The sequence below is a fragment of the Patiria miniata genome, unplaced genomic scaffold (assembly GCF_015706575.1).
Source record: "Patiria miniata isolate m_02_andy unplaced genomic scaffold, ASM1570657v1 HiC_scaffold_5, whole genome shotgun sequence".
NCBI classification, from domain to species: Eukaryota; Metazoa; Echinodermata; class Asteroidea; order Valvatida; family Asterinidae; genus Patiria; species Patiria miniata.
The window spans coordinates 5,448,089-5,592,267 of record NW_024037072.1 but is presented as its reverse complement, the minus strand read 5'-3'; the positions used below and the strand labels follow the sequence as shown (position 1 = coordinate 5,592,267).

At 38.9% G+C, this 144,179-nt stretch overlaps 3 protein-coding genes and 1 long non-coding RNA gene across 13 annotated transcripts in view; all 4 read right to left on the bottom strand.

Annotated features, from left to right (window-relative positions):
* Positions 1-14,836, bottom strand: part of LOC119740754 (GA-binding protein subunit beta-1-like) — a 15,287-nt gene extending 451 nt beyond the window's left edge. Inside the window, exons 1-7 of one of the 2 annotated variants that reach the window (XM_038216160.1) lie at positions 14,628-14,836; positions 7,233-7,365; positions 4,150-4,347; positions 3,164-3,262; positions 2,586-2,660; positions 1,797-1,956; positions 290-382 (exon numbers count right to left, since the gene is read on the bottom strand). In XM_038216160.1, the coding sequence (XP_038072088.1) occupies positions 290-382; positions 1,797-1,956; positions 2,586-2,660; positions 3,164-3,262; positions 4,150-4,347; positions 7,233-7,343 (736 nt within the window). In that variant the 5' untranslated portion in view covers positions 7,344-7,365; positions 14,628-14,836. Of the gene's footprint in view, positions 1-289; positions 383-1,796; positions 1,957-2,585; positions 2,661-3,163; positions 3,263-4,149; positions 4,348-7,232; positions 7,366-14,121; positions 14,143-14,627 lie in introns of those variants that run through there. The other variant, XM_038216161.1, reaches the window with a different exon arrangement.
* Positions 14,837-23,631: 8,795 nt separating this feature from the next.
* Positions 23,632-89,967, bottom strand: LOC119740719 (CUGBP Elav-like family member 3). Of its 6 annotated transcripts, none has more exons than XM_038216103.1 (13): positions 89,511-89,965; positions 89,172-89,254; positions 72,774-72,822; positions 70,905-71,033; positions 69,796-69,875; positions 65,235-65,402; positions 63,323-63,500; positions 62,495-62,650; positions 52,817-52,897; positions 49,477-49,638; positions 44,801-44,980; positions 41,489-41,645; positions 23,632-28,410 (listed from the first exon to the last, which is right to left on the bottom strand). In XM_038216103.1, exons 1-12 carry the CDS (start codon positions 89,917-89,919, stop codon positions 41,518-41,520), a joined length of 1,803 nt encoding a protein of 600 aa, XP_038072031.1. In that variant the 5' UTR covers positions 89,920-89,965; the 3' UTR covers positions 23,632-28,410; positions 41,489-41,517. The 6 variants fall into 6 exon arrangements, with proteins under 6 accessions (XP_038072031.1, XP_038072034.1, XP_038072033.1 ...); XM_038216106.1 differs by having other exon boundaries at positions 49,519-49,638; XM_038216105.1 differs by having other exon boundaries at positions 63,323-63,488.
* Positions 52,898-53,584, bottom strand: LOC119740720. The gene is made up of 2 exons (XR_005272696.1): positions 53,233-53,584; positions 52,898-53,071 (listed from the first exon to the last, which is right to left on the bottom strand). It is a non-coding gene; the product is annotated as an uncharacterized LOC119740720 (long non-coding RNA).
* Positions 89,968-92,293: 2,326 nt separating the features above from the next.
* Positions 92,294-133,357, bottom strand: LOC119740717 (ubiquitin carboxyl-terminal hydrolase 8-like). 4 transcript variants are annotated; one of them, XM_038216099.1, is made up of 19 exons: positions 133,227-133,357; positions 130,799-130,988; positions 127,030-127,174; positions 125,598-125,683; positions 121,761-121,909; positions 120,187-120,346; positions 118,143-118,305; positions 116,801-116,948; positions 115,748-116,514; positions 114,652-115,294; positions 114,019-114,208; positions 112,267-112,360; positions 111,796-111,926; positions 110,082-110,298; positions 109,421-109,657; positions 108,782-108,924; positions 103,650-103,810; positions 100,493-100,581; positions 92,294-96,556 (listed from the first exon to the last, which is right to left on the bottom strand). In XM_038216099.1, the coding sequence occupies exons 2-19, from the start codon at positions 130,897-130,899 to the stop codon at positions 96,503-96,505; spliced, it is 3,678 nt and encodes a 1,225-aa protein (XP_038072027.1). In that variant the 5' UTR covers positions 130,900-130,988; positions 133,227-133,357; the 3' UTR covers positions 92,294-96,502. The 4 variants fall into 4 exon arrangements, with proteins under 4 accessions (XP_038072027.1, XP_038072028.1, XP_038072029.1 ...); XM_038216100.1 differs by having other exon boundaries at positions 133,242-133,357; XM_038216101.1 differs by lacking the exon at positions 133,227-133,357 and adding an exon at positions 131,982-132,134.
* Positions 133,358-144,179: the final 10,822 nt, after the last annotated feature.

Here is a 144,179-nt window from a genome sequence, read left to right as displayed (position 1 = left end):
ATTTCAAACTGGTTTGTAACCTCCACAATATCTACTGACTGGCGCTTTCCAGTTTCCGTCCTATATGTTGCCAGCTAGGCTACCATTTTGCTAATGTCTGACAATTAACTTTTGTGGTTTACATGACTGTTTTGCATGCCATGTAGCAGTCAAAAACATTTCTTGTTGCCCTATAATTTTTGTCAAAAGGTTTTGGGGATTTTTGCATCAAATAAAGGAACTGGACTTGCCTATTACACATCTGTATGCATTTGATAGGACATTCAGCTTTAATGATTGCAATAATTACATGGTTTGTTGAGGGGTGAAGAGGCCTCCGCTAAAGCTGCTAATGTTGCTAGCACTGATGTAGAACTTGCTGTTGTGGGTACTTTAGTGACCACTGTGTAATGAGAAAAAGAAATAAAAATACAACATCATCTACTGAACCAAACAAACGATCATCATGGGAGATGATTTGACAGGGTTAAAATTAGACTTCCTCAAAGAAATTGGACATACATGTATGTACTTCTTACTCAACATTTGCCTCTAGGATGTATATGATGTACTTACTTAAATTAACTTCATTTCCAATTCCAAACAACAAAACAGAGAGTATGGATAACATTATACATATTGCAGTGGGAAAGAAAAAATAATTAGAAAGGCAATAAAGTTTGGAAATGGAGGGGGTCCATAAGAAGCACAGCTTGTCAAGTATGGGCCTAGGTGGAGTATGATTGTAGATTGTACATGTTGTGGTGTGATCAAACCTCACTGTGTAAATGTCATGTTTTATTTCTCAATAAAAAAGAAACAAACGTTTTTCAACGTTTCATTAAAACATGTATTTTTATCCTCTTTTCACCCATTTTTGAACGATTTTTATCATTCAATCTGCAATAATACATGACTCTACCGTCTACGTCGTCACTCATGTTAATGAATTAGGTACGTAAATGTTCATGATAACTTTTCATAATAAATGTACTGCTGACAATAATATAGAATCTTACAAATTTTCATTTAAAAAAAACTTGAAGCTTTAGGAAAATTGGAATACACATGTGAAGATGTTTGCAAAGCACTTCAGCCCACCACCATCTGCGTGCCTAGCATGAACATCATTTCAATGTGTTTCTAATGATACAAATAGAGTTTAACAGATCAAAAATGCTGATATCAACGGAGCTTCTGTCCGAGCACAGGGATTCTGTCTGAGTTAAAATCAAAGCAAAAACACAAACGGGAGATTTATTTTGAAGATTTTCGATATTAATCCTCAATATCAAAAATTATGATATTTTGATACGATTACAAAATTAATATCGGCAATATCGATATCAAAATAATATCAAATAATCGAGTAATAATTGAGAAATGGTTTTACATGGATTCCCAGTTCATTAAATTAGAGAAAAGCTGTGAAAAAATGGAACCATTTACACTGTGAGGTTTTAACAGTACCTCAAAAATGTTTTCCAATGTACATGTATATTTAAGGTGACTCGTGACTTGCACTCAACCTTTGTGACACGTACTCGGACTTAGACTGTACCTGTATGACTTGGTACTTGGACTCGGACATTGGGAAGGGTGACTTGAACTCGGCTTGATGTTTGGTGACTCAAATACAAGTCTACCTCAGACCGTCGCTAGTGTTTTATTTGGTTCATCAGACAAAATGAATCTAATAATATAAAATATTAATTAGCTATAAACTTCTTGATCCAAATTATTAATAAAGCATCGACTTTTAAATTGCAACAAGAATACATGTACGTATAAAACATTTGTGAGAGGTTAATTCCTACCTTTGCAATTAGCCTTAGACTTGGCCTTTGCTGCTGCCGTGACAAAGTTCTGCAGTGCAGTAGATGCTGGAGTGGAACTGCTAGTAATTGATGAATCACAGTCTGCTGTTGTGATGTATACACACGGCGCTTCCTCTATAGTCACCTCACTAGTCACTCCCTGACAACACAAAAAGTTGCAGAAAACATTTCATATGACTGGACATTAGCTATTTTTTTAGTGGTAAAGGTATTACGAGTCAATTAAAAAACCTTTTATTGCACATCTAAATTCTGTTCAATAGTGACTGGGCTCTCACGTAATGAAAATAGCTGGAAAAATCAATAAAAAGTATAATACTGACAGAAAATTACTGAGGAGAGCCAGTCACCCTCCTTAAAATAAAATGATGCACCGGAGTGCAAAAACATGATAAATCTGTGGGTTTACATTCCTGCAGGGGCCCCGTACTTTAAAAATTTGACACACTCCCTGATTGATGCAGTACGGGCTGCTGGTGAAACTTTTCTTCTCAATTTTATTATTTATGTATATAACATTTAATATTTTTAAATGTTTTTCATGCTTTAATGAAGCAACTCATCATGTGCATACATTTTAGTCTGCCAAGTGTTCAACCTAAAACTCGACACAGATTTTCTTTGATGCATGACAAACAAAACCTGTACTGAGGTGTGGAACACTCTTGCATATTAACAAACACTTAAGTGTTGGTAGTGACCCTTTAACAGTGAACCCGACAGTTGTCATTTCAAACTTGGATATTCTCAATTCATGAACAATCTCACCTGAGCCAATTGTAATAAGGCGATGACCTCTTGATGATGGTGATCTGAAGCTATGTCCAATGGTGTCTTCTCAAACTAGATAATTAAATGAAAATAACTATCAAAGGTAATAAATTGCCATGCTTTTATGTAACTGTGCCTTTGCATGGTTGGTCAACTAACTGTACTGAAGAGTGACTGAAGATTTACTGTCCGTGCTCTACAACAAACTTATTATTCTTTTCTACTTACAAAGTTTGAACCTGTATCTTTTATTTTAACGAGGGGGTGGGATCTCTTCTTTCAACTGACCAATGTTAATTACATGTATTTACAGAAAAAAAATCCAAATTTTCCTGAATAATCACTCAACATTGAAAATGTAGATTCATTCCTTTGGACCTTTGACTTTTGATAGGTTGACTGCAAGGCCTCATCTACCCCTTTGAACATTCTTGGACTTCAACACACCATCTCCCTCTGGAAAACCTGGATTCACCAGTCACTGGATCGGTTAGTCATCGGTAAATTCATTTTAAGAAAAACTTTTTTCAAGCATCGAGTCAGTTGAAAACCAGCACTTTGTCAACACTACTTACCTTGTTTACAATGTCCAAACCTGCGCCATTTTCCAGTAATAATTTGATGACAGGAGCATGCAGTCGCTCAACTGCCCAGTGCAGTGGTGTCATTTTAAGCTAAATGTGAGAAGAGTTCAAAACATCACACCTGTTAAGTTCACTAAAAAAATCCATACAGAGAACTTTGCTCCATGCATATGACAAACGAAAGTTTATTATGCACACAAAACAAAAAGAACTGCAAATTTGAATGCATTGGTTTCAAGGTAAAAGTGATATCCAACCCATTACAACATAAGGTACATGTGAAGATGCATGTTCTCTCATTTGATTATGGACACCTGTAGCATGTGCCTGTTTAACACCATGGACCCTGAAACTTGTCAACTGAAAATCTCAATGTTCTCAAGAATGCTGATTTGTGACTGTTTGATGGAAGCAGCCATATCAATCATGACCATGATAATCACGGAGGGGACAATTTGAAATGGGCTTCAGATAAAGCTAAGATAGGTGAACCTACTAATAAGTGTACATGTAAGTATAAGGGTGAGGAGGGGTAATCATTCTTTGCAAATCATTCCAACAATTTCAAAATGGTGAGGAGCCGGGCCATCCAACAGGCATTGAGAATTGTGCATTTTTTTCCCACAAGATTTATAGAAAGATTGTCAACAGTTCAACAATACAAACAAACTCTTAAAAAAATACTTATGATTTCTTTATCGCTTTAATGTCTATATATTCATGTTAAAAGTTATTTTCTATATTAATTTCTATAATAAAAAGTTTTAACTTGTTTTCTAGATTTCACCTTTAACTTTTGGCATCATCACGACTTCAATTTTAGATGCAAAATTTAGTATGCTCATAGTCTTTGTCCATGCAAAGTTAGATAAGGATACGTGTCTTCTAAATGTCTACATACATTTGTAATTCTAATGGTCCGTAATTGCCGATTTGTATTAACCTGTACCTAATCTCATGAAAATGAAAACACTTACCATGTCTTTAGCATTGATATCAGCACCATGTTCAATCAGTAACTGAACAATTTCTTTATGACCTTCTTGGGAAGCCAAGTGTAGAGGTGTCCGGTCAACCTTTGTCCTGGCATCACGACTAACTCCAGCTTTAAGAAGGACTTCAGCAGTGGGTACATGACCAGCATGTGCAGCAAGGTGAAGGGGGGATGTGCCAAGCTGTAGCAAATGAAAAAAAACATAACCTTCAACAGCTCTGTGGTAACCAATGGGCAAAAAAGTCCAGACAAATGAGTTTCATATGTAGTACTACATATAAATTCTGCATTATATTCTGCTGATGGCTGATGCATTTTCAGTGAAATTAGGCAAAACACCACTCATTTGGGGAGTGTGGCCTAGTGGTTTAGGGTCTGTGACCCACAATCTGAGGTGGGATTCAATTCCAGCTGCTGGTCATATGTTGTGTCCTTGGGCAAGCCTCTTCACGTCCACTTGCCTCTCTCCACCCAGGAGTATAAACGGGTACCGGCATTAGCTGGGGAGAAACCTGCGATGGACTAGTATCCCATCCATTAGAAATATTCTCAGTCGTTTCATGCCACTGAAACCAGAGATAAATGCCGGCGTGATGGCCATATTGGCTCGTGACAGACTTAACTACTTATTACTGATAATTACCCTCGCCCTAAACGGTCTTAAACAGAGTGATAAAAACCTCCGGAGCACACATTTATTCCCTTATTTTTATTTTCTTTAAACTAAAAGTGTGATTTTGATTGCCATACTGGTGACATGGGGACCTCTTTGGTGGTTTTTAACCCGTGGTGCCACCAACAATGACCAATTTGGACCACTCTAACATTTAGGCCTATATTGAGGTTGTCAGGGATTTACCCATATTTTGGGGGTAAACATCAATATTATCCAAAGTGCCATATGGGCTCTGTGCAAAAGTACCCCGTGAATTGTTACAAATGAAGAGTTGTAGGAGACCAGTGTGAGTAACATTCCAAAAACCATCAGTGCATGATGATGCTCACGCGAAGACGACACAGGTTTGTGCACACTCACAACTTGTGTACTGTGCGCCGTATGCACATGAACCAGTGCACGCATGTGGTGTGTCCGTAAAGCTTTTGAATGTGGTAAAAATAAAGGCCATGTACCGTTTGTGCACAGAGTCCATATGAAATCTCTGACATCCATGCATGTGTAGTATGAACCAGAGGGGATAGCAGCAACAAATCTGAAAGTCATACCTTTCAGCATGAACATGCATTTAGAGAGACCCATATCTTCAGATATTGGTTACACTGATTTTGAAGCCAGACATTGAAGATTTGGGCTGAATTTACCCAATGTAGCCTTATGCAGCCCTGTATCACATTTTTATCAAGATTTGAACACACAAAATGCACTACAAATCGAAACAAATAAACCTGCTAGGGGGAAAACCGAGGGGTAAGGTCCAATCTTCAAGGGGCCATTTCTCAGAAATGGCAAGGAGCTGGGGGCTGTGGTTTGAACTTTGTTCTTTTGACTCCTAGAAGTATGACATTCTTGATTTCTAACAACATCTGAACCAACTAACGACAACCCATTGGTTGATTTGGCATTGAATGACCGCAATGAAAGTCCATGCACCTGCGACCCAAACCAAGAGAGAAATTACCAGTCACAAGAAGTCAGCAACCAAAGAACTACCGGTACATGTATCTATCAGCTCATGGAAAAGTATGTGTAGGCTGATTTTATGAAACAATTAGACCATGATAATATGCTGTGATTGGATATCAACTATCGACAATCACATTTTTCAAAGTCCTATATCTAGAGAACTACAAGTTTGATTGGGTTGAAACTTTGTATGTACATAGACAGAGATTTGTTTTTATATCCGTTCTAATTGAGATGACGGTATCATCGTGTGATTTGTTTTATTATTGGCTGGTTTCAAACAATGAGGCCTAAAAGAGAATAATGGATGCGCCATTATCAGCGACCAGGCCCCCAGCCGGTTTTAAACAAACCTGCTTAATACCGGCCAGCAATGTTTCTTTCCCACACATTTCAGTCAAAAAGTTAAAATAAGTCAAAAATTATAACTTTCGAACCTTTTTGCTCAAAAATTTTACTGCACATTATGTGAAACACCCCTCTAGCTCTGTTTGTTCCATGTGCCACTCGTGACTAGTCCTAAAAATCTCTTTATATGGAGATAAGTGCATGCACGCGTACTGTGCGATGTGGTGCTAAGAGCAGTAGTGCTGGTGTAGTGTAAATTTAGGACTAACAGATTCATTGGTAGTATTGCGCATGCTTAATTAAAGATTGTGAACATTCAACTAATAAAAGGCTAAAATGGACTAGATTTCATAGTAGTCCAAATTCATGTGACACCGGGAAAAAGTGTTTAAAACCAGTTGGTGTTTTATCAACCTTTTAAAACCACCTACATGACAGGCTCTCATCTAATAGGAATGGGTAAACTGTCTTAGGTTTGCATTTATAAGGGGATAATAGTAGGATGGCGTAGTTATAAACGTGATGCTTAAGAGCAGTGTGGGGCCTGGTTGCAGATAATGGCTCGAGCAAAAGACAAGGGGGTATCATCGGTAGCCAGGCCCCTGATTGGATTTAAGCATCACCTTTATAACTACTCCAGTACATTATTATCCCCTTTCATAAATACTTTTTTGATAAATAAAGTTGGAAAAGTTGGAACCATACCAAGTGGGAAAGTTAAACTTCCAATGATTTTGTTCTACCATTTCACTCCATGTTCAGACCATTTCTATGGTGCGTGTTGCACACTTCATGCAGTATGCATCACAACATTTTTGATGGAATCATGTCAGTGGTTCTCAAGCACTTGATTGTAGCTGGCGTATGCAGCGCAGTATGCAGGCACTCTCAGCCAGTCTTAAATTTTGCTGATCAGTATTAAATGGTAGTTTAAGACCACCCAGTTGAGAGGCTGAGAGCTCTTGACCTATAGGAATATGTAAACTGTTGCAGTATGAATTTTATGAATTGATAGTACTTGTAAAAAATGCATTTAAAAATATCTAAATGGAAAATGCAAGTTGGCAAAGACTTACCCAATCAGTTGTAAATGGTGCTCCATTGGCCATGAGAATCTTGACTTCATCTTGCAGGCCCTGCCGAGAAGCCTCTAATAACTTCTTTCCCAGATCAACAAGTGACATCATGAGTATGATTACAGGCCGGCAACTACAAATATTTCAAAACAGGATGGCTATTTAAAAAGGCAGCACATGACACTTCAATTAGTGGCTTTCACACACGTACTGGTATGTAAAAGAAAACAATCTGTTATCACTTTAAGATCTTAGTAAGGTAATGTGACACTGATTGAATACTTTTTGTTTGCTAGAGTCTTATTAGCCTTCCTCGAGTCAAGTCGAGTCATTCTGATAAGAGACTGGAGTCGAGTTGAGTCATTTGCTCGCAGTGACTCGAGTCGAGTCATTTGCCCTTAGGGACTCGAGTCGAGTCGCCAAAAATTGTGACTCGAGTCAGACTCGAGTCGAGTCATTGTCGAGTCATTACAACTCTGAATTGTAAAGCTGCTGCACTGCGTCAGATGCCCCTTTTTGTTTTTGTTTTTTATACACCAGCAAGTTAATTACACATGACAATCTTGTAACTACAACAGACACATGGTCAGTCGACTATCGGAAAAAAACTTGACTTTTGTTCAAATACATGTACTACCCCCTTTCACCAAATATAGTTTCGTTTGCAATCGATTACACATCTGTGAACAGATGCAATCCAGCTATTCTGGTTTGCTGACCTGACAATTCCCTGACATCTTAGGTTAAAATTTGCTCTGTTTCATCTGAAGTACATGTAGCTAGGGTCAGGGAACCAAACTACAAAAACACTTTTTTTGTCTTTGTTTTTTTTTCAGCATCCAAAACTTATTTGTTGCATAGAACACTGCAACGCACAAGATTGTACGAGTACCCGGACCTGCACGGCTCCTACCATTTCGCCGTGCATGACTTGGAGTACCAACGTACACTGCATGACCTCAGAAAATCAAAAGTTAAGCTCATACATTTCTTAATTTGTTAAGGTCATTTTTTCCCCTCAAATTTCTTGGCAATGCAAGATTCGACACTAGCGTGAATTTACAGAAAGCTTTGTATGCAAGTACTTATTATACTTGTGAAATGATGTGCCACATGACAATTTCTAGAGTATTTACGCGAGGATGGAGCAATGCCACGTTCACTTCATGGGGGTAGCTATTGTTAAACATGCCCAACTGTATGGTCAAACTATTGTCAGGACTAGTACCCAACTGTGGATGAGCCATACATGTAGTTGGCGCAGTGGCACAGTTGGGGTTAGCTCGTAAATTTGGGACCTAAATACTGTGTACGAGTTAGGGTGTAACCAGGATAAGGCCAAGAAAAAAACTGCTTCCAATTACATGTCATTTGAAAATAGGGTAGGGACCGGTAGGTAGGGGTTTTTTTGGGCCACTTTTTTTTGTGTATGCTTTTTTTTTTTTGGGCCACTTTTTTTGTGTACGATCATATGGAGGCATCTGCGTGCAATCAAGGGTAAAAGGTACAATTTGATGGTTTTGGGTATTTTTTTTCCTCGTTTTCCAATAAAAAAAATAGAGTACGGACTGTCACTAGTGTCAGAATACATGTAGGGTAGGTAGGGAATCCCGAAGCAGAATTTTCATTTCTTTTTTGGCCTAACATAAAAATAGGCTAGGCCAGCATTAGACCCGTGCCAAAAAAGGAGAAACTGACTGGCCCATAGAATAAATCGCTAACTTTAAGGACCCATATCTTGAGATTGAAATTGAGTTGGAAGCTGAATTTGGCTTGAGAAGCTGACAAATAACATATTTGTAACACAAGGGGATGTATAAAGGCTACAATTTGGACATATTGTGTGGATGTCCATGTAGTTTTTGGACCAACATTAGGTAGAGAGGCATACTGAGATACACATAAGCCAAAAAAAGAGTTCCATTTATGCTTCTGAGCTGAATTGGGGTCTGTCAAAATTGCCTGCACATGAACAATGTGTGTCTAACACACACATTGTCGCCCAATTTGGGGTTGTTTTTGCAGATTTGATTTTTCATGAAAATGCCAGATGCACATGAATTTTTTTATATATCTTAAAGATGCATTCTTTCCTTAAAGCCAGAGTCCATCATTTGCAGCTATCCAAAAAGTGACTAGCGTATTTATTGTTGATAAACATACTTGGTTGAAAGATACATGTAGTAAGGGGACTAAACTCCCTGTGAAATTATTCTTTCTGGCAAGCTGTCATTATGAAGAAATCAATGAAAGGCGGCCTTTCCAACGGTGCGTCTTAAGAAGCACCGTTGGAAATTTCCGTTAGTAGTTGTTTTTTTTCAATCGGCGAAGCGCGCGCAAGCGTTGGCACGATGCACACGCATGCGCGGTTGCTATAATTCGTCGGATCGGTGCGCGACATTGCGTAGCTGCAATCAGCTCAGTGAGAACGTGTCTCGGGCGCTGAATTCAGGCCCAATTCAAAACATGATTCAGCAACTTTTGATTTGAAATCGAGATCCTAGAATGTTGTTTTTCTCGAAACATACAGCTGAAGCTGAGCTGAAACTTCATCAGGTTAACTGTTCAGCACCCTTCCTTAGATTTTGAGCACTTGTGTTGCTTCAAACGAACAAAATGCACAAATTACAAATGATGGACTATAAGTTAAAAAAAAAACCTAGAAAATTATATCACCTGAGCCACAGGGGATTTCCCCCCTTGTTTTTGGCCAATTTTAAGGCGGATTTCTGGCTCGGGCCATATTGGGGGTCACCCAAATCAGGGAAGACATTTACAATTGCTCTTTCTTTCACAAAAATATCAATAATAGTAGTCAGAGATAACATTAAAATTGAAATTAAAAAAAAGTTTATGCAAAGTTCCAAGAAAAGGGGCCTTCAAAATTTGAAAAAAAATGCATGTGACGCATCATAATATTAAGGTGTGAGGCATGATGGGTATTATTTTCCTATATTTCTGCTCTACTACATGTACATTAGTTGTACCCATGTATCCAAATTCAGCTTCCAAATCAATTTCACTCTCCAGATATGGGTCTTTAAAGTCAGCGATTCATTCTATGGGCCAGTCAGTTTCCCCTTTTTTTTGGCAAAGTTCATTGAACTTTATGCTACCATAACACCTCAACAGAAATCAATTTGAAGTTTTGCTTTCGACCTCGTCTTTCGAATAGCCCTAGTCTATGGCCCGCACTGGAGTAGACTCTGCATGCAGAGTCTACTCCAGTGCAGGCCATAGACTAGGGCTATTCGAAAGACGAGGTCGAAAGCAAAACTGCAGAGTCTACTCTAGTGCGGGCCATAGACTAGGGCTATTCGAAAGACGAGGTCGAAAGCAAAACTTCAAATTGCTTTAGGCCATAGAACAATCTTTCCACCAAGTTGGAACAAAATCTGTGACATATGGTGCCATGTCCTGTTGAATTGGCATGGAATGACCCATCTGGGAAAGAATGTTGCAACCTGCAAAGTCTACGGAGAGTCAAGAATTTCCAAGCCAAGGTTGGACGACGTCTTCATTACATTACGACTGACGTCCAGGGTATTAATTCTACCACCATAGCGAAAAATATTCTTACATATTTTTACCTGAACGAGGAAGCTGAAATTTCATTTACATATTCCTTGTGTCCAGAATTGTGCATGCCCTGGGTTTAGAAAAGGCAAATATGTCCGCGGGCGACGTGTTTACCGAAAATAAACCGCAGATCCACGGTTTTGTTGAAAACATTTTTATTACGAACTCCCCACGTGAAGACTTACGCGTACACGCACGTGCCGTATGCAGCTGCGGACAGGGTGTGCATGCAAGCGCACGCGTAAGTCTTCACACGGGGAGTTTGTACTGAAAATGTTTTCAACGAAAGCGTGGATCTGCGGTTCATTTTTCAGTAAACACGTCGCCCGCGGACTTATTTGCCTTTTCTAAACCCAGCGCATGCACAATTCTGGACACAAGGAATGTGTAAACGAAATTTCAGCTTCCTCCATCAGGCAAAAATATGAAAAAAATGTGTTATAATTTTTTTCGCTATGGCAGCACACGTTCATACCCTGGACTCCGTTGCGTGTTACGCAACAGAGTCCAACCTGGGCTAGCCTATTTCCTAACATAATAATGGAAATAGTCCCAGATTCATGTCTTAATTATTTTTGCAATGACTGACCTTCATTGAGATGATATATGGAAAAAAAGGCTGCGTCCGATTGCAACATTCTTTCCTAAATGTGAAAATAAAAATTTGACAAAGTTCTACATTTTCGGATACATGTTCCAAGTGTGGCCTTTTTTTACGGAGGTAGTCCATAGTCCGAGAAACTTGGACCCAACTTATTGCCTTTTTAACATTCGGACATGGTCTGGCGATAGGCCTAGTCCGAATGTTAAAAAGGCGATAAGTTGGGTCCAAGTTACGGGGCCCGGGGCCAGTTACTCGGACCATTACCCTAGGCCACATGCATGGGTACCCCTAGCCAAGGTGGACTCCCTTTCCTCCCTACGTAACAGAGGGAGTCCAGGGTATAAAGTGCTCAAAACCGGGCGAAAAAATTTATGACCAGTATTTTCAATATTTTTACCTTGTTGGAGAAGCTAATTTTTACGTCGTAGTATTCTATGTAGTCTTATCTATTGGGCTGCTGGGTTCAGAAATTCCATATGCGATGTTCACCGACCTTAATCTGGAAAATAAACTCGAAAGCAACGTTAAACTTGAATGTGTTTGTAGACTCTTTTCATCAGTTTCTCACCGCCGAGTCTATTCTAGTCGTACATGATGTACGTCTGTGCAGCATGTAGTCTGGTTCCCTAGACCTGACAATTATTCTCGACGCTCATATCACGTCTGGTCCGGGGGCCAGACTATGCAGCATGAATATGCAGTGCGCACGCGCGGTTTTGCTTAGTAACCACCCTCATACGCACGCGCACTTACTTGAAGGCGCGGTCGCTAATCCAATGACCGAGCGTGTTTTCGCGCCAGTTACCAGAAACACGTTTCGGCTTTGGTCATTGGTTGAGCGTTTTCGTGACATCGGTTGGCTGGAGTGACGTCACGGTTCCAACCAAAACTAAACAAATGAGGGCGCTAGTGTGCGTGCGCGCTTTCGTACGCACGTACATTGTACATGACGTACGACTCTGGGAATAAACTGATGAAAAGAGACTACAAACACGCACAAGTTTAACGCTGCTTTAGAGTTTATTTTCCTGATTAATGTCGGTCAGCATCACATATGGAATTCCTGAACCCAGCGGCCCAATAGGTAAGGACACAGAGAAAATGTAGGCGTGAAATAAGCTTCTGTAACGAGGTAAAACGTAACAAAAATCTGGTCCAAATTTTGAGTGGTCTTGTGTAGAGAACTCTCACCCTGGACGTTAGTCGTAATGCAATGAAGACTTCGTCCAACCTGGGCTAGGGTACCCCTAGAACTATGGGTATTATGTTACTTGTAATATTACAAGTAACATAATACCCATAGTTCTAGGGGTAATGCTAGTCCGAGTAACTTGGACCCAACTTATCGCCTTTTTAACATTTGGACATGGTCTGGCGATAGCCGCCAGACCATGTCCGAATTTTAAAAAGGTGATAGGTCATGTAAGTTGGGTCCAACTTACTCGGCATGCTCGGACTAGGGTAGCCCAGGTTGGACGAAGTCTTCATTGCAATACGACTAACGTCCAGGGCAAGAATTCTCTACATGAAACCACCCAACATTTTTACCAGAGTTTTGTTATATTTTACCTCGTTATAGAAGCTTATTTCACGCCTACATACTCTATGTGTCCTTATCTGTTGGGCTGATGGGTTCAGGAATTCCATATGCGATGCTGACTGACGTTAATCAGGAAAATAAACTCTAAAGCAGCGTTAAACTTGTACGTGTTTGTAGTCTCTTTTCATCAGTTTATTCCCAGAGTCGTACGTCATGTACAATGTACGTGCGTACGAAAGCGCGTACGCACGCTAGCGCCCTCATTTGTTTAGTTTTGGTTGGAACCGTGACGTCACTCCAGTCAACCGATGTCGCGAAAACGCTCAACCAATGACCAAAGCCGAAACGTGTTTCTGGTAACTGGCGCGAAAACACGCTCGGTCATTGGATTAGCGACCGCGCCTTCAAGTAAGTGCGTGTGCGTATGAGTGTGGTTACTAAGCAAATCGTGCGTGCGCACTGCATATTCATGCTGCATAGTCTGGCCCCCGGACCAGACGTGATATGAGCGTCGAGAATAATTGTCCGGTCTAGGGAACCAGACTACACGCTGCACAGACGTACATCATGTACGACTAGAATAGACTCGGCGGTGAGAAACTGATGAAAAGAGTCTAAAAACACGTACAAGTTTAACGTTGCTTTCGAGTTTATTTTCCAGATTAAGGTCGGTCAGCATCGCATATGGAATTCCTGAACCCAGCGGCCCAACAGATAAGGACACATAGAATACTACGACGTAAAAATTAGCTTCTCCAACAAGGTAAAAATATTGAAATTATCGGTCAGAAATGTTTTCGTTCGGTTTTGAGCACTTTTTACCCAGGACTCCCTCCGTAACGTAGGGAGGAAAGGGAGTCCACCAGGGCTAGGACTAGGGTAATGCATAGTCCAAGTAACTTGGACCCAACTTATCGCCTTTTTTAACATTTGGACATGGTCTGGCGATAGTGGGGTCCAAGCTAATACCGCGACCTGGACAACATCATCCTGTCACTGTCCCAAAAACCAACATTTTGCAACAAAAAACATCAGATTTCACCTTCAAAACGGCTTCCAAATTACTAGATATGCCACCTGAGGTACAAGTAGACATCGATAATTAAAGGGAATATACAACATTTGCAAACATCGGAAAATAAAACTACCAAGTTTTTGCGAAATACCTTAATAGGATGTTGGTAAATGACAGTCTAAAGCATCCTGTAAAATTATGGCACCTGGTATATGGTATACTGTCATTTTCAAGAAAAGTGGTATTTTTGTATCAATTTCCAACGCTGATCGGCCGATCAGCGTTGGAAACAACTAGCTTTTTTTTCAAATACTGGCCCCAATTGACCATTGCACTTGTCTGCAATTGATTACAAACCTATGAACGGGTACGAGCCAGCTAGACTGGTTCCCTGACCTGACAATTCCCCAATGTATGTAAACTGCTCTGTTTCTTCTTATATGGAGTCAGGGAACCAGACCACAGGAAAATGATCGTTTTTCTTGGTTTTTATAGCATTTTCGAACCCAAAACCTCCAAAAAGTCAGTGTAACTATATTTGCTTTATATTTCCAACCCCCCAATTCCATCCATTTCTGAAAATTACAGCAAAAGCAAATGATGTATATTCCCTTTAAGATGCATGGGGCCGGCTAGGTAGTTCACAATGGTACTCACCCCCTATCTACTCGAAAGGTGTTGCCTCATGTCATAAATCTGTCAGTAACAATACAACTTATATATATGCATTATTACGAAAATGTTAAACTTTTCAATTTGTACGAAAAAAACCACAACAAACTGTTTCAATAGCAGCTGGCAAGCGGAAGCTTTTCTTTGTGCTTACTCCATGGAGAAATAAAACACCAAAGATATATATGGGAAGATCGGACAGTCCGATGAAAGAGTGAAACAAGAAATTGTTGATCATGGGCAAAGGCGCCCCTACGCGTTGGATAGGTAAAAAGTAAATTTTGACCCGGTCACTTTGTCAGTGTCAAAGCCACTATTTTTGGTAAATCATGCAGATATGTAGCATTTTTATTCTCTAATTAATATCACCGCTCATGTGCTTCATGGAGAAATGCCAATATGTCATAACAAAACAGATTACTGTAAATATGCTGAGCCAACTGTCTGCAAAATGCTGCATTGAGAGATCACGGGGTGGATGGTAATATTTCCTCCAATCAATCAATCTTTTCATCCAATCAATCAATCAATCAATCAAATCTTTAATTTTTCCCAACACATGTACATATAATATTACTTAACATTTGAATTATTGTGTATGGATGGATGGAGGTCTCTAAAAAGCATAAGCTTTTCGAGTGGAGACCCCACTGTAATAAAGAACAATTACACAGTTACAATTACAAGTACAACGATAGGAGTTAAAATAACAAAAACAATTGGTACAGGGCTAGTAATACGAAATAAACTAAAATTATTTGGTCATGTGTGCATGTATAATTATTTATGACTTACTGTTCAACCGGATTTATTAAAGAAGTAAACAATTGGTACAGGGCTAGTAATACGAAATAAACTAATGGTGTTCTAAAACGGACAAGCAAACGTATTGCTTCAACTTTTCAAACGTCGTACTTCAATAAACGTCGTGCTTCAACTTTTCTAGTCTTGGCCCAATGCGTCAGTGATAAAGAGTGTGTCACAGTTGATGCCAAATTCTGTCTTTTCCCCCTTATTTTCAAGTAATTCCTTTTCTTTCTTTTACTTTCCTTTCCTCAGGTAAGTATAGCTATCGGCTACGTTGATTTTTCTGGTGTTTTCACTTTCAGTGTCTGTGTATAATGGCGTACGTAAAGAACAATACCTACGTGCGCACACAACTGTCCATAGCCTGTACGCGATGTATATGAATATTTATAAGTTGATGGAATAAAGCCGTGGAAACTTTTGTTTTTTGCGTGCGTGTCTTTGTAATTATTTGTAATGTAAATAAGTGTTGTAGTCATGTGATGAAAGAGAGAGTTACCCCCGCGAAAGAAAAAAGAATGAGAGGTTGGTTCGCAATTGCGATGCACATTTGAGCAGCTTTTTCGCTGATTTGAGACCAGGATCGGTCGTGAAGGGCCAGATGTCCAAGGCACCAAGACCCTATCTGACTGTAAGTATGGTTGATTTCATTATTTTGGTGTATTTTGATTTTTATGAAAAAATTGCATTTATTTTGAAATGTATTGTCGGAAACCTGGTTTGAACAAAAGAATAGTCTGGTGACTAAGTTGATTTGTGCTTATCACGATGAGATATCCGTTTCACTAGAGATTAGAAGTGTGATTGTAATTTAATGTTTGCTCCTTAATTCTTAAAATGATAATCAGGAGAAGATGTGATTTATTCTGAGGCATTTTGTGATGCTAGATTGATTTTATGAGGATTTGCTTCACGAATGAGATCGAGAGTGATCGCTTTGATATAGCGTTTGTCTTCTTGAAAAGACATGTTTTATTTATGATAATTTGAGATAGATTGTTGCAAGTTGCATTGTGTAATATTTATTTGTAGACGGCACTTAAACCGGAGCTGATGTGAGGCCAGCGACTAGCTTATGAGACAAGACAGGTCCATAAAACCTACATAGTCGGGGTGCCGAGCGCACCACACAGACGTCCAGGCCGACTGACGAGTGACACTCATCAGCCGGGAAGTTCGCCGAACGTGGCTGGCTGAATAGCTGATGCTCATCTGGAGCAGAGATCGTCCGACCATAGTTGTGACGATCGAGATAGCTATAGATCGCCGGACTCTCGACGAAACCCAGGACAGTCTAGTGCGACAAAACCGCGGTGGGCCGATTTAGTTAGACAGTGCACATATTCCGGAATATTTTATCGTTTATTTGTATGTTTATTGTTTAATTAGTTAGTGATCTATTTACTTGAATTAAGCAAACAATAGAGTCTTAAGTTGTAAGTTTAATTTATTAATCTGAGTTTATTTGATATACGCATATATTTTGTATTTCCGTTTAATTCTTGATCATTCCTTTTTCTTGGTACTTTTCATTGATTGGTTGATTTTTTTGAACATTTAATACGTTGGACCTATCAGCTTCCAACAGAGGCCTACAAGTAAATTCTAGCTTCTTTATTTACATATTCCACAATTCACCAGGTTGACTAGATTTACTGTATATAATTGTAATTATAATTAAAGTAATTATCATTTTCTATTAATACATTTTGTACATATTTTTCTTGAAATTTAAATCATTTTTCTGATTGAATTCTTTCTGTCTTATGCAAGTTATGCAAGTGGTTTGGGTCTCCAAACGGGATTCACTTAAATTGCAACAGCTAAACGGGTGTGACAGAGCGATAGTTGCAATGTTGTGTAGCGCCTCACATAATATATTTTATTGTACTTTCTCTCACTGTTAATATATGTCTTGCTCATTTCGCAGCAATGGGGCCGTGGCCATAACAGACCGTCTGCATAAATTCGAACAAAACGGCACTAGAAGTTTCCACTTGCCCATGGGCGTCGCCGGGATGTTTTTCCAGAGGGGGCTGCAATCTACAGCATTATTTTACACCAAAGGTCTCCTCTCGCTAGTCGCTGCCATTTTGTCTCGTCTCGCGCGCGCTCGTCGCAGTTCGTGGTCCAGATCCCAATAATAATTTTGCAATATGTACAACTAATCCTAGCAGGCCCCCCTGGATCCGCCCCTTTCACTATTGCCTTTAATGAGTCCTTATAAATTATAACAGCATGTCTTTAAAAAATTTGAAGGGTGAAGGGTAATTTTTTTTTACCAAAACTTGAAAATAATCTCGAACACGCATTAAAAAAACCCACTTTTTTCTGATTTATATACATATAGGGTTTTAAGAATGACCTGATGCAAGGCATCATTTGATTTTCCAAATGAACTGAATGGACCGGTTATAAATGTATTGTTTAAAATCTTCTTCTTTAAAATGTATCAGTTATAAATGTATTGTGTGGAGAATTTACCACATCAGACTACGCCATTTCAAACACTGACTTATCAAACAGCCCAGCTACAAGCACAAGTTTCCGCCTTGTCCAGTCGATATCAGCTTCGAAGCAGCAGTCGTAGCCGCACCAGCAGTCCATATCCTCATACGGTCTGCTGGTATCATCGCAAGTTGGTGCTAATGCCCATAAGTGCACCAAAGCCTACTCCTACACTACACCTGCCTCCTCAACCTCGAGAAACGGCCAAGGTAGCAACTAGCGGCGATAAACTCTGCTGGCCCGTCCTTGTCTAGTCGCCTATTCTACGTTACGGACAGAGCAACAAAACAGCAATTTCTCATCGACACAGCAGCAGAGGTAAGCGTCATACCATGTTCCTCTCGTGAGCATGCTCATCGTCGTCCCGGTCAAGATCTTCAAGCAGCCAATTCCTCAACCACTGCTACTTACGGAGAAAGATCTTTGACTCTGGACATTGGACTCCGGCGGCCATGCCGCTGTGTTTTCATTGTTGCTGATGTCCAACATGCAAGCATAGGCGCTGATTTTCTGCCATAGCCTACTTCAATTTCCTTGTCGATCTTCGCAATCGCAGATTAATTGATGCAACAACTACCTTGAGTGTTACAGGATGTTACAGTGCAACCGACAAGTATATAATTATTTTTTGCCGATCATGTGTTTACCGCGTTCCGCTCATTATTGTTTTATTTTGTATATACCTGTGCACCCCGCCATAGGCCTAAATGAAATCGTCCGAAAGTTTTAACCAATAACGTGTCAGTCAGTCCCTCGTAGACTTTACTCAGCCACTTAGAGCTAAGGCGTTCGTGGAGTGTTAAAAAAGCCCTTCTATCTTACGCAACAGCATTTGTACAAGGCCATGGTAATTGTCAGAGAACGCCCACCCTAATTGTTGAACAAATCACGTCAGTCAATAAAGAATAGATCGTTTTGTACTTTTCGGAAACGCCGTTTAGGGCCTTTTGTGTGTGGTATGTTGGAGTTTGTTTTGTTGTGAGAGAGAGAGAGATAGAGAGAGGCAGAAGACATTTTGACTTGTTCGAGAAAAGACAGAGTTTTGGAGAGCGATCGTGTGCTTGAGAGACCGGTTGTAACTTCCCTTGCATCAGATATCTGAGAACAGCAGATCATAGCCTTTGTGGATCCGTTTGATCCATATGGGAAGAGAGACGGAAATTCAGTTCCGTATCTAGAATTTGGTAAATTCAGGCCAAAGTCCAGCCGTAAAACTGTCCCGGTCGTCTTTGACATTTCCTGGCAACAGTTCGCCTCCCCAAGAAAGCTGCACAGCAAATTACCGTAAGTAGATTAAATTTGTGATTTTCCTGCCTATTATATCTAAGTTCAAGTATGTCATGAACTGAGTTACAGCCTTAAAGATTAGTGATAAGAATTATTAAGTTCATTGTGAAATAACGATTCTGATTGAACAATTTCGAGGAGACTGGAGTTAACTATTTAGCAGTGAGAATTTTGATGATATGCAATTGTGAAAATTGAATTTGACGATATGACAAACTAGATCATAATCTATGTAGATATTTGAGAACTAGGAAGGTTTTGGATTTATATTTATGGCCTTTTTGTTGAGAGTATTCCCCTGTCGACTCTAACACCGCCTGGAGAAGGAGTCTACCACTGAGGTGCTGTAGACGGATGTAGAGTATTTACTGAGGCGTAGCTGGCCGAGTCCTGTGAGTTGTGCCCACCACGGTCTTGCGAGCCCTCACACGCCAGAACTCCAACGCTTTAAAGTTTGTAGAAACTGGTAAAAGGGAAGTGCCCGAACTATAAATAATTAAGAGAAGTCTGGTAACGGAGTTACATTTGGAAACAAATTGATAGTGTCTGTTTGACTGAACAGTGTTTTTTTTTATGATTTTGTAATTAATTGATTGAACGTACTTTTTATGATCCTTGTCATCGATTGATGTAATAATTTGGAAGTGATTTAACTGATTAATTGAACATAAGTGTTTTTATGATCTTGTCATTGATTGATTCAATAAGTTGGAAGTAATTCACCTGATCTGAAGTTGAATTGGGAATCTTCTTCCAAGATCAAGAGTGTGATTTAAATTGAAGAATTTGATTATAAGATTTTGCTGTACATAATTATAGTGCTCAGAACTTGGAGAGTTGTTAATATAATTGGAAATATTTGAAGTTTGTTCTTTCTTGTCATTTATTGTGTCTGTTGGCGTGTCCTATAGGATCCGGGGTTACCATTCCCAATTTTTAGAATTAGCCAAATTTTGGAGTGGTGACACAGGAACATCCTCGAAAACTGCTCAATCCTGTCCTCGCGACGCTAACCTCATCACAGTTCGCGGACATTCTGAAAGATTACCCCGACGTGACATCACAAGAACTTGCTATCGTGACATACCAGTGAAACACAATGTCACACATCACATCGTCACGGCAGGTCAACCTACTACCGCACGCCCACGCCGTCTTGCACCGGACCGTCTTAAAGTAGCGAGAGACGAGTTCCAACACATAATTTCTATCGGACAGTAACTGGTCATCTCCATTTCGTCATGGTCCCCAAGAAACAACCTGGCGACTGGCGACTATGTGGAGACTATCGCGGACTCAATCGCTCTACTGTGCCTGACCGATATCCTGTTCCTCGCCTCCAATATTTCGCTGCATCACTGCACGGTATGACAGTATTTTCGAAGATTAATCTTGTCCGTACTCATCATCAAATCACAATGGTAACCTGACTGAATCTCGAAAACGGCCATCACTTCACCCTTCGGACTATTTGAATTTGTCCGCATGCCATTTGGGCTACGCAACGCCGCCAAAACATTTCAGCGATTCATGGATGTAGTCACTCGTGTACTTGAGTTTTGCTACGCTTACATTGACGATCTGTTGGTCGCTAGCACATATGCCGACCAGCACGCACAACATCTCCGTCTACTGTTCGATCGTCTCAGTCAGTACGGAGTCATCATCAACCTGGCAAAATGTCGGTTTGGAGCGAACTCACTTTAGTTCCTCGGACACCTTGAACTTTCGTCCGGAAATCTTGAACTTTCCTCAGCCTACTACACTGACAAAGCTGAGAGAATTTCTTGGACTTGTTAATTTCTACCATCGCTTTATCCAACGGTGCTATTCTCACAGAACCTCCATCCTCTCACAGCTCTGCTAACTACAACACTGCATAAAATGCAGCACCAATAACATTGAATGACGCAGCTACAGCCTCATTTGAAGAGATCAAAGCTGCTCTCGCAAACGCTACCCTCCTCACATAGATGCTTCGGATGTTGCAGTAGGAGCTGTTCTTCAACAATGGGTAGATGATTCATGGCAGCCAATCTCATTCTTCTCCAAAAAGCTCCCACCAGCCGAAACGCGCTACAGCACCTTTGGGCGAGAATTCTTAGCTGTGTATCTGGCCATTCGCCTTTCCGTCACTCGCTAAAGGGCCGAGAGTTTCACGTGCTCACTGATCACAGCCACTCACAATGTCATACGTTCTGTCGGCATCAATGGACAGACATTCCCCACGTGAGATTCGCCATCTTAATTTTGTTCCACAATTCACCTGTGACATCAGAAAGGTGATGACAACCCATTACGACAGTGTGACGAACTCCAACAACTTCGCCAATCCTCATCTTCGCTGTCTTTCAAAGACGTGCCACTCCCATCATTCGACACAACCTTTACCTGCGACATGTCCACAGGTAATCCACGACCATTCGTTCCAAAGGACTTGCGACGTCAGGTATTCAACGCATTTCATTCCTTGTCACACCCTGGTATTCGTGCACTCAACGCCTCATCACAGACCGCTATGTCTGGCCAAATTATCAACTTGATGTAAGAAATTGGACAAAATCTTGCGTACCGTGTCAGCGAGCTAAAATCCATCGTTACACCGCTGCACGTCTTTCCCGGTTTTAAGGTCAAGTGCACGATTTGATCGTGTAGGCCTACACGTCTATCTTGTTGGTCCTTTGCCAACTTCCTAACTTGCATTGATGGCTTCACGCGGCCATGCAGAAGTCATCCCACTGCCTGACATCACAGCAGAAACAGTAGCCCGTGCTTTCATTACCAAATGGGTTGCTTTTGGTGTACCATCAACGATCCCAAATGATCATGGTACTCAGTTCGAATCAGCTCTTTTCGGCGCTCACCAACATGCTCGGTACCAAACAGCAGTCAAATCTGATTTCCATCACAGTGTTGCTCAACTCGTATATGGCACTATCTTTCGCTGACCAGACGAATTTTTCAACAGTTCTAGTGACATTGCTGAGTTGGAACCGACAAACTATGTTCATCGCCTGAAGCGTACCCATGCATGAACTTCAGCCACCAACACACCGCGCGTAACATAGCCTTGCTGGTCAAGGCGTTCGTCATTTTTCGTCCACGGGTATGGTTTTCGGCGGCATATCCTCGCTATGCACTGCATGTTAGTGTGTTCGTACCCCGCCCTGCAAACAGGACGCTGGGATACGCTGATGAGCTTCACAGAATCTTGTGAAGGAAGTATCCTATGACCTATGTATAAAGCATCTGGCTTTAGATAGGTTTTACAGAATTTCCTACATTATTACGGTTTTCAACGAAAAAAAAATCTCTGAACTGGAATAAAAGAGTAATGAATCAGTCTTAACGGCCGTGTCAAACCTTGCAGAGTCATGACCGTGATGACCCGCAGGGTCACAGGTCACGCAAAATCCAACCAATCAGAGCGCGAATTCATCAGATCCCAGCGTCCTGTTTTCAGGGCGGGGGGTACGAGCGGAGTTAGTGTGATCAGCGACCTCATGCGGCCACTATTATTTTATGCAAATAATTTGGATCCGATCGAACGCCTTGGTTCAATCGTCGGCGAAAGCTTATGTTTTTCTTTATTTTGCGCTAGATTTCTAGCGCACGACCTCATGTGCAAATACAGATAGGTGTAGGCGGGGCCGCATTTGGAGTGTCCAATCACACCTTAGTAAATCCCGACGTCATCAAATTATTTGCAGCTATTCGTCTCCAGTTGCGGACGTGTCAGAGAACCATATTTTTGTGTGCATTGATGGTGTGTGCAAAAATGTGAGACACACAATAAGACCAATAAGAAAACGACTTTGAAGGTCAGCTTAGGCTATTAGCATAATAACACCATCCCCAAACCTCAAATGGACGATTGAAACAAGGCGTTCGATCGGATCCAAATGACTTGCATATAGATAGTGCGCGCATGAGGTCGCTGTTCGCGCTGTATTTTGACATGCACTGCAGGATATGCCGCCGAATACCGTATACGGACGGATACGGACGAACGCCTTGACCAAGGCTACGTGCAACAACGGACAAAAACCAACTTGACGTTTAAGACGATTTACATTCATATAACCATGTTTTCGTTCGCCGAGAATCTGTGCGTAATTTCGTACGTCGAGATTATGTGCGTAAACGTTAACCCGTGCAAAGTTCTCAACCGTTCCGCTAAACGTCTTTGTCGTCGATTTGAACAATTATCGCACAGACACTATCAGCATTGACCGACTGAAAAGTGCTCCAATTTTACCCGTCTCTCTTCACCCGCTTGAATGCATATCGATTCTTCTGTTTTCGTTTTTGATTTGCTGACACCAAGCAGCGAAAACACATTGCTAGTCTTTATAATTTGAAGTATGAAAAGTGAAGGAATCATGACTGCTGTCGATGCTGTGCTGTGTGCTTTATTTCATTTTCTTAAGTCGTTACTTTTATCTTTGAACAAAGGAAAAATTCGTGATTTTTTTATGTTTACATTCAATGGTGACTTATAAAATAAAACGAATCATTCTTCATACGCACATTTGTTTACAATCTTATTTGTTCAAAGCTGACACAGCTTGTATAGATCATAAGGCGTGTCATGATAAATGCCACATGGTTATTAATTTCCACATACACCTGTTTGTTTCAACCAGTCAGCAGTTGTCATATCGAGTCACTTCCAGATGCGATATTACGGTAGAGGAAAGTATTGTCAACCATCTCAATGAAATCTGTGGATTGTTTTTTCCCTCCACCTGTCGATGGTATTCTAAACATAGTACTCAAACACTGCCAAACCCAACTCCATTATTGTGAGTATTACATTTATATATTTTTAACTGAAATAACGGTGACCGCTCGATTGACCGAAGGTTTGATAGTCCGAAGGTTCGTTCGTCCGACTTCACCGGCAGGACTTGTGGGGAAGGAGCATTGTTGTCCTTTTATCTCTTTTTCTAAATATTTCACTTGTGGGGTACCGTTCCCCACAAGTGGTCCTGGTCAGTACAGACGGACTAACGAACCTTCGGACTATCACATCAAATGCTCGGATTAACCATGGAGCTATAAAGCTCCATGGATTAACTAACCTTATTTCATTTTCGGACTGATGAACCTCCGGTTATGGGAAATGTTTGTACATGTATATAGGGACTATGGAACCTTTGGATCAATAAAGCTTCGGACTATGGAACCTTCGGACTACCAGGCGGACCCCGAAATAACACCCTTCAGACAACGGCTAATTTGATGAGAATTTACAGACTTTCACAATCCCCATATAGCCACTATTTAGTTGTCAATGTACACTTCTTGCTTTTTTTTTTTTTAATTAATCTTGTATACTTAACGATTTCTGTGTATTACATCTACTACATTACTATAAACTACATGTTTGCGAATATGACTACAGTTTGTGATTATTAAATACTTTTCTAAATATCATATGTTAACTCTTATATTATATTACTATTCTCTGCACACTGTAAGTTGGATCTGTACTTTCCATGTCTACAATGTTAAAAAAGTATAGAGTATCAAAAGCTCTTTAGCATAATACCATTAGATTGTATTTTTACAAAGGAAAAACAACTTCTTTACAAACACAATTTGGCTCCAGCTGCTCAGGAACCAGTCTCTTATTCAGTGAGTTTGTACACTAACCATTATAAACAAGTTCTCAAAATTGGATAGATTGGCCACCATTACTGCTGTCTGCTCGTGAAAACAATTATCTTTGTCCAAGGATTACGGTAGACAATTGAGGCTGCTACGAGTTTAGTTTTACACTGCTTGTGCTTATCAAAATTGGAAATCGGAATTGTTTCCTCAAAAGCCACAGTGAATGAAGAGTCTGTCACATTCAACGACAATAGATGAACAACTGAGGCATGGCCTGGATCACTGTTACTCAAATGTGCAATACATTAACCATCACAATTAATCACCATCACAACCATCACAACCACCACCACCATTAACCATTGAACACTAATGGATGACATGGGCACAAGTTAAGAAGATCACAAACTATTTTCACCATTTAAAATATCTTAGATATGGTGTACCACAACCACCACAAAGAATTTCAAAATTGGTCAACATTTAATACATATATTCCAGAATTACACGTGATGTTAAAAAATAAAGGCATATCATTATAAGTCTCTGTTATTATTTAATCCCAAAAGTTTGGTAAAAAACTTTGTATTCAAAGTGAATGAAAATGTACGATCCCAACTCACACTGTGCAGATATCAAGAAATACAAAGCTTATTAATCTTATATGCAGTTACCTGTCTACATAATAGCATAATATTTTCCATGTCCTACTTTAAATTTAATTAATTCTACTCAATATACTTTGATATAGGCCTATTACTACAGATAGTGAAAGGCAAGTACAGCCTGCTTTTAGACCAGTAAATGCTACCTACTGCCTTGGTTCATCTCTCTACTTAACCTATATTCTACAAATGAATTAAGTCGTTTTGAATCATGTATACTATTACTCAGCAATATGTACATGCAGAAAGTCTTACTTCAAATGTATTTAGACTTTTAAATTAAGTCATACTACTCTTAAATAAGCATTGATACCTACAATTCTTTCGCTGTGTTAACTCTTCATAATGATAAATATAAATGTGTTTTAAAATAAATAAGTACTACAAGTCCTCTGACCTGTTAAATACATTTTATATATTACGGTGCTCTTTACTGTGTTTTACATTTTGTGTGCAATTCATCTGAGGTACAATAATAATTCATGTTATAAACACAATCTTTGCCAACTGAAACTCATACTGTTACGTTTTATAATAAATACTTGTCAAAATTAATACAAACAAAAAACGCAAAGCAGCTTGTCTGGCAGTGAAATTGCAGGAGTTGTAATCAGCATATGAAACAGTGCCAATAGCAAACATAAAACACTGAATTAATCACGAATCCATAGGACATGCACATAAATCCATAGGACATGCACATAATTGATATACAACTATTATGAACTGATTTACTATTTTACCATTCTTCAATAAAGTAAACATTATATTCTAAACTCTGTTCATGATGTTTACCATGGTATCCAAAAACAAGTTTAATAATTAAAACAACTTTTATTCAAATGTTTTCTTAATCGACTATTTGTTTTTAAGTAGAGGTATACACAAAATGGTCAACATGTTGTGATTAAGTACTTCTTTCAAGTACAATCATTTCATATCCAAGAAAGAGCAGTATAAATAATTGAACTAATGGATAAATAAACAATACTATATAAGTGTTGTTTAGAACATAATTTTGAATTAATATTGTTATAAATAATGTTTAAGTACAAAACTTCCAAATGAAAATACTTCTAGTTTATATCACTGAGTTCTAATGTTATGAAAAAATGTTACTCTTAAAACATCCTTCTGATGTCTCTTATTCTCAGCGATGCCAACTAATACAAACAACAGTACCATTACTGGAATGCAATTGTCAATGAGGAATGAACATCTTTGGTCACAGTCCAGTAATTCATAATTGCCAATTTCCCCTGCACTCTTTCTCACTTCATCATTTAAAATGGTACATGTGACAAATACAGGATTTCGAAATGAAACAGCAAGGCATGCACTGTGTTTGGATGACTGTAGATCACTGTTTGCTACCACACATTTAAAGCTTTGTTACCCGTCCATGTCAATGTGCAATCATTCAACTTATGTGTGGTACACTTATGGTAGTTACATGGTTTTTACTATTTCAACAATTCTTTTCCTACATTTTGAAAAACCAAATATTGCACTTCAAATTATAAACATATATAAACCTGTGTTGGCTTGAGTAATGAACCCATTGCAGCACTCCCAAGCCACAACTATACACTGAATCCACACCACGAATACAAGTAAGATTTCTGAATGGATATTATTTTGAATAGATTCTGGATACTAGGGTATGAATACAAAGTCTGGAAAATTTAATTCTAAACCATATTTAACATTTCAGGCACCAACGCCTCATTACTAGTAACATTTTCCAAAGAATGACATACGTGTTAAGTGACATGTTTAAATTAAACCCACTAAGAACCACAATTGATGACAAGAAATCATTCCATCAAAACTTCACAAAGTGTGTTAACATGATATTGCACACATCACTCGTGTATCTCAAATTTGGTCTTTTTAAAATGGGCACAGAAACATGAATTTAAAAATAAATACAATTTCTCAAAAATATGTATATGCTGCCATAAATTGCACCTTTGAATTAACTGGTCTAACCAAGCCTTTTGAATTCACAGGAAACAAAGGTGAAATTCTGGACGGATGGAATAGTACAGAAAACACAGTTGTAACATTCAAATTGAATTGGATATCATCAAATTTTTCTAAATCTCAAGGAAGCAGACTATTGCTGTCGTTATGATTTAAGTTGAACAGTCAATAAATTCACACATAATATATCAAACCCGGCCACATGGGAAAAAAAGTCATGCAGAAAAGTAAAAAACAACTATCAGTTGATAGTACATAAATGGGCACTCAATACGATTACCTGACATTTAAAACTCTCTATAATTGGCTGTCCATGCAAGCCAAAAAGTCTGTTCAACTCCCAAACTTAGCTGGAAAGAAATACTTCTTGGACTGCCTACTATTGACTACATATATGTTTACTACCCTCCTTGCATGACAACCCCAGTATGTTTTGAGGCATAAAATGAAAGACCTTACAGATATTAGATGACTCTTTTTCAATCAGAATTCATACAACAATGTTGGCCAGCACTTGCGTATTTGGCGCAAATGGCAATTTTTGAAGAAATATGTGAGGACTACTTCAAATAATGAAGTTCACTATAACGACATACTTGAAGTTTTCAATAAGGTGGGAGTTGGTGAGACCATTCCTTAATGACTCATCTAATTCCTGTTTGCAATATGTGTTGAATCTATTTTCAAATAATTAAATTAAAGAGGGAAAAAAGGGGGTATAACATGTTCTGTATGTTTGCCTTGTCTCAATCTTGAATCGTTAATTGGCATGTTCAGTTACCCGTGGTTTTGCCATCACTTCAGCAGTTGTAGATTCAGTGATAAATTAGCATGTTTGGAGTTCTTTGTCATGGATGATGCTGCTGCTCTTTACAGTCCACATTCAAGCTGCAGTTTACCTACACAGACACAAAAAAAAAAAAGACTTTCAATAAGTGATCACATCACAGACATTCTATTCCACTGACATGCACAGTTCAATCAAACATAATGTAGTTGTTTTGAGTAATAGTATATTGACACCGAGGAAAGGAAACCGACTGTAGATGCGTTTCTCAATAAATTTCAGATGTCCCCTTACCAAACAATGCATGCAATCATGGACCCAATTTAGAGTTCATACAACTAAAATTGGCCTTTATGGGAGCTATCACTTCCATGTCATCTCTGTCACAGTTTTTTCTACTTCAACATGCAAATATGCATTACATAATACATAACAGTTAATAAAAACAGCCAAATATGGAATAAAAGTGCATGTGCCATCAAATGAAATCTAGCTTTTGAAGCAAATCATACCAAAGAAATGATGAAAAACATAAGAAATTTTTAATTCCATAGAACAATTGTAAATTACAGTTTTTTTGTTGTGCATATCAAAACATTTGGCACACTTACAATGTACTGTTTATTAAGCAAGTAACATGTACTTTTGATATGAGCCGCATGAATCACATGATGAATGAAAACAAAAAAATTGGCAGCCCCTCTAGCAGCAGTGATGCTATGTGAATGCTCGGTCATTTCAATATGGCCATTGAGGCCATGTCACACTGTCTGCGATCATTATGCACTCTCACTGCATCCTTGAAAAATAGCTGGGGCGCAACAACAACTACTAGATCGCCAGATGGCGCCAGTGGGTCTTAATGGTCTCTGATGAGCGCCAAAGTTTTTGAACATGCTCAAAACAATAGCAACACCTCTGCGCTCTCGCCCGGGCACCGTTATGACGCAACTCGGGCGTTGTGCGAGCGTGAATCGTGCGACATTCACGTGGCATTGACACAGCCTAGGCGCAAGGCAGTCCATGTAGTCTCCTTGAGAAAGTAACTCGACTGAGATGAACTTGTAGAATAATTTTGAAACTGGACTTTGGATTGACCGTTTTGTCGTGGTATTTATACAGTGCAAGTGACGACACGTGAGCTTATTTTGGATGGATAGAGAGCGCGGCGCGAGCTACTAGGACGTATCAACAGCGAGCAGGGCGTAGTGTGAGCGCAGTGACAGCGCAGCGGCAGCGACTAGATCGAGTAATTGGGCTTGACAGGGGCGCATAGAGAGCGAGTTCAGCACATCGTAAGTGCGGGATGAGCACAGTATGAGCATAGCTTGAGCTACTTTCTGGCCACTCGAGACAGAAAATTGTCATTTTCTTGCCTCCTCGGTGCGATTATTAAATCTATTTAATTATTTTTGGTCGCCGTAAGGTCTCCTATGAGAGCGCATATAATGTAACAGGCCCTTTAACAACAAACCCCTCTCCCACAAACACACACCCACCCCTTTTACATATTGGGTTTATGGGGTACCACTATAAGCCACCTTTACTTCCCTACTACTGTTCTCCTTTGTTTCTATTAAAATCCCTAACGCTATGGCTTTTCAGCTGTGGAGTACCATTGACCCTTTTGTTGCTCTTTGTTCTCAGTACCCTGTAAGTGCCCATATGTAGTAAGTACCATGGTCGCACACATATCTTCAGATTTTAAGCTCAAGATAATTGGCTCCCTTGACCTGTACCAAAGTGTACATTAAATGCAAATAGTTAAAAAGAGATGGCATTCAAGCCACTTTCTAAAGCAATTGAATTGAAATAATCCAAATTTGCATTAGGCCTATACATTATTATTTCATTTTTTTTTAATTAAAAGATCGTAAGGTTGGTTATTTGGCTATAGTATTTAGTTCCATTAGTCAACACTGTGTCGTTTTTTTTTGCGGTCGATCCTCTATATGTTTCATGTTCTTAACGGAACTGTTCGTTTTCAGTCGAAGAAATGATTGGCTCCTGGAATGTATTTGTTTCTATTAAACAATAGCATTTCACATTGTTTCCATTATGAATTATGAATTATGACCTAAATTGACCTCTGGATGACCTTTGACATTACATCGTCAAAACAACACATCACTGTCAGCAGCCCTAAACCTTTATTCTCAGCAACGTTAGCGAACACCCATTTTCTGTCGAAAAAAGTCAAATTCAGTGCATTTTTAAATGACCTCAAATGACCCCTACATGACCTTTGACCTCCAATTTCTGTAGAGATCCCAAGGATCAATCCATCCAAGTTACATTAAAACCCATCAAATTCTGTAGACAAAGAAGCATTTAAAGCATATTTGAACAATGACCTGTAATGACCCCTAAATGACCTTTGACCTCAGTAATCTGATGAAGACAGTATCTTCCCACCCAAGTGTCACTGCATCCAAGTTTCAACAAAATCCATGTGAAGTTATACATTTTTTCAAAAGCTTAACCTATTAACTTTAACATACAAGCGGGGATACAGTCATACTGGGGTTACAGAATTTAGGACTAGATAAGTGTCCCCAAAAACATTGTTTAGGCGACCGACAATGAAACCTCTGTGGATTTCACCAGAAATAAAAAAATCTATGAAAATCTCCCAGACTTGTGGGCTGATTCTACTTGACCCATAGAGCATTACTAAATATGCAGTAGACCCTTATGGGAAGCTAGCCATTCTTCTTATGAGAGACTGGTTGGTACTGCGGGGGGCAGATGGCTGCTCGGCCAGTCTTCTCTTCAGATTACAGCACAACCCTGCGGCAGCAGGTCATGGTAGACGGTATGCCCTTAAAAATACTGCAAGTGAGACTTGCACAATCCCCCCGACATGCTGGCATTTAAAAAAAATAAATTTATTATATTTTTTTTTTTTTATTATAATTTTATACATTTATGTCCCTATCCAAAATGGAAGAATTCTATTGTGTTAGCAATAGTGACCTTGACCCTTGACCCAGCGGCCCCAAAAGCAAAAGGCTTGATAAGACAACCAAGAGCAACCCACAATTTTTGAAGTTCTTAAGTAAAGTATTTCTCAAGCAATCGTGCTGACAATATTTCTATTGTTTTAGCAATAGTGACCTTGACCTTTGGGCCCCAAAAGCAATAGGCTTCTTAAGACTACCAAGAAGACCACCAAGAAGGTATGGGGCAAGTGTCGCTTTGCTGGCAATAATGGGGGGTGTGCCAAACTGTCAAGATTTGGCAAGTGTACATCACTCCCCTTCAAACAAAAAAAACCAATTGGTAGTATTGTGCAAGTGGAAGTACGATAATATGCTATTTTTAGGATCATATGTGAGAGAGTGACCTGCCACGTGCGAGGGATTAACCAATACTAGGGAAAAGGAGTCCGATTATCATAGGAGTTGGATAACACCGGTGTTAGCAAATGTCAAACGACTTTGTGCCCGGGAATCCAAAATAACGCCCGAGGCAATGTGTAAGCCATCACAAACAATGAGAACGGTACTCCATTCATTCAAAAAGTTATAGTTCAAAGTAATTATTCAAATTTTGATCCTAAATAGCTTGTAATTTGATACCTGATGACGTCTTGATGACGTCATGATGACGTCACAAAGTTCTTCACATCTGCGGACCAGGGTTCAATTTCATACCAGTTTTTTTTAATTATCATCCCCTTAACTGTTTGGAAGAAATTTGGTTCGTTTTGATTTTGAGGCTTCCGTCTGTATTGAATATTCACTTAACTTAGACCTTCTGGTAGACCTGGAAAAAAGGTCAAAAATGCTATCAATTAATGGTCTATCTGATTGAGTATTAACATAATGGATTATTTTATTTAAAAGGTACAAGTGATAAGTTGGTCATATTTTGAACTAAAATAACTTGTAATTTGATACCAGATGATGTCATCATGACGTCAAAGTAATCTAATATACACACTTCCAGATCAGGGTTTATCTTTGTTTAAAGTGTCACGATTTAATGTTTTACTTTTTAGAAGAATAGTTGTGCAGAATTATCTTCCTGAAAAAAAAAATAAAGAAAGAAAGAAAAACTCCAAAGATTTTTGAAGGTGATCGGGTCATACCTTATTACCCAATAATCGTTAACTTGTGACCCTAGTTAAACAAAGTATATATCTTGGTGGTGAAGTTAATGCAATGCGAATGTGCCAATTTCTCATTATGGCAAAAGTAACAGTGTATATGCACATTTCTGAATCCTCTTGCTTTTAAGATTCTAATCCATGAATGATTTTAGAGGTTTGATTCAGACAACTGACTGGAAGTATGAAAATAACAATAAAAGAAAAGTTAGCCCAACAACAACCATTATATTACACCTATAATGTATTTGGTTATGTTGAGAGAGGAGGTTGTGACTCAACACTTGAATAGAATGCCATGCTCCAATAAGTGGCAAAAAGTACTAATTGCAACTCGTCGAACAGCTGCTGAAGGATGACAATATACATGTATCTGAGGAAGAAAAGAAGGGAGTACATGTAACTGAATCCTTGCTCTCTCCAGCCTTAGACGTTGTCTGGGTGGTAGGCGAGTCTGGATTGGCCAAGGAATACCTGGACTGCCTAACAAAAGCATATGGCTCCACTGCAGATGGGGAAGAAGTTCCGCTGTGAATACCAGCGTGAGGGGGAGAAGGCCTCAGACTGGGGGTGTGAGTGACCACTGATAAAAATAGCTGAAAACAGCTGAAAAAGGTGTAAAAAAGCTGAACTTTGAAAATCTCCTATACTTTTGTACACAGTAAGTGAGGGGAAAAAGCTGAAATCCAAAACAAAAAAAGCTGAAATCAGTTTTAAAGCTGAGATTTAACACCCCTGTAGTCAGACTACCTTTTGTGCCCCCACACCATGCTTATCAGAAAAATGGAGACAGGTTAAGAAAACAAATATACCTGTGTTTCCTGCTATCCCACCCAACCTAACAACTTACGCAGAACCTACATATTTTTATTGCAAAAAAATAAAACAAACTATTGTACCACCCCCACCCTAGTTTTTGTCCTGCATTTTTGAAATTGTATTTTTTTTTTTGTATTGAATTGTATTTTTCTTGGGGGGGGGGGGGATTGGTCTGCAGTCAGTCTTGCCACACCGGCACCAACATGCACTGAAACCTATAAACATAGTTCAGCAAATGCTGAATTAACAGTGGATTCACATGATAAATGTTGCGAATGTATGAAAAATAATGGACCACCATCCAATCCTATACTTTCTGCCCCCCCCCCCCCAAAAAAAAAACAGGGGGAAAAAAAAGAAGATTTACCCACCAACCCAGTTATTTTTTAAAAAATTATTTATTTACTCAATGTCATATGTGTAGGAAATACATTTTTGCTCTTGGCTTTATTTAGTAATAAAATGGCAACCTCATCTTTGTATCATAACCAGTTAATATTGGTAAGTTTTAAAGTCACACAACATGGGACGTTGATCTTCACAATAATCAGCAGCAGACTTGAAATTCTTTTAAACCATTAAGAATTTTGTGAAGTTCTATTTTTTTATGTAGTAATTAAGTTATTTTTTTCAAATTGTTGGAGTTCTAAGATGCTATAATTTTTCACCAGTTACATGTTATTTTTCCACAAATAATTGACACTACTTGTAAAAAAATAAAATAAACTATAGGTACATGTAATACAGTGACTACAATTGAAAGACATTTACTGGTACCTTGCTTGATCACAGGTGGTACATGTGCAGTCAATGTTCCGTCGAATTTAAAAAACAGTATGCAGTGTGGTACTGCCTCAACAATGTCTTCTAATTGCAGTTGCCAGATTAGTCTATACAATAAGGTATACAACAATGAACAAAATACACTTAAAGGGAATATACATCATTTGCTTTTGCTGTAATTTTCAGAAATGGATGGAATTGGGGGGTTGGAAATATATAGCAAATATAGTTACACTGACTTTTTTGAGGTTTTGGGTTCGAAAATGCTATAAAAACCAAGAAAAACGATCATTTTCCTGTAGTCTGGTTCCCTGACTCCATATAAGAAGAAACAGAGCAGTTTACATACATTGGGGAATTGTAAGTTCAGGGAACCAGTCTAGCTGGTTCGTACCCGTTCATAGGTTTGTAATCGATTGCAAACAAGTGCGATGGTCAATTGGGGCCAGTATTTGAAAAAAAGCCAGTTGTTTCCAACGCTGATCGGCCGATCAGCGTTGGAAATTGATACAAAAATACCACTTTTCTTGAAAATGACAGTATACCAGGTGCCATGATTTTACAGGATGCTTTACACTGTCATTCACTAACAGTCCAGCAAGGTATTTCAAAATGATTTGGTAGTTTTATTTTTTGATGTTTGCAAATGTTGTATTTTCCCTTTAAATACATCCACTCTCCAAAACATGCCAAAAATCTTCCTCCAAAATGAATACAGTACCACCACAAAAACCAGAAATTGGAAATAGCAAGTTTGATGGAAACAACTAACATGATAGAGAACACAGAGCAGATCCACCAATTTAGATTACAACCACAAGGATTTTTCCAGAAGGCTTTTGTGACTGTCCATGCTTTATCAAAAACAACATTTTTTTATCATAAAAATTCCTTCAGAATTTTCCCCCTCAACTTCCTATCTTCCTTTTTTTGAACATTTTATAGGCAGTTTCAATATCTCCTTAATATGGATTGTACTTGTAATTCCAGGATATAGAGATATGTATGCATGCGTTTGTCTTGGCACCCACCCTAGGAGAGGTTGTTGACTATTGAGGCAGATTACCAGCTGTTATGGTGTGGTGCATGTACAGTAGACTAGGGTTAATGCACTGCTGTCTAGGAGTGACATTTAATTCATTTCTGGTGTAGGTCTATCAATTCCTGCTAATGTACCCTTGATTAAGGAGATTTTTTTTCGTCATTAGTTATACCTTCGGGAGACATCAAACATTAGAGAGACATTGCTCGTAGTCCAAAACATAAATTTACCAAAATTTGTGGAGGTAGGATAAGGGAAACTTATAAAGTTGGTAACATTTTGTGCACAAGCATGTTGGGATGCCTCTCTACCATTTCCAGTAGTTTCTAATACTTACAGTTGTTAAAACTAATACTAAGGGAATAAATGTGTGCTCCGGAGGTTTTTATCACTCTGTTTAATACCACTTAGAGTCTGGGTGCTGATAATTACCCGAGCCGGAGGCGAGGGTAATTATCAGCACCCAGACTCTAAGTGGTATTAAACAGAGTGATAAATACCGACGGAGTACATATTTATTCCCATTCATAAATACCTTTTCGGTAAAAAAAAATCATATAATTCGTTCAAAACATCCCGATTTTGTTCAACAAATTCACTTTATGCTTTTTGAATCATCCCTCCTGCAAAATAATGGAGTGTTCAGCTGGCGAGTAAGATGAAAACAACCCTTTTATGGAGATTGACGCGCGCGTATCGTGTTCTATGCGATGTCGCGCAGAACGCACCTGGCGCGTTGAATTTTGAATTTAGAACTATAAAATTCTAACTCCCTGGTAGTGTTGCGCATGCCTACGTGAGGATTGTGAACGTTCAACCAATGAAACGATAAGAGGCACTGGATTTTTAGGAGTCCACATTTTATTGTGACACTGGAAAAGTGTTTAAGACCAGCTAGCCATGTCTTTATCATCCGTTTAATACCGGCCACGTGACGGGCTCTCGACCAATAGGAATGGCTAAACTGTCTGAGGTATTTATGAATGTTAATTAAAGGGGCATTACGTCCAGAAATTGCCAAGATTTTTATGTTCACTCATCCTATTGCAAAGTTCTGGTTGAGAGGAAACTAATCTAATGTCGCACTGTTCCTGAGAAAAGACGAAAAAGCCCGGTTGTTTACTTCTGATGCAGACAATTTGAGGATTACACATGTGCGTATTTCCAGCCATGTCCATTCAATGTACGGTACAAGTTGTGCGTGTGTGTAACACATACTGCACACAGCACCAATACACAAATGTTGTTTCTCGCACGTCCGCAGAATGTGATGCACTGGTGGAACATGTGGGGCAGAATTCACGACTAGCACCCAACAGCTCAAATTTTGGATTCAAAATTTTGACCCCGAAATTCATTCTCACAAGAATAACACAAAAGCGCCCAGTTTGTAAAGGATGGTTGTGTGGACGTTTATATCCTACTTTTAGATGTTCTTTCCAATTATCATCATTTTGCTTAAAATGCGTTTTGGAGTCCAATTGGGCACATACCAGGACGTAATTCCCCTTTAAATCAATAGTAATTTTATTTTTGAAAACAGAATTCGTCTGTGATAATGAAAATATTTAATATATCGTAACCACATCCTATAAAAGGCATGGCTAAATCCATTTGCTTGAAGTTTGCATTTTATCAAATACACCTATGGCTACACATTTGATCCCTGACAACAGGGCATGGGCTTCATGATTGACTACTGATTATTGTCCCTAGAATTCAAAAAGACATTAAAGGGTGATTTCTATTGCTTAAGATGATGATCCTTACAATGACATTTCGTGTTGTGTGATGATTAATTCCGAGATACATGTAAATGAAAGAAAACAATTTTGGAAAACTTTTCGGTACATGTACTCGCCCCCTCGATTGGGAGTCAGGACATAGACCAAGGAACCTGTCCGGCCAAGCCTGCGGAATAGCACAGCTTTCATATAGTTTTACCTGACGAAGGAAGCTGGAAGTTCGTTTACATATTCCTTGCATCCAGAATTACAAAGATGCTCGGTTTAGAAACATTTAATATGTCCGTGGGCGACGTGTTTACAGAAAATAAATCGCAGATCCATGCTTTCTTCATACGCGTAAACATCCTCAGTACAAACATGTAGTTTTACCTGACGAAGGAAGCTGGAAGTTTGTTTACATATTCCTTGCATCCAGAATTACAAAGATGCTCGGTTTAGAAACATTTAATATGTCCGTGGGCGACGTGTTTACAGAAAATAAATCGCAGATCCATGCTTTCTTCATACGCGTAAACATCCTCAGTACAAACATGTTGTGCGAAGACTTATTCTGCGCGCATAGCAACTGTGTTGCATACGCGCGCCTAAGTCTTCACAAGATGGTGGTTGAGCACATGTGTATTGCTGCATTGTTACAAGCTACCGTAGGATTGTTGTACATGTATATTTGGCCAATCATTGGCTTACATGACGCTGGACCAACGTTGGTCCAGGGGCCACTTAATCGCTTGTTTTTGAGGCCAGTCTTTATATCACCATTAGTGCACCCCCAGTGATCGAGTCTCGACCAATCAGAAGCTATGAACTCTCGAAGGTATTTATTATTATTACTTATTAACATTTTATACCCTTTAGTCAGTTTACCGTCCCAAACTGCCTATGGTTTTCATTTACTCATCAGGAATAAACACACTGTTGTTGACACTGTTATGAAAGGAGGATGTCCTGGAGACATTCCAGATCCAAGGACTGGCACCAAATAGACTTGATCATCAGGACAGTGTCAGATCAGACTCCTACCAAGAGCACGTATGTTTCACTCCCATAGGATGTGCACTATTTATGAATTCAGAGTAGGTGGCGGGAACCTGACTGCACTTTCATAAACCATAGGGAAGTGGCATCCCACGCACCGTCCCACATGCCCTTGAAGCCTCCTACGCGAAAATCACGATGCGCTAATCTGTCCCCAAAATTGACCGAAATAAGCGTACTGGCAGAAGAAAAAACGTGTACAAAACCTATGGAGAGGAGTCTGAAAAAGGAGAAAACAAAAACTTTAAAGAAAATGGCAGATTTTGCGAAACAGCTAAAAAATAAAAAAAGGAACTAGAGGTCTATTAGTTTTCGCAGAACAGACCACAGGGCTTTTTCGCATCTATTGAACAAACTTTGGGCAAATATATGACCTTTCAAACCTCTAACAAAGAGAGTTTAGAATTTAGCATATTCAGTTATTGATATTTGTATTTTATTCCATCTAGATGGAATAAAATAAAAACCAATTAAAAATCATATGACGTCACCATGACGTCACCTCAATTGGTATTTACAACACATACCTGACTATGTAAGTACAATGTTTCAACCTAATTGGCCTTGTAGTTTCCTAGATATAATACATTTATTAATACATCTTTAAGATGAAGTCACATAACCCATGATGACATCATCATGATATAACTTGTTTACGACTAACTTTAGCTTAGAGTTATAGTCTGTGCCTAGTTTAAAGTCAATCTGATTGCATTTCATGTCAAATTTTGGAATTAGACAAAATAACAAATCAGTTGATGATGTCATCTTTAATGTCCGAAGAACCAATCACAAAAAAAATGTACAAAATCTAGGGATTTGGGATAGAACAAAAAAAAGAAGAAAAAAATCTTAACAAAACAATTTAGGTTTTTTTGCAAAATTTGTGGAAAAGCCAAAAATGAATTTTAAAAATCACATCCAGAGAAAGCTGTAAAACTTTTGTCAGAGCCCTAGATAATGCTCTAAATGTTGGCCTCCAAAAAAGAAACAAAAAGAAACACTCTTCGTATAACACACCACTCTCAGTCTTTGGGAAGAAATAAGTAAAAGAACAACTGGTTCCAGACTTACTCCAGTGAGCCAAGTCCTGTTTAAACGGAAAGGCATGCAGCGCTCACAGAATACAAGGGTTGCCCAAACCAACATACTCTGCTGACTTAATACAGAAAACGTCACATCCCTGCATAATGACTATCCACTGCAGCTTTGTGCGAGCAATCAGTCGATACTGGCAACATCCGAGGAGAAGTCAACAGCATCAGAAAGCCATCAACCCAACACTGAACAAGACAGCCTGACGTAAGTCAGCTACAAGCCAGACCATCCATGACAAAGGCAAACAGGTGGAAAGATGGGTAAAACACTACTCAGATGTATCCTATGCTGCACTGAAAGCAACAGAATGCCTGCCCATGATTGAGGAGTTGGATGAATGAGATTAAAGAAATGAGAGAGCAGGTTACCCTCCCAAGGTAACTTGCCTGAAGGTTGAAAGTAGACCTTGCCTGCGGGTCGGCTTGCAACACTACGCAGAAAAATACCTGGATCATTAACTGAAGGAATTTACCTACTCATCAGATCAGCTGGGATACTATTCAATCTCTCTTGACTCTCATTAGAGACTGCTCTTTGCCGTTAAGGTAGCACTGATATCTCACTCTCAGAACAGCTACACAGCCTTATGGATTGTTTTTCGCATGTTTGTCAAGACTTCAGCTGGGTGATCAACTTGAAGACAACAAATTTGATTGGCCAGGATGTTGAGCAACCTCCTGCTTCTGTCATCAACTACAGGATGGAGGTTGTATACTCTCCCTAGATTCTGAACTCAACAGACAGGTTGGCCAGGCATACGCCATCCTCGCCAGGCTGACAAAGAGAATAATAAAAAACTGACAATCCACATCATGATTGCTGTTTTAGGCCTACATCCTCAGTCCACTTAGAACTCGGGGCGGTGAGTCCTGGTACCTCTACTCCAGCCTAGAACAGAAACTCAATGCCTTCCATATGTGCAGCCTGAGGTGCCTCCAGACCCTGAACCTGAACATCTTGCTACAACACCACCAACTCTTCTGGATTGGCTAGGTCCTCTTAGGAAAGTTGGCATCTGGCACAAGAAAACCAGGCAATTCTCACCTAAAATTCAAGGTGACATGTAGGCACTGGGCATGAACTTCAAAGGTGGGAGGAGTTGGTGCAGATCCACAGTCTCCCAAGACGGAAGGATGCCTGTTGCCACTACGGATGACTCCAATAAAATTGGGTATTATCTTATAGCAGAAAAATATGACGAATGTGCCAAATTTTAAATACAGGCATTAGGAAATGAAATGCATTTAGATGAGAAGAGAAAAGACCAACATTTTGTCAGCAAGGATGCATGTATTTTTTGTTGCTCTAACCTTTGTTACTCTTTGCTTGATACTATTAGTAGTTGTACTATGAGCAGCTATTCCTTTTTTATTCCTACCAGTATGGTACTCATTCTGACCCTCCTCCAAAAAAGAAGAAAGTACCATAGCCATATACATGTATGTGTCTAAGAAGAATGCAACCTGCCATTTCCAACATCCTATCATCTGATGAAACACAACAAGTCATCTGTGCACATGTGCACGAGGGGCAGCCCTTTGGCTTCAGCCAACCGTCACTGAACAAGGCATACATGTATTTGGATTGTATTGAAACAAGTCAATACACATTATATTGTGGGTTTTTATCTTTGTTCTATTGTTACTACTCAAAATGAACCTGAATGGAAATTTTTTAGTTCAAGATCACTTACTATAGAGAGATAATGACTTTTACTATCCATGTCTTGTAATCTGTTGGGCACAAGGGCACCACGTGGATGGCACTGCGCCAATTATGTTCTTGATATTTTTTTCTCCTTTCTGTATAACTCTCTTCTCTAAAAGAATTCCTGGCTTTACTGAAGTAAAGTGATTGAGGGCTCTTAGCTTATCCCTACAAAAAGGGCTCTTGCCTGACATTAGTCTTTATTAGTTTTTATTTCTCTCATTTATCATTAGTTTATATTTCCCTCATTTATCATTTGTCTGACCAACTTCAGCAATCTTTATTATTGCAATCTTTTCAGACTGAAAAGTAATGTAATTTTAGGTACATAAAACTTGTACCTTCACTGTAATGATACATGGACAGTCACACTGAACAGGGACCCATACCTTTGCATTCTTAAACACCACATGGAAAGATCAAATTGTAAATTCACAAAACTGCCCACATACATCATGTACGTACAAGAGCTGCCATATCCCACTGAGTTGCAAACTTACTGTAGCTTATTAAATCTGGGTTGTCATTAAGGACCTTGGTTGCTATGCCAGGAGGTTTCCAGGTAGAGCATTTGCAACAGGGTACCTCCTAACATTAATGATGATCAGGGTTTCCTTTTATGTGACCAAAAACAGGAAAGAAAAATGTTATCTTAGTACACGACATGTAGAAAATTAAACCCTATGATATTTCAAGAGATTTAAGAACTGTATGTGCCAATACTGTTCACACATGAACTGATACATGTAAAAGAAACAACCAAAACCTTACACCTGCATCAATTCTTTGTTGGTTGCCTTGCTGCAAACAAACATTCTGACCTATAATTGCTGTAGTTGTAACTCACCTGTGGCAAATCAACTGGCCCAGGTGAAGCTAGTAGGGTTTGTTAGCATCCTTGGGACGCTTCAACTGCACCTTGAGACGTTTCATGCCAATCTGGAAGCCATTCATGGTCTGGATGGCAGTCTGTGCACTATTCGGGTTGTCAAAGCTCACAAATCCTGTTTATCAATCACATTTATGAGATGAATTAAATACTTGTAACCAGAGTTGTAACAAATCACTGATTTTTTTGTGACTCAAGTCCAGTCGAGTCATTTTAAAGAAGTGACTCGAGTCATTAGGTCAAGAAGGTCGAGTCAAGTCGAGTTGAGTCAAATATTTAGCTCGAGTTAATTTGAGTCACAAATATATGAACACTATATAACAAATACAGACAAGGTCATTTGTATCACTAACAGTTCACAAGAAGTGAAACTTCGACCTTATTTGGTTTGGCTTCGGGTCTAGAATTGTTTTCGCTGATCGCTGACATCATCTAAAAAAAATTGCATTAAACAAAACTGTTTCTGATTAAAGTGGGCACGTATCTGTTTAAGTTTTAAAGGGAGGGCATAAATTTAGCTAGCATTCGATTCCAAGAGCTTTATATGAAATTGCCCAAAGCCAATGATGAAACAACGAATTGGAAATTAAGTTTAAAATCTGGTTCCTGATAGTATGTGGCACGTTGTATGTTTGTACGTGACAAGCGGCTGCCCTATTGAACTGTATTCGCAAAGTGACATGATCATAACTTTTGCACCGTAAGTCATTGCAAATATTTTTCGCAAAGTTTTGCTTTTATTTTTGAGACTCGAGTCTTATTAACCTTTGCTCGAGTCGAGTCCAGTCTTCTGATGACGGTCTGGAGTGCAGTTGAGTGATTTGATCGCAGTGACTCAAGTCGAGTTGAGTCATTTAGCCTTAGGGACTCGAGTCGAGTCGAGACACCAAAAATTGTGACTGGAGTCGGACTCGAGTCGAGTCATTGACTCGAGTTATTACAACCCTGCTTGTAACTAAAAATACATGTAAATGCTGGCAGTTTTTTTCATGGATGAAGACAGCAAACAGGAATAACTCATTTGCTCACGTTTATTTTGTAACTTTTGAGATCTTTCATGGACTCTCTTGCAGTACAGTGTTCATAAACAGAGTCCATACAAGTATGTGGGCTCCTTTGATACCAAACCCTTTACACACTGTCCCTGACTGCTCCAGTGGGCCTACCCTAGCTAGTCTTTGGCAAATGGTGATTGTTTTAAGTACTCAAACTTGTACTTGTACTCTGGGACCAAGAACTTGGACTCTGATTCCTATACCATTCTCACTGGTCAAAGTACATGTACTGGGACTTCGGTGGTACGCAACACCTTGGTACTCAGGAGGAGGTGTTACCCTTCATAATTCTGCACATGGTCTGCTGGGGCTAAAGTGCGGTGAATATACATGTATCTTTCACCATCCCAGGAGTATCCGGGGTTCAATAGTGGGTAGGATTAGCTCCGTAAGCAAGCATGTGTCTCAGATGATGACACAAATGGGCCTATGGAGGACAAAAAAGTGGACATCTGCTTTTCTGTTATCAGAATAGCAGAAAAGCAGATTAAAGTTTTAAAAGATCTGTTTTCAACTTTTCTGACTTTCTGCTACCAGAAAAGTAAAATTTACTTTTCCTCCTTTTGCTAGCAGACAAAAAGCAGATTTTACTTTAGCCAGCCGAAAAGTGGCCTGGCCATTTGCTTTTCTGCTTTCAGAAGAACTTTCCCATCAAACGTTTTGCTATTTGGCTTAATTAAAGAAGACTAAACACACTTTACCAAGGTCCACCCTTCAGAAGAATGCTACATTTCAATGTTTCCGCGGAAGTCTACTGGAAGGTTTGGTAGCCGCGAAACCTACTTGGTTTACTTTCTCTTAGCACCAATATGCATACTGAAAAGAACACCTTTGTGATTGGTTGCTGAGCACGCTTCATGCTCCTGGACATAATGCGCCATGTTATGTGATTGGTGTATGAGCGCATACATGTACATGCCTATATCCGGAAAGTCAGCGCCGAAAGGCGTGCATTGTACATGCTGACTCCAGTGTCATACAGAGGATCTAAAGTTGTCATTTTTTATTCGTTCGGTAAACCGGCAGCTAACTTCTTTTGAGGTTCATGTACTTATACCTACTTGTCCAGCTTAGGCGACTTTTCCCCTATGGGCAGCAATTTGTGAATAATAACACCAAAAATTGTAGGAAGACATATTCTTAGAATTTCTCCCTATTAGAATCTTCCTTATCACTGATTAGGTGTTTTGAAAGTAGCTATGATCTGCTGATTTGATTAAAAAGATTAACTGAAACTTTGTTATTGGAATAGACCCAATGGATCATACGTGGCTATGCACACTATTCTAGTCAGTCCGCTGACTGTTAGAAAAAGTCATCCCCAACGTAAAACTCACCAGGCTCATAGATTGGCAAACAGAATGGTGAAAAAGGAGCTGGTAATCAAGCTGGATGGTGTGAACCAGTGTAACTGGGCGTACCTCTCGACTGCTCAACTCATATTCACCCCACACGTCAAAAAGGTCATGGAAAAGACAAAGACGCAGGTCGACGCTCGCTGGAACAGACTGCTTCCCCACACAGTGCATATCAGCCCTGGCTCTAGTGTAGTCTACTGCCGAATACGCAATCCCTGGGCCCACAGCAAGCACACCAAAGCTGTCGACACCACCATCAATGATGTGTTATGTGTAATCACAGGTGCCATAGCTCCAACCCCAACAGCTCTCCTTCCCAAGGTCACCAGGATCCAGCCTATCTACCTATGCCACATCTACCTCACACTGAAGCTGGCAGCGAAATCAGACCAGCCTGGCAGATGCCTCAGAGAAACGTATCAGTTGCCAGGCATTTTACTCTATGGAAAAGAAATGTGGGAAGCTAATAAGAAGTCTCGGCTGCATGAGTTTGTGGATAAGCCTTGATTTAAAGCCGCCAGGATACAACTTCCAAACGGAAAGCGTGGGTCCGCCTCAATCACCTGCGCACCGGCTGGGGCAAGACGTGCAGCTTTCTGCAAAAATTCGGAGCTGCAGACTTGAACAGATGCGTGAGTGGCAACTGTTCACCACATTGCAGCTGACTCTCCGGTATTCAGCCCTCTGAATGGCATACAGCGACTCATAGATCTTGACGACGCCACCCTCAACTGGTTGCAGATGGTGGACTTACCATTGTAATGATCGCACTGTTGATTCATAGGAAAGAAGATGCCCTAATAATACCCTTCAAGTGTCTGCAAACAATGGGACACTATAGTGCAGTGTTAACTTACCAAAGCATTTACTCTGATTAGTGCAGCGATCAACAAAGACCTTGGAACTGATGACGTTGCCAAAGGGCAGGAACATCTGCATCAGTTCAGCATCACCAAATTCCTGCGGCAAGTGATAGATGAATAAATTGCAGCCTTCAGGACCAGCAAGAGAGAAGCGGACTGGAGACATCACAGCAGCTGTTTAAAAAAGACCAGCAAAAATGATTAGGTGCATAGAGTACTTTATTGTACCTCCTGTGTTCCCTGCCCTGAACCCTGTTGAACCAGGCATCTCTTATGATGCCATGTTGCACAATTTTTGAAAAGCTATGGAGGAATGTAGGTGCCTTTTCTTTGAAATTAAATGGAAGATTTGAAATTCTTTCAATGTGTGGTCATTTACAAATCACACTTATTGCATTTTGTAGACCTACATGTAGCTAGGGTTGAGGGCTGAATTGGGAGTTTGTGCACTCCAAATAGAGCTTTGTAGATTTCGTATTTTTGTTACAAGGAGTGAGACTGGTAAAAAAAAAAAAGACAATCATTTTCTAAATCGTGTGGTATGACAGAGAAATTTGTTTTGAAGAAAAAATAAAAAAAATAACACAAAAACAAAAATAAACCAAAAAACAAGATACCAGGCATTACTCAAATTAAATTACAAATGGCTTATTTAACATTTAACGTGCCAAATCAAAACAATTGTACACAAGATGAAATATTACAATGTGGAATGGATGCTAAAATGCAAAGTAATTCTCTTTGCTTTGTAACCATACAATGTTGACTGGCATAAGGTTTATAAAATGTAAATTCTTTCAGGAGAAACTCTGCCAGTGCACAGTACAAATGATGGGCATATTATTCACTGATTTGTTTTTAAAATTGGTCAATATGTCACCATCTTATGGTTGCAGAAACAGCTCATTGGCTTTTCCGCGAAGTTGCAGAAAACCTTTGTTTGTGTTCTGATTTTTTTCTTTCTTTTTCCTCGACTTTTTATTCTATCCCAAATGCCATAGACTTTTTGCATGATTTTTCCCCATCCACTTTGGGCATTCATCTTTGTCATACACCATTCAAAGTTACTGGTAGCATGGACATAGTCCCAATAGCAAAGTTGTGTCCCAAGGAGTAATGTCATGATGACGTCATCATCAGCACGCTCGATTACTTCCCCCGCGCTTACTTGTGCAAGCGCGACAGCGTTCGATTGACCTCTCACATGACTTCTCGCGCTTACTCGAGTCTGGCCCAGTAAACAACTCGCCGAGCCGGTTACTTGGGTAAGTATCCCATAAGGCCATGCAATAAACATGGCTGCCAACGTGCCGTCCGGCGGGGGCCTCAGGCCAGCCGTGTCTGAAACGGGCGTAAAAAATGTTGCAACCTGACGCGACTTTTTTTGTTCATATATCATCTCAATGAAGGTCATTCATTGCAAAAATGACGATAAGACGTGAATCTGGGACTGAGAAACATTTCCAATTTTGTTAGGAAATACTTAAAAATTTTTTTCGACTGTCCATAGACTATGAACACAAACCGCTGAAGTGGCATCAGGTTGCAACATTTTTTTCGAAATGGGCTTCCAGAGCTACGGCTATGTCTATTGTCAGCGCTTCCCCGCGAATTTTCAATGGGCGTGTCATGTCAAAGTTCAACTTTCCAGCTCTTGCACGAAACTTTACCCGAAATCGTTCGTTTATTGAGCTCCTCGCGCATATCTGTCATCACGTGAGGAGCCAGGCGCGAGTAAGCTGGGGGAAGTAATCGAATGCACTCAACGTGTCATGTGACTTCATCTTAAAGGTGCATTTTTCAATGGCCCATATCTACAGAACTGCAAGGTTGATTGGGTTGAAACCTTGTCAGTACACATTCAGGGATGGGTACTAACCAGGATGAAAATTGAGGTGACTTCATGACAACGTTATCATATGATTTTACATGGATTTTTGACATTTTCAAGTCCATTGATGTATCTCACAAATGCAACATGCTAAACTCAAAATTATTTCTGTAATAGGTTGGTTGGGTCATACAGATTTGCACACAAAAAAGTGAAAAGTGTGTGACGTGGTGGTGGTGGTGACGTCATCAAAAATGCAATTTTTCAAAACACGTATATAAGGGAAGGTCCTATCGTCATGAAACTTGGCGGGAAGCTAGATATTATTAAAATGCAAATACCGAAGTGATGTCATGATGAGGTCATCGGTTGATTTTTTATGAATTTTTAAAAAAATTTATATTTCATTTTGCTCACAAAATGTGACATTGTCTTTGCTCAGATCGACTCCAAACTTGACACAGAACAAGATCACATTGTAAATGTATGCACTGACAAGTGCCGTCATCATGACTCATGATCAAGGGCCATGTGACATCATCATAAATGTGCATTTTCATAGTCCTATATGTAGAGAACTAAAACTCCAATTGCATTGAAACTTCGTATGTTTATAGATAGGGATGTTTTATAGATGGTGATTTCATCATGTGATCTTATATAGATTTCTGGAATTTTGAAGATTATTGCATATCTCACGAACACAACATGCTAAATTCAAAATTATTTTTGAATCTAAAAAATTATGGCCTGACGTTTTGATCTCAACAAGATCTGCTTCAGAGGCAAAATGACAGAGGTACAAGAAACAAACACAAGAAACAAACATGTAGGGACTCACAAGCATGCAGGGTTGGGAGGAAAATTACAACAAAATTAAACAGGGGACTGACCAATGTGGGTGTGGATCAAAGGGAAAGGAGTAAGAGAGCGAACAAAGGACTGATTCAATGGGGGACAGACCAAGGGGGATTTAGTGGGTGGGTGGGGGGGGGGGGAGCACACCAGTGTGGGTAGAGGTAACAGGGAATGCAGTGGAAGGAGGAACAAAGGACGGATTAAATAGGGGAGGACCTACCCTTGTATGTGTTTTTTGTAATACCAGTAGGTTTGATAGGTTATAGATATTTCCAAACAATGTGAAAAATGTGTGATGTCATTGTGACGTCATCAAAAATGCAAAAAAAAAAACATTAGCACATAAAAAGGTAGGTCCGATCACCATGAAACTTGGTGGGAAGGTAGATAATGCTACTAGTATGCAAAATTGTATGTCAAATGACGTCAAGATTATCAATTACATTATTACATTACCAATTGGTTATTAATAAATGTTTAAACTTTTATATTTTACATTAAATGCATTTTGTACACAAAATTATCGTTTATATGACTGCACATCGCCAAACAAAAGCATAAACTCATAAAAAAAATCATAATGCAGAAAAGCCCTATGTTCTGTTCTTAAACAGACATAGGCCTCTAGTTTTAGCTCATTTGTTATTCACCATTTTCATGAACTGACGGTGGTGTAAAAAAAGGCATTTCAATTTTGAAATTGTTCAATCCCTTCTGGCATGCTTCCATAAGCAAAACCTAATTAACTTTTAAATTATATTCAAGGTGAAGTGGCAGACTTCTTCATAAATGCATTTTGCACTTTAATGAAGAGACACATACATGATCCCCCCTCCCCTCAAAAAAATTGTATTATAAGAAAATAGGTAAAACGATACATGTGTAATTTGCGTTTGCCAGAAAGGGACGGTCAACTTAACAAATTTTCAGCTGCACATATTTAAACATGCGCACCAGCCCCTACTATATGGCAAAACAGTAGCTCAAATATTTTAGTAAGTAAATTTGCATTTTGGTTTTTATACAAAGGGGTGGGCATCTTTACCACCCTGTAAATGATAATTACTGGAGGGATTTTACTGCATGAAATTATTGCAATGTGATACATTTCACAATTTTAATAACAGGAACTGCTGTTATGATTTTCTTGAAAGGAATCTAAGTTTCTTCAATATTGACTTTCATGAAACAGAGACGAATGTGACCAATGAGCAAAATACTTTAATCAAGAACATTATTATTTATTTATTTTTTAGGGGGGGGGATCGATTTTTGGCTCACTGATTTTCCTTTATTTCAGCAAAGCTGTTCATTAGACAATAAACTACATGTAGAATATGAAGTCATGGTGATTACTACTAAGGGACACTATGCATTTACCCATTTATTTCCGTTTGGGTCCAAACCTACATTTTTGGTACTTTTTTCGACAATTTGTAATTTGTGTACATCAATCAAATTGTAATAAAAGCAATGAAGACATACATGTACATGTATGTGCTAGCATGTATTGCACTCATGGCAATGACGCAGTAGGCCATAGTGCACCAAATGCTGTGGAGGCATGCGCAAGCTTCTATTTTAAAAACACTGACAAATATCTAATTGCATTAAGAAACAGGTAGGAATTCAAATGAGTGACAAAAAATATAAAGTACATTCATTGAACCTTTTGCATCAGTTAAATGTGTGATAATTGTGATTGTCTATAAAACCCACTAATCATGCTAATGTGGAGGGAGCCTCACTTTGACGTACACACACAAGACCAAGCAAATTTGTTAACAATGCATAAGTCTTGTCTATAAATATGTGTACATTAACTTAAGAGCACTGCACACATTATAGCCAATTTTTGTACATGACTGATTTAGAAAGAAATAAACTGCATGCAAAACAGTTGGTCTCTGCACAGCACAAGCCCCATCACTATACACACTGCATTAAACAGGCATTCCATAAATTGATCAACAAGACATACTGCCATTGTCAGGTACGTTGTATAAATGTGAATCTCCCTCACGTTGCTCTTTAGTGATGACGGTGGCATACTCACCCTCCCTAGCCTGAGGGGTTTGCATGACTGTTGTCTGCTGGGCAGGGAATCCCTGGGCTAGTTGCCCATAGGCATTGGGATAGGTAGCTGCAGATACACAGAAAGCAACAATGAATGTGCCATAGTTAATGAAACTATAAGTCTGGATCATTGCAAGACTGACAAGGCAAACAATAATCTGGCAACATTAATGTTTGAAATAGTTAAGGTGATACAAAACTAGAAACATAATATTGAGCACCTCTCAAGTGAAGAAACGAGGAGAGCTGTGAGAAAAAAGTTCTTCAAAAGGTTCTTAATTAATCAGCATACATGTATATCCAAAATAGTTGTTACCTACAAAATGTTTTCAGGACTCAAATTTCTTCCTAATAGCCACTGAATGCTGTGACTAATTGGTGTAAAGTATGTGCCTTTTTATAACCTTTTTCAGGGGTCAATTTCTTGTGCTTAAACCAATTTTGTGGGAACCAATTCAATGAGTATGATAGATACCCATCAGATGAACTGTTGTGTCATGGTTTCAGAATACGAACCTTCCAACCATTCAGTCTGAATAAAATTAACGCTGTCAAATAAATGGCAGCATGATTTTTCAAATAACATTTTATCTTCTTTTGTTGTTATCCACATTTTCATCATCAGGGGATAATTTATGACTCTATTGACACTTTTCTGCTCGTTAACGTAGTTTCATGTTGCTGTTGCTGTTATACTTTTTTGCTCGTTTGTTGTGTTGTTGGGGCTGTTTGTTTGGGTTTTTTTGGTTTTTAATTTTTATTTTTAAGGGCAGGCATCAGTCACATTGCATGTTATTTTTTATGATCAAAATTGTAAATGTAATCAACCGCAAGCCCACATTGGCACATTCAATTACACTGGTCATACAAAATGACAACATTTTACAATTGCCATAAAAATACAAACAAATGTCAAATACAGACTTTAAGAAGTAAGGTGAAAAGAGGAATACTTGAATGCATGACAACAGACGTGCAATAGCATGCTACATAATAAATGAAAAATAATTTTTCAGTAATTAATAAAATGAGGTAAAAAAAGAATAATACTTATACACGTTCGGAGCAACAAAATTGCTCAAAAACTTAAGAAGGGTGAACAATGTATAATTCATGTTGCTGTGCTGTTTCTTCCTAATGTGACAATTTCAAGGTACATGTACATCAAATAGCTCTGGTTTCTTCTTGAGAAAGTCAATACTTAGAGGTATGTAGGACCATTTGCTTTCTATGCATTTTTGTTGTCATTGGGAGATTAATTGCTCAAAATCGGAAGGAGGGTGTGTAACAACTTACTTGTTGATGTTTGGGCCGGGTGAATCTTATATATTTTAAGAAAACAGAGAAAGCATATGCACAAGTTGTTTGGTCTCGTAACTGGGTTCCTTTGCTGAGGCATGTAACAATAAGTGTGCCTGCAGGCACCCTATTTGGAAACCACCTTCAAAGTTAGTTTTCTTCCAGACAATACCATTTCAGGTGGGATAATTTCACAGGGTATTTGATACCAGTCCTATCTTCACTTTGAGCTAGGTTTCCATCATTAAATTGGTAGAAATTTTTCTGGGTAATTGCAAATGTTCCTACATGGTTTTAGAACAGCTATCCTCAAAATAAAATGATTTCATATTCTTCCATTTTTCACACTGCTCTTTATTTTTATGATTATTCCTTTTCATAACCCACTTTATTGATTTTTTTATATGAGATATTTCAGAAGAAGTTACATTTCTTTCAACATGAATGAAACAACTTATCATCTTGACATAAGCAAGGTACAAAATGACATTATTGTATCTTCTAAAGGTTTCTACAGACTTGTTTGTGAACATACGGGCTACAGTGCCAACAAAAAATTATTCTGCTCTGGGAAAAAAATGTATACGGTGACAATACGTCAAGAATGGGAAAAAATAGAGAAGAAAACCAATGCTGCATACATGTATTGCCAGTTTATGTTAAACTTGCCATCACATTTATGATTTTAGTGAAATATTTTCTCATACAAAAAGTTGAGGGAAAAAGCCTATTTGTTAAAATGCCTTGGGGAAGTTAGGTGATAGTTAAGCTACTAATATTGATCTTTGACCCTAAATTAAGAACAAATTGTCACCTTATGGCAACCTGTCAAATGTTAAACCTTAACCGTACCAACTTAATCAAAATCCATCCCCCCATTTTGGGGGATTTTGGCAGATAAGCCATGTGTACCAAGTCCATCAAAATCCACCAGCACTAGTGGTGGATTTCAACAGATTTGGTCCTGAAGCATTATGTGAAGCAGCGTTGTGATGGAGTTTGATGGACATGGTGTTCTACTTAGTAAAACTATGTAGGCACTTAGCTAGGGTTAAAGAGAAAAACTGAACACAACTGATTATAGAAAAGTATTCAACATTTTTTCTCAAAGATATTAACTTTGACCTCTTGAACCCCATCACATTGTTTCCTTTATAAAGGGCAGCCTTCTGATAGGTGTTTCTAAAAATATATCATTTGGAAACCAACTTAAAATCCTGAAACCAATAAATAAATTGTATTTCCTACAACTGGCCTTGACCATTATATTAATCCCCAAACATATGAAAATAATACTCTTTTTTAGTTGCTTAGAATTATATCTCTTCCCAAGTGCTTTTGTTTATGGTCTTTTGTGCAACCGATTGCCACTTATGGCCCACATTACAGGCCTTCAGCTGATTTTGGAAACAGTACGGAATGTATGCCACGCGTAGGATTTACTAAGCTTGTTGTGCAGCCTTGTCACAAATTTGTTGCTTAGTTTTGACATGTTGCACAACTTACACAATAAAATGTGGCTTAAGTGGAGTTATGCCATTGCGTACAGTTTGTGAAATCAACCGCAGATTAATCATCATCTGAAACATGACATGTATACAGACCACATTGGTATGTGTTGCAGACCTCATGGAGCAAAAGAGTTATGAGGCCTTCATAGTCTTCCCCAAGATACAAATGCTCATCAGAACACTCCTCTATCACCAGTGTGACCTTGATCCTCTCAACTTCTGACATAACCTAAACTTTTTTAAGGGCAACCTTGCCACAAAAATATGAGGTAACAAACAAAACCAACCCCAAAAAGCACATGTACAATGTATGCTTAATAAAATGAACTAAATCCTCATTTCATAAGGTCAGCCTTTTATGCTAGGGGTGGTTTCTACATAACTTTGCAGTTACGGTTATAGGTTCAAAATAAAAATGTATTTATGTATCATTACCAGCATATTGTTGCATCCCAGTGTATGCCTGCTGCAATGGATCAGTAGTAGCTGCAGCAGCAGCAGCAGCAGTAGCCTGAGCTGAAAACAAAGTTGATGCACACAAACAATTATGACAAAATGGGATAAATTAATGTTTCATAAATATTATAGGTCCTTTTTCCAAAGTGCTGAATGGAAGTTGGACTTAATATACAAAGGATATTATTTTGAATAGGTAAAGGACTCGCTGTACAAGTACGCATGTACATGTACCTGCTCAGTAGAGTAAGTTGGGAGTGACCACTGGGAGAGACTATATTATGCACTGCCTGTTGCCCCTGATGCTCACTTTCAGAATACAATTTAATTGTGCGCGCTTGAACAATGTGTGCATCCAGCGTGTCCCTCCCACTGGAGTTCCTGTGAGTGGTGACATAGCGTCATCGATCGCTCTATTGTAATGCTGTAAGTAACCTGTTACAATTGTTCATCAGCGTTATTTTTTTTACTTGGAAAAAAGGATAAACGAACTGGCAAACTGAATGCACACTTGCAAGAGGTTCCTCTGGACACAATATGACAAGTCTCTGATTTCTATGGAGTACGTCTTGTTGATCCCATGTCACAGAAAACAACAGGAACTTATTACTAATATGCACAGACTCCTACAGGTTCTCTGATGTACTGACAGCAAGGGACTCCATGATCAGGTGAATGCAGAAAATAGTGGAAAAGAACAACTAATACATGACCACACAGTTAATCACCTGTCCTCTGGAACACCAAAAAAAAAAGATCAGTTACAAATATAGAGCTACATGTATATATCAAATTAGGCCCCCCCCCCCCAAATTCTGCTTCCGATTACATGGCATTTGAAAATAGGGTAAGTAGGTAGGGAAAACATTTTTTTGGACAATTGTTTTGTGTACGATCATATGGAGGTGTCTGCGTGTAGTCAGGGGTAAAATATAGTAACTTTTATTTATTTCTTATTTTAACTGGGTAGCCCATTCAGTGGAATCCACTGATCTCCCTTGGGTCCCAGTAAAGAGAAGACAATGTGAAGAAATTACAGCTTTAGAGGTGGGAGGAAAAGCCCAGAAGAGTATTCTGAGGAAAACCCACGGAATCAGGTAGGGACTGAAAACCCAATCCACATATTGACCCAGGCGGGATTTGAACCCGGGTCACAGCGGTGGAAGGCGAGGAAAGTACCGCTACGCCAACCTGACTCCCCCAACCTGAACTGATGATTTTCGGGGTTTTTTCCTCATATTTCCAAAAAAAAATTAGGGTAGGGGCTGTTAAAATAGGGTAGGGGCTGTCAAAATAGGGTAGGTAGGGTAACCGGAAGCAGAACTATTATTTTTGTTTGCCTTCCTAGAGGCTGGCTTGATGTACAAAGTGACGCCTGCTGGGCGAATCGTTATTGTGCACAAACCTATGGAAAAGTCAAAATTGCGTAGGCCTACGGCTTTTGTATTTGCATATGTGACCCACTCTACAAAAAAGGGTATTAAGTCGTGCTATGCCTTATCGTGTAATGGCCTGCTCACCGTTGCGAGGGTCGAAATGTGATTTTAATTTTTTGTCATGAATGACATCTTTAATACCTAAAGCTTCAGGGTTCATTCACAGAACTGTTGATTTTGATGAATAAAGTGGGGGGAAAAACAAAATTTTATGTGCATAGTGATAGTGCCCCAATCTACAACAGAGCCAGCTATTTCAAAGCCTGTTTTCTGAGTTGTGTAATTCAAACTCCAAGGAAGCAATTAATATGCAAATACGTCATATCTCCAGAACAGGAGGGCTATGCATGGAGCTCTATTATATACCAAATGAAACATGGCTTTCCAACCATGTTTATTTATAATCTCAATTTCACTTTTTTTGCAACATAATACCCTTTTTGTGGAGTGGGTCACATATCTGTGTTTGCGTACTACACCAGTGTGTTATCAAAGCCGATACGCCCAAAACGGAAACACACAATCAGTAAATGAATGTTAAATTTTGCTCCACGCAAACGTTTTTAAACGTGACGTTTTTAAACCCACATGACGCGCTGAAGTTGTTTGCGTACTGTATGTTGAACTTGCACGTTGCATTTGGAGTACACTTTCAAAATTCACTCCATCTAATTTCATTATGTTCTGCGCAGGACAGCTTCAAATTATCTTCACGCGTGAGAATGAGGGGTCAGTGCTTTAGTAATTAAATATAGCTCTATGGTTACAAACTACTTTAGAACCGTGATAATCCAAAACCTTCTCACCAATACATTCAGTACAAATTATAGATATTCATCACTTTAATATCCACTTCCTTGTCAAGATCATAAAAGGAGAATTTCATCCAGCTCAATCCACGCCATATCAACCAAGAAAGACAAATCAATATGAGACAATCCTGACAATAATGCTACAATCAACAGTGCAGCCCTGAAGGAGACATTCAAGTTACTACAATCCTTCTAAACATAATTATCTGTGGACGTTGATATCATGCATGCCTGCTAGAAATTAGGAAATGACAGCTTGCAAAAAACCCTGTGTAAATGGTCCATGTAGGTCCATAGGAATTTGCTGTTTTTCAAGTAGAAAAGCACTTTGACAGTGGCATTCACAGGTCATGTTCTGCTTTAATTGTTTATGACTGTCCATTGTTTTTGTTTTTGTTTGTTGGGGGGGGTGTCCACCCCCCCCCCAAAAAAAACCAAACTCTAGTGAATATGCTAACAAAACTTTTGAATGGTAACAGAATGAGGCACTTTAGGTTTTTGGACCTCATTAATCATAAGACTAAAGACGAATCAAGAGACTCCAGTAGAAATGGAAGTTATTTGGGTGTACATGTAGAGCAGATCCCCAATTCTCTCGTCTGATACCAATTAGGCTTGTTTTGTGTCGTGTGTCATTCACCTACAAGCCCAAATGCCTAGCTGTTTATTGGGCATTATCACGGACAATAGACTTATAACAAAATGCTATCCAGTGCTGCGTTTACACTCAATCCCATCCTGATTCGGATCCACCATTTACAACTGAAGGAAGGTTATTGACCCCCTTGCCGGATCAGATCACTGTTTGACCCCCCTTGCTGGATCAGATCCTAGCTCCTTTGATCCCCCTGCGGGATTCGGTGTACATGCAGCAATAAACAACCTAGATGCCAAATAACAATGGAACTTATTCAGTTTCTTAACAAACTAGCAAGATCTGATACTAGTATGGGGCCAAAATATTATTAATGGTCATTCTACTCATAACTGCATCACTTGAACTGTGTTTTGTCGACCCCTAATAAACCTAAAAACACAACATGTGCAGTCTAGCCACTATGAGATTGATCTTCGATGGAACATGGATGTGTCCTTCCTTGGATGTCTTTGCAAAGACCCTTAAACATATTTATTTCATTAATGACTCATGTTTTCTTATTATTTCTAGCTATTCAAGTTGTTCAGCTGGCGCTGTGAAACCATTTATGAGTAAGATAACACTGTACACTGACTTCATTGTATTATTGTATTACAAGGCGGAAATTCAACACACATGGACTAAGGTGTTGGAAGCTGGAGATGTAACAATCAAATGGAAAAAACTTGAACTACTCATTCCAGTCTGCTACCACTTCTCCTACACATTCGCACTTCAACAGCTGACAAGTCTTACATGACACCAGGAGTCAATGCCTCTATCAGAAAGCTTTATGTAAATAGAAGTACGGGCATTCGCTGTGGAGGCAACAAGATAGGGCAAACAGTATTACCAAATGAGGGCACAGGGTCTGAATAATGTAGATTCAACCCAGTCACATTCTAGGGTCCATTTTATAGGGTGTGCGTGTGTGTGCATGATATTTTCGAATGAGTGGGATTAATTTTTTTTTTTACCGAATCAATCCAATCAGAACAGTGCAAACATAAATCAAAGCTGACACGACCTACTTACCCAAACCTTCAGTAATGGGTTGGGTCTGGTCAATTTTTGACCAGGTTTGCACAACTTTAGGGCCACAGTCCTAGGGCTGGAGTGCAGTGGCGTAGCAAAGATTTTTAGTGGTGGGGGGACCTGGTATGCATAAAATATCTATACTCATACAATGTATGTTAAACGGTACAACTTATTATGAATGGATGCTATGATACATGTGACGGTACATGTAACTTTGTCCAATTTCATATAGGCATACAGTGTAAATGGCACAAACGGCTCCATTATCAGGTTGCCATGGATGTAACTTTTTGTAGATTTTAAAATTCTGGAAATTTCATAAATCTTTGTGAAAATTGCACACATGTGTGTAATTTTCAAGGTCTACAATTGCTTAAAGCAATCTACATTTGGTTTAATACACGTTTATCACATAATTTCAACTTTACAGCTAGATTGACTTAAGATTAATATATCAAAGTTATGTTTCATATAACAGAAATTTAGCCTTTAGTCTTATGACTTAGTAATAGTGCTGAAGCTAATATCTACGCCTTATTACCATAGCCATTTAATTAACTACAGAATTGCAATTTCAAGAATACTAGGTCAATTCCATGCAAAAGTGGACATAACTGAAAAGTGGAAAATTTATGACATCTTCAGAACTATGAGCATCACAACCTCAAATGTGATATCAAATTGAAGGAGACAACAAATAACTTTCACATTGATACCAGTGAGATGGAATATTGTTAAGTGTATATTTTTGTCAAAAAACTGGGGTACTTTAGTGGCTAAATTATAGAATTTAGGTAGTCATTTTGGCACCTTGTTTTTGCATGCAAAAGGCACGTATTATTGTGAGTTTATGTTTTTAAGGCAGAGAGAAAGGTCAGTTTTTTTGTTTGGTTATTAGCTTCTATGTCTTAACTTGTACCAAATATGGGTAGCCAAGAAAAAAATGTGAGTAACCGTAATTGGAGTAACCAGCCTTTTTCTTTCTAGCATCTATTTACCTAGTCTATGGAATATCCCCTTGCACAGCAAGGGTCTATAATATGCGGGAAGATTTGGCCAATAATTATGCAAATAAGACCGCGTCTTGACCTTGAAATTCTGACCATTCAGCGGGCACCTTCTCAGTCTATATGGGGTCTTCGGTAGCCGTTATCATGACATCTAATAAAACCTAGACATACATCTTTTATGCTTTTAAGTTGTGAATTGTAACATACGCTGCGTCCTGCTACGTGATGCGCAATCCGTCCTGTGGATTCGAATGATCATCACATAATATTTTGTGCGTTCACGTCCCTCCAACAATGAGTGTTTGCATAATACGCACAGCATTTTGCTAATACATGTGTAACAGTTTTGAGAGCCAATGTCGTGTCTAGGTTTTATTAGATGTCTTTGCCCATTGTTGTATTACAAAAGCATGTCATCCAAAAGGACCAATCAACAAATTAGTCCAGATTTCGGAATGAAATGACATTATGTGGACTCCGATTGGCTGGTGCGTGGGGTCGCATAAATTTACATGCTTAGATATATCAGACATTTGGACCAGACAAGAGAGGGCTACTTTTTACCTCAATTTGGTCTACATTTTTTTTACTGTCCACATTTATACTTTTGTATATCATAAAATACTCATAAATTTGCTATTGCAGTTTCACTTTCAGGAAACAACTGAATTGAAAGAAGACAATTTTTGGCATACGGGTCCTCTTTGTGTAATGCAAGTAATGTGAACCACATTTCCAAAGAGTGACATGCTCAATTGAGAGAACATACAACTTGTTTGTTGGGTAAGTTAATAGAAGAATGAAGACCACAGCACTCAGAATGTAAAAGGACGCAACAAAGTGTATTGCAAATAACCGTGTAATTGCCCATGTACATGTAAATAAAAAAGTGTGTAACTTTGAATTAACTTATGAAAACTCATGAGTGTTTGTGATCAAATGTTTCAAAGAATAAGATAGACAAGACAGACATGAACATCTTCATTTAACTGTGGCTTAAGCCTACCTAAGACTCGTTAGCATCAGCACTTTATTGTCAGTCCACATTATTGATGTATAATTTTTTTTTCACTTGACAAAAAAAGAAGTTGCAATTGTATGCAGGTGTTAAAACAATGAACCACTGTAAATCACAAAAGAGTACACAAACATGTACAAATTGAATCTATTTCAAACATCAACAGCCATCAAAAGGACACAAAAATTGGTGCGTACAACTCCTTCAACATTCCAATGGAAACTGCTTGCCACTGAAAATACAATACTGATAATACTTGAGGTACAAAAGAGCACGACACAAGTTGGTTAACATGCCAACCCCTTTATATTCTAACTTGACAAGGCACTATAGCAAACAACCAACAACCACAACAGCTAACCCAATGACCACCACCAATTCAATATATACCAAGCAATCATTCACTACATACTCAAACCAGAGAGGAAAGTGGAAAACAATATTCATAAGTGTCTCAACAATGTAAACTAAATAGATGTGGATAAGCCACACAGGGAATAAGAGCTTATCACACAAACCTCCACCTGTGACATCATGCTACTGAAACGCATTGAGACAATACCCTCTATTTGTTGAATGTCAATGGCTCCCACTTCCACTCTAATAATGGAGCAGGAAAATAAAGAGAACAGTACACATAGAACATTACACATGTATGCAAAAATTCCCCTTAGAGGGCGCTAGATGTTAGCCTGCAACACATCCTCTATTCTCAAGCGTACATATACAGACAAGTGACGTGAGTATATGTGTACACAAAAGTTGGAGGGGGGGGGGGGCAATTCTACAGGAAAATTCTTGCTAGCAGAATCAAGCCACACACCTGGGGGGATCTTCTGTTCAGGTTGGTTAAAGTACGCAACAAGAAAAAGTGTACAAAATGGTCAGCATACTGTATGAAAAACTAGAGCCCTACCAATAAACGCCTACAGAACCAGGAAGAGGTAGGCTGTTACTGGTTGGTACAACAGGGTACCACGAGGGAGAAATCTGGTTCCAGCTGTACCACTTGGGGCTGTTCCTTTGCAAGACAAGCAGAGTCGTAAGTTTTCAAGTGTTCTTTAAAGACCCTCCTTTTCCCAGACCTTTCAAACTGCCTGTTTGTTTCTTCTGAATTTATTGTATTGTTAGTCGTTCTGTCGTCCTGACCCATTTGCATTTTTCCCCTTATTGTTAGGTACTCTGATCCTGGTGTAGTGCAGTATAAATAATCAATATTATTATTATTATTATTAATATTATTGTTATTATGAATGGAGTAATGGGGGATAAGATGTACACAATGTATTATGTCGCCTGGCTCCCAATGTATGTGACACAGAGTAAGGATCAAGGGATGACATTTGCTAATGCAGTGAGCCATTGCATCTGCCAGGATGAAGGCCGTCAAACCAAAGACATCCACAAGAGTGGCCTAACTGAGGGCTCAATTGAGTTGGTGTAGAACCTACCCAACGTCCCAGAATGCAGGAGGCTATCTTGGGAGGGGGGGGGGGAATATAAGCATGCCTTTAAGGAGAGGCATAAGGGCGGCGCAATTATTGTAAACTGAGGGACTGTCTGCAAAGCTGCCAGCATAGCTCCTGTTTGATCATATTCAGGAAAATAGGGAGATCAAGGACAGATAGGCACACAGGCCAATGGACTATTTGGATGGAATCTGGAAACACCTGATCGCCCAAGTCTCAAATCCTGCAATGGGGAACCCCTCAAAGAAGTCACTGACTTCCCCTACCTACATGTAGGTGCATGGGTAAACAACGCAGAACAGGATATCAAAATAAGGAAAGCTCAAGCATGGAAGGCTCTGAACAACATGAGACGGATCTGGGCATCTAATCTCTCCCAAAGCATCAAACTTCGATTAGATTCTTGTACATGAAACTACAGTTGAGACAATACTCCTGTATAGTTGCGAGAGCTGGTGTCTTACATCATCCCTAGAAAAATCTCTTGATGGATGCTATACAAGAATGCTTATGGTGGCACTGAACATGAGCTGGAAAGAGTACATTACCAACGCTTTTCTGATAAGATCGCCAGCAGACGAATGAGGCTCGCCGGCCACTGTGTGAGATACAAGGAGCTAGCAGGTAGTCAGCTGGTGCTCTGGGAGCCAAGGCATTGTTGCCGCAAGAAAGGATGCCTCCCCCCCCCCAACTCTTATCAACACACTGTGTAGGGACACTGGGACAGCTGGGACCCCTGAGATTAGATCACTAATGGAGGACCGTGCAGTCTGGGTATCCATTGCCAATGCTCGTCTGAGGCTGCCATTGGTAAGTATTAAGTGGAAACGCTGGGTAAGCTCATCTATCCCAACTAGGGTCCTTCCCCACCAAACTTGCAATATGTTTCCCATGCAATGGTGCATGCTTGAGTCGTTAGGCGGGCAGGTATGAATAATGAACTTGAGGTGTGTGCCTTTGCCCTGTTGATCTACCCCATGCTCATCATACCTTCTGCGTCTGTAACATGTATGGCCAGGAAAGGCAGGGATTCCTGGCTCTTACCTGCCCAATCTGAGGAGAGAAATCGTGTTGAGAAGTAAAACTGCTACATGGTGGGCTAGCATGCCAGAAAAACAAAAGACTCAAAATAACTAGCCGAGGGTAACCCAGAGGGAATCATCAAGGCAGCAGATCGTGACAATCCCCAATCTGAGCTTTCTGCGGACGGTTGTCAGGGAAACAAGGTGCAAACACTGAAACTGCCAAAGAATCTGGCAGGCAGGTCGCTATGTGAGGTAAGTATAGCCTTGGTGGGTCATTGGCAGGTGCAAACGCAACTAGGTCAGACAATGGTCCAACACTAGGGCTTGGACAAGTCCTGGAGACAGTCCGAGGAAAAGTTTGCATTCCTCCTTATTTCCATTGATCTTGGTTAAATCATGACGTCTGTTACTGAGGAACTGCTCAAAATAATATCGGGTTCAGGTGATTGACTGCAAAACCCGCCATAACAAACAGATACATCACGATGCTGGGAAAATGTGTCAATACCGCCAAAAGAAACACCAGTGGAAAAGACAGGTATGCTGTGAGGTGGCAGCAAGGTACATACACAATCCAACAATGTAAGGAAGGCTGACATCCAGTGCACGGAACGGGTTTGAAGCTTTGGTTCAGGTCGCACCGCAATGTGAGAGTAAGATGCAGAAACGCGACAACTACAAGGACATAGCGTACCTGAATGGCTATTAAAAGCAAAATTGGAGCCCAGAAAAACTTGTCTTTCATGATACCACATTAAGAAAAGAGAGAACGTGTAATACCAGGTAGGAAATCAATCTTAGCAAGTGGCTAGTGTTTTCTTTGGGAATATTGCATATCTACATGTAGCAACGCTCTATGGGTTAAATGAGTGCAGAAATATAAACATGTAGGCCTATTCTATTTTGTTGCTCACTCCTGCCATTACTTCTAAACAGCGACGTTCCTTATGAAGCTTTAAAATTAATAGCATGATGTCACAAGTGGAGGTTAACTAAGTCAGATAATACTCTCAGTGCACACCATTCAATAACAAACTTTTGATATCTTCTCAGGTTTGAGGGAATCTTGATGACAGTTACCCTAGGTGGGAAGTGCCTGAAAGTATGCAATGTACATAACTTCATCCAATGTATGATGGAACTGTCATTTCATAATGGTAAATGATGCCTTAGCGCTGCAACCTGAAGTTAACATACAGTGTACATACTTACCATACTCTCCAGTATACTGATGTATACCATTGGTGTAGACAGCTTCACTGTTCTGGCCATTAGCAGGTAGAGCCATGGTGTAAGTTGGCATGGTAGGTGATGGCAAAGAAGGTGTTGTGCAATTTACTGTGGCTTGGCCTGTCCCTGGAGTTGCAACTAGCAAATAGAACACAAAAAGATTATTGATAGCCTTATTATCTCCAAAAATGCAATGGTTAAGGCTTTTTATTCTTAGAAGGAAATAAAAATATCAGGTTACATTTTTTGGTGTAAATTGAGGATTTTCAATTGTTCCTCGTCATCGATCTTTTGTTTATACTCTAACTTTTTTGAAACAGCTCCCATTGGTTTTGTACATGTTTTCTAATCGAGGTTGTCCTCGATTTGACTCCTGTCCTCAATTACTCAATGATGTTTCACATGTGTGTCCTCAATTTACACCATAAACAAACCCATGTATGTTAGTTTGAATTACATGTTCTGTTTCCTTTGTTCTTCTTTAAGGGGCACTTTCATCCAAATGCACTCTTTCGGGCTCCTAAATGCATTTCTCAAGAAATGATTACTAAAAAATCTTTTAAAAGTAGACTATAAATGCTTATACAACTACATATGTAAACACTCAATTTTCAGACTTCTGGACCAAACTACGCCTTTAACCAATAGTGCACACTTTAGCAGATGGACAATGTACACCTAGTATTTGTTTGTTTATTTTTTTTATTGAAGGAACCAATAAAACTCTGTATATAAAGTACCGGTATATAAAGGAATTGTGCATATAACTTGTTAAAATTTGAATCTTAATGCGGTTGGATAATATCTTACATGCAAAGTCACTAGCGGTAGGTGTCATAGTAGTGGTTCCTGCAGTGAAGCCATTAGCAGCAGCAACCGCATTCATCTGTTGGACTTGGGCCGCAGACAAAGCTGCAGTCATTGGATTCATGTATGCTGTTGCCATGGTTTGTCCACAAGCCATCAATGCTGCCTGCTGCTGCATAAACTTAAGAAAACCAAATGAATTAATCTTTCAATTTTCAAACATACAGTGATCATACAGACATATACAATACCTACTGCATGACAAACAAACTACACACACAATACACCTATATCGGGTCATCTGCAATTACCCCCAACAAAGACGTACATGTATCAAACTAGTATGTGGCCTTACAAGTCATTGCAGTTGGGTGGGAAAGAACTGGTTGTATAGCGATTAAAGTACTCCTCAATTAAGGATTGATACTGTAAGCTGAATCCAATTCCAGCATGGCCTATGAAGGCATTTGCCAAAGTGGACATGAATGTAAATTTGTGTTGTCATGCAGAGAATGAATTACAATGCCAGTTCACAAACGATGAGCACATTTCAACTCTGGCAAATACATGGTACATGTAGCGTTGCGAATTATTATTGATCTGTCAACTTCACTTTACACAAGTTTGTATTCGCTTGTACATGTAGTATGATAGCCCTTAACCAGTTCGTGCCGGATGACGTGTATACATGCAAAGGTTTTGGGGTATTCAGAACGGATGACAGATACACACGCAGGGAGCGAGGCCGGAAATATCTGTCAGTGACCCGCTGGCAGCAAGCGAGGCCAGAAATATGAGTGTGCTGCCTGAGGGTGATGGCTTCAACCCGCTGGCTTGAGGTTGAGTAAAAAAATAATCCTGCGCCTCATTCCATTCTTTTCAAACTAATCCCGGCGCGAACTGGTTAGAAGTGATTTTCATAATATGCCCAACACCCATAAAAAACAACAGCCTTTTCTCCTTTTCCAATTCTCAGTTGCATCACTTACATGTACATGTACACAAATATGCAAGTTGTATTTAGATTCATGTACACGTACATCTAAAAAATTACAACATTATTTGCAACCTAACTAAAAACAAAATTACTTCTTAACATTTCTGGCCCTCTGAGGTACCCATGTGCAATGTAAATACTCAATACATGTTAACAACAATGTTTTCTCTAGTTGCCTGCATTCTCATGACATTACTGATTTTCTGTAACCTTTTTCAGTTTAATTTTCAAATACCATTCAAAAGCATTTGTTAAAATCTACATGTAAAGGGACTTTATGGATCTGAAATCATTTATCTCCAAATCTGAAATGAAACATGGGGCATAATTTTGAAAACAGGCTCTGCATTGAAAAATTAGGACATTTTAAAATGTAAATATAATAATACAGACAAATTTTTACTTATTTGTTCAGAAATCCACTGTACATATTTGACCTTTAATATACATGTAGTTAATATGGAAGACAAACTTTTTTTAAACAAAAAACACATTTCTGTTGTATAGTCAGATAAAAATGCTGCTTGTTTTCAGGCCCCATGATATTGAAGTAGTAATGCAAAGAGTAACAAAGACTAATCATACATGTATTTCAATGCTTGCAAATTTCGAAGTTTCTTTCGTCATAGGGAATAAAGATACCAAAAAGAAAGCAAGATCTGACATATCTCAAAATACATGTATATATTTCAATTTTATTTTTAATTCATCCACTGCTCATCCTAAGATGAAATGTTTTTGGCATTTTTCTTTTAACATCTATCTTAAAACCATAGCCATGCCTCCTCAAAGAAAACAGAGTCCATACTTTTTGGGAAAAACGATATCCACCCATCTGTGTGATGTACTTGTGTATAACAAATATAAACCAAAAACATGTAACATAATTACTGTGAAAATATCCTGCTTCGTACTCACAGCTTGTGCATATGCACCGTAAGCTCCTAATCCTCCCATTGGAGTAATGGACAATGTTGGACTGAAGAATCCCGATACTGGCCCAGCAGGAACAGACTGCTGCATACGACGCATTTGTCTTTCTTTTTCCGTATCAGCAAACTTCACCACCAGGCCTGTAGAGGAACCCTGTAAGACACAATCGCAACATCAAGTGTTCAACAGTCATCTTATTTTTATTCATTTTACTCCTCTTCTAAACATTCAATGGTATAAACTTTCAACTTTCAACAAAGTATCAACTCTGATCCCGAGGTGTGCATATTACTCTGATGTCATGATGATGTCATGGGGTATCAAATTACAAGCAATTTTGGGTTAAATTTGAACAATTACTTGGTTCTATAACTTTTCAAATGACTGTAGGACCGTTCTCATTTTTTGTAATGTGGTAGACATTGCTTCGGGCAATACTTTGGATTACTGGAGGTAACTTTGTTACTAGAGGTGCAATGAGAATTGAACTTGAAAACAGTAGCATCTTACTACAATCAACCAAATGATGGAAACGATGGAAAAGTGAGAGATGCCAAACACCAAAAACGACATGATAACATCATCACCCAACACGGCGTCCTATCCTATAGTGGTGCGCCAAAAACAGTTGAACATTTTTATTTAAAACCATTTGTCAAAATTTTACCAAATTGCCCACAGATATTCTTTGGACAACCGCAACTGACTTTGGGAGGTTTCAGGATCATGATGTCATTAAAATGGAAGTTATTGCAGGGAGAATTTGAAATGATCAGTTTCCTTTCTTTTTTAACAATTACTCAAGTTCATAATTTGATCCGTGTCTAACGAAGATGTTCGTAGAACAAAAAGTGATATCAGCTATAATATTGACCTTGGGCTTTCTAATGGTGACGTCATCGAACCGGAATTTAGGCGTTATTGATACATAAAAGTAACATACACTTATACATTTATTGCAATCTTCGTATGTTCAGAAGTTCTTTTCAATTCATGATTGTATCCTGTCTGAACTAAATCAATATTCAGCTTCCACATGTTTAACTGATGACTTCATCGAACCGGAGGTAACTTGTACGTATAAATATGGTTCCAATCTAATAATTTTTTGATTCTTTTCTGTTCAGACCTAAAAATATAAACAACTTAAATGGGTAATGTCCAGTGAAATAGTTTCCTGCATTTGTAACTTCAAAAACGCTGTAGCTCTAGTTGTCTGTGGTACCGGTATATTCATCAACAATGTGCTATAGAGAAAACTGCCCAACAGAGTCAGAAACACTAAAACTGGAAAATTTGAATGTCAAGAAATTCCCTTTCCTCCATCAATGGAAAGAGGAGACTTTCCAATCAACTCATACACACTTACACATTCGAGGTACTAAAGCAGACAAAACAAGGTACTAAACTGTATTCTTTCATTTGATTGAAATTGCACTTGTGAATTAATACATATTGTACAATTCCATCAGTAATGACATTAAAAGAGACATCACACAGAAATAATTCCAAAGCATATAGTGTATGAGCTTGTCACAAATGATCTCTGTCCACCTCCAGAAGAGATTCAACCAATTTGCCATCTTCTCATTTGATTTTTATATCAGTAAAAAAAAACCAAAAAAAAAAACCAAAAAGGCAGGGGGGTACCCCCCCCCAAGAGGTTGTCATTTTGTTGTTTTGTTTTTTGTGTAAATTTTTCTTTTAGTCCCACGATTTGACTTTGGTGATATGTATGTGGCCCATTTTCGAGTAGTATACATGTAATAGGGGTGTAAGTGGAGCCACCAATGTCAAAATAGTCCCCCCCCCCCCAACAAACAAAACAAACAAACAATTTTTTTCTGCGGCAAACAATTTTGGGCAACATTTTTTGAAAAAATTTAAACTTCTGAAATATTTGGAGAAAAAAAATTGTGAGCCCCCCCCCAACCAAATCCTGGGTGCGCCACTGAAATAGGCAACAACTGTAACATTAAACTGTCATCTCTGCTGGAAAACGGTCCACAAAAACATTCACTGCATCCCAAATTGGTGGTATTGTACTCAAGGTTAGTTTTTAAGTTCTAAACAGGGAGATTTTTTTGGGGGGGGGGAATAATATAGCTCATCACAAAGCCCTAGAAATTAAGACCACTCAAAACTCAATGTGACAGCTACATAAACAGACAAAGAGGGGAAAGAATAGGGACGATTAGAATAGGGACGATTAGAAGTGATGCATGATGCAAGTTCAGAAGACAAATGCTGCATGGAAAGAGTCGACTGTTAATTACATCAATATTTTGCAGGGTTACTTTATCAGGTACACTATTTGCAACGTTTATCTAATATCAACATGTTGAGATCTAGGCCTGGTGAAAAAATGCAACTTTGCAAAATATTGATGTAATTGACAATTTTCCTCGAGCCACATACATGTACTTGTACGTATCCCGTACACATACAAATGTACATGTACAAGTATCAGTTGTAAGGTTCCTATTATAATGCCGGGGAAATACAGGCAAGGTATTACAGAGTGAGGCAATGAGTGGGAAAAACTGAATGAATGCTTTGAGGACAGTGATGGCATTTGGATGTGAACAAACATAAACAGAAAAGCATGTAGTGCATCCAACGAAATGATTAATACAGGGTGAGTAAAAAACAACAACACCACATTCCAAATAGCAGGACCAATTTTTGAATGAAGTTTTGCCTGTAGCACATTCAAAATCTGGGATATGAAAGCCCAATCAATGAGCTTTCTTAAATTAGTACAAGAATCATTCAAATCACTCATGAACTTTTCAAGTTACAGCATTTTGAACACAGACACCATTTTAAAGTTCTGTCCATGGATCACAAAAAAGGTACCGGTATGTGTTCTTTCAGCAAAACGAAAACAATTCACATACATCCCTATGAGAATTGTTTTCACTTTGCTGAAAGAACACTTACTTTTTGCGATCAAACACTATTATTTTTGATGGCCAATTTCCATCATTTGAGAGGGGCACAATTTTATTATTTCGAGAGGGGTATTTTTGCTTTCCAGGTGTAGTTTTCCATCTCGAGAAGGTGCACAATCTTGTTAATGCGAGATGGGTACTTGTGTTTTTGAGGGGCAATTTTGCATTACAAGGGAGAAGACAATTTTATTTGTTGCATGATCATATGCTTTCATGTGTGCGTGTGAGGGGCAGTTTTGTTTTCATCTCGAGGGGGCACATTTAAAACCGCGAGACGGGCACTTTGTTGGCCTGGGAAAATCATGATAAATTAGGCAAAAGCCAAGATATTCCAACGGCATTAGATTTAGGTATTGCCATTCACACTTCTCGTACAATCAACATGAATCACTTGATAACTCAAAATCCCTTGAATATTGTTTCACCATTTGCCAAGAACACGTACCGGTAAGCCATATTTAACAAAAAAAGGAAGAGTCAGGGATCCATGGCTTCTAGTGACTTATCTGCCCATGCATGCCAGATGGCCCTTCTACTTGCAATATGGTATATAATGTACATGTATACATCTTTTTTAATCCAAAGAAAGGAACTCTTGGGACCTTTATCTGGATGTGATCCAGCAAAAGACCGATTCATTATTAAGCCCCACCCACTGCACACATGAGCGTCAACACACTCCCCTTTCCAGTGCCACACTGCAAGTTCAAGCCCCGCATGTCATGCGTAATTAGTGCACACATTTTGTCGGACATTTCATTAGCCAAGTCATGGCTGTGATTGGTCAAAAAGTCATGTCGGGGAAGTGGAAATGTTTAGGGCATAAAGGGCGTACAGGATGTTCTGTGGCAATCTTGATCCATCTTTGACCCAAGATACCAGTAGAGATCCCTTAATTGTTTGATCGGATCCTGCAACTGATGTTCGTTAAAACATAAAGATTATCTGATCCTGGCTACTTTCAGTTGTGCAACTGCCATGCACCATCAGAACGAAAGAAATTTCAAAATGACTTGGGAATCCTGCATGGACAGGGCGTGGCCATCACATGCGAAATTAGACTGTCAATTGAGAGAATTATTCTTAATGAGGAACACTGTGCCTTCAGGATTGAAGATCATATGCAAGTAATATGCACCAATTTGTTGAAAGATGTTTTAAATTTGACACTATTAAACAAGTAATATGCAAATGTACTAGTCTTTGAAAATCATGAGTAGAATTTGCTATTGTCAATATTGTTGTTGATACTGACGTATCTTGTCAAAGTTATTATACATTGACCTACAAAAGGAAAGTTTTTACAATTCCAATCGTCATTGCCAGAAGTTAAGCAAGAGATACATGGAAAATGTTGGGTTGCCATTGGGTGCTATGCCCAGTTGAGATGAATGCAGTGCATGCACCCTACACAAAGTGCATATAATTCAAACTCTCCATGCTGGATACCCAAGACGTTAGTGCAAAAAAAAGAGAAAAACATGTACAGTGTGCTAGCATCCACTACGGATCATTAAGGTCGTGTCTGAAGGACGAGCTGGCCTGAACAAAGTCACTGCAACATATGAATATACATTTTTTTGAGTACTCACAGGCATAGACACAGTTCCGTTGATGTTATTAATGGCTGCCAATGCTTCCTTCCTTGAGTTAAATTTGATGAATGCACACCCTGTGTAAAATACCATAGATATTCAAGGTGGTTTATCTTTTACCACAGCAACATACAATGTACCCTCCACGACATATTTCTTAAACTCCTTTCAATGGCTTTTGTAGATTATTTCATTTACAACTTGTACGTACATACATGTATCAATTTTTAATGCAACTGAAATGTTACATAAAATACTGAATCATTTACATGTACGAACCTTTTTCAACACCCAGAATGGCACGTCTTTCTAAAACAGGTGTCCATGTGTACGATTGAAAGGTAAATGGACAGCGTTGCAAAAGTACATTTGTTTTTCCGATTCAAGGAACAACACAACAAATCTGAAACACATTACTTAAGTATTAACCCGTCTAACTTTCAGCTCAATAGATATCACACTTTTTGTAAAAAATGTGAAAATACATTTTCATTTTCTCGACGCAAAGCACACACGTTGAAGGTTTCCGTTGAAAGCGCAATGGTTTGGTCCTCACCATTGCTAGGTAATGATGACGACTCCTTTTCTCAAAACTGACAGCATACCGGTCGTGAGATCGCACAGGATTCATTATCCTATTAGTTACTTACAGTTAAGTATAGGATATGTTATGATAGGTTTTGGTTTCATTTTTGAATGTTTGCAAATGGTGTCCATAAGCTTTAATATTTTACATGTCAAAGATTTACAACCTTTCATATTAGTAAAAGTTTCATCTAAAAATTTTACCTCTGCAAATTGAATATTTTAGGCCACCAAAAAAAGAGAGCAAAAACTCCCTGAGACGTGCTGAGTCGGTGTTTCTGTGATATGGTTTCTGTTGCGATTCTCTTGGGAGAATTTTTTTTCCCTGTCTTTTTATACATACTTATGTACGGTATTAATAATGCTATCTGTGATTTATTCAGTTGCGTAGAACATTCAATGTATAAACAATATAGCTGAAAACTGCACTAGCGGTTTCTGCATCCTTCACCAAAACTACTAACAAAGAAGAATTTTTTTATAGAAACTAACAATGATCAGGAATCGACCAAATCACTAACCTCGACTGACGCCATTAGCATCACGTAAAACGGTACACTCATCAATCTTGCCAAATCGGCTGAACATTGCACGCACATCTTCATCAGAGTGATGTTTATTTAGCATACCCACAAACAGCTTCCTGTCCTCTGAAAAACAAAACAACAAATAAATGTTAACTCACATTTCCACAAACAACACCAACTAAAGGTTGTGTGTATGTATACTGCTACGTTCATAAAGAAGTCACTATGTTAAACAGAAGCATGGTGGAATTTGGACTTTATAAAACACATATTCTTGGGTTCTTCAAATTCAGAGTGTTTGAAGTTGTGAAGATGTCACTATATCGATACATACTATTTATATGTATCTTTTGTAATGATGACATCATTGAGTAACTAGACTTATGTTTGTGGACGAACACATGGCTGTTTTGGCATTTTGTTATTGTACATGTGTATTTCAATGTCATGCTATCTAGACTGACAGGACGTACATGTGCAGTAGTAAAATTCAGAGTGATCAGAACAAATAGTTGTGCACGGATATAGGCCATAGAAAAATGCACCTTTAATGTGATGTCACATGACATGTGATGATGTCATTATGACGTCACTTCAATTTTCATCTACAACACATCCCAGCTTAGGTACATGTACATACCAAAGTTACAACCAAATTGGACCTGTAGTTCTGCAGATATAGGCCATAGGAAAAATTTTTTTTAGTGTGACGTCACATGACGTGTAATGACGTCATCATGATCACTTAAGAATTCATCTATAACACATCCCAGTCTAGTACATACCAAGTTGCAACCAAATCGGACCTATAGCTCTGGAGGTATTGGCCTTAGAAAAATGCACATTTAATGTGACGACTTGTCATGCGATGACACCATCATGAAGTCATTACGATTTTCATCAGTAACACATCCCGGTTTAAAATGTAGGTACATACCAAGTATCAACCCAATTGGACCTGCAGTTATGTAGATATACCGTACATGTAGGCCTTCCAAATATGCACCTACATGTATAATGTGACGTCAAATGCTATCTCCAAGTCAAAAACTGTGTCATTATAAGTAAAGGTCAGGCAACTTCAACCCCACAACAAATTAAGTAGGTACGATTGTTCATTTTGTTCATGAGCTATAAAAAGTATCGCTTGATACAAGATGACATCGGGAGTCATCGGCAATGCGTTCGAATGTCTAGCTCCAAGTGATTTCCCACAACTCTCCCTTTCTTACCATTGAGGGGGACTTGTGCATGGAGCCCATACATACCTAAATGCATTGTGTGAAACCCAAGTTGGAGATCACCTGAAAAAAATTACACACTGGCCATTATGGCGAGTGCCCAACTATTTGAGATAGTAAGGCATTGGTTTGCACCCACACCCAAAATAGTATCTACAGTGACTTGAACACCTTGAGTTTCTGTATGTGGTTAAAAATCATCATATTAATTGCAAAGAGGTAATATTTTTCTTCATATAAGTAAAGCCATATATTTCAAAGGTCCGGCTCATAGAAAATCCATAATTGGGGTTGAAGAAATATAAAAATTCTCTTAATATGCCCCAGAATGAAGGAGATATTTATTTTTCAAAATTGGACCCCACTAGCAGAGATGTGCCATCAGCACCCGTTCACACCTACACCTGACCGCCCCCTCCCCCCCCCCCCCCCCCCCCCCCCCCCGAGCCAAAGTTGGATTCACCCCTGAACCCTGATTTAAACATGTGCATATGTACATATTTGTACTACCGCACAGTTTCAACCTTTCGGTTCTGCGGGGAAAAACATGCATGTAAGTATTTATGACAATGTAATGCCTTGCTACATGTATGAAGTGATAATGGACCATTAGACTACAAACCTCCTCTGCTTTCACTGTCGGCTGGCTTGACTTGCATCGGGCGGTTCATCTAAAGATCAAACAAGACAGCATACTAATCAGTATCATAGGATGTACATGTATGCTCATTGCCCTATGCACTGCAAACTTACATTCACAGTAAAATGTGCAAAGATACAATTGCAATGTGTACATGAAATTCACGTACTTCTTGATATGTAAGGGAATGAAAACATTTCAGTAAATGAGATTTACATGATAGTCCAAGTGCTAAACAGAGATCTCCATGCAAACTCAAATGTTCCAACTTTCACGTTTTATGAAACATGGAAAAGCTGACACGTAAACAGACTAGCCAAGCGGCGAAGCCGCGAGGGCCTTTACCATCTCGTTGAGAACGCTTATGTTTTTCTTTACATTTGTTTACCGATTTGGTAGACATGCATAATGCATTACCCGTTGTGAATTTACCAATGAAAATGCAGAATTACTAACGTAAATCAGCCGTCGTCTGGCACCAGACAGCACGCGCGACATGGCGCGTGTACTGTTGCTGGTAACCGCAAACCACCCTTAGATGATTGGTTTATATTGCTTGATTTATATTACGTGAATAAATGAATAAGCGATTAGTTCCACGAGATAGTAAAGGCCGCTAGTCTTTTTACGTGCCAGCATCCTGGATGCATTACGTGTCCGGATGGTCTAGGTACATGTATAGGCGCGTGGGACTTGACTAAAGGCTATACAATTACTAAAAGCAGTCTTAAAACTTAACATAAAAAATTAATGTCTAGTTACAACGTTGTACTACTTACTACTTTGTTTCCAAAACACAATAAATGCCATTTTGTTAACTTTTAGAATCCTGCCCGCTCCAGAAAATTTAATAATACCATAGAACCACGCCTGGTAGGCCTAACGCCTGGTGGGTTCGCTGAGAAATTCCTGAAGTGAGCTGTCAAGACAGCGAAAGGTGGAACCAAGCATGTCAGCTGGAATGGTACCGACAACCAACCAAAATGTCACCAAAGCTCACCAAATTGTAGAAACAAACAGACAGGACTTCTAATAGTACAATGAAACCATGAATTTAGCAAAGGAATGGCTGGAGAAAGACTTGAAATGATCAGACATATGAGCAAATTCGAGAGCTAATGAAATCAAGTCTTTCCCATAGTGCGCTAAGAAAAAAAAGAGGAAGTATGGGTGGCATGGCTGGCTTGTGCGTAAAGCACTCACCCCTCACCACTGTGGCCCTGGTTCGAATCCTGCCCGCGGACCATACATGCCATGTGAGTAGAGTTCTCTCCTGTGCCACAGGTTTTTTTTTTACAGGCCCTCCGGTTTTCCTCCCTCTAAAAAAATTCAAACACTTCGATCTCAGTCCGTGCTCCGTGGTCATATATGGGTCGATGAGGCTGGCTGCCAGACGAGCCTGCGCCTGTACATGCCAGCGGCTTGACCACGTTGTAGCCGCCTCCTTCGCCATTCAACTATTCAGCTGCGAGTAAGGATGATAAGCCTCCCAAATTATAATTATTATTAATGGCAGGCCCATAAGGTACTGTGTACTGTGGGAAATACAATCTTAGCGAATGGTTAGCGTCCTCAACGGAATAATACATATACATGTATGTAGTAATGCTCAGGTAAGATGAGCGCAGTTGAATGTAAATTCTTAAAAAGAATCAACGGTTTGCTGAATGGAGTGAGGTCACAATAGTACTTTAAGTTTCATGCTACACAAGTATATATACCAGATATTTGTCTTGCATTTATTCTTACCTTATAATGTGTATTGTGAACTTTTTTACAGGCCTGTTTATTTAATGACCATGAAATATTAAATCGTTGGTTTTTTTTAAAAATAATTACAAGAAAGTTACATATACATGAACTGAAGTCTCTCTTTTGTGTATTTGTGTTTTTTTGTGTGTTTTTTGTAAAGTATCTCAAGATATTTGGTAAATTTGTAGCATCCTTCATAGTTGGCGATTTCACGCTGATCAACTTCCACCTGTAGTTCGACCACGTCATTCAGAGTAGAACTTCAGGTTTAAATCTAAATTACTAGAGTGAAGGGGGAGTAAATGCAGGTCAAATACTAGACCAGAAGTAGGCCTACATATTGTCAGCGTTTTCACGAAGGGATGAATTAGTAAAAAAAAAAAAAACCATTTTTTTTTTCAAAATTCTTTTTCCAGCCGAAATCGGTTGAATGAACAGCAACGAAAGTTTTGGCGAAGTCTTTTTGGTCAAAATCAGTTTAAATCCATGAAAAAATGACAATCAATGTAGGGAAAATTTCACCCAAATCGTATTTTGAGTTTTCACGAAGAGACAAATTCAAACTCTATCAAGTTGTTCTATGGGGCAAAAACAAAGCGCGTGTGGAATTTAAGTTTTCACGAAGAGATGAATAGAGCGTGCGCGAAGGGCAAAACAACGTGCGTGTGTGATTTTAAGTATTGGCAATTTGCCAAAGCAACAGGGTTGTGGGATTTTGAGTTTTCAAGAACAGACAAATCTCTATGGATATTAATTACATGTAGTCCACAATTAATTGTTCTATTATACTGTAATTGGTACATCTTTGAAGTTTAAGATCTCAGCTCACTATAGGGGCCTATGTATCAAAAAGTAGTCAGCATGTGCTCCAAAAGTAGTCAAAATATTTATTTCAAAAGGTGACCAACTTAAACTTGTTTTTCTCAAAACCACTGTTCAACACCCCGTGGCCCAATTCGTCCCTTCATGAAAATGCCGGACGATTCACATGAAGACGAGTGCCAAAAAATACCCCTAAACCAAACAAAATGCAATTAGAAGTTTAAAAAAAGGTGTTCATATGATAACGTTAAAGCAAGTACATGTACTGTAAATGTCAATAAGTAATTTCATGGTAATATGCGCCATATTGCTTACAGGGCAAAGTTAGACACAATGCTGTGTATGCATTGAAAATTTTTGCACTTCCAAGTCATCATGCATTCATTCCAAAATGCGTCGGCATCTACATGTACATGTAGCAACATGGGTTCTTTTTGCCCTGCGAACAAGATGGCGCATAGTACCGTGAAAGCGCTTATTAGACAGTAAATGTACGGTACATGAAAACTACTTTTGAAGAAAGATGAACTGAACATCTGTTCATCAGATATACATTAGACTTGGTCAAACACAATATGCATCTTCAAAAACCACTATAACAACGGTCTAGTTCAGTCAATGTCATATATCGCAGAAAGAACTGTACTGATGATATTTTTCTGAAAATACAGCAGTCCAGATTACGAGTGGGTATTTTCAGCTCTGTTACTAGAAAGTTAAGTGATGATTCTAGAATTTGGCAATTCAAATACTTTTTAAAGTCAGGAAAAACCTCCACACAAGTTAACTTTTTGCCAAACAAGCATGGAACTTCTGCTCGAAAAGTTGGAAAAGTGTTGAGGTAGTTTTCCAAACAGTTTTACTTAGTAAAGTTTACTTCAGATCACATAATAGTGGTAACTTACATTCCTATCTTGAAAAAATATTAAAGCAATTTGCATAATACTCGTTGTTACTTCCACTAAGGAGGTTATGTTTTCATCGGCGTTGGTTGGTTGGTACCATTTCACGCGTACATGACTCAGAGTACCAGCAGTGACTTCAGAAATCAAAGTTGTGCTCGTTCACATTGTACGGGCTGTGTGAGAATTTAGAGTGTTTTTACGCGACACTGGAACATGGCGTTGTTATTGACGCCACGTTTACGGGCCTTATGCAAGTATTTCTTTTGGGTGTACTGACAATATGGCAAGGAATTGTGCAGCCTTGATGGAGGTTGCGCTCTCTAATGTCTGTCTAATTTTAAAATCTATCTCTTGTGGAGTACCCAAGTGTCCTCTGCTAGGACCTTTGCTCTTCGCCCACTGCATCCTGGAAAACAGCCAATTGGGTTACAAAGACGTGTTTTAAACAAAATGATATGAATTGGACAGAGCATAGTAGAAGATAAACTTCCACACAACCATCCTTTAAAAATTGGCTGTTTGTGTACTTGTACAGTATGTGCTCACACACTAGACGTGTACCGTACATTGAATCATCTGACATCATGGAAACAGAAGCTGGGGACAACGTTCAAGAAGGAGACTTATATTTATGGCTGGAAATATGCATGTGTACACCACAAAATGTCCACTGTGTCAGAAGTAAACAACTGGTTGGTTTTTCGTCTTTTTTTCAGGAACAGTGTCACATTACTGGTACATGTTAGTTTTCTTTCAACTAGACCTTTGAAATAGGATAAGTAAACAATCTTGAACATACAAATTTTGGCGATTTCAGGACAATGAGTCCACTTTAATTAATATTCATAAATGCCTAAGACAGTTTACCCATTCCTATTGATCGAGATCCCGTCACGTGGCCAGTCTTAGATGGTTGATACACCACCAGCTGGCTGGTCCAAAACACTTTCCCAGTGACACATGAAATTTGGACTCCTATAAAATTTGGTCTCTTTTACCCTTTATATTGGTTGAAGAGGGGGGTGGGGGGGGGGGGGAGGGATGGGCTTGTACCATACTTTCAATGGGGCGCTGTTGAAATCCTACATTTATTAACACTACATGTATATTACAGCATAGTGTAAAAATACCCCCGTAACCCAGCAGGCTCCGTCCATATTTGGGCACAAGCATAATACCAGTAACATTGTTTTGGGGTGTTAGAGCAGGGGGGAGGGGGGGGGGGGGGGTTAGCATTGTTTTTTATGAATAGGAAAAAAAAAGTTGACAGAGCTGGGGGGGGGGGGAGGGGCCTGGATCCGCCTGATTTTGGGGACATTTCCTTCTTCTGGATACCGTCCAACCACTTCACAAAATACCATGTGATCATAACATTACTGCACATATTTTGCCACCATTTACAAACTTGTCATAAACATCTTTCAGAATTGTTAGTATTAAATTTATTTTGTTTGCTTTTTCTAATTTCTATTTGGTAGACCTATTTTTAGGAAACTTAGGGTGCGTATTTTGTTCAATTTCCGGGGACAGATGCAAAATATACGCATCCATCGAAACAAAAACCGTGTTCCGAAAACTTTCAAGAGTGCATTTAATGACGACGGCATAAAATAATAGTCAATTAGTCAATTAATTTTGGTCAAATGTTTTGGTCAATTTTCAGGGGCCAGACAGACCGACCGACCACCAAGTGACATGTAGAAGCTGCTGCCAGAGGTTAAAAAAAAAGAAGTAAACTTGTTGCACAAAATCATTAATATTTTCAACTTGTCTTGAATGTTTGATCGAAAAGGTATTTATGAATGGGAATAAGTATGTGCCTCAGCTCGGGTCATTATCAGCGCCCAGACTCCAAACCGGTCTTAAACATACCGTTGGTATTTAAAACCAGCCAAGCACACATTTTATTCATTTTGTTTTACATAGTACCGGTATTTCAAAAACAACTGGCTTGGTTCTATATGCTGATGGTAGAAGTATCTTCTAACGAAGCAGTAACCTTACTTCTCTTTACATACACATGTACACGTACATGTATAACACTGTCAACAATGAATTGACGTGTGACTGGTTAAAAGGGAAGATTCTGTCCGTCACTTGGGACTTTTATGAGCGTACCTGGTACATGTAACATGAAAATTTAGTCTTCCTACATGTCCTACGGCACCCCATTTTCTTTGTGAGCTTGACTATTTCCCTATTTTTCACTGGTTGACTTGTCTTTTGAATGAACAACATTCTGTTGAATGATCCACAAACAGTTCTATCTAAAATCCCAGTAGAAACAGGAGAGGTAGACCACTAATTATCTAGAGAATGTTCTATAAAAATTTTGTGAAAAAGCAAACCTCCACATAAAAATGAACTCAATTGGGCCAATAGGCTGATGTATACCACAGTTTAAAATCAATGATTGATCGAAACCCTTGTCCTGGTCTCAAAATCAGAGCTACCGGTAAGTTGTACAATGTACACCATTCTTGACATCTGAAACAAATGTACAAGTAGGAGAAGAATTCTTTATAAATTCATTTTTTCATCTAGTTTTTATAGAAATTTTAAATTTTTGGATATGACATCAAGTTCAGCAACGATATCCATGTCACAATGACTCATTGAGTAATACCGGTATTCATTCATTCATTCATTCATGTATGTCATGTAATAATCCATCTACTATGGATGATTAATGGAACACTCTCTGGGACCAATGGTTACAGTTTTGTGGGATACTGAAAGGGTGAAATCACTGCTAATTTTCAGCCTTTGTTTCTATTTATAAAATAATCAATTATCTATAAAAAAAAAAATAAATAACAATAATAAAAGATCTGTTTAAAAAAATTGTCCTGGTCTAGACAAAAGTTTGTAAAAACTGTCATCAATAATGATGTGTCTGACCAAAAACTATAATAATTATAAACCACGTTAGCGTAAAAAAAAAAAAGTCAGTGAACACAAAATAAATCACTGAAGAAAAACGACCCCAAAATTATAGAACACAGATTAGAATACACAGACAGATCAACCCGGAAAACAATTTTAAAAGCAAAACAGTCAAAAGACAAAAAAACAAAGGCACAAGAAGGACAAGTATCTAATTAGCAAACGAAGGAGAATGAAAAACATGCAAAAGACAAATTACTAAAGAAAATGCTGACAAAGTCTTCGAGGTTGCACATATTCAAAGCATCACCAAATCTTAAATAATCTTTACCGGGTACAGTATGACAAACTGTCTACTCAGTATGAACCATTGAAAAATATTCATAATACACAATTCCTAATGTGCACTTTCTTTGGAAAGCCATTCAAAGGCACCAGTCTATGTTTCTACATGTTATTGGAGGTTTATATTATACGCAACCAATCCATCTGCTGTATAATCACAAGATAATAAATTCATGACTGGTTGTAGCCAAGCTGCTATGCTCACATGCCTCATAATGCTTAGTCTGGTGGGCAATACAATCAATACCTGCGCTTACATGCCTCTGTTGCTGTGACTTACAGATACTTGTGATGCTGAAATAACCTAGACGCAGTGTGAATACATAATCATTCATCAAACATCAGCCTTAGTACTGCTTCCAGAGAGGACTCGTACATATTTAATTCATCCTGTTCTACATTATTGTATATCAATTTTTCAATCATTCTAATGTCAAATATGACTGGTGTAAATGTGATTTGTATCATAATTGACAAACAATCCACAATATTTAAGACAAGCATCAATTTTTTTTCTGAAGTACAATAACCACCAGCAAGTTCATGAAAACAAATATTCAGTTGACACTTAATTGTAATAAACCAATGTTAATTTTTTTCTGAAATCTTATAGTATTGGATGGCATCAATTTTGAATGTCCCTTTCAGAACTCCAGCTCCATGTCATTCATTATCCAAATTCTTGTTTTAAGCATAAAAAAAAAATATGTAATAATGTTTAGTATAATTTTGGATGATATTTTGTTTATAATTCATCTTTTTAAAAACTCTTCCATTGTAAATAAAATTGTTTGTTAGTACACCTATATTAAATCCTACATACACATTGTAGATGTAAATTGTATCTTATGTGTGCATGAAAATTGCACTCAAATTTTTTGGGGAACACTGTATGAACAGTTATCTGAAAATAATTGGTTAGTTTACATGAACTTGACCACTATCATTGATGACTGAGCACCATTGGTTTCAAAGCAAAGGCTAACCCTACTGAATCAGTAGCGAGATAAGATCTCAGAAATATGTGCTGTCACTGTGGACTGTGCGTTGAAAGGGGAGGTGCATATGTTTAGAGAGGTAAGTGCATAAAATTATCATCATAATGTTGTTCCCGGAATAAATTGATAATTTGTAACATTTTTGGGGGTTTTATCATGTAAAATTAGTAATCCCTTGTCAATATGATTGAAAACCATAGCTTGCAATGGAAATACATGTAGCTCAAACCTTGCCAAGTTGGGCTGATGTCCATTCAATGTTTTGATTCCATTTAGGCATGGGGTAGTTATTTTAATATAAAAAAAAAATTCTGGAGTGATTTATTTAGTCATGAAAACATGATTTCATTTTTTTAAATCAACAATTTCAACACAACCTCCCCTTTCAATATATTCACAGATCAGTTCACATACATGTATGTACTTCACTTTTTACCCATTTCCTCTATGATACAATCGTTGCATTTTGCATGTGTACATATACATACACATGTATACATGTACTGGTACAAGTGTTTGAGGGGGATTGTAATACAGCTACATGTACTGCATTATAAGATTATCCTGAGGTGAGAAAAGAGAAGGATATCAAGAGCACAATAAATGCCAAGGAAAGCTGAGCACACTTTCAACCAATTTTTATGAGCAATTACGGATTTGCCTCTGTACAACATACAATGTAACGGTACATTATGTATGTATGTATGAACGTCATACACAAGTATTACATTTAGCTTGGTCTTGATACATCTATGGCTAAAAAAATATAAAATTGAATTCTAAAGTCATTTTCAACTGGTAATGCATGTGGCTGTACAGAGTGGGCACATGATGTGCTCTATAACATGAATGTGATTTTGAATTAAGTTTTTTATGCAAAGGAAAGTATTCACAAAATGGGATTATGATCAGTACGGTAGTTTCAGAATACCTGGGGTGTTTTCAGACCTATACATGTACACAAAAAAATTTAGATGTTGGTTACTCGAGACACAAGTACGGGTACTTACATTTTCACAACCCGCGAAACTTGAATATTCTTCGTTTAATATTATGCGGTGGAAATGTTACCCAATATGTAATGCTGCACACATGTGCATTGCATTTTTTGTTTGAAATGTTTCTAAATTACACATAATTTTCACTATTCTTTTAAATAAAAAACCAAGAAGGCAAATGTAGTTAATAGTTAATGTAGGAATAGTTAATAACAGCACCTGATTAAAATGCTGAAACTGCTTGCATTTGAGAGTGGATAAATCTATCATTGTATATAAAAACTACAAACAGTCTTGAAACACTTCTGTTCAATAGTTACAAACCGTTTTTGCCCAAGTTGGGATTTTTACACACATGTAGGGTACAATTTTTAAATGAATATCATGTTCATGTACATGTAAACGAGTACATAATACATGTGTAAATGTACCTTTATGTATCAATACTAAAAAACAAAATCATACCTGGAAATTTTCTACATGTAAATGTGTGTATTTGTTGACAATTTAACGATTACACTGAAGAGATGCAAAGATATTAATATTTTAATTCAGAAACACGATGTGGTACAAATTGATCGTACTGTATGTACTAATACTGTAATTTCAGGCAAATGTTTTTGCCATTGTATGTAACAAATTTTCAATTCAAAGGTACGAAAAACATGTGCATACATGTAATTATTTCGCCTGCTCAGTGTGCAATGTAAAAAAAATAACTGCAGACAGGTACATGTAGTGCAGTGAGGGACACAAATAAATTATGCAAATGTGAATGACTCATGCACAGCGAGTGGTCAAGACACAATAACAATACACCTATGAACGTCATATTGTGATGCTCAAGTCAGTACCTGCTACACGAACATCTCAAACAGATCAAAATGCATATTATAGAGTACATTACCTGTTTACGGGTGCCTTACGTTCCCATATTATGAGGGTACATGTACAACTATTTGCTTGGATTATTTTCAACAAAAAGACACGTTTCAATGAAAAGTAAAATACAATGTACATGTACATGTAAGTGCCCCCCCCCCATGAAACAGCTACATGTAATTCCTGAAAACAAATTGAGAAAGGGAAAAAAACATGCACACGTACACGTGTAACCTACTGACTCACACAGTGAGTCGTTTATATTTTTTTGCAGAGAAGTCTTTGTTTCAGTATAGTCTTATAATTTAAACAATTTTCATGGTGTAACTATGTGGGCAATTCTACGCAAAAGTGGACAAGGCTGAAAGTGGAAAATTTAGGAAATCTTCAGAACTACAAGCAACACAACCTCACATGTGATATCAAATTAAAGGGAACAGCAAGACCTTTCATTTGAATGATGTGGCAGTGAGATGGAAAATGTTTAGGGGGTTTTCAAAAAAATGCAAGTGTTCATATGCAGAAAGTCCAATTTGTATGAAGACCACAGCTCTCACAATGTAAAAGGATGCAAACAAATGTTTCCCCCAACTTTCATACAGTAGTGTGTTACAACACAGGAATGTTACACTTTCTTCTGATTTGTGACATATATGTTGACTTGATGTGTTGAATAATAGTTTCCAGATTGTTGCATCGTTTTATATAGTTTGGTTGAGAGAACTCGATAGGTACCGGTACAGTAGCTTGTAGAAAACTGAAACCCATTGTTGATATGAACATTTCCATTGCTATTTAAATGCTTTATTGCAGCACTTGCAAGTAAACATTGCTTTTAGTTGGCTTAAAACACGAAACAAAGACACAACTAGATTGATCATTCAGAATGAAAATATCTTATATTTTGTTACATTGTAAAGTCCACAATTTGCACAACAAATTATGGCATAACTTGTGCAATCAATTTAAGTGGTGTACGTTATGGTGTAGGACTGAATGAACTATTTTACAGGCTAATGAACTACATATTTTACTTGTTAGATGGGTTCAATCAGTTGACTTTTTATTGTGTACATTTATGGGATTCTTGTGTCTTAATTTTGCTCAGTTGAGTTGCTCTTATATTCAAAATTGTGTTCTTTAATTTTAATGTGTCTTTTTCAGATAGTGCACAATTCCGAAGAAAGTCGGACAAAATGTATATTCAAAATGGCGGCGGAGGTGATTCAACAACTGTGGGTGAACAGAAACCATAAACTAACAGCTGTCATAAATGCTGTTATTGTCCTCGTCCAAGACGTTTTTTTTTTAACTCAGAGATAGATTTCTGAGGTTTAAAACAAAACACAAAGTAGAAATGATGGAATGTAACTGAAAGGTTTCTTAAGTCAAATATAATTATTAAGTTCAAATATGCTTTGAGTTCTTTCTTGAAGCCTGGTTTTACACACCGGTACATGTCCCTTTCTTGGTATATTTCACAGTCCATACTGTACCCCCGGTATATATGCAGGCTTTTCTGGTCATAAAACTTCTACTCAGCGTGACCCGGTGTGCCCCGCTCACATCTCGAGGAATTTGGGCAACCATATATGGTCAATCCCTTTCATGCTTACATATTTCTCATCCAAAACCTCAAACAATCAACCTTATTTCAAGGTTGTGACCATGTTTGTGATAGACTGATCATCATTTACACCAATAGGGCCATTAGGCTAACTCTTAAAATTCTATTCATTGCAGTCTTATCAGTTTCCATTTAGATAACACTGTGAAATGCAACATACCGGTATACCATAGTACATTTACCAGTACATGTAAAAAAAATCGGACTTTTCTTCCATATAATCAAATGCACAAAATGATATTTCCCATTCATGTAAGGGTGTACATTCTTAGCGAGTCTTGAGCATATTCGTGCTGAGTGTTTGAACTGACCAAAGGCTAGTTGATACTTCTTGTGCAAATGTAAATGTACAGTAAATGTAGTGTATTACGTTAAGAATAATAATCAGGGGAAATTTGCTGTCATTGACATTTGTTCAAATTAGTTTTTTAAGACATACATAAATGTATGAAGTATTAGTGGTAGAGTATGAAGAAGCCTTGGCAACAGTATTAAACATTTCCAGTGAATCTTCTCATGTTTTACCATTTACACACTGTATGGTTAATTATTTAAGTTGTTTTTTTTTGCAAACATACATGTAGTCAACGAATTATGACAACTGCAATCAACTGTGTTGGCTTATAAAATGCTGAGGATGAGAATTAAATTGTTTAATTCTTTACTTTCAAACACCATGAAAAAAATGGCTGCTATTTGGCAGTTCCACAGTGTTGGATGTACCGGCACATTTTTGAGAGCTCAACAGTGTGCATAATTATAGTTACATAAAGTGGATTTTAAAATGATATTTAAAATGCATCAGTTAGAAATAGTTTAGCTGCAGTAGAAATTGGCTCAAAACACCATGGTGTCGGATGTACTCAGACAAACTGAATAAGTAAGATTTGAGGCTGAAAGGTTTGCGGAAACACCATGTGTGAATAATTTCTCAACTAAGAGAATGGTTCTGAGAAGAACCATATGTATATTAACTTGACATTCTGGTCAGTATGCTCTGACCGTGTTCTGAAAACTTGCAGAAATGCCATTATGGGTGTCTGACGTACATTTATTGGTGTCGGATGTACTTGTCTGAAACTACATTGCAAAGTAGAAAATAATCAGTTTGAAATGATGTTTTTCTTTTGCCAATTTTTTTAAATTCTTTTTCGCATAAAATATGAACCTTTCTCTCTGTCTGATGAACAAAAACTCACAATAACACCTGCATTTGCATGCGAAAACAAGGTGCCATAAATGACAACTTACATTGTAAAATACATCAATTTAGCCCGAAAACAATGGTGTTTTTTTTACACTTCTCGATATCCCATCTCACTGGCATACCACTTAAAAAAAAAATATATGTAGCTCTTTTAACTAAGATCATAGCGCTTTACATCAGTATTTTCATCACTTAAATGGAAGGTCTTGTTGTACCCTTTAACTTGATACCTACCGGTATAGTAGTTAGAGGTTGCAATGCTTGTGTTTCTGAAGATTTCGTGTGTAGCATGGTAATAAACATTTAGCCACAAAACGGCTGAATGTTGTCTGCCTTAGTATTTGTGCGGTTGCTAGCCCCATAAATGTGCCCAATTTACTGGACTACCTCCGTAAATAAAGGCCACACTTCCACCATGTACAAAAACATGCCAAACTTTGTCAAATTTTGATTTTCACATTTAGGCCTGGCTTAGTTTGCATTTTATTTTTGCTTTAGAAGCATACTCACCCTCTTTATAGGCTAATCAGAAAGTGCTGCCTTTTTCAGATGTCTATTTTTCGTGAAATTTCCAGATTTGTTTGCACACGTTTGCGTATCAAAATTTCAACATGAAATTTCACGAAAATTAGACATCTGAAAAAGGCAGCACTTTCTGATTAGCCTATAAAGAGGGTGAGTATGTTTCCAAAGCAAAAATAAACTACAAACTAAGCCTAAATGTGAAAACTCAAAATTTGACAAAGTTCGACATGTTTTTGTACATGGTGGAAGTGTGGCCTTGATTTACGGAGGTAGTCCAGTAAATTGGCCGCATTAAGTTTGTGGGGCTATGCGGTCGCATACATGTTGTAACAGACTTCAAACGCACTAAATTGTATACAATGTAATGGGTCACATGATACATGTAGAAACTTGAACATGAACTACCTGTCATTTAAATTTCCTTGGATGTGATAGCTGTGATAACTGTAAAGCGCTTTGAGACCTACCATAGCTTTGATGCCTTTGCAACACACATTATAAATATCTATTTAGTATACAGCATCTACTTGTACATATGTATTCGAGTATTGATTCAATTTATTTTTATTTTATTTATCCACTTATTTGTTTTGTTGCTGAAATGTGTACAGTCACATCCATCTACTGACAACCCAATTTATTGAGGTCTTTGTGTGGGTAGGTATGTAGGTTTATATTGTCAGATGCCATGAAACCCATGGTACTCCAAATAGTACTCACAACAAGAGAGCAGTTTATGAAACCCAGGCAAAACTGTGCAAGGAGGACATTACTAGGCAAAGGCTTCGGTAATGCTTAGCCAAGGGTCCATGGCCAAAGAAAACAAAGGTTGTACCAAAGGGGCCATGACCAGAAGAAAGCCAGGGGGAACAAAGGGCAACCTCTTGTGCCAGTGTCAACATTGGCACGTGCCACCTCTTTGTGCAGACCCTATCACTTAGCAGCTTCAAGAACAGCTGAGAACAGCTGGTACATATGCTGACAATGTATAAGGGGGGCTACATTGTACCTATAGCACCCTAGTATCATAGATTTACACCAATAATCTATCACTCATAAATATTATAGTATACATACATGTATCATGTACTCAAAAACACACATTATCAAAGAAAATTATTCTTGCTATTTATTTGTTAACCAAAAGACTATGCACATACTGCAATAATAGTTTAATAGCAGATGTCTTTTTTCTTTGTCAAAAAAATGATTCGGACATCCATTTCCAAACCATTATTTGAAGTGACATGTATGAGCAAAAATGGAAAGAAATTAACCTATCACCTTAAGCATTTACTAAAGTCATGGAATACGTCCATAACATGCAACCATATCCTGTCATTAATAGTACAGGTGTGCTCATTAAAATTTCATCTGAACAGGAATAGCCAAGCTATGGACAATGAGTAATTGGGGTTCACAAGCAGACAAACAAAGCAGGACTACATGTAGCCATCTGCTTCATATACACATCTTGTCAATACGTAAGGAATACACTGACAAAAGGAAGGATACAAACAAGACTCCCGAGGCAGATGCCATATTGATTGGTAGTCTTAATGAGTTCTTACTGAAGTGGATCACATGTGTATTGTTTCGTGTATTATGTGCAGTCTAAATAGAAAAAAAAAGTATCATTGTTGGGGGGGGGGGGTATATGGATGAGTTAAAGCAATACAAATCAGTCCAGTCAAATATCGTGGTACACAATGTTGCCATCAACATTCTGTGCAATCTGTCCAAATTCTATTAAAACATTTTTTTTCATCAACGGGTGTTTCAAGCACAATGGACACGTCATTTGTGTTCACCAATTTTACCTACAGGCATTTTGTACACAACTTTCCATTTCTTGAGTAAATAATAATATGCGATGCCAACAATATGTGAAAAAGCTATTGTGCAATGGCTAACAACAAAGAAACATCTGAAAACATCGACAGCATTTGCTCTGTATGCATTTTTTAAAAATTCCATAATGATTACTTTGCATTGTACAATGCAACACATATAGCCTGAAACCTGAACTTATGATACTACCGGTACATGTACTCTGATACTAAAGACATTTAAAAAAAAAAAAATTGATAGTATGGACATGTAAAGTTGTAAAATATTTTATAAATTGAAATTTATTGGAATAATTAAAGAATTCTTTGAAAAGTATACTGTTCAAAACATCTTGAGGGATGACCTTATCAAATGTCATCAGTTTACTTAGAATCTTAATTCAGGTGACTTTGCAACAAAGGTATGTCTTTGCATTTAACGCACTAGGAATTGGAAACCAGTCAGTGTATCCACGAAGTGTGCATTTAAAATATCACGTTAGAAATGTTTCATCTTGAAATTCTAAAAAAAAGTTTGAACTCATTTAAAATTGCATTAACATTCTTGGCCCACACAACCCTAACAGTCACTAAATCATCTAATTTAATATGATTTATCACACACCTATTGAGAGTCGGGGGCTAATTTTACTTAAAACCATTTTCTTAAGTACAAATTGTTCTGGAGAAATTTTCCTTTTTGACCACTTCTGACGGCTCGAGGGCACAAATGCAACAAGCCAAACAGTAAAAGAATAAACCAGTTTCTTGTCCTTTGCTGCCAGCCTCCTTTTTTTAATTATACATTTGCAATATATTTTGCAACTAAACTGTCAATATATGGTCTTTTTATTCATGTTCTTCAGACACTACTTTGTATCAGCAAGAATTGAGAAAATGGAAGGATACATCCACCATCTCAGCAAATAATTGCCATCTTGGGAGAAAAGAAATAAAAGGAAAAAGTGCCCGTCTCCCTCAGTTTTTAAAAAAGCATGGACGAGAAACTGATTTTTTTCCCCCTCTGCCTTAGCAAAGCCAGAACAAAGATGAGCCTGCCACCGACATACATGTACAACTTTTACATAACAAATAACTCTTTTGAGTTTTAATAAAAATTGAAAAGAAAAAAGTCAAATTGTTAACAGCACATGAATCCCAATGTAATGATTGATACCACTCTAATCACTCTAAAATTACCACACAACATATCCTTTAAAAATGCAGTCCTGAAAAAAAAAACTGTCCATGTGACACTCATCACTTTTTAGTCATATCATGGAGCTATCCACACTTTAGTTACACAAATTTACAGTTTATACTGCACTGTATGCATTTATTTGGAACCCCGCCAATACAACAACCATGGAATGACAGTCCACGCTCGGTTCCAAAAAGAGCCAACACAACAGACATCATACACAAACAACGCCTGGATGGCCAGTCAACGGCACGCGACCGGTTTGCTTTGACAGAACAAGGACAAAGAACTGCGATTATGAATGAAACTCGTAAAGGCTTTAGCCTTTTGGCAATAGATGCAGTGGTTTATGGGAACTGGTTTATTCAAGCCCGCCATGTGGCAAATAAATACACATACGTACCCCTGGTAGTGTTTTCTGTCCATGGAGAGCCGTCTGTGCTCGAATAGCACTCTCACGATCACAGTATGTCAAGAAGGCACAACCTATAGAGTTTTCACATAGAATTTAGTCAACAACAAACCCACACTGAATCTAACAAAATATTCAACATTGTTACTGCAAAAAAAAAGTATACTGCAAAAAAAGGTTATAACCCGTTGTGTAATTCCTCCATGATATGACATGCACGGGAAACTCCTTAAAGTTAAACAAAATTGCCACTTCAAGGAGTAGGCCTATGCCTGCGAACAGTCGTAAAACAAATGTGCAGCCAGAACAGAAACAGCTGAGCTAACCAACCTTTGTGCATGCCGGTATAACGGTCTTTTAAAATCGTCAGCTCGTAGATGCGGCCGTGTTCTTCAAAGATGGGCCGAATTTCTTTCTCTTCCAGATTCCTTGGAATCTGACCGACAAAAAGCTTGATAGCATCATGATCTTTCATAGGGATGGTTTGCGGTGGACTCGTCATACAAGATTTCAACGGAGGTTGCTGCTGAGCGGGCATTTGATGAGGAACTGTTTCCTGACCGCTGCTTACTTGCGTCGCTGCCATGATCGTCATTGTACCGTTTGCCAGCAAAGTGAAGGCCGGGCTTGACTGTGTACTTAATGGGTTAATGTTATGAGATGCGAGTGGAGAACGAAGGAGCAGCAGTGACAGCGGAGGCAGGCAACGGTCTGGTAATAAGCTTGCCGCGCTGTGCATGCGCTAGCAGTACGTGATGTCAAACACACATGGTTCAATGAGCAACATCCCAGCGCTCGTGCGCAGTACAGTGCTGACCACAGTACTGTACTACACCAGTCAACAAGCAAGCATTACTATGGCACGCGCGCGCACAGCTAAGACAACAAAGCGAGCCAATCATGACAATTTACATACTGGTCAATATGCAGACACAAGCATACGCCATTGTATTTTAGTAGCCAAGAATACGAGATTTTTTTCCCAGCTTTTGTATTATTTTGTCCTACAAATGTAAATGTATACTCAAGCAAAACGAGTTGAGATGAGGTTTAGGGTGGTATATCCCAAAGCTTTACTTCTTGCATTTTGTAATTATTGCCTTTTTTCAGGGTGTTTTTTTTTTATTTCTTTGGCTGTTTTGTTTGATTGCAGGTACAAAAACTTCATTGCCTTTCTTTCTTAGACCATACTTATTTACATGTATTTTATTTATTCACTTCATGTGCTAAGTTACAATATATTCATGTAAGCATGACATGAAATTTGTTTACAAAAAAGTGTACAGCATTCAAATTTGGGTATGTCCATGCTGTGCTGAAAAATGTACTGCAATGATGCATTATCCAACATAATGACAGACCTTATCCACAGACAGCGTTCAATTTTACTTGTTGTTTTTGAGAATTGTTGTTTTTAAATTCTCAATAACCTAATGAAGAATAATTAAATTTCTATATAAGTAAAAAAATCATATACGTAAAAAAAAATGTTAGTTCAACAAAAAATGACCATGCAAATAAACATTTATTTTACATCAAAAAAGTATTTTATCTCTTACTATCCTAATATTGTACTAAGTTGTAGTGAATTTAGGTGTTTTACTTATGTATTCATTTTGGTTTATCAAAAAAAATGCATCAGGTAGCATTAATGCTGAAATTGTACAAGTACATGACATAAAATTGACACTCCTGTAAACAACTAAAGATGAATAAAGAGAATATAAAAGCCACAATTTGTTAATATACATGTTTAACAAAAGATCAAACTTTCAAGTGACAATTAATTGTGCAAACATTAAACAAGCATAATAGGCATTATAAAATGACAAAAAAACGGACAAATATAACTACCAGTGGACAGGGTGTAACCACATAGACAAGTAAATGACAACTTTATCCAGGCATCAACCAATAAACATACATTGTATGTATATATATATGAACAAAAAGTGACTAAATTTGAACCAATATCCATATAAAAGGGTTTTGTTTTTCGCAAAGGTTTTCAAGAAGCATATTAATATGTTATTTGTTGAACCGTCCAGGGTGAATTTAAAAATTAACTAAAAGTCTGTCGATGACAGCACACTCGGCTTTTCTTGGCCTTTAAATGTTAGATTATGATGTTGATATCCATTTCTATGTGAAACTTACCTATTCTAATCATAATTGGACCAAATGGCAGGTTCAATTATGTCATGCATGTGATGATGTCACAGTTATTAAGGATTCTGTTGACATCCGTTGTATAATCAAAGCTATCACAAAAGGTATTTGTTTTCTACATATAAAATATCAAATTCAAGTATGCAGTGATCACAGAAAACTCAGTCTGTACTCATCATGACATCCTAAGGAAAACAATTAAATTTCAAAATCCTATTGTGTGCAGTTTCAAGTCGATCTGATTAACCCTAAACTTCCCAAGTCCTCCAAAATCCTCTTTGCAAAATGGAGGATTCTGCAGGATTGAACATATGGCAAAGATGTGTGGCTGATTTTGGAGGATGCAGCGTGTCAAGGCCAGACCTTGTGTTGTTTATGCTCAGCTGTGCATAAATTTAGGCCTGGATTATACTTTAAATCCTCCACACTGCTCCAGCATGTTACTGGCTCTGCCTCAACATATCGACAGTGATTGCTGGAGGATTTCGCAGGATTGAGGCAGTGGCCACCCCTCCAAGGACCACATTCAAGAAATAACTGAGGATTTTACAGCATCCTAGCAAAAACGCCTGGAGAGTTAGTGTTACTTATAGATTCACTTTAATGCGATGTTTTCTTCTTACAACTTCTAATGTACAAGTACGAAATTTGTTGAAGAGCACATGCAGTACATCTTTAAAATGATACATTAGATTTGATGACATCATCGTCATGACAAACTTCACCATTCTTATTTATACTTTGACCAAATTCAGAATAGGGTCTTTGTTCAGGTTACATTTCATCATGATATGAGCTGTAAAAGTGACAATAGTGCCACCTAGGAAAAAAAAAATGTGTACAATATGGTAGCTTTTTTGGGGTAGGTGGTTTTTTTTTTTAATTTCTTGAAGAGAAGACGAGAAGATGACAAACAAAAAAATCTGAACAAACAAGGCTTTTTTTGTTTAAGTGTCTGAAAGTGTTCTTGAAAGTTTATCATAATCAACAAAATTTGATAAGACATTCATTCTCACACCAAGTCAAACCAAGGTTTATATAAATGTCTTAAAACTGGAAAAAAATACAGGTGAATCATCTTTGTATACCTGCCATCATGACATCTATCATACTGACTGAACAAATACCACAATATACACAATCTGCGACTGAATAATTGCAATAACTTTAATCACTATTTTCCCATAAGGAAATCAACAGCTTTGTCATTACTTTTGATTTTCATATTTTACAAACAAATGGTATTTCATCTTACATATACTAAAATCAATCAAGTGCTTATTCTTTTAACAAAATGGTAAAACTGACAACACTCATAATTCTCACAATGGAACCTATAATGTACATATGAATACACACATAATTTATTTATCAGCGAAATATTAATTTACAGCTTATTGGCGGACCAAATAATGTGCCCTAACTGTATTATTTCGGCATAAATGATGTACCAGGATATGTATTCATTGTATTATATCTACTGTATACCTTAACATATTTTACAACAAATCAATGGTAACAGAGCATCTTATATTAGTATGTTAATTAAATTCTATGATGTATATTAATATACATGTATTGATGCCCATCGGCTGAGTTGGCCTGAATTGCATAGCAGCTATCTGTTTTCAGCCAGTGGAGCCAGTGTTGACTGGTTCAATTATTGATTTAGAGCTGCTGAGCCTTGGGTGATGTTTTAAGTGGTCAGCAAGTTAGAGCATTACCTACATGTACATGTACACCATCTGAATCAGCCAAATACATGGATAACAGAGCAATACAGGCTTCAATTGGAACGACTGAAAACGGACTCATTATGAGCATGTGAAGGATTTGTGTGCTCTCTCTCAGCATTCTAATTTCCTGTCATCATAATGATGTACAGCATGAACCTCCTTTATAATGCACTTAAATTTGAAACTGCATTTAAACCAAATTACATCAATTATTACAGTTTTAAGATATTTTAAGATTCTTGTTTATATATTTTCTGAGTCATTGAAGCAAAGCCTTCAACAAAAGTCAAAGTTTTAAATATTTGTATTAAAAATAGACATGGTTACCTTTTTATGTAGTATTTTTAAAACAAATTAAGAAATTCCTTAATGTAGCATACTTCTTAACAAAAGTTTAAAAGCCTTGATTTATGTTGTTTTAAGGGAAGTAAAACAATCAAAAAGAGGGCCTGCAAAAAGATGTACATATGGTTTACGAGTGGATACATTTTCAATTTGTAAATCTTGCCAATGATTGCACTACATTTATTTCAGACCTTGGCGAAGTTCACATCAAGAATTAACACCCATGGGGGAAAAAAAACAGCTCTCTGTCCTGTACATATCTAGGTTACATGCTGAAACTGTGGTTGTGCAGTATGTGCAGGCTGACACCATCTGCACTGGCTGGAGGTACAAATCAAAGCTTATCTTTCACACCCACCAGTTTATACTCTTTGACTTATAATTTCACCCTTACTTTCCCATACCAATGAAAATTCATCAGGGAATTCTGTGGGATTTTTGCAGAATAGAGGGAGGTAAAGCTCAGCCACTGTGAATTATGTGAGAGTGACTTAATCCATCCTCTTGAATGTTTAAGTACATGTACATTGTGTACAAAGAATGTTACATTAGTTTACTGCAGTGGAGTATTTTCAAAGGTTCAGGAAGGTTCCTAGCAAAACAAATTTAGATTGAAAATGTAGCTTGGCAGCTCTGTTGTGTTTTTTTCCTTTTCTTTCACTTCTGACTTCAGAGAAGCCATCACCATTTTAAAATTGTGAAGCGTTTTTTTTTTTCTGGAATATAATTTTCCGCGCTTTTCATTTACATGTTATAAATTTCAAACTTAGAACAAACATCAACCCCGATCTGAAAGTGTGCACATATTTATATTTATTTAGATTTCCATCAGCCAACATCAAATATAACCGCCAATTACAGGTTGAGTAAAAACACTAAAAACAAATTACAGTATAACTGTGACATCTTGATGACATTATCATTACATGTATCATATTACAAGTGATTTTACTTCAAAAAGTGACCATTTTCATTTATTGAAAGCGCATGAACAAAATAAACAATCAAGTTCATAATTTTATTTATTTCTGTAGGCAAAGTTGCTTAACACTTAATCTTCCAGTTCTTTTCACTTTATCTTCCATGTGTATCTCGTCAACATTGGTTTTTCACATTTTAGCTGATGACATCAAACCAGAAGTAACATGTCAAATGAAATCATACCCAAAATCAAACCTTTTCAAATGCAGAAATGGTTAAACTGGAAAATATACTTCATAATTCTTTTTCAGTTTTTACATAAAAAACATTCACAACAGAATCAGACAGTGTCCAATGAAATAGTTGCACGCCTGATCACCCTGCGTTTGCATCTGGTACAAATGCAAAATCTCTGGAAAAAAAAAAATCTTTTTGATAACTATTATGGACCACACATTTTGGAACAGCCATTTTCTCCATTTAATTCAATAAGCATACATCAGAAGAAAATACTTATTGCCAAGAAATTATAAGCTTCTGCCTACTGCTCATAAACTGGAATGACTGTAAGAAAGGTCCAATGTTTGGATTCTGCTAGGATGGAAAATTCAAACTCTCCAAACTTTGAAAATGTACTTGAACTTTTGTTCATTCATCCGTAATTCTAATTTTACATGTACATGTATAGGTTTTCCCGGCCAATTTCCTAAAATGGTCATTCACTTCTGAAAATCAGTCATTCATTTTCGTCTATATTTGAGAATCGCTGTGAACACGTGTTTCATTTTCACTGCCAGAGCATTCGATTCCATTTCAGTTCAAGCAATTAAGTGATTGAGCAGCACCTTTTGTTTATGCTCATTCAGTTCGTTTACAAGACTTCCTTTTCGCTTTTAGAGGGCGATTTCAAACATTGCCCATTCTATTTCACTTTCAGTTTAATGTTATGTGATGCAATCTACTATTTTGAATGAGAAAAACGTACTTTTGATTGCACATTCACAAAATTGTATGCCCGAACTCTGCACGAAAAGGCATGCTTGCGTAAATGAATGCACAGGTAATGTAATTGGCCATCTGTTTCTCAAAACTGAATGCAGGGACAATGAAAACGATTGAACTTTCGTTGAATTGAAATGAGACGTGCATTCATATTCAGACGAAAATGAATGACCAATTTTCCGAAGTTAATGAACATTTTAGGAAATTGGCCGGGAAAACCTATATTATAAAAAGTATGTAAATGAAAGTAAGCTACTGTTTTTAAATGCTTGTAACAAGAATAATAATGCAATCTCCATCAATACCTTTTTTATGATTTAATGTGCAAGAAGTTTGCAAGAGATGTGCAAGAGTTGTAAAACATTCACTCTTTAGTCATGTACAAACCAGCCCTTTATCCCATAATGCTTTTACATATATGCAAATTTATAACACCACAACATCAAATGTTTGGATAAATGAATGTTCTGTAATTATATTTACACTACATACTGAAATATGATTACCATAATTAGAAAGTATTGATGACATACATTTTGACATATTTTAGCAGTACAATTTGATCTTCATTTGTTGTCACGTGTATTCCCTATAGTGGGAAAGATAAATGTGAGGACAACTAAACTTTATGAAGAGTGCCTGCTCTGAATGCAATGGCAAACTGGTTGAATATGCATGAGGCAGTATTATTCCATGCATGAGCTTGGGCTTCAGACTATTCTCGCATATGATTCTGACGTTGGTTAGTGTTATACATTACAAAGTATTGCAACATCTGGTGTTGTTAATTTAGTATGTTTATGACATCAGACTGTTTTCCATGAGCAATTAGGTAAGTGGGGTGTTTAAATCTTCCAGTACAGGGTTACATTAATTGAGCTGTGTAAATATTTGAAAACTATGGATCATTTTATTCCTGGTCTCCATTTGAATCACGGTCAGGTTTCATCAGGTTTCATCACTCTTTTCTTTTAAAAAAAATGTTTATTAAGAATAAAAAAAAAATTGATAATAACGATCCAATAATACCCATTTTAATAGAAGTTTACCTGTTCTGCATTGCATACAGTTACTTGTATTAACTTACAGGGTTAAATCTTGAAGTTGATGAAGTGTTACTAGCAACATCACATAAACTGCAATGAAGTTCTATGGAATAAGCTGGTCCATTGAAGAATAGAAAAGGATGTAGGCTGCTGCACTCTGTAAACAACAGAAAGTAGAATGGATATTCAGTTACTGTTAAGTATAAATGTTAAAACCTAAGAATGCTAAAAGAGAACCGTGATTTATTACTTGGTTCCAGCTACCTCCTCATACTTTGAGATACATGTATCTTTTATAGTTACCCAGAGTTCTACACTAGCCTGAGAACTGCTGCCTTGGATCGTAGTATTCAAATTGTACATGTACTAGTTAAAATTAAAGGGGCAAAATTAAGACTTTACAGCATCAAAGTTTTAAAATCGTCGAAACATTGCTAATTCGTTAGTTTTTTTAATGCCACAAGGGGGGGGGGGGGGCCTCGGATACCCCACTGCCATCAACGTGGATAGTCTCAGGCAGGATATTAATTCTTAACCCCTTACTACAGCAACCTGACATCACTGACACTTATAATCATTCTTTGGTTTGCCGGAACATCATTTTACACCCACATGCTCCCTGATATGCAAATTCAATGCAGGCTGCAGAGAGAGAGAAACTTCACTAACAAAATTGTCTTTTTGTGAGCTCTGGTCACACACTTTATAAAAAGTAATACCAGCAAGTGTGTAATGCTTTGCTCACAGATGCCAAATCATTCTGGCCTCTTTCATGCCATGATTCAGCTAACAAATCCATTACCAGGGCCTGGTGCTACCAGCTCCCAACAATCCACACAATTTGGACACAAGACAAATGGACCGTTTTCAGCAGAAGGTGGGAAATGTGCTGGATCGATGTTCAGCTGATGTTCAGATATGTCTAGCAAGGACACCATCTCCAGCGCCTTCTCATCATTTCAGGAGGTATGTAAAGAGGTGAGTGGTTTGATCATATCATCTCCCATCAGGACTTGACAGAATCATCCCCTTCCATCTGCTGTCTTCAAAGAATCTCTGAACAAACTTTCAGTCAAGTGGTTCTCCTCCTACCTAAAGGAGGGGACCCAAGCTGTGTCAATAGGCAACAATTTTGAGTGAATGAGGGTGAATGCAAGGTTCCTGACTTAAGTTTACATTTAACTTTAATTGAAACATTACATTTTGCGGGAGTAAACTTGCCGAATAGCTTCCATACACGTAGTGCCCTCAAAGGGCATTGAGATTTATCGGATGATGCAATGCGTTAAATAAGAACAAAAATATTAGGACAGGATTGCATCCTACGACATCCATGCAGCAGTTTATGCAGATGATACATAACTGTATGTAACTGTAATTGACCTCGATTCAGCCAAGAGAGATGAGGCACTTCATAAGATGTATGGATACATAAACTATGTATGATCTACTGCTAACAAGCTGTGCCTCATATCTCAACAGTGTAAAACAGAGTGACTGCACAAGACTTGTCGTTTGTAATCATACCAACAAAAAGGCCAGCAAACAATCCATCCAAAAGGGTCAGCAAGGACTCTGCCAGTTATAGTTGATCATAACCTACTTATGACTGACCATGTCAACAGGATCTGTGTTCATCTTTCTCAGCACTGCATGTATTGGCCATCTTGATGATGACAGCTGAACTGCATTTATCCATGTCTTTGTTACATCTAGGCTGGATTGTTGCAACTCTGTCTTGTACAGACTCCCCTAGTCAGAGATTTACAAGCTCCAGCGAGTGCAGAACTGTGCAGTGAGGAATCCCTTGATTGACTGTCAATTAATCAATGCTCCATACATGAGATCCTGCTGCTCAAAAGATCCTACATAGGAGAGGACCAGACTAGATCGCTGAACCACTTCATGAGTACAGTCCTCCACATCATTTATGTTTGACATCCGTAATCTGGTCCAGCTCATGTTTTTACTGTATTTTATGGTGAACAAGCATTCATGCATGTACGGCCTGGAAGCTCTGGAACCACCTTCAAAACTCCATACGTGCTGCAGACTTGCGGTCAACATTCAAGAAACTTTTAAAGACTCAACTTTTTAAGCAATGATATGTTATTTGCTGACTTTTACATTGTGATGAATTACTTGCAATACATGTTGCTACCTGTGTTATCAACGGACATCTGACATTTTCAGTGAATTCAGTGAATTTTCAGTGAGAGCCCCCCCCCCCCCCAGTAACCCCTCCTTATCCACCACTGAGTGAGACATGTTGGTGTCTTCCTAAATCTGTTAACTTCCATTTGTAGAGCAACTTTTTGTTTCAAAATGCTTAAAATGATTTCTGAGCTTCAAAAATTATACTAAAAATCTGTTTGGGTGAGGGGGGGGGGGGGCGGGAGTTTAAATGGGGTTAATGATAGCTTTTTGTTTGTGCACCTGTCTATGGTAAAAGGTGCCATTTTCGGTACTTCAATATTATTATTAGTGTTATTATCGTTATTATTTTCATAAATTATACCATTTGCATTTGGGAGACACTTAAGCATCAGAAGTTATACCTTTGGGGGACATGTGGAATTAGGGAGACATTTCAATGTCTCACTAATGCCTCAGCTCCTATTTAGAGGTACAATTTTAGTGTAGCATGGCTAGATTGATTGCTTATGATCCAATTCGTGGGGGTAATATAGTAACATTGGGGTTAGGGGTTAGGAAAGTCAGAAAAATTATTGCGCACAGGTCTACTGGAGTGTATCCCTAATGGTAATTTTTTTCGGTTATACTATTATCTTATGATATTATAAAAAGTCTTAATACTGTACCCCTGATTATTTTCCCCTGATTATTTTCCCCTGATCGTTGGAGTTGTCAACGTAAGTTCATCTTTTGTTGAAAACGGTCCTCAAAAGTTAGTGTGTGCTTGGTCTATGGGATAGCATTATATTATAGGGACAAGGGAAAGACAATGCCTTGTTGTCAAACCTAATGATAAATACAACTGTGCAGACTGAAAAGTTAATAAGATTCAACAGATAAACACAACACACTTTAAATATCCACATTTTGTCCGTGTCTCTGTGTACATGAATTACATACACCCCAAGGACAGACAGACAAAGGGAGAATAACAGATTCTTTGTTATCCTCGAGAGTTCATCTTTCTTTGAAAACGGTCCTCGATCGTGAGTTTGTGTGCTGAAGTCTATAGAAGAGTGTTGTATTATAGGGACATAGGGACAGACAATGTGTGCGTGTTTATGATGTAAATTGAGGACAAACATGTGAAGCATCATCGGGTAATTGAGGACAGGAGTCAATCGAGGACAACCTCGATTAGAAAACGTGTACAAAACCAATGGGAGCTGTTGCAAAAAAGTTATGAGTATAAACAAAAGACCGATGATGAGGAATAGAAAATCCACGATTTACACCAACAAACCTGGGTGTGTTTGTGTGTACTTGTATGGCTTTACAATAGAGGACAGATGCACAAAGGGAGAAGAAGAGATCCTTTCAGTCCTCGAACAATGGGTCTTTTGTTGAAAACGGTCCTCGATTGTACGGTTACATGCATGTGACTGGACTATGGGAGAGTGTTATATTACAGGGGCAGATGGGAAACACCGTAGCATTGTCCTCAGGCATGTGAAACTTCAAGACTGTGTGTACTTACAAATGTACATATGAGTACACACATGGTACTGAGAACAAAGAGCGACAACAGGGTCAATGGTACCTGCAAGTTGGTCTTTAGAAATCTTGGTACCCCACACATGCCACAGCAGAAAAGCCATAGCGTTAGGGATTTTGATAGAAAAAAAGGAGAACAGTAGTAAGGAAGTAAAGGTGGACAATAGTGGGTACTCCATAAACCCAATATGTACAACTCCTTGTGCTTCTGCATTCAATAGGAGACGTTGAACAATAGCCGACAATAGGGTCCCCAATTCCCGAGAGGTCCCAAATTTGGATTCGTGTACAAAACATAAGGGATGTCTTCCTAAATAGTTAGTGTACAAACAAAAGCGATCACCGATTGAAGGCAAATATACTCTTGTGCGTGTGGTGGGGGGGGGGGGGGGGGGTAACGTACCTTAATGTTACTTTGCGATGCATCATGCACTTCATGATCATCAAACTTGTACCAACGGTGGTTGTTGACATTCAGACAACAAGCTGTATCTAGTGAATAATTAAACAAACAGAATTATTATTCTAACTGAATTTTAAATTTATCTATACATCTGTAACAAGTACTCTTCATATCACATAATTTCAGCGATGTGTTACATGGCAGTGTCCTAGCCAGAGTGAAATTATAGCGTAGGGGTTATTTGGTTCGAGAACTAATGCGAAAGTGGCTAATGCGAGAGTGGCTAATGCGAGCCTTTTTATGGCTTAAGAGCTCTCGAAAATTTTGGATTCTAGGTGCTCTGTGGTGCAAACGGAGGCGAGTCCTGGCATCTTTCCCCTGATTTTTTTTAGCAGAAGTGTTTAGAATTATAAGAAATTTTGTTTTATTTGTTTCAAATACATACTCTTGTTCTTGTTAACTTGTGTCTGTTTTCAAATTTTAGAACATGTTTATAATGTATAAATTGTTCCAAGATCGATGCTTTCTATTGTTTAATCATTTTTAGTAGTTCCTCAATGTTTTATAAAAAGTTGAGATTTAGTTTATCAATATTAAGTGCGCGAAAAAATCGCATGAACATTTCATATTCATGTAACTATTCATTGAATTCAAGTTTGAAGTCAGAGTTAATCAATCTAAAACTAAAACGGGGAGTAATTAGGCCTGCATGTACATTGTACCTCCACGTCCAGCTAACACTCGTTTTACTTTTAGTCTCATGAGTCCTGTCTGTCCGACGTCCGAAAATTGAATCACGCGGTCCTCTGAGTTTATCCCTCCCTTTTTGCATGTAATGTAATTCAGTCCAGTTTCAATTTCAAGAAGCCTTGTCGCATTGGCGTAGCACTTAGCTCAGATTTTAAATTTGTAAATAAAACCATCGGCAGATCGGCAGGAAGAGAAATTGTAAAATCATGGAGGTCTCAAGACAGAAAACATTTGGGGACTGCAATTTCCACATGCTACAACACAATTTGAGAAAGAAATCTCATTTTTGTTATGTTAAAAAATCTAATTGTAGATAATGACGATGTGAAATAATCACCGGGAATTGCTTCCTATCCTGGCCGCGGCCCGGCCCGGTGCGGGCCTGCGCGCGACGGGCTACACGAGCGAACTACACGACCAAACTTTTCCTCAGTATTTGAGAAAGCAACGCATTCCTGGAGCACTAAAACAAATTTGCTATGTTGCAAAACTTGCTGATTGGTATTTTCCTAAGAACAAACAGATCCCTTTTAACCATCAAACTTATCAAACTGTCAAAAATCCTAATTTTCGAAAGCGACATTCTTCGAAAAAAATTCCTCACTGGCGGCCATCTTTATGGACCGATCCATTGACATCGAAGGGTGTATTAACCTTTCTTTGGAGTTTTACATCGTTTCTCGAATAAATCCTTTACGAAAATTATGTTTCGACATATAATAACTTATTTTTCAAACAGGGATATGTTTTGGACTCCATTATAAGTTGTAATTTTGAAACAGCCTAAATGCTGGTGAACTGACTTTTAGAAAGCACACCTGATACCGCAAAATGGTGTGGTCTACAGAGCACTCTGTACGTGACCTTTTGGTGACACGTACGTCCATGCGTAGCGCTGGAACTAAGCAACACAAAAGAGCACATGCTTATAGCTTTCATAGCGAATGTTCATATGAATGGCGCGACATCACGGTAGGGTATCGTACGGGGTACGTGCGGTTGGATCTTGTTTATTTTTTGCTGTGTCATACGGCCAGTGCACAATGTTCGAAGTTGCCGCACTTGTATACGAACAAACGGAAGCAACTATTTTTTAGCGCTATTTATTGCCTGGCTAGAACACTGGTTACATGTAAAAGCAAAACCCATACCAGGGGGAAAGGAAAGTACAAATCTGCCTCTTCAAATGCACTACACAGTGTGAGATTTGTAAAACCTGTAAAGCATACTTTAATCGTTTCCTTTTTGTTAATTGACAGATATGAAATCTACATGCAGAAAAAGAAATCTTAGATCAAGAATGACAGCAGATGTCAGTTCTTTTACAGGTCAACTTATGACATCTACTATCACAAAGATGATAAAAAATATCTCGACATAACTGTACTCAGTCAAGTATCCAGCTTGATGTCGGGGGGGGGGGGGGGGGGGTTCAGAGTCTCTGGTCCACTGAGAACTAATGGCCTGATTCTACTAGCCAGTAATTATTGGTAAAGAACTTCTACATATGCCATATATTGCCTTAGACGGCACTAGCCATTCAGTCAGATTATTTTCCCACAGTATTTTGTGGTCATGCTGTCCTTACATGTCCTCTTTTTTCGAGCATACAGACACTGGATCCACATGTATGCAATGGGAGGGGGTGCTTTAAGGGGAAGTTCTTGTTTGTAGCATCGGTAGTCCTCACTAGTAGAATCAGCCCATACTACTGTGGATGGGGGGGGGGGGGGGGGGAGGGGAGGGAGAGAGATATACTGCGCTTGTCCACCACCACGAGAATTATTACATATGGGCAATTCCATGGTAACTCACGTTGAAGGGTCACTGGGTCCTGGAACAGCCCAATTGGGCCACAAAATGCGGAAAGAACATTTAAAAGTAGGATATAAACATCCTCACAACAAAAACGAATTTTGGGGTCCACTTTTGTGACCCCAAAAGTTGAGCTGTTTGGGTGCTAGTTGTGATATCATTCGTAAAGTGTTCGCCTTTTGCGGACGTCGAAGAAAATATATTTTGTGCATTGGTGATTGGTCACCGCTGTTTCCGAGTCAAACGTGTATATCGTACAAACACTGAAACAGGGATTTTCTCGGGAATGGTAAGACATTAGGTTAGTTTCCTTTCGACCAGATGTTTGAAATAGGATAAGTAAACAATCCAAAACATGACATTTTTCAGGGATTTCTGGAGCTAGTGCCCCCTTAAGTAGTCTATGGGGTTTGAGATACAGACCCAAGAAGAAAGACAAAAGACTAAAACAAAGACTTTCCTACAACTTTGCCAAAATATCACAGATATACAAATACACAGAAGAATATCAAGGGTGCTAAAAACAGAACAATAGCAAAGAGTACTGAGAAACTAAACACCAATCAAAAGTAAACTACATAAAGGCACTCACAATGTCCTCCATCCATAGTTCCAATGTGGTTAGAGACTGCATATAAGTAGTATGGCTTGGGTGGTTTGGGTCCTCTTGTATAAGGTGACATGTCCATGTTATGCAGAGGGAAATCAACCATAGTCTGAAGCTTCTGACGCCACATGCCTTCATAGTAAAATCTAAGACAAAAGCAAGATGATAATAATAATAAGTCTTATATAGCGCACGTATCTACCAACAATTCAAGGCGCTAGATAGTCTGAAATGGTACATAAACTCATTCTAGTTGTAGATCCAATGGGGCAGCAGCCGACGCACAGCCCCTTATTTTTCCCCATTTAAATTTTTTTTTTTAGGTACACCTTGTATTTTTTCCCTGTTTCTTCTGCTGTCAATTTCAAAGACAGAAACTTTCGTCCACATACATGTAAGCAAATATATGCCTGGTTTGTGTGGTCAGGTTTCACCTCCATTTTTGGTGAAGCCCCCCACGCCCCTTCTATAAATACTGGATCCCCCACAATTCAATCATTAAATGTAGCCATTGATTGTGACCAATGGTTGAATAAGACATAAGCCATTGCAAAAATAATAAATACAACTTAGCTACATACAGGCCCGGATTAAATTCGAGGGCCTACGAAAAATTGAGGGCCTACGAAAATACTACAGTGTGCGACAGTGTGTGATAAGTCACATATCACATCATCATGACAAATAATATTTTGTTTTTAAGTTTCAACAGTTCTCTCTCTGAATTTTGATTTTTGGAAAGCTTTAAACTAGCTAGAACATAGCTGACTGTGTTCCCATACCGCGAACCTCAATACATGTATACTTTGTAATAACTCATAGCTGCATGAAACTGTACCAGTACCATGGGTTTTGTGTCCACACGTGCGTGTGTTATTATAGGCCAGGCCTATTCGTGATAGTGTCTACTGATAGCTGCTTATTAAACACGAATAGGATACACCTGTTGCCAGGCCACGGCTGAGAATTTGTCAGCGAGCTGTTCATTATAGAATTTGAAAGTCAAGTATATACAGTCAACATGTCGGATGGATATAAGAGAAAGCATGAGGCGGGTCACGCGAAGCGTAAGAAGAAAGAGAAGCAGGAAGAATCACTGAGCCGCATAAAAGGTTCGTTGCTGAATTTCGTGAAAAAGATTCCTGAAAATCCCGAGACTGCAGTTAACACCGATGAAGCATCTGACGCTGTAACTGAGGAAAACCAAGATCACGATGTAGGTAACAATGGTGGCGGAGTAACTGAGGAAAACCAAGACCACGATGTAGGTAACAATGGTGGCGGAGTTACTGAGGAAAACCAAGATCACGATGTAGGTAACAATGGTGGCGGAGTTACTGAGGAAAACCAAGATCACGATGTAGGTAACAATGGTGGCGGAGTTACTGAGGAAAACCAATATCACGATGTAGGTAACAATGGTGGCGGAGTTACTGAGGAAAACCAAGATCACGATGTAGGTAACAATGGTGGCGGAGTTACTGAGGAAAACCAAGATCACGATGTAGGTAACAATGGTGGCGGAGTTACTGAGGAAAACCAAGATCACGATGTAGGTAACAATGGTGGCGGAGTTACTGAGGAAAACCAAGATCACGATGTAGGTAACAATGGTGGCGGAGTTACTGAGGAAAACCAAGATCACGATGTAGGTAACAATGGTGGCGGAGTTACTGAGGAAAACCAAGATCACGATGTAGGTAACAATGGTGGCGGAGTTACTGAGGAAAACCAAGATCACGATGTAGGTAACAATGGTGGCGGAGTTACTGAGGAAAACCAAGATCACGATGTTGGTAAGAAGTCACAATGTTGGTAATAACATTGGTGGCAGCTCAGTGCCAAAAATGACTGCTGAAATTGCAAACCAACATGTTAGACAAAATGAATCATATGAGAGTCAACCAGAACCTGAACAAATACCGCAGGCCAGTTTCAAAGGTGATCCTCCCAAATGGTGTTTAAAAGACCGTGTCTTAAGGAGCACTTTGCAAAACATATCCCTGACTAAAATTTTCAAGCAGATTTCTCACAGTATGGTAGGCCATTTGGCGAGAAGATAAGGTACGGGAGTAAAGAATATTTCTACAGAAAACTTGCAAATGGAGAAACTGTAAAGAGAGACTGGCTGATTTACTCCCTTTCAACTGCCAGAGTGTATTGTTATGTCTGCAAGTTGTTTTCAATGACAGCACCATCTGAACACCAATTTCAAACTGGTTTTGATGACTGGAAAAATGCACACACCAGAATTAAATTCCACGAACAATCCAAGGATCACATGAGCGCATTTCGAACCTCTTCACACTACAAAAATCTTCTAGGATCGAGCGGGGTTACCCTTCCGTGGTGATACTGAAATCCTTGGCTGCCCTAGAAAAGGAAACTACCTCGGCTGTCCAGAATTGTTAGCGGAGTTCGACCCTTTTCTATCCGAGCATCTCTGTAGACATGGAAATCCTGGCAAAGGCAACATCTCATTTATCTTTCCTCGACTACACTGTATATGCAACAAATTTATTGAAATACTGGCAGCAAAGGTAGTATCCGAGATTGTGTCTGAAATCAAAGATGCCAAATATTATGGAATCAGTATTGATTCTACACCCGACATTGCTCATATTAACCAGCTAGCTGTAGTGTTCCGATTTTGCACGCCGGGATGGAACTGTGACTGAGAGATTCTTGCACTTCATACTAATAGAGCAGCATGACGGCAAATACCTCTTTGACATTTGCAAGAGACATTCCACTCTCACGGAATACGCATTGACAACTGCCGATCACAAGCCTACGACAATGCAAGTGACATGAGTGGAGCGTATTCTGGAGTTCAGGCGAGATTTCGAGAAGTTAACAGTCTGACCAAATGGGTACCTTGTGCTGCCCATAGCTTGAATTTGGTGGGCTCGGCCGCGGACGAAAGTTGCCTGGAAGCGGTGAACTTTTTCAGAATCTTGCAGTCCACATATACCTTCCTGTCTGCATCACCAAAGCGATGGTCCTTTTTTGTTGGGAAACATAAAAAAAAGGAGTCATCTTGTACAGAGTGTTTCAGAAACCAGGTGGTCTGCATGGAGTGATGCAATAAGAGCCTTGTCCGCCAATTACATGTATGGTAAAATTCACAAGACACTCAATGATATCGCACATGAACAGTGATCGACAAACACAAAGCAAAGGACATCAGCTCAAGTGAGTACTGAGAAGTAACACAACAAAATCGGGTGAGAAAAACTTCTTCAGAGAATCAGGCGAAGACACCACAGAAAGCCTAAGTGCGAGGGAAAGATTCCGCTTGCAGACATTCATTCCCATAGTGGACTGTCTCATTGTTGAGATGAAAAAACGACGAGCTGCCACTCTCAATGACGGGTTTGGCTTCCTCACGGACAGAAATCTGACAAGTGATGCAGCAGCAAGCCATGCTCAGCAACTGGTAGAACACTTCTCATGTGATCTTGAAAAAGCGTTTGTAGACGAGTTTGTTTTGTATTTGAACATGCACAAAGACAAAACCTCAGCCTCTGCAATGTTGAAGGCACAAATCGAGGAAAAGCTTGTCTCAAGCTTCCCAAATGTAAATGTTGCCTTGAGGATTTACCTGTCAATTTTCGGCACAAGTTGCGAAGGGGAACGCTCATTCTCAAAACTGAAAAGACTCAAGAACTGCCTATGATCAACCATGGACCAAAAACGTCTGACATCACTTGGGCTTCTGTCTATAGAAAGTGATCTGCTGCAGCTGCTCTATTTCGACGAGGTCATCAAAGACTTTGCAGGTCAGAAATGTCGGAAAGTAAACCTCCACTGAGTTGATTGCGGCCAACATGTTCGGTAAGTTCCCTCAATAAACCACATACCATCCAGTTTTAATTCACATAACTTTAAAAAGGTGATTTTATTTTGGCAAACTGTATCAGGAATTTGGTAATTCTATTATTTTACCCACCTGACGCAGATTAGCTGCATGTGTACTACATGTAGGTATAACATTTACATAATGTTTGTCGTTCTGAAGCACGCGGCACGCGAGCCAGCGGGCATAATAGAGTTATATTACCAATGCAAGGTGCGGTTTGTTTTACTGATACCTAGGGCGGACTAGGGCCTACGAAACACTAGTGCCTAGGGCCTATGAAACACTTAATCCAGGCCTGGCTACATAGGGACATTACATGTAATATGGTACATGTACATTCATTTGGTTTAAAACCATATCACAAACAAACAAAAAACAACTACAATGTATGCATTTATAATGTATGTACATGGAACTATGCAACTAACAGCATGGAAGATGTTAAAAAAAAAAAAAGGTAAAAAAAAAAAACCCTATACAAGGTGCCAACAATAATCAAACAGGAGTAAATAGAAAACAAGACTTTATGTTTGTGGACAAATTAACACATGGCTGTTTCAACATTTTGTTAATGCATGTTCAAATCATGTTATAGACTGGGGGGGGGGGGGGGGCTATGAAATCATCCCCCGAAGTTTTTTTGATGAGAAAATGATATGCGGATTTTGAGGTATTTTCCGAATGTCCAAACACCTAAAATGAACTTAATAGTACTAAACAATGGAGAAACAAATTAAAGTACAAAAGCTTGAAAAATGTTAGCCCGAGTATATACATACTGATATACATCTTTATCCTGAAGAGCACCCCCCCCCTTTCATATTTCCATGGCCGGGCAATTTGCAATTTTAGGATTTTGGTCATCCCCCATCCCCCCCACTCAACGGCACAGATTTACGCCACTGACTGCAAGGGTTGGGAAGAGACCAACGTACAAATTATTTACATTTGTTTTGATTCATTTTGCTTTAACATATAGTCTGATGCTTTTGAAATAAAAAAAAAAGCCACTGGAACTCAGGGAAATCGGTGGTATTCTCAATAATACAGGCTGGTTCAGAACGGAGAAATAATAACAGAATTCCGCTTTTTTTTGGGGGGGGGGGTTTGGTGTTTTCAACATATTCAGTTACGCAAGGTTCTTTTGTTCTGGTCTGAGGGTTAATGTACAAATGAGTATTGGAAAATCATTAGTAATTATTGTCAGCCACATACTTTCTTGTAATAAATGAACATTTTGACTATGGATGCATACCTCTTGAGATGTATTAGAAGGATACGGGGTAGCTTCCAGATGAGGATGACCTTAGCAGAATCCCTGTTGGTTTTACATCGGGAACAGTAAATAGCATTGTCTCCACTCAATTTTTCCTCTGTTGAGAATTTCTTGAGACATTGCTGTAAAATGAGAAACAAGATTCTTCCTAATCAACAAATTCTGAGGATCAGCTTCAATGTGGGATGATCTCAAAGCACAGAAAGCTAGTCAATTTCAAATGGATGATGATTGACATAATTTTCAATATTTAACATCTTCAAAGATTCAGTTTTATATGCAAGATACATGTACATTTATAAATTCCTAAGACAGTTTACCAATTCCTATTGGTCGAGAGCCCATCACATGGCCGGTCTAAATGCTTTTCCTGTGTCACATGAAATTTGGACTCCTATGAAATCTGGTCCTTTTTACCCTTTTATTAGTTGAACATTCACAATCCTCGCATAAGCATACACAATACTACCAATGAGTCAGTATTTCATTGTCCTAAATTCACACTACACTGACACAGCTTATTCCCTCTGCATTTTCCTCTAAATTTTGAATAATCTAACAACATGCATGTACAAGTTGTCAAAAAATGAAGTGTTACATTTTTCAAATGGACGCTACCTGTAATGTGCATCGGCTTGACGAAGGAAGAGGCAGTGACAAGTACATGAATGCCTCAAACTTGACAGATTTGTGACCACATGACAAGCAGCAGACTGTTGATTTAAACTGGCCTTGGAACAATGTAACAATGATGGACTGGTTGAGTCGGTTGTGATATGTCCAGGATATTTCAGCAGCTGTCTGGTCAGGATACTTCTCTAATTCTTCCTCTTTAATGTACTCTCGCTTCTTAACCTTGGGCACATAAAAAGAAACTTAAAAGTGAATCCTTGACCTACATGTACTGACCTTAGCTTTAAATACAGGAACTGGGCACTGTGCCTTATATTGAAATCTGACAATGGGAGCTTTAAGTTTATCAATTCTACATTTTCAGGACTGATATCAAACAGTGCAGGCACTTTGTTGGTTAATACACTGGGAAGTGACATGATATCATGAACTAAAACAATAATATCAGAGTATCCCCCCAAAAAACGACAAAAAAGCAAAATTTGGTGGTTACCTGACCTAACGTGGTGTTAATTTTTGACACTGTTTTACAAAACCAATCAAATTTTTGCCTTTTTTATCCACAGTGGCAACCTATATTTTTGTCACCATTTGCCAATCCAAAAGCGATTACACAATTGTTCCTTTAATGAAATATGTTTCAAACCTGATTGAGATCTTCATGTAATCCATCCAGTAGAAATAAGAGAAATTCCTGTGAGTCATGGTGGTGACCGATGTTCTTTCGAAACTCAGGAACATACTTGGTGACGGTGTCACGGAGGTCTAGTGGTGAGATGGATCGATACTGACCTGACCAAATAGCCTTGATCACTACAGCAAATTCCTGCGCCACATTACCCCCACGACCAAGTGGATTTTGCCTGATAATGAAAGTAATATTTCAATGCATTAGTCCTCCAAGCAGGCCTCAACCAAAAAGCTCTAGAAAACAGTAGATATGGACTCTACCAAAACCAAGAACCTGATTTTATTTGAAAAGGATGTATTCTATAAGATTAAGTTACAGTGGCACCATGTAACAAACCTCCTTTTGTAAATATTGAGGGTCTGAAAAGAACTGAGGAAACTCAATGTTTCGGACAGTATGCTCTGCCCGCCACAAAAACAGATTTGTCACAGGATGCAATGGTAAGCTTCACCATGCAAATCTTCAAAGCTTATCTGATGTATTCTATGTTTACAGATCTCCATTTTGAAACTTTTTGCAAGACTGAATGACAAAAAATTTATATTTAACTATTCAAATGAACCGTGACAAAAGCATTCCTATGGAATTGTTCATACCCTGTTGATTTTCACCCTACGGTACCATTACAGATTCATGGCTTCTGACATGCACCTTTATAATAATAATTTGGGGCTAATCATCCTTATTGGCAGCTGAGAAGCTGACTTGCTGGACGTTCCAGCAGATGGGAGTTCCGGCGTGGGAGCATTGTTGTTCTTTTATCCCTTTTTTTTAAAGCCTTCACTTGTGGGTATCTTTTTTTCTAAAGATTTCACTTGTGGGGTACCGTTCCCTTTGTTCGGGTACCCCACAAGTACCTCTGGTGTGTACTGTCATACCGGGATACGGACATACAGAATTTAGAACTGGTAAGTGTCCCCAAAAACTTTGTTTAGGCAACAAAGTAATTACCAATAATGGATCACTGGGGAGACATTCCCATAGACTTGTGCACAAAGTTTCTTCCAACTTTAATGACCCCTAACTCCAATTTTACCTTATCCTACTGCCACAAATTTTGAGGTTTTTTTTTTAGTAATTGTACCACGAGCAATCGATCTAGCCTATTTGCAACAATGACATTTTGCCTCTAAATACAGGCCGAGGCATTAGGGAGACATTGAAATGTCTCACAAATTCCACATGACTCTAAAGTGTCTCCTAAAGGTCATATTAGAGTATTTATACCTCGCTATACCAAGATCACAGCACTTAACACTGAACAGGGGGAAAAAACAAACAGGGGTAAGATGACAAAACGACTAACAAAACAATCAATCCAGAAGAAGAAAAAAATCAGGCAGTTCAAAAAAACTCTGGGAAAAGGAGGGTCTTGAAAGAATGTTTGAAAACAGAAAGTTCTTTTGTAGGCCCCTGTTTTTTTTTGTAGTTTAGTCACTTTAGTTTCAAGGAATCTTCTGTTAAAAGTCCACCCTAGATGCTTTTACTTTATAGAATAACAGCACAGAGTTGACAGAAGACCCCCTCCAAATGTAACGTGAGTTACCATGGAATTGCCCATATGTAATTGACCTTCCGTGAAACAGCTCACAACAAATATAGCAACCAGTTTGGTCTCTCATGCTCATGCAATATGTCTACAATACTTTTTACTGTAGATGAAACTTACCTATTGATATCAGGAACATACTTGTCAGTGATGAAGTAGTAAGTTAGCGGTGTTGAATTGCTTAAGCACTGGACTACCGAGTTCATGAAGCATGTGTTTCCAAGGTTACGTAAGCCAGTTAGCGATCGTCCCTGTGTAGATAATGCGAATATGCATCAAAATGACAATGTAGTATTCGTCCCCAAAATGTTTACAAAATGTGACTCCTTTTGGGTATTCAAATATTTTTACTCCACAAAACTTTAGCAGAAAGATATGGGTACGCATGAACATATTGCTAAAATCCTGGTTGGTTTGCTGAATTAACGCACTGTTCTGTACAATCTAGCAATAAAGGCCACACAAGCATCTCTTATTTGGGTCTTAACTCATTTCTCACTTCAATTCAATCTTTCTTACATTCAAAAGGATTAGTTTTCTTGAGATATGAATCTATAATTCTGGAATAAAACTGATTGCGATGTAACTTACTTGGTTACCATAGACTGGATTGAGGTTGCGTGCCCGTGTGACAGATGGCAGTATTTTAGGTTGTGCTGACTGTACTATTGAAGAAGATGGCATCCTGGTACAAGTACAATGGAACACAACTCTGGGATATCACCTTAATATGAGCTAATCATATTAGCAATTAGTTATTAAAAGCTGAACCCTACAATTTCTGGCCTACAATCTGCATGAAAGGATGGGAATGCCAACTTAAAAGAAAACATGCAGGAAAAGTTCTCTTGTTTTCAAATTGAAAAATGTACTACAATGCATCCACTCAAAGCAGTCAATCAAATTCAATAAAATGATTCTTAGAGAAATTTCCTTTCCAGTGATCGGTAACCATTGAAACTGTTGTCATTTAGACAAAATTACCAGCAAAGGTACCCCTCTCTTTGTTAAAAGAAAATTCCAGTTGACCAAATTTAAAATTCTTTCTGTGCAATGTGTTTTACTATAGGGAGTGGGCGTGTATGTTCATGCATGCGCATCCAAAATGTATCAACGATGTCCGTCCATTAGGGAAAGCGGGAATCTCACTTTTTGTAGTTCTAATGAAAATGCAAAATGCAACCATGGTGATGTCAGGCCCCATAGTTATTAAGACAAGCAACATTTGCTTCCAAAAGCAAGTCAGACTGGTTGAGTGTGATGTTTTACAGCAAAAAGTGACATGACTCAAAACTGAAATAAAAAACAATTTTTGAAATGCCCATCCCTTCGTGAAAATGGTAACGTCACATTCCTAGTTTGTGAGATCAGCAAAGCACATGAAGTAAAGAAACAGTTGAATTATTTATAATCATTGCACTTTTTTCCAACATTAATCTTCACTCACAACATGCACCTTTTAATAAAGTTAATACAATGTACAATATTGACTCAATGTACATGGGCTCTGTGTATTAACTTAAATAAATAGACACTAATTAATCAAACAGCACTAAATTTGCTGCTCCATGGAAACATTTTCCATCAGTTCATTTGAGAATCATTACCTATCAATTACATGTATATCAAGTGCCCAATATTATTTTCACAATTTATACTTGTGCATACAGCCATTGCTATTTTGTGGTTTTTGACACACAAGGGGGCATGCAATGATTTTTTCCTAGGAACGCATTTTGTGCAACTTCCACTTCTCTTAAATGTATGAACCTATTTGACATCCCTTTTTGGTTAATTTTATTGGAATGTGCAACTTTTTAAACAATTAAACAAAAGTCCATGCTTTTCCCTGACAACTGAGGGCACTGTTGCTTTGATGTCTTTTCAAGAAAACACTGTTCAGTTTAAGGGTTTTCTGTTCACACTGTAAACCAAACATTTGCTCATTGAACACATTTGTCAGAAAGGGCTGCTTATTAGCTGACTGCAATGAAATGACTCAACAACGAATCACAAAAGAAGAGAAAATAAGACAGCAAAACATGCCAAATTCCAGCAACTTTTTGTGCTGAAATAGCTATAACATTGAGGTTTCTGCCCGGAATTACATCACAATTTTTGCTCATGAATAAGTAAATTGGCATAAGCATAAAAAACCAAAAAAAACTTCGAAATGGCAAAACAGAAATTGAAAAAAGGTTAAATGGAACACAAAGGCGCATTTTCGAGAATTGTATTAAAAGAATTACAATGCATGTTCCTTTACATTTTTGTGCAGCTGAAGAAAATGAACTTGATGAAATCCCCATCCTGTACATTTGTATAGTTGTATAAACAAGTTACCTTTGTATTGGCTTGTTAGCTCTGTTAACAGATGGAATTCGAGGTATCTCCTCCTGTTCATTAATGACCATCTGTGCAACATTTGGTGATGAAAATGATCTCTTCAAGTTGGATTGAGGAGCCTCTGATGAGTCCGACTTCAAGCGAGTCTTGGTGGTAGAAGACGGAGTTGAAGTCTTTGACGGAGATCCTGATACATGTAATAGAGGGGTATCTATGTGCCAATATCATACTGTATGGAAATTCCTTCAAAACATGTTTTAACATATTTGACCTTGTACTACATCATGTCACAGTTGGAAAAAACTGAACTTCCTTAAGTGAACTCGTCATACCTTTGCATTATAAGGATTGTCAATTTTGTACAATTCCGCAACCAAAACAATTTATTTCAGGCCCAGAATTTTGAATTTACATTTTCACTGTTGTGCAAAATAATACTTAAATTGTAGAGATTTAGACGTTTTTGAAGACTACTTTAATCATAAAAGAATGAAGGCCAATTGAACTATTCTGAATTCAGTTGCAAGAAAATGGTATTGTTACACTTATGTCAATGCAGTGCACCTTTCAACAGTATCTTTTAACAGTTACCTGAAGTTTCCATCTTTTGAAAGTGTAAACCATATATACCTGATCCTCTGGTGTCAAGCCGTTGTTCAGAAGATACTGTTGTAACAGGCCTTGTAGATGATGCAGTAGCTGTTGTTGCTGCTCCCCCTGGTCCAATAGTAGGAGGACTCCAGTGAGTAGTCCCTGTATTATGATCTATGTAATAATACTTGTTGCTGGTAAGATGAAGCTTCTTCTCCCAGCCAGCAGGTAATGTTGAAGTAGTACCAGTGCTTGATATCTGCATAGTATTGGATGGCGTTGAGATGGGAACTGATGGGGCAGACATAGAAGTGACTGGTGTAGATGAGGCATGTTGTTGATGCTTATTAACTGGTTGTGCTGGCTTTCTTGTATCTTCACGTGAGGTTTTGTGATTACCTATCTCCTCTTGTAATTGAGGCTCTGAACCTCCTTCTTCTGGAGAATCTAAAGTTTTTGTCGTTAGCTTAGGCAAAGCTTCATCCTGCAGTTTGACATCTTGTTTGACACCTTGGTTTGCACTCAACCGTAGTGGTTTTGCATCACATCCTCCATCAGCTTCTTTCTTCTCACTTCCTTCCTTCTGCAATCGATGCTGTTCATCTTCAGCAACTGTTTCTTTGCTCTGTTTTTGTTGACGTTGTGCCTCCAGCTCCTGTTGCATACGTTTCAGTGCTGCTATCTGTGGTTCAAAAACAAAAATTCTGAGTCAACGCACAAAAACAATGCAAAATACTGATTAATAAGAGAAAGTTTTGTCATAAGATGTGAAATGCCATACTGGAATGTCAGAGAGCACATTATATAGTCACTTACTGCTACAATGACCACTATATTGTGGAACAGGCATTGTACAAATGCCATGTCTTCCCTGAATTATTACATCCATTACAAACAGACATCTGTCCTCAGCAGTTTCTCTTTTAATTAATCTTTTACAGCTAAATGTATTGTACTCGTCTTTAAAACCACTGGAAACAAAAAGACAACTAAATCACCAGATGTATTTGGCATCAAATAAGGCCGGGATTTACTGTTGAAATGTGCACATTATGACAAATGCAAAGGCAAAAGAAAAATGTCATTTAATATTGGGTATAGTTTACTCGTGATGAATTATGCATATTTATAATACCTTTTCTTCGAGTTGTTTTTCGATATGTGCCTTTTCGAGGCGTAGCTGTTTGTTTTCTGTTTTCATCTTTTCCTGTCTCATTTTCTCTAGCTCCAACTTAGCCTGTTGCTCTTGGATTCGATGTTCTCTTTGCATCCTTGCTATCTCTCCTTCACCTCCTGTTTTCTCTTCCTTATCTGCTATGTCCACCTGCCTGACTTCTTTCATCAGATTCTGGTTGCCTATTGCACTCTCTTTCTTAGAATTACTCTCACCAGCTATTACTTCAATATTTCCATTCTCTTTACCTGCAATTTTAGTCTTATCGTCTTGTACCAATGGCTTCAGAGATCGATTAGGAATCACTGGCTTTTCATTAGACAATTGAGGGGATTCAGCATCTGGGACTGAAGGCACACTTATTTTTGATCTGTAGCCGTGTTCCTCTTTATTTGAACTCAGAGAAACCTTGGCTGCTACTTCCATGGTGTTATCTTCATTCATTGAGATTGCTGAAGGAATGTTCGTTGGATATGAGTTTGCATTTAGTTGTTTGGGCTTGCTGGATCTATTGACAGTGGGGGTACTTTTGAAAGAACTGACAGCAGAAGAAGCAGGGGATAATACAGAACTGGTTGCGGAGTTGACATCATTGCCAGATAGTGCTGTCTGCTCATTACGACCAACAGAAATGGATGGCTTTGCCGCAGGTCCATTTTGAATAGGTGGGCTTGGTTTGGTCTCAGGCTTTGGCTGATCATCTTCAAGAGATGGATAGTCAAAATCCACTGTGGACAAAAAAATTAAAGTCATGACACCTGTCTCTAGTAGCTGGACAAAATATAATTTGTACATGCCATCATTGTATGTCAGTGAGTGTGTGTGCATACATACATGGTTCCTTAACCGAGGAACAGAGAGGAACAATATTGTCAATGGACTCCATACACAAGGTGAGGCAAAGCCTCATCTTATAAAAAGAAATTACTTCTACTCCGGAAGAAAGTTTTCATGTGACATAAAATACCAATGAGAAAGTAAGACCCAAGCATATGCTAAGCATATGCTACCTACACAAGTGCAAACTTGTTGAAGAGGCACTATCCACCGGTGGCCTGGTCACATGGGGATTGGTGGTAAACATAGGATATCGCAACAACCAACTTCCAAATCCTCCATCCAGCACAACAGGCTCCATTTTCAAAGTTATTGTTGAATCCCACTGTCAAAGGAAAATAACAGGAAGGTTCGGTTAATTGTTAAATTTCTGACATGTGAAAGAATTAATGCATTGGAATTGATCTTGTCTTGAGCTCAGTAATTGACCAATTATCTTGTGGTTTGCACGAAACTTGCACAACCTTTTTATTTTTTAAAAATAAATAATGAAAAATGCACATTTTCATCTCAAGGAAATATTTTGGAGTTTCTAAAATATACTACTTCAACCTTTGATAAGAAACTTAAAATTGGTTAAACTCATCATGTTTTTTTTGACAACAGTAAAAAGAAGTCACAATACAATGAGTTACAAGTTACATTGTGTCTGTTCCATTGTGTCTGTGTAACATATCAACTCTTCCATTCAAAAACACTTTTTACTGTATAACAAAGAAACAAGACCTTAATAAAGAGAGAATACGTGTAATTCAAAGATACACGTACATGTACATTCAAGCAAATGTGATTTACCCTGAAAAGTCAACTTTAAAATTTCCATTTTCACAATTGTATATATTGAAACGTTGGAGAGAAACTCCACCAACTCTTTGCTTAATATCAGTGTCAATGAATGAAACAGGCGTTGATACTGTATCGTGCTCAAAATACACTCATACTGCAACACACTTTCAAAACAAATTTTGATTTGTGAAATGGTGTACTGCATGCATCGCAGCATTCATCTGTATCTGTATCATATGGTCAGCAAAGCATCCCGGGGGAAACATCACACCAACTTGTTGTGCATCTCATGTGGGACTACGCCAAAATTATATCACCTAAAATTTATTCTTTTACATGACCCAAATGTTTGCTAATGTGCTTCAGGGTAAACAGGTAAAGACATTGGAAAGAATGCTGCATCCTGACGCCATTTTTTATTTCATCATATATTACCGGTATCTCACTGAAGGTCAGTCACTGCAGTAATATTGAAAATACATGAATCTTGGAATGAGAAACATTTGAGGGGCCTCAACAACGCCACTTAATAGAGACACTGTGACAGTGTTGCAGGCTCCTGATACAAGCTATGATGTCCCAATGCAATTGACTCTCCACAGGATTTGTACACAGCCAAAAAAGTGGTGCCTGGATACTACTTTCTTTCCAAGACATGTTGCTTAAGCTACAATTAACTAAGTTAAGATGTGTTTGGTGAAATTGTTTTAGGGCTTTTGAATTATCTCTTTACCTTGCTGAGAGCATCTTTCAAGCTTGCCAATGTGGAACCCTTTGTCAGGTCTCCAGCTGTACTATTCCAATCGAGCATCACAATACAATCAACACTACCTCGCATGTTCCACATCTCCTTGACTGCAGATGAAAGGCCCTTAGCAATCAGAGTTACAGTGGTTCTAAAGAATATACAAAACCGTTCAGCTTATGAAAGGGTGATCAATGTTTAAAACATGGCTGACAATAAAAGGCTTATCTGATTACACAGGACAAGTAATTCGTTCCTGTGGGCAAATTTGATCAAACTGCATTCCTACAGACAAGTACCTTTTTCTTTAATAATGCAACTTTTCCACATACCTGGGAAAAAAGGCATATACAGTATTACATTTTAAAACATCCTTATTTCATGGAACCAAAGGCTATGATTTTGTGTACAATTTAAAATGGAGAATTAATGCCTACAAGTGCATGCAGTACACAGGTTGAAAAATAGCCCGACCCCAAAATAACAGCAGACTTTACAGTGGCTGTTTGTATATGTTTTTAAGCCAGGCTCAAAATAGTTGGTAAATCACCGCAACTTAAAAAATAGATTTGTCGGGCGTTCTCTTGAATACCGCAATTTAAACAAAGCAACTTGTGTACCTACAAAACAAAGCTGTGAAATTACAATGATCATTCTACAATGATCACAATAACTCAGTGTACAAATGGTTTGAGGGTGGACGGTCGATACTCGCCGAGGTATTGGGGACAAACTAGTCGATAAACTAGTTCACAAACTAGTCGATAAACTAGATCACAAACTAGTCGATAAACTAGTTCACAAACTAGTCGATAAACTAGTTCACAAACTAGTCGATAAACTAGTTCACAAACTAGTTGACAAACTAGTTCCCGAGGCAAATCTGAGGAACTTACTTTGTCAACTTTCAATACCAAGCGGAGATAATATCGACTGTCCACCCGAAATAAACCATGTTATATTTGTTTTACTATACCTCGTACATATTCACCTGCTGATTTTTGTTGTTGTTGCAGTAAGCACCTAAAACAAAATCTTCGGAGAAACTTGTCCAGCTCACCAAAATAATATTATTGCTCAACTTCACCATTTCAATTTGTTTCCATTACAATGACTACAGTTGTAAGTGTGTGAGTGTATTTATTGTCCAAAAAATATTCTCCAGTTCGACATCATTGAGCTCGGGAAAACTAATGTATAACGTACTGTCCAACCATCTCTTCATGTGTAGCTCGCTTGGGTGATGTTCACGCGTGCGTACTATACCCATGCGACAGTTCCACAATTGCTTTGTGAAGCGCATGCATAGTAGACTGTCGTACGGGTAACCTGAGCAACAGTCTACGACGCATGCGCATTTACCCTGTGCGTGAATCCTCGAGCACCCGCTTGGTAAACAGCAAAAATAACATCTGGCATGTGATAGTGAATTGCCCAGTGACAGTTTGGCTCTGGATCATGAATATGTATGAGGTATAGTAATATAATATAGCCAGTTGCTATACTGTAACTTAGGCCACCTAAAATGACTGTGCAATGTATGTAATACATTGCTGCATAAGTCGTAGGCTCATGCAACTTGAAACTTTTGTGTCATAACTGAAATGTTGCACAATGTGAAGTGTTGCACAACGTGAAATGATTTACTTTATTAAATTTACTTTTTAAAATGTAGCATGAGGAGATACCGTATGCCATCACGTAAAGGTTTGTGAAATGGGCTTCAGGCACTACATCAAGTACATGTATATTGTACACACAATGTACTTGATGCACATCTACTTCGTGTACTAACCTATATTTGTACATCCAACATGACTGTGATCTAACCAACTGGGATAAGGAAACAACAGGATGTGTGTTATGAATAACTTTACAAACTGTGGAACAATCTTGGCGAGAAATATCCTCAAGGCTATTGATTGGTAGATAGCTATCAGCTGACCCCACTGTGTTAGGTAAGTAATGAAACAATAAAAACTGTGGTGATTTGACACAGAACTTATTGGCTGACTGGTGTCATGATGCTCACCCTGGTTTGATAACTTCCTGTGGTACATTGATAACTTGTGGGTTCTTTATATGTGAAGACTTGTACTGCTCACTAGATCTCACATCAATTACAAGAATCTTCCTTGTGCTATCCTGGAACAGCCTGTAAAGTTGGCAAGCGGTCACTGCTCCATTTTGACCTGCAAGTTGGAATGACACAAGAAATAAACTCATTGAGTTTATGAAAATGAATCATAATTACAAAATATACACTTAAACTTTTTTGTTTCCCTTCTTTTTTAATGGCTGTTTTTTTTTACATTACCCCTTAAAAGTCAGGGTTTCCAGAAATGAAGATGTAAAATTATATCTTCTAGAAAACTGGAATCCTCGATCCTCATTGGTTGATCCATTGCAACAACAATTTGATATTATACGTAATAACACGTCCCACATCGCACTCTGCATATCATGCTATTTTAAGATGCGCATGCTATTCCTACTGCATGTGTGTGTAGCAGGATAACTGTTGAAAAGTGCATGTACAGCATGCATGGGGGACTGTGCCTAAAGTTTGCTTGAAGATTAATTCATTATCAGCCTCGTGGCACATGGCACACAGACGGACTTAATTATTCGTGAGTAGAACATGCTTCTGGAATAATTGACACTGTACATACTCCTCTATTTGACAAGGTTACTATGCATTGCTTTTATTATTAATTCTTTATTACATCCAGGTATCTTTTAAGCCTTTTTATGTAACAAAATTATAATCTACTTTGCATGTTAAATTTTGTTAAATTCCATCTTATAATACTTTGCTTGCCTCCATTTGTTTTGAATATTGTACCGATATATCTAACTGCATTCAACAGTTAACACTTAATTAGTTCTGAACATCTACAGTGCAGCCGCTGGTCAGTTACATCATCAAGATAATGGTCTATGCTAACATCACCAAAAACATTAATGTAGATTTTAATGTTTTTATCTTAATTGATAATTTTAGTTGAACTCTAAGTTTAATTATATTTTGAATTTGTTTGTTTGTTTGGGGTTTTTAAGGGAAACTATTTGTTTGTCGGTCTGTCTGTTGTCAGTCTGTCTGTTGGGCTATCTGTCCCTGTCTGTTTGTCTGTCTTTTGTCAGTTTGTTGGGGTGTTTGTTTGTTGGTCTGTCTGTTGTTGGTCTGTCTGTCTGTACGGCTGTCTATCTCTGTCTGTTGTCGGTTTGTTTGTTGTTTGCTCGTTTGTTCGTCTACATGTATATTCTTTTAATATTTAATTAAAGTTTTAATTTATTTGTTTATTTATTTTTAATTTATTTTTTTTCCCTGTTTTATATATTTGTTGTTGGGTCGTCTGTTTGCTTGTTTGTTTTTTAATCAGTAATGAATAATATTCCTGTTGATTAAAAATGTGCCATGTAAATTTGTTAAATTTTAGTTGTAATTTTAAATAAGTACATGTATATTTATATATTTTTACGATACCTGTAAATACCTGTCTCCGCTGTTGGTTATCAAATAAATAAATAAAATAAATAATGTACACTGCTTACTAAATGAAAGTTTTAAATAAAAGATGAGGATGAAATAAATAATTTGCTCACCAAAGTCTGTACTTTCAAGAGAAGCATCCTGTCTTAATGCCTCTCCATTTATGTGTGCATCTCTTGGTTTGTCAACACTGTCCTGGGATGCCTGATCTTCAGTCTCAAATTTGGCTTTGATCTCTTCCTCTTCCTTTAGATCCTCATAACTAAAAGAGGAATAGTCAATCAAGTATTTGTACATGATCTTTGCATACATGTTATGTATGTGGTCCATACATCACTGTGACAACATGTCATATACATGCTGAGGCGGGGGGGGGTAACAAATTAATGGATGCCGTTTCATCTTTGCTGAAATCACTTATTGTGATATACAAGGCTGGAGTTATATAATGACCTCCTCAGTGACTGCTATCATTACTCTTTAAACAATAGTGGATATCATGGCTACTTGTGCCATGTCCCATTCACATGCTGCCCACACTTTGTGGCACAAGTAATGATATCGGGTACAATGTTGGCCTTGGACTTCCTAATGCTGCATTGTCATGTCATTCACCAGAAGCTAGGTGTTATCAGTACACACACTTGTACATTCATTGTATATTTCATATTTTCAGACGTCCTTTTCACTTGATATGCATCCTCTGTGGTTTGCACATTTTTTAACAGATGACATCATCTATTAACCGTAACATGTACCAGTAAACACAATGTATACTGACATTTATCAAACCCAAAAGATGCATTGTTTTCAAATTATAACAAATGGACCAACTGGAACAGTCCAAATGTCTTGATTCTTTTTTTTTCTGCTCTGATGAAAGAGTTCTTAAGTTAACTGGGCAGTGTCTGGTGAAATAATCGTCTGCCTGATCACCCTACATTTGTACATGTAACTCAACAAAAGTGCAGGTCTAGTTTGTATTTGGTTCATTGTAGTCACTTTAGCTGAGCCATGCTGTTACTTGGGTCAATATTGGTCAATTGACCCATAGGTTTGTTAAAAGTACAGCAGGGGAAGTGGAAGGAAATTTTGACCATTTGTGACCTATTAAACAGCAGGAGGGTTAAAGAAATTGGCTTGCTAGTGGAAATCTGATGATGTCACCATTAAATGATAACTCATGGCAAGATTGAGTTCAGTTTTGGAAAAGATAAGTGGTTTATTCAGCCATGTTACTGAGCATTCCAAGCTAAGTTGTCACATTACTCAAGTTGTGTTCATGTGCCAACACAGCACCCTGATTTACATATTACAAAAACCATGATGTCACAGTAAAAGAGTACCAAAGTCTGACATCAGCTAGATTTGTTCTGGACCATGTGCTGGTTCGCATCCTGCTGTCTTCACACACTTTAATTGTTAATTCAGAATAGTCGATGTTTAAAAATTTCAATATTTTTTAGAAATTGATTTGACACCCCCCCCCCCCCCATTTTGATTGTTATATTTTGAATGATTACTCAAGATATGTACTGAAGTACAAAGTAATGCTACAAATTAAGCAGATAATTATTTTAGGTCAATGCTCTCCCAGCTCAGGAGTTTTCAATGGCTTTTCCAGGCTTCCAGCATGCAATTTTGTAGTTGAAACTAGGCCCTATATTTATTAAAAAAAAATCTTTTGCTTTGCCCGAAATGTTACAGATCCGGCAGGATCTCGCACAAAAATGCACTCATGATGGCGGCCCTGTTTATTGCAAAAAAATGTGTCAGCGCTGCTCTAGTCTTCAATTCAAGCCTGGTTTCACCGCTGAGGGAGCGTCACTGATGTACCGAACCTTGTACTTCCGTATTGGCCAGCGCACGTTGTACCGAAAAAAAAAACACTGACCATTACTGTAATTTTCGGAATATATGCGGCTTATACAGTTGTACCTTGATTTTGCCCATGAAAATGTTTACTGCGGCTTATACACCGGGCGGCTTATACGCCGAGCCTTGAAGAATAAAAATGAAATTCACATGTGTATTTAATGTACTGGTATAAGAAGAGATATGTTGCTGAAATGAATTATCAATTAAGAAAGTCATTAACGAACCGAAACCACGTGCCATGTAAAGGTGCCGAGCAGTAAAAAGTACGGTGAAAGCTGTCTTCGATCGACGCTTGCAACAAGCCGTACGTGATTCTAGTGCTGCTGCATGCGGCATGCTTTCCCCAGCGGACCACACCATTTGTGGTAATATAGGGGTGTACTTTCTTGGAAACAATAATTACCAACATTTCCGCTGTTTAAAAAAAAAGAAAAAAGATGACTAATACTTTTTATGGTGTCTGAAACATTTCTTTATGCGATAATCAGTTGTTCAACGTCACAATTAAATTTTGTACTTGAAATGTATTCAAGAAACGATGAAAACCTCAAAACAGGGACTAAATCACCCCTTACAAAATTAATGGATTCGTCCATGAAAATGGCAGCATCGTTTTGACTATTTTCAAAGAAAGTTACGATGAACGAAACTTGAATACTGCTCGTTAGTAATCACAAAAATTTGATAAGTTTTAAGATAAAAACGGACCTGTATATTCTTAGGACAAAACAAATCAGCATCTGTTGCCACAAAGCAAGATTTGTACGTAGCGCTCCAGTCAGACAACACACGCAATGGGGGAAAATCACGGTGGGTTGCATACTCTCTCACGTGCTGCAGGAAAATGTTGTCATAGGCCGGCGCGGCAGCCTGGACTAACTTTTTCTGCCGGGGACCGGACGGGGCAGCCGGCAGCAATTCCCGGTGTTTATTTCTCATCATCAATTTCCACATTTGTTTATGCGAGTATCGATTGTAAATGATTTGATACAACTTTTGTGGCCCTTTTTATAGCTTCTGTAGTGTAAATGGAACTGGTTCAGAGCATTTTCACTAGAATTTGGAGGCCTTACAAAATTGAAACTGTTGCCGACGGTGTGGCTTATACGCCGGTGCGGCTTATACGCCGACTTCAAATCTTTATTTGCAGATTTTTGCGTGCTGCGGCTTATACGCCGCGCGGCTTATATTCCGAAAATTATGGTACAGACTTGTAAATAAGTATACTTCAATGTTTACACTAAACCCAACCTCGTCCCCATATGCTTGAAGGTCCCTCGCGATCTCCCCATTTATCTACCATTGGAACGAGGTGGACTATCGAGACCCAAAGGTCGGCGATCGAAACAAGGTTAACCAAGTACAACGGAACAGCACAAACATGACGGACGACCTCTGAGAGACCGCTGGGTATTTGGGGTTTTCCCCTTTTTCTTTCAGTATTCTTTTTCTATTACTTTAATTAAAAACTGAATTTCGATTTTTCAGTTATTTCCTTTGACCCACCCACACACAATTTCGAAAAACGATCAAATTTTTTTAACACTGACTATTCTGAATGGCCCCTTAAGCTATGCGCATTAACAAGAATATAGGGCACACTGCGGTACTCTGCATGTTTCACCTCCAATTCTTCTTTGTTTTCCCTTTTTACTGCCTTACAAAGGAAGCCTGATTTTTTATTAACCATATTTTGGTAGGTATGAACAAAAGCTCATTCTCTTTGGCCTTTTAATCTCCTCAAATTACTCGATTAATTGGAAACAAAAGTGAGTCACTAAACTACATCTTTTTAATGGTACTCTATGAACTTGAAAAGGAACCACTTAAGAGAGTATACATTCCTGTATGTGAAGGGTCCCAAATAAAAGGACCAAACACCAGGGCATTGGTCAACTTTACTTTTATCATTTGTGACTAACCAATGCCAAAGCCATTCATTCTTTATCAATAGCAGAATCTAGTTCCATGAAGATATTCAATGTAATATAAAGCTGTATGCACTCATGCATAAACATGACTTTAACAAATACATAAAAAGTGATTACCTGTTGAAATTTTTAATTCCTTACCGTCTTATTAGAGATTTTTGAAGAGACTCAGCCTTTTCAATAGCAGGCAAGACATTCTTTATGCCTCCAAGGGAGTCATAATATTGCTGTAACAAACAAACAAAATTTAGTGGTACATGTTGATTTGTGGAGGTAGGATTGGCTCTGAGGAAACCGAAAACGGGTTCATGCAGTGTCTGTATTAGACTGACTTCTATCAACATTGAAACACCACAAATAACCATTATCCCTAACCCACCTCACTCCTCCAAAATCCTCCTGGCGGTTTTGGAGGATTCTAGAGGATTGAGGATGAATGGTGATTGAAGCACATGAGGATTTTGGAGGATTGAGGATGAATGGTGATTGAAGCACAAGAGGATTTTGGAGGATTGAGGATGGTTCTAAGCAAAAAGGGCCTAGGGGGTTAGGGTTATTAACCCTAACCCCCTAGGCCCTTGTTGCTTACAACCATCCTCAATCCTCCAAAAATCCTCCAAAATTTTCCAAAATTTTGCAACTCCGCCTAAATTTTTCAAAATTGTCAGACAGTCCTGCCTCAAAATGCATTCATCCTCAATCCTCCATAATCCTCCTCATCCCAAAACTTTGCACTCGTGTTTAAATGAAGGATAACCAGCGCCAAATCCTTCAAAATCATCAGACAGTCCTGCCTCAAAATGCATTCATCCTCAATCCTCCAAAATCCTCTTGTGCTTCAATCACCATTCATCCTCAATCCTCCAAAATCCTCATGTGCTTCAATCACCATTCATCCTCAATCCTCCAGAATCCTCATTTGATTCAATCACCATTCATCCTCAATCCTCTAGAATCCTCCAAAACCGCCAGGAGGATTTTGGAGGAGTGAGGTGGGTTAGTGTTAAGGGAATAAATGTGTGCTCGGGAGGTTTTAATCACTTTGTTTACGACCGCTTGAGTCTGGGTGCTGATAATTACTGTCTAAGGTATTTATGAATACATCTTAATGATCTTATTAATTATTAAAAATCTTAACTTAGGTTGACACTATACTCACTTGATAATAACAGGGATGAGATTGTCAATTTTGAACAAAGTCTGAAATTTGATGAAATTTCTGAAAGACATCTTTCTTTACTACTAATGTCTTTCTCTCAGATTCAAAAAGTCTGATTTCAGATAAAGTCTGAAAAATCGCAAGCCTGAGATAATGAAAAATTCCACAATAGCATGGCAATGAAATAATGTTGCTGATTGTGCATACCTACATCGGGCTACATGTGGGATGACAAGGTTTTTATATACAGGCTTTTATAGACAATTTCAATTGATTCATGTGTCATTCATTATTCAAATGTTGTTATGTTATACACAATTATCACCTTCAGAACATGCGTACATACATGTACATGTTGGATTCATCAATGAATAATGTACAATGTGGTACAGCTGGTAGATATCTTGTACATACCTTATCTGCTTTGTATTCTTTTGCTTTTGATATATACTGTACTAAGCAAGTAAACTTCATGTACAGGACATATGCACGTTCCTCATCCTGATTCCTGTCAGCTTTTTCAGCCTCTTGAAACATCTTATCAGCAGACCGACAGTATCTGCAAGAAAGTAAACCAGTCAGAACTGGTCATAATACTCACTCTCAACATTTATCACTGGAAAATACAAATCACTGGAAAATACAAATGTTCCTTCTTGTAAATATCAAATTTTTTTAAAAACACTGCCATTTATTTGATTACAACAAACACTTCTCATATATTTCAAGCCATTGGAACAGGTTCTACAACAGATCATCAACTCTTGTCACATCAAAATACATTCAGACATGTTGTGTGCATATTTTAGGAATGTGTAGACGAATGACACTTAAACATTTAGTGTGTGTTTTTATAATCCAAACCAAAGATGAAATTTCCATTATCTGTCAAGAAGAAATTATAAATACTCGTACTCGTTCACTCATGTTCTGAAGAAAAAAATCTCAATTAACCCTTACTCCTGGGGCTCTTTTACTAGAAAGTATCCTGAATCCGCCAAAATCCACCAATTTTGTCATGCAAAAAATGCTGGTATCCTGAATCCATCAGAATCCCCCAGTGTAGATTCTGGAGGTATCCTGAATCCGCCAGAATCCACCAGCAAAAGTCTTGATGGATTCTGGCGGATTCAGGATACCATGGTGGCATAAAAAAAAATACAGCATGTTTTTCCATAGAGTCTTCAAAATCCATCACCTAAATTTCTGGTGGATTTTGACGGATTCAGGATACCATGCTCGCATGAAAATTGTGATGTGTGTTGTTGCATAGGATCCATCAAAATACACCAATGCATGGCGACCCCAGCATGGATCAGTACTGAAGTGACTACGTCTCGCGCACAAATTTTGTGTGAAAGACATTAGCGCATGTTTCAGCCCGTAAACCATAGATATAGAATGAAAAGACTAGATCGGCAGCGCGTCCACACGCGCCCAGTCACTGTGCGATAAATCTCCGCCATTTTGGTTGTCTCTCATAGATGCGCAACAAATTAACGTAAAATAATGGAGCTAAATGTATCTTTCCTCCAGCACGTGACCTAGCTCAACACGCGCGAAGCAAGAAATGCGCACCGAGTATTTACGCGATGCCCACACATAATTATTAGCGATGCGCATGGTGTTCTTTGCGCATAAACGGCGTTGCGTTCATCACGTTTTCGGTCATTATTTGTATCTTTCCTCCAGCACGTGACCTAGCTCAACACGCGCGAAGCAAGAAATGCGCACCGTTCGTCACGTTTTCGCGTATTATTTGTATCTTTCCTCCAGCACGTGACCCTCCATGCAAGTCCACCCAGTACATGTGTGTACATGTTTGCACAGAATGTGACAGACTTGGCAGGGCTAGTGCCAGCAGTATTTACTTGACCACAAACATTGCAAAAGAGTTAAACTGTTGAGATCCTGAATCCATCAAAGTCCCCCAATAGCTCAAAATGGAGGTATCCTGAGTCCATCAAAATCCGCCAGTTCCGCCTGATCCCAAGGTATTATATCTGCAGTGGTATTATACATGTATCTTTTAGTGAAACCCTAACCCTGCAAGACTTCCAGGTCACAATTGGGCCAAATTGCATCCCATGTTGTTTTCAAAATAGGGTCAGTCAATCAGGACTTTTGGGGGGGGGGGGGGAAGGGGCCACTTTTATGCTGATTAACTTTAGTGGTGTATTTTACAATGATACCACACCAAATTTGCTCCAAAAAAGTCATCAAATCTTGCCCATAATAAAATTTGTTTAAATTAAAAGAAATATATTTCAGACAGATCGATTTTAAAAGTTGTGATCATTCCCAACGATGCCAACGAACCCAAAACATGAAGCAAGTCAGTTTAACAATATTTTCTATAACATACCGGTACTAATCCTCCAAATCCATTTATTTCTGAAAATTGCAGCAAAAGCAAATATTGTATAAAATATTCCCTTTAAGACCGGTTGGAGTCTGGATGCTGATAATTTGGCAGCTTTGTTGTTACTGAAGAGCTGTTTATCAAGTATATTATATTCAAATTTGAATTCTTGATCCTGATTGGTCGATCCATGGCAACAACAGTGCGATACTAGAGGTTCGCATTTTATGTTACAAACGCAGAGTGGTCGGGTAGACAACTATTTCATTATACATTGTCCAGTTAAGTTATGAATATGTTTATGTCAGAACAAAGATTCTCGAACTTTAACCTTTCCAGAGCAACCAATTATTTTGTACAAAAAATGCGTCTATTAGGGAATGATTAATTTCAGTATACATATTAGGTACACGTTCAAGTTATTTCCGATTTGATGACGTCATCAGTCAAAAAGGGAAGGGAATACTGATTTAGTTCAAGGAGGATACCTGTTTATCATTAGGTAAAAATAACCCATAGAAATATGGACATTTTTAGTGTATGTAGTAATAACACCCAACATCTGGAACTTACAAGTTCGTATCATGTATCGTTTAGGAGAAAAAACGCTGAGAAGTATTGTCCGGAAAAAAACCAAAACAAAGAAGATTAATCGGAACAATTCTAGACAGTGGTCGGTTGTGCTCGACCACTCACTTAAATACGTAATCAGACATTGATATCGCTTCTGTGTTTCATGCTACTCCAAGATGTATGTGCCATTCCTCTTGTGTGTACGTATAATAGAGTACCTGCTGAAAAGTTTGCCATCTTTACTGTGCATAAAGTTTGCCTGAAGATAAAGTTGCTCCCATGAACACGAAAAATGTAGTGCGTCTTGCGTCCCACATACCACGAGACCGAACAGACACACTACATTATTCCATGTTCCACTAGCACTCATGGGATGACTATTATTGTTATATCGGGTGCTTGGATACTTTAATTTCATTAGTCGAGTATGGCCACGTGTCAAGTCTATAAAAATGCATGTACAATGGCTAACCTCATACAAATGCACGTTACATGCTCGCTTGCAACTGAGCTACATGCAATGCATGCACAACCGGGTTCGGTCTCATGTCCTGCAGGAAAGCCTGCAGTTACCTGGAGTTACATCGCACTGATTTCATTGCAATCTTCCATGTACATGTATGTGTAATTTCTAACCATTTCAACTTGTCGGGGCGCATACCACCCGAGGCTTCCCCTAGGGGCTATGTGCCCCTCAGGTGTTACAAACGTTATATCAGACATCACACTAGTCAACAAATGTTAAATATTATCAGCAAATTTCAGACCAAAACTACCCATAATCAATATTTGTGGAGGATGAAAGAAGAGAGTTGCATAATATACATGTATCTTCTGAGATAAGGCAAAAAAAAAAATACAAAAAAAAAATACTCGGTCGCTGGTCAGCGCGCGCGTCGATTTTAATCATGCGCGTCAACCTTGTTTTTTTCTTCAAATTAACACGGAAGCTACAACAGCACCCTCTATTGCTGCACCTCCTCAAATTTTTGTACCAAGGAGCACCAAGGATTCAAGGAATGGGGAAATTGCACCAAGGCAAATGATAAAGGGTACCAAGGCAAATTATGGAGGACACCAATGTATAATGAGGACACAAAAAAGCAAAATAGTACACACCTTGACTGTACAATTCAAGCTTGAAAAAAAAAAGCAAAAAAAAAAAAAAAAAAAAACCGCGTCGCCGCATCAATTTCGTAACTTCGGTCTGACCAGAGACCGAATATTTTTTTTTTGGCCTAAACTTACATTTTTATTTTTGTGTTTCTGTCGGTATCAACCTGTGCCTTTAGGTTGAGTTCTTGCATCGACTTGGCGATATACAGCTCCTTCTTCTGTTTGACAGGCATGGTGATATGGATTGAAACTGCCGCCTCCTTAGATATCCTCAGAGCAAGTCACTGCATCAGGGCAATCTACACCTGGTCAGCTTTGTCATCTGTAGTAAAGAAAACCAATACACATTTAATACAATGTATGTAGACTGGTTTCCATGCAGGAACAGCAGACATGGCAGATGGTCATAGGTGCCTCGTGCCTACTCACAAGAGCCACTAGTGATGGTGACAGTTCATAAACACATTGGTTCACGCAGAGTGATTAATGCAAGACTTGTGCAATGGCTTACACGTGTCTGCTTTTACTCTGTCTCTCTCTTTCAACACTGAGGGGCTACTTTTGCAGCGCGTCCAAAGATGAGTAAAAACAAAGTTGTATGAGAGTCAATGTACGTTCTCATTGCTAATCAAATTAGACAGCTGGACTTCAATTAACAATTGTTGACTGCTGTAACTCTCTCTCACGTGATGGGCACGTGTGGACTAGCGGTGGAGCACAGGATTCGTGATTGAGAGGTTGTGGGTTCACAACCTCTCATGCATGTTGTGCCCTTGAGTAAGGCGCTTTACCTCAATTACTCCTCTCAACCCAGGTGTTAAATGGGTACCGGCATTATTCAATGCTGGGAAGGTAACAAACTCACTGTGGAGGAGGTGTGGCGATCCCCCCACAGCAGCATATGAGTCTGGCCCAATCGCTAATGAAAAAGAGATGGGCACTCCGTTCCTGTGAACACAGGTTCGTCCCCCTTTACCTTTACACCTGACTGCTGTGATGTGGGATATGACGTGTTAAACACCCGAGGGGCGCACAGCACATGAGGCGAAGCCGAGGGTGCTATGCGCCCCTCATCACAGCATATATCCCACATCACAGCAGTCAACAATTGTTTTGTTGTACCTCTGTCTTGGATTCTTTGGATATGATGAGGGGCACATAGCAACTGAGGTGTTCAAAACGTCATATATCCCACATCACAGCAGTCAACAATTGTTTTGTTATGTATCTGTCTTGGATTCTTTGGATATGATGTGAAATCACGAAAACAAACAGCATTAAACACAGTAATCATGACAATTGAACGTCAACTCACATGCATGGCGGGTGCTCGAAACAGCTGATCGTCTGCTAATAATTCGCTGCTCCCACCCATGTGTGAAAACATGGTGAAAGTAGCATGGGTACCAACGATACAAGCGTTCCACATTACACTGTCATAGTCATAGTCACATTACAAAGTCATAGCACATTCCCTGTTGGACTGCTGAATGTATGAGGTATGTAAATGAACTCTGGGGTGGGATATTAGAGGTGAAAATGAACAATATTTGAAAGGCCCTTTTTTTTAGGGTCTCTTCTTGCTACCACATTCTAACGAACAGGTTATGCCTCCAGCGCTACATGTGAATGAATATGAGCATGTCAGCTGGAGTTACTCAAGCTATGCTCAAGCTAATTGTAAAGGTGATTTTTGAGCAATAAAAAATATTTTTGACTAATTTGATCAAAACAAAACAGGACTGGGCCCTACACTTCACGATCGCCACTAAAAACTATGCTGAAAAAGAGTGAACATGAAGTGACCGAGCTAGGTCTATGAATATGATGAAAAAAAGTTGTAGGGCCTAGCAAAACAAACTACTGTGACTGAGTGACTGAGTGTGAGTCCGTGTCTTGGACTGTTCGTTCTCAAGTCTCACTCTCATGTTATTATTAAGGTAGTGGATATTTTGCCGGAGGTAATGCCGGCAAACTAACGTTTACTAAAGGTTTGCCGGCGGCAATCCATATCAACAGAGGGCGCTGTACTCTTTAAGATAGGGCTGAATTATAATATGTATTAAATTCTCACCAAAGTTGTGTAGCACAAGCGGTGCAGTGGATAAGCAATTGCTCTAGTGAGTGGGATGTCCCGAGTTCGAATCCTGATCCTCGCCACATTTTTAAGGTTTTTTTTTCCATCCCCAAATAAATAAGAATATTCTTCTTTTATTATTTTAACAATAACATGTCTCAAACATTTTATTGCAGAGTATTACATTTTCTGATTCAGATTTGTGGCTCTGGAGGATTTTTTTTAAAAGGGAAATAAAGTCCGAAATTATAAAATGGTCTGAATCCCATCTTGTGAATACGAGGTTACAACGATGATATTGGCATGGAGCCAGACTAAAATTTGTCACCGGAAAATGTTGGAGTACAAAAAAAACAGTAACTGCGCATGTTCAGTGCATATCCGGCAAACTAACGTTTACTGAAGGTTTGCCGTCTCCGGCAAAATATCCACTGCCTATTATTAATAATGTAAACGGGGTCCTAAAACTACACGATTAGTCACCATGGCAGGACGTACGGTGGGAGAAGTAGAAATGGAGGTGCGTACGTAGTCAAGTTCATCCACAGCTTCCCAAACAGCAAGGAAAACAGATTTTCCTGTGTGTAATTTGTACTTGTAGGCGATGGCGTCATTAAGTTAGGCAACTAGGCCAAGTTCGGGCAAGGACCATTAGTCGACTAGTGGTTGATTTGTGACGTACCTTACGCCTGCGCACTGATAGCAACGTGCGAACGTCTCTAGTCAAACGCTGGTCAAAATGTCATCGCAAACTTTCTGGATCCTGGCTCTCTGCTTGCGTTATGAATGCGCGCGGCTATTGGTTACCAGCGAAGCAACCAACCCCAGTAGGCTGGTTCCAAATAGTCGACTTGCGTAGTCAACCATCGTCGACTAGACAGAGTTCGGGCAAACGTTAGTTAACCATTGGTCAACTATAGTCATAGGGCGTTTTCGAATCCCTGTTCTTGACAACACCCGGGTTAACCCGACACGAGAACAGCGGTCTCGAACGTGACGAACAGACCCGAGAGGGCGTTCGCGGATCGATTTTTTCACTCCCCGGTTGATGGAGGGTTCGGCGAGGTGCAGCTTGAACAAAATGGCGGACTGTGCAGATTCACTGCGCAATAGTCGTAGCCTTGTTTTGTGCTTCTTTTTTGTTGTTGCTAATACCCTAATGATTGGAATAAGAATACCATTATAATGCAGGTCTGCAATTTCATCCCCGCATGTCCGGTTTTGCAACAGTTGTCCTCGTTCATTTGGAATAGGCCTAAGTACAAATTCAGACGATTGTCGGTCATTTTGCATTGCTTTTATATCGATGCGACACGCACCCGCGCGTTCGTAACAACCAGTTCGAGAACACGTTCTCGTGTTACACGCGTGTTGTCAAGAACAGGGATTCGAAAACGCCCCTGGGTCCTACTAAAGCGCGTCAACAAGCGTCAACAAGCGTCAACAAGCGTCAACAAGTTTTAGTAGTCTTTAAGTGCGCGTCAACAAATTTTTTATAGGCTTTTGAACAATAAAAACAGCTTTATATGGTAGAAAAAGCAATAATGAACATCTTCTGCATATCAATTAAAGTTAAAATTATTTTAAAACTTGGTTTTTTGAACGCGAAATGTATGACGAATTTGTCGATAAAAGTAGGCCGCCATCTTGTTTGGATGGCGCTGTAGACTTCGCGCATGCGTAGTATGGCTCTTTACACTTCACGCATGCGTAGTACGGCTAGCTACACATAAACAAGATGGCGGCCTACTTTTATCGACAAATTCGTCGTACATTTCGCGTTCAAAAAACCAAGTTTTAAAATAATTTTAACTTTAATTGATATGCAGAAGATGTTCATTATTGCTTTTTCTACCATATAAAGCTGTTTTTATTGTTCAAAAGCCTATAAAAAATTTGTTGACGCGCACTTAACGACTACTAAAACTTGTTGACGCTTGTTGACGCTTGTTGACGCGCTTTAGTAGGACCGATAGTCCTTGCGCGAACTTGGCCAAAACTGGAAGGGCGCCCCTAGCGTTGAGTAGGTAAACGCGTGCTACAATTTTGGGTGTAAAAATAATGCTAGCGCCTTGTGGGGTGTCGGATACGGAAGCGTATTTAGGACATGACCGAAAATATTTTTTTAGGCCCACTACTTCGCCCGGGCGGATTACTATTTCGCCCGGGCGGATTACTATTTCGCCCGGGCGGATTAGCATTTCGCCCGGGCGGATAACTAATTCGCCCGGGCAGATTACTAATTCTCCCGGCCGGTGTGGCAGGTAATTCTGTCCCCCGGTAAAAGTGTCCGGGGGGACACTGGAATTACCTAGGTAAAAGTGTCCTCCCTGGCCCGTTAATTCTGTCCCCCTCCAGGTAATTCTGTCCCCTCCAGGTAATTCTGTCCCCCAGTTTTTTTTGTCCTCCTCTTTTGAAACCCAAAAGGTTATCGTTTTGATGAATTCACTCTACAAGGTATACATTTTGGACTTTTAGTCTGCCCTTCATGAATATAAAAAATATTTAATTTAGTCTATTAGATGATACGTGAACACAATGTTTCGATTCGGAGTACGGTGAAGTCTATCGCGATTCTACCGCGATAGGCCAACACAGCGGCGATGCATGGCGATGGCCCTCGTCGCATTGATACAACGTCTCCTTGGATTAACGAAATTTCCTATTGGACGAATTTCCATTGTAGAGGGAGACGCATATATATACACATGTCGAATGTGTAATCATAGCCTCAAATCTTGCAGCATGTACTGGCGCGTGCAACACGCTGCTGCTCTCATTACATACTGCATGGGGACACATTTACCAGGGGGACACTTTCACCGTTGGGCAGGGGGACATTTTTACCTGGAGGGGGACAAATTTACCTAGGTAAAAGTGTCCCCCGGACACATTTACAGGGTCACGATCATTTACATTTACCGGGCCGCCAGTAATTGGAAAATTCCTAGCTGATAAACAGTGATGATAGTATCTCAGCCAATGAAATGAGCCAGTTCCTGGCAAATAAAAACGCAATTGGTTGATTTCATCACGGACCGTCTGCTTTCATGAATATAGCCGTGTCCGCACTGGACTTTTTTTTTGGAAGGTTTTACCGAGACGATAGTAAAATGAGAAATGGTCAAATGTGACCACTGTCCGCACTTGGACTTTCGACACGGGAAAATTTACCCAGACCGCGTGGGAGAAGTAACCGAGCTGTCACAGTGTCAGTATAATTACTCACCGTACACAGAAAACAAATTGCCGATGACATTTTCAGCCGCCGATACGCACGGTAATATTACACACGCCATTTGCATGCACAACATAATCGTTTACACGATATTATTTCATCTTGACACGCTAAATCTTGACGAAAAGGCCTGTAATTCTGACGCATTTGTGATGCACGTCGTCGAAGCCATGCCGCTGTACGATGTTCCGTGCGGCAGCAGTGCCATCAGTATTCGTTGGTTCCCATCGCATGCTTACAGAATCGAAGCTATGATGTGGGCCAAGAACCAGTGACTACGGCCTACGTGCGGTACCGGACCATGATGTTCCGTGCATGACTACAGTAGCGTATCAGGACAAATTTGGATCGTAGAAAAAAACATACATCGGTGGAGAAAGAGAATTTCCGCAAATTAATTCTCAGAACGTGATCTCTCTTCTCTGTGTATGTATTTGTCCGTTGAAATATATATTTTAACGAGATTTTACCGCTAAGACTTGATGATACACGGCGCAGCGTGTTTCTACAAAATGTTCGGCCACACGTGCACTGAGGTTCTTGCGGTCTCTGTATGCATAACATGGCGCTCGGGCCGGAAGTACGCTTTCCTGAGCCGCTTTTACCGACTCGCACTGTCCGCACTGGACTTATCGTCTCGGGAAAAGTGACCTGGTCAGTTTTCCTGGGCGCGTGGGAAGTTTTCCTGGGCAGCAGTTGGCCAGTAAAAGTAACCGCTGGACTCAGGAAAAGTAACCGAGAGGAAACGTCCTAGGCTGTCCGCACTGGACTTAAAATGGGAAAAGTACCCATAGTCTCGGTTAGTTTGACCAAAAAAAGTCCAGTGCGGACGTTCTTTGGAGCGATTACCAATAATGCTGGAATTCCTAGCTATCTGAGCCACAGGTGCATGCTGCATGGCAGCGTGTCCATCAGTGATGTAGTGCCTTGATGCTGGGCCTTGGCCTTAAGGCTGCCTTAAGGCTGGATTTTAGGGCCTTGGCCTTGGCCTTGAGGCTTGAGGGCAAAAGCCTTGGCCTTGGCCTTGGCCTTGAGGGTTCAGGGCCTTGCAATTTTGAGTCAAGGCTCTTCAAGGCCCATAGATTTTTGCATTTTCCAGATAAATCTGTTCGAAATTTTGCTGTTACTATTTTAATCATATTACCATGGAGGAGGGAAGCACCCTAAAGATTTGTGTGTTGGGCACACTTCCACTTTTATAGCATCACATTTTGTTACCATTGTAATATATTTGCTGCAAAAATATTCCGTACACTTGTGGGGCTAATGAGATGATCACTTTAATTGCATATAACTATGGAATAGATCTGATTGGTTACTATATGTCTCCCTGAAGTGCTAAAGATTTGCATGTATCTGTTTTAGATAATGCTGATATTTCTGACCATGTTGGGCCAGCAAATAAAAATGTCCTAAATCAGTTTCTTGGATCCCCCTTTTGTTACACTTGGGAGAATTGTGTATCAATATAGAAGTAAATCATTATTTTGTTTAGTTAAACCATATTGAAGACCTGAACTTATACTTTAATAGATACAGTGCAGTCATAAAACGGTGTAGGCCTATGCGAGCATGTTGATTGCAATTAAAGAAATGTTGTTCTTCGTAACGAGCAATTCGTGATGATAAGGGCGGATCCAGGGGGGCCAAAAGGGGCCATGCCCCCCCCCCCCAAAAAAAAAAAACGAAACCATTTTTTTTATGTGACGTCGTAATAAAGGCAGGCAATGAGTACACCACCATCTTTTCCTCAAAAAACATTGGTTAAAATGGTCAGAAATTGCCTCAAATCGCACCACAGAGCATCTCGAATCCAAACATTTTTCGGGGCCTTTAAGCGGGCCCTGAAGCCCAAGCCGTAATTTTTTGACCCACTTTTTTTGGGGGGAGCAAAATTTCTTTTACCCCCCCCCAAAAAAATTGTGTTCTGGGTCCGCCCTTACGTGATGATGCGTCACTCATGTGACTATAATTAGTTCTATATCAGTGGTCATTTCATAAAACAGGGCCTTGGCCTTGGCCTTGGCCTTGAGGGTTAAGCCTTGGCCTTGGCCTCGAGGCTTGAGGGTCAAAGCCTTGGCCTTGGCCTTGGCCTTGAGGGTTAAAGCCTTGGCCTTGGCCTTGGCCTTGAGGGTCAAAGCCTTTGCTCCAACACTGGTGTCCATTAATTATCACATTCCAACCTGGTTGCCTAGAAATACTGTTGCTAGGAGGCTCCAAGCCCCTGTGATGCATGGATGGGAGCTAACGGTTGCGTAGCCAGAAATCTTGTATGTGATTATTTTTCTCGCAGCATGCAGAAAACTAGTAGCTCAAGAGTGCTGCCGCTGTTGGGAAATTTGTGCAGGCAAAGTTTTTCACATTTTGGAATTTGGATGCAGTTTGCATTTCCGTTTAATAAAAGGTGTTTAAAATTTTTTTTAAAAAAATCGGAGCTTAAAAAAATGCTCATTCGACTGCATGACACCAAGCAGATATCAGTCAATGATTTTCGCTGCGGCAATTAGTGAATCTTTTGGGATTGTTTTTAAGCCAATAAAATAGATGAGATTCATTTTTTTACATGTAACGGCTGGGGCGAAGTGGGGCTGGGGCGAAGTGGGGATGGGGCAAAGTGGGGATGGGGTGAAGTGGGAATGGGGCGAAGTGGGGATGGGGCGAAGTGGTTAGGGGAGAAGTGACATGGGGCGAAGTGGAAATGGGGCGAAGTGTCCGACATTCGCCTTGTGAGGCCAGAAGAAAAGATGACGAAATGAATAAATGAAGACACGATTAAAGAATTAAATGAACGGATGAATGACGAAAAGGGGGATAAAAGACCTGTTAGTGAAATATAATTAGTGTACATAGTTATTTGGGAAGGTTAGACCATGGAGGTAGAATTAGACTGGGCATCGCCATCATGCGAGTAAGCCACGCCCCTTCCACAATACGTTAAGTTTTGTTTGTCGTAGTATGTCACAAGCTGTGAAATTGCTCATCTGCAATCGCAGAGTCGACATAACATTCAGGCAATTCCATGGGCAGCGGCGGCGGAACGGTTTTCAAACTGGGGGGGGGGGGGGGGGGGGGATCACCAAAAAGGGGCACTTGCACATCCGTGCTGAAATGTCGACACGGTTTTTTCACCGGACACTTGGCCTCCGTAAAATCAAATGTGGGGGGGGGGGGGAGAGAGGCAGGGAATGTTCCAATGCCGTCACAATCCAAACGGCTGTCCTCACTTCTCTCTTCGATCCACCTGCAAAGAAACAAAAGGTATAAGAAAGCAGCTCTGGCCGGGGAGGACTCTGTCGAAATCGACAAAGCAGTAAGTGAATTACGGACAGCAAGGGGAAGGAGAAGACCGACTGGAGAGGTCTTACAACCCTTCGAACAGCTGTACGCCGACCATGATGCCGGCACTGCCGTGGGCGAAAAACTGGCCTCAGTCGTCGGCAAAATGCTGCGACGCAAGGCCGCCGACGAAAAGATCGGCATGAAACTTAAGGACTACAAACGTCCTGCAAACATTCCACAATTTGAATGCACACGAGTAAACCCTGAAATATGAGCGTCACTCAAGTCCAAAACTCGATCAACAGATACATGTATCAAGTTCCAGAAGGTACAGCAGGCTCTTCTTAAGGCCACAGTGCCCATAAATCTCCGACGCAGAGAACTCATAAAACCAGACCTCAACCAACAATTTGGAGCCTCTGATCTGCACAAGTGCCAGTCACAGAGTTGCTTTTTGAGGAATACTTGCCCCAACAGAGCAAGAACATCCAAGAGACTAACAAACTTGGTCAGTCATCGTTTTGGCTCAGGGTACAACCCGGGACAAAAGGACAACACATTTCGAGGGCGCAATGAGAGACGCCAACATTACCAGGGGAAAGGTTTAAACTACCAACGCCCCAACTGGCACAAGGGCACTATACCAGAAACAGAAGCCAGTTTCCACTACGTCCAAGCGAACGACATAAACCCAACGGTAAGGCCCAAAAAAAGGTCTCCGGTTCCTGGTATGGAGCTTGTCCAAAAAGTGGTGCGGCGACGCGGCTTTTTTTTTTTTTTACCCGACTTTTTTGCTTCAAATGTCGGCTGATGACTGCAAATGGTGCCCGACTAAACTTAGTGCAAATATATGGGAGTCCAGAGAGGCCACATAAAGCTTATTCTCGATCATAACCCCATCTAAAAACACGTTAAAATTGTGCAGCAGCAGGATTCCAGTCAAACCAGTGAGTTTGGCGGTTTTGAGACATCATCTTTCATTGAAAAAAAACCTTTTTCATTTTGCCGACGCGCATGGCTACGGCGAAGCGCGCGCATACCAGAAACCGGAGACTTTTTTTTTTTGGCCTAAGCGTTCACAAATGTGATATTGTTCTTAAAACGGCAGGTAGACTCGCACACTTGTCGCCAAATGGCGAGAGCTCAATAATGATCTCTGGATTCTCCACACCATCCAAAATTATCGTATCGAATTCGAAAAATGGCCTTTGGAAAATGGCCATCATATCACTCAAAATTGAGAAAATGCTCCAAAAGGGAGCCATTGTTGAGACATGCCACAGTGATGGCGAATTTATATCCAACATTTTTCTCAGACCCAAAAAGGACGGGTCATTCCGGCCCATAATTAATCTTAGAGGGCTGAATGCATTTGTACAATATACGCATTTCAAAATGGAAACCATTCAATCAGCATTGCAGCTAATCCGTCCTAAATGCTTCATGGCATCAATTGACTTAAAGGACGCATACTTTTCAGTGCCTTTAGCCAGAGAACACAGAAAATTCCTGCGCTTTGTCTGGCGTACAACAGTGTACGAGTTTACGTGCCTACCTTTCGGGCTCTCATGCGCTCCACGTGTATTTACCAAGGTAATGAAACCTTTTAACAGCGTCTTTAAGGCGCATGGGGCACGAGTCTTGTGATTACATAGACGACTCGTTACTATTTGGTACAAATTTGAAAGAATGCTTAGACAATGTTCAAGCAAGAATAATGTTCACTGAAGCGCTTGGTTTCACAATCAATACCGATAAATCTGTAACCCCACCTTCCGATGAAATCACATTTCTCTGTTTTGTGTTGAACTCGGTTCACATGACAATTTCTATACCGCCTTCTAAGGCTAGCCATGTAATTGACATGATAACTAAACTACATGTACTTGCAGCAAGCCGCCCACAAATCCGGGAGGTTGCGCAGGTGATTGGTCTGCTAGTTTCTTGTGAAATAGCAGTCCCATACGGCACTCTATTCAGAAGAGTCATAGAAAATGATAAGAAACTAACTATTTGGAATTGAAAGCATGTTTTCTTGCCCTTGAGGCATTTTTCTCGAGTGAAAGAAACACTCGCATTCATGTGAAATCCGATAACACCACGGTAGTGGCATACATACAACATTTTCGTGGGTCACAATCCCAATCACTCAATATGTTGACTAGACAGATCTGGCAATGGTGCATTGACCGAGAAATTTGGCTCACTGCCTCGCATTTACCGGGCACAGAAAACACTGTGGCCGATTTTGCGTCCCGTCATTTTCATGAAGACCTTGAGTGGAAACTTAATCCTGGCATTTTTAAAAGAATCACAGAAAAATTCTTTGTGCCCGATATTGACTTGTTTGCCTTACGGCTTAACCATCAGGTATGCCGATACGCATCATGGCACCCAGAACCAGGGGCTATGATGCATTCACACTGAACTGGGAACAGTTTCGGTTCTATACATTTCCACCTTTTTGCCTAATTGGCAAAGTTCTCACTAAAATTGAATATGAGAATGCATGTGGGTTACTGATTGTCCCTTTATGACACACGCAGTCTTGGTTTCCAAAAATGCTTAAACTTTTGGCTCAACCACCAGTTATATTGCCAATGCAATCTGATTTACTTTCTCTCCCTTGTTCAGATCATAGACTGCATCCCTTGCGGGATCATCTACGACTGGTAGCATGCCTATTGTCAGGGAAACACTCAGACAGCAGGGCATATCAGGAAGGGCTACCGATGTCATCATCGCCCGGTTCTGGCGAACTTCTACCCAGAGCTGCTATACAAAACGGCGCTGGGCACATGGCTTCAGTTCTGTGCTCGCACATAAACGAATCCAACTCGAGCATAAGTCACATCTGTAATTGCCTGCCTGAATGAACAATTTCATAATGGTTCACAATACAGCAGCCTGAACACTCTGAAAAGTGCGTTATTATACAAATAACGAATGTTTGTGAGTGCGATGGTAAGAATAATTTCATGAGGTGACAGATTGAATGTTCTATTCCACGAGGCGAAGCCGAGTGGAATAGAACATTCAATCTGTCACCGAATGAAATGATTCTTTCCATCGCACGAACGTAAAACATTCGTTATTTGTTTTATACAACACCTGAATAAATTCTCGTCATTTGATTGGTAAATTATAAACTACAATTTATTTTGATTTTAAAGATGTTGAACTACCCCTTCACGAAAATGTTTGAACCCAACGCTGTAGCGCTGGCTCTTTGGAACAATACGCGCTACGCTGAACGCGCACACCAGCATGCATTTTGCACGCAAATACCGCGTCATGGAACAAGCGCAAAGTGAAACGGTATAACGCATGGGTATAACGCATGGTCGCACCGTGCTTTATACCGAATAATAATATGTCACGTGATCTACAATTCACCAATCAGATGACGGGGATTTATTCAGGTGTTGTATAATAGCTGTGGTGCTTCCCAAGAGTGGAATCACCGTGGGATCGCACCCACTCGTCAAACGGTTTTTGACTGGCGCGTTCAACTTGCGCATGGGATGTGACTGTGGTATTAAATTACCTTAAAAGTCTAGGGCCAAATAATAGCCTTACCCTTAAGGACCTAACAATGAAACTGGTCATGCTTTTATCCCTGATTTCAGGTCAGCGTTGTCAAACACTAAAACTAGTAAAGCAGGGACTAAAACTAGTAAAGCAGGGAAAGCTCATGTGAACGTTGTATCAGAGGCTTATCCTCATGACAACTTGCTTTGTGTAATGCGTGTTCTGAAAACTTACCTGCAAAAGACACGCCCACTTAGGAAAGATAAGAGATATTTATTTCTAAGTTATGTTCGACCTCACAAAGTTGTAGGGACAAATTCTCTGTGGGTCAAGTCCACGCTGACGATGTCAGGCATTGACACAGGGACATTAGGCCCATAGTACTCGTGCTGCTGCCTGCAGTGCTGCGTTAAGTCATGGAACTCCGCTGAACATTATTATGATCAGCTGGATGGTCACAGTCCGCCACCTTTGCAAAATTGTACCAAACAACCTGAAAGTTTGCTAAAATAAGTTTGCTGAATCGGTTCTCATGACTAACAGATTGTAAAATGGTGGAACACACCAGATTCTGTATTACTTTATTGTAAGCAAACCGTCCATGGAGACGAGAAACAGAATTGTTTTGTTGAGTTGATACCACGCAAAGGAGTGGTTGAGTATTAATTTACCTTGATTTACCTTGATTTACCTTGATACCACACACCTCCTCCATCAGATCCATGATTTTTTTTATCCCTGTGTTGGATGTTTCGCCGAATCATTCCCAATTTTTCTAGCTTTTTTCGATGCTTCGGCACATTGTTTACTGACTTTGAGTGAACTCTGTACCCGAACTCCCAAGTCTTTTTCTTCTGATACATGTTGTAGTTCCTCATCTGCCAATTTGTAGTCTTCCTTTGTGTTGTTGAAGCCCAGGTGCATTACTCCACATTTCTTGACATTGAATTTCATTAACCATTTTGATGCCCATCCATGTAAATTATCCAGACCACCTTGCAGCACTTCCCTGTCCGACGGTGATGAAATTCCCCTTACCACTTTTGTATCATCTGCAAACTTACTAATATTTGACTCCACCACGTCGTCTAGGTCATTCATGTATATCAAGAAGCAGATTGGTCCCAAAACTGATCCTTGGATAACAGAGCTTGTTACGTCTCCCCACATCGATTCTGTTCCCTGGACTGCGACTTGTTGCTTTCTATCTTTCAGCCATGCTTCAATCCATGTAATTACGTTCCCTGTTATCCCATGTGCTTGCATCTTTGCCAGTAATCTTTTGTGGGCACAGTGTCGAATGCCTTTTGTAGATCCAAATATATCACATCTACTGGTATTCCTGGTACTGGTATCTATTTCCTGGGTGATATATTCCATGTGCATGA

Coding starts and splice junctions, on each gene's coding strand:
- LOC119740719 (XM_038216103.1), bottom strand. CDS start 89,919: ATGCACAGCGCGGCAAGCTTATTACCAGACCGTTGCCTGCCTCCGCTG. Junction 71,034..72,773: donor CGACAGTGAAAGCAGAGGAG/GTTTGTAGTCTA, acceptor TTTGTTTTTCAG/AGGACAGGAAGCTGTTTGTG. Junction 62,651..63,322: donor TACCGCTAGTGACTTTGCAT/GTAAGATATTAT, acceptor TCTATTTGCTAG/TTGCAACTCCAGGGACAGGC.
- LOC119740717 (XM_038216099.1), bottom strand. CDS start 130,899: ATGCCTGTCAAACAGAAGAAGGAGCTGTATATCGCCAAGTCGATGCAA. Junction 120,347..121,760: donor TCTTGAAAGTACAGACTTTG/GTGAGCAAATTA, acceptor TCCAACTTGCAG/GTCAAAATGGAGCAGTGACC. Junction 103,811..108,781: donor CTTCTAATACATCTCAAGAG/GTATGCATCCAT, acceptor CTTTTGTCTTAG/ATTTTACTATGAAGGCATGT.